We start from the raw sequence: 144,179 nt of genomic DNA on the forward strand, positions 1-144,179 counted from the left end.
GAACAAAGGGTTCTGTGGGTAAAGGAGTTTAAAAACCGTTTGAGCTAGAGAATGTTCTTGCTCTGTCCACTGAAAATAGTGTTATTTCTAGAAAAAATTTGATACTGTTATGTCTTGCTTTCCTTGTCAATTTTCATTTCTGAAGTTGCCAGAAAAAAACTTGGGAAATCGGTGGCCTGTTTGAAAAGTCATGAAGTAGGAGTGACTTTAAATAATGGTTCTCATGTAAAGTTTCATTAGTCGAATCCACTTCTCACTAATTGACACAGTATAGCTAGAGAGATCTAAATAGAGTTGTCCTTCACAAAAGAAAATTCTCAGAAAAAAATATGTTCATGCACAAGAAAGTCCTAGGACTCTGAACACCTGATAAATCATTTCAATAAAACTGCTGCATATGTTAGAGAAGCAAATGAAAGTCTCTTCTCCCTTAAGGGCTTTGTTGTTGTTGTTTAGTAGCTTCAGTCCTGTCTGATTCTTGCAACCTCATGGACTGTAGCCCACCAGGCTCCTCTGTCCGTGGGATTTCCAAGGCAAGAATACTGGAGTAGGTTGCCATTTCCTGCTCCAGGGGATCTTCCTGACTCAAGGATCGAACCTAAGTCTCCTGCATTGACAGATGGCTTCTTTACTACTGAGCCGTGAGGGAAGTTCTTCCCTTAAGGGCTTTACCAGGTAATAAAGTATCACCTAAACTTTTTGTCTTTTTGATGGGGGTGTAGTTTATGAAAATGTACAGATAGAAAGTGAAAAATAATAAGCTAAATCAGAAAATTCCTTTCTCCCCCCTCAGACTTGTAGTGTTCATTTATCTTTCACTATATAAGCCACATCCTTTGGCTCAAGAAAAATAGACCTTAAAAATAGTTGACTTTCCTGGTAAGTGATGTTCATTTGTGCAGTGGGAAACTTCACTAACTTTGAAGACTGAGAACTTAATTGATACCAAAGTTTGTTTTTAAAATAAGTTCACATAAGAAATATTGTGGAACATTAAAGGAGAAGTTCACAAGTGCCCCAGAAATGTATTATTTTAGTGTTTAACTTAAGCTCTGGGGGCTAGAAGTTAAACAAATTATAGTGGACTGGGTTGTTTTGAAATCAGTATACCACTCACAGGGTTTCCCTGGTGGCTCAGATGGTAAACAATCTGCCTGCAATGCAGGAGACCTGGGCTTGATCCCTGGGTCAAGAACACCCCCTGGAGAAGGAAATGGCAACATGCTCCAGTATTCTTACCTGGAAAATCCCATGGACAGAGGAGCCTGGTGAGCTACAGTCCCTAGGGTCACAAAGAGTCAGAACAACTGAGCCACTAACACTTTCACTTTCATACTGCTCACATATCTTATTTAAACATTTGTGATTAAAAGAAAGCAGATTTTGGCTCAAATAGACATCTATTTCCTCTTTTTCTTGAAGTCCTAAAATAATAGAAAATACATTTTATAAAAGAATAAGACCAAAAAAAAAAAAAAAATCACTGGAAGGTGAAGAGAAGGACTATCAGAAGCAAACCAGAAGATCTGGAGAGTTTCAGATTGATAGAAAGCAGAAGGTATAGTATTGATGGAAAAAGCACAGCGGTAGAAAAACATAAGAATGTAATGGCAAGGAATTTAAGGATATTTGTTGGTAGAAAAGGGCTTCCCTTGTGACTCAGCTGGTAAAGAATCTGCCTGCAGTGCAGGAGACCTGGGTTCGATCCCTGGGTTGGGAAGATCCTCCGGAGAAGGAAAAGGCTACCCACTTCAGTATTCTGGCCTGGAGAATTCCATGGACTATATAGTCTGTGGGATTCCAAAGAGTCAGACACGACTGAGCGGCTTTCACTTTCACTTTTATTGGTAGGAAAAACGTGCTGAAACGCCCAATGGGAAGCCAGGGCTGTTTCCACGGGTATGTGATCTGTACAGTGAAGTCCCTGTGCTTAGAGGCAGCCTCGGCTTGGCTTAATGCTCTGTTGTTGTCTGGAAATTCTTAATTTTAAAATGAAGAATCTTGCATTTTTATTTTGCACCAAGACCTGCAAACTATATCCTGGGCCCTACTAGTATTCTTCTATCCCTAAATTGGGGTGGTGAGGAACAGTCATTTTACTCTTAGGCCCACAGTAACTGTTTTTAGTCAACAGCGGTTTGCATGAGGATCCTGGAGAGATTACTCTGAACACAAAGGTAGCACAGAATTTGAGATAATGGTTGACTTCTAAAACAAAACAAAACAAAATGGAGAAGAAGGAGAAGGAGGAGAAGAAGTTGAAAAAGAAGGAAAGGAAGGAGAAGGGAGGAGGGGAGGAAGGAGGAGAGGGAATGGGAAGGAAGAGGAAGGAGAAGGAGGAAGTTTTCCAGGGGGTAAACTGCACTAAGAAGTCCTTCATAATTTGATATTTGAAAGAGTTCTTGGCTCCTCTCCCATACTGGCTGCCTGGAAACACACTGCTGTCCACTTACCCACTGTCAGATTTCAAGGGAGAGCCCACTGGAGAAAGGAACCCACACAACTAGAGAGAAAAACTGTTTCAGTTATACTATGCTAACTAGCATTGTCCATCGTTGATGAATATGAATAGAGAGCAGCTCAGTAGACACAGGAGGAAAGCAGACGGTGAGAAATGGAAGACTAAAGTGGAATCAATAACCAATTCTGGACAAAAGAGATAATTCAGAGAACAGAAGAGAATTTCTAAAATTCTAAAGACTATCCTCAGAGATATTTAAGAAACTATTATGTCCATCAAAAACCAGGCTGCTATATAAAGGGAGAAAGCAAATTTCAAGAAAGACTACACAGAAATTTAAGAAGGAATGGTAAAATTTAAAAAACTTGTACAGATGAGCTGAGTTATAAAATAAATGGGGAAAAAGATCAATTTGATAATCTAAAGATAAAATGAGATAATATCTTAGAATTTAGAGCCAAAAAGAAAAAGAGATGAAAAAAACATGAGAAATCTTTTCCTTATACCTTGCTTCCTTGAGTAAAATAAAAATACGATAATAATACAGTTCCCTGACTCTTAGAATGGAAAGGGCTCACAGAGCTCTAAGCAAATAACAATAAACACTAAAACAAAATGGAAAAGAGCATTAATTTGTTTTGTTCACAGCTCTCTCACTTGCACTTATATCACTTGTTCAGTAAAAACTTGCTGAATGAACAAATGAACAGATGAAAATATTCCCATGAAGCCTCAAAACCAAGGAAAAAGAGAAAAATCTCAAATGTGACCAGAGAGAATAAAAGAACGCATACTTCAAAGAAAAAAGAATAAGCATTCGATTGTTAGTAAATGTCTCTTCCCTGTTGGCTCAGACGGTAAAGATCTGCCCGCAGTGCAGGAGACCTGGGTTCATTCCCTGGGTCAGGAAAATCCCCTGGAGAAGGGTATGACTACCCACTTCAGTATTCCTGCCTGGAGAATCCTGTGGGCAGAGGATCCTGGTGAGTTACAGTCCTTGGGGTCGCCAAGAGTTGGACACAACTAAGTGTTTATATTGATGGAAATTGAAACATCTCTTCAACATCTATGGATCCTGATGACACAAGCAATACCTTCAAAATTTTAAGGGAAAATGATTTTGTACCTTGTTCATTATGAAGCAAAATTATCATTTCCATTTAAAAAAAAAAATAAAAGCATTTCCAATACTTTCAAAAGGAAGACATTTTCTCCTGTCTAAAAAAATTACATAAGGATATTCACCAGGAAAAAAACCAAAAAAAACAAAAAACCTTAAGGTGGAGACACTGAATCCAGAGGCAGTGCAAGCCAGAAGTTCAATGCAAAGTGACTGCAGGATGGCAGTTCTATAGGGGCTTAGAAAGCAATACCCATAATGGAACAGGAAGACAGCGGCTCTATGAAGACTGTCTTTCAGAAGCAAAGTATTTCCAACCACAACTGGTGTGATTAAAAACACAGAGCATCTTAATATCGCAAAAGCATATTTCTCTTCAGTTGTCAAAATAATAAATGGAAGACAGAAAGTAAAATGCTTCATTCCATACATAGTCCAAATACATACCAAAGCAAATTTTACTTCTCTTTTGGTTTGTAGAGCAAGTTCTAGGCAGTTCTGCCTAGTCCCGTCTTGGGTGGAAGATGAGGCTTTCTCATTATATTACTCTCATTCCGCAAAGTGTTAAAGTCTCCAAAGGTTGATGAGCATTATTGCAACTGGATACTCATTGATGATGAGTGGAGAATGCTCCTTGGTTCATGGCCTAAGTGAATTGATTTTGCTACTACTTGTTGAAAAGTCTTGAGCCTATATTCATCAGGAATATTGACCTGTAGCTTTCTTTTCTTGTAGTGTCCTTGTCTGGCTTTCGTATCAAGTTATGCTGGCCTCATAAAGTGAGTTGGGAAGTGTTCCCACTCTTCCAATTTTTGGAAGAGTTTGAGAAGAAATAGTGTCGATTCCTTAAATGTTTAGTAGAATTTTGCCAGTGAAACCATCTGATCCTGAGTTTTTCCTTTGTTAGTAGGCTTTTGATTATTGATTGAAGCTCCTTACACACTATTGATCTGTTCAAATTTTGTATTTCTTCATGATTCATTCATGGTAAGTTTTGTGTTTCTAGGAATTTATTCATTCCTTCTAGGTTATCCAGTTTGTTGGTATATAATTATTCATATTCGTCTGTAATGATCCCTCACATTACTGTTGTATTGGTTGTGATGTCTCCTCTTCCGTTTCTGATTTTATCTGTTTGAATCTGCCAAAGCTCGCTCTCACAACGTGCTCACCATGTTGTCAGCATGCACAGCAGCTGGCCATGGAGTGGAGCGTGTGTGAGTGAGGTGTGTGGCGTGGGGCATGCTGGGGGTGACTGAGGGCCGCTTGGGGGCTTCTGAGGCAAGTTGTCCCCAGGGCCTTGTGAACGGGCTATTCGAAGGAATCTGTGACACAAGCAGAAGGATCTGCTTCTCGTTCATGCCCTCTGAGAGTCTTATCTGCCTCTCTCTCCATCATTCTCTACTGCCCCCAGTCTTGCCTCTGAGGATTCAGTACTCTGTCCGTGTGAGAGGGAAGGGGCCTCTTTGGTAGCATCCTGCATAGCTGGAGAAGCCAGGTGCTCACTCACATGTTCCTTCTCCCTGCACCATCCATCACCTCCCACCATGGGGGGAGTCACAGCTGAGAAGGGCTCTCCTGGCCCTAGTCTCTGCTGTCTTGGGAAGGGGTTGTTTGGGTAAAGTCAGGCTGTTCCACTTACCCTCTCCCATGTGTCCAGACATGGATTTTTTTTTTTTTTTCTTCAGTGCTGTGCTAGAACCTCTCTGCTGAAAACTTGGACCTCCACAAGCACTCTGCCATCTGTGGATGGTTGTCTAAGACAGTGTTCCCCAGGGGCTCCCAGTCCATGGCTGAGAGTAGCAGGAGCTGGTTCATGGGCCACTTCAGGTCCAAGATCTGCAAGCCTACTGCCCAATGCACAGAGTGGGAGGCGGGCCAAGGCTTTTCCTGGGTCTCTTGGCGTGTGATGCAGAACCCCACGGCTCCCACAAAGGCACTTCTGTCTGTGGGTGAATGCCACATTGTCTTTGAGGGAGGCAGTATGAGTGGGGGATGTCTTATTTGGCCATCTTGCTGATGTCACTCCTAGTATGAGTCATTTTGGAGAGCTCTGAAACTTAGGGACTGTTCCAAGTTGTTTGGTACTTGGTTCTCGGATGATTAGGGCAAAGGATTTGTATCCCTGAGTGTGAGAGCCAGGTAAAGATGGTGTGAGCTCTAGGTTAGTTGGTTTGCATATGAAAGATGAGCTTTTCAGGTCAGTTGTTTTCTATTTTAGGAATTAGCTAATCCTAAAAAGGGTCAGTTGGGGCTTCATTGGTGGATTAGCGGTAAAGAATCTACCTGCAATGCAGGAGACTTGAGTTCAATCCCCAGGTCAGAAAGATCTCCTGGAGGAGGAAATGGCTACCCACTGCAGTATTCTTGCCTGGAGAATTCTATGGACAGAGGAGCCTGGAGGGCTACAGTCCATGTGGTCATGAAAGGGTTGGACATGACTTAGTGATTAAACAACAACAAAAGGGGCAGTAGGATAAGGATAAAAAAGTTTTTCTTTTATTTTACCCAATTGGGTTCATCCTGTTTAGTAAACTGATGCATTCATATGGTGTCACTTGAGTAATGGGCCTGAGTTGCAGGGGAAAGATAGACTTTAATTTTTCCTTTTATACTTTTATAATTATTATCATGTTCATGTATTCCTTTCTGAATTAACAAGTATCATTTCAAAGAAAAGATAATCTTTCAAATGAAAGAAAAGAAAACCAAGAAAAAGTTTGTAGAATCCATATTTTTGGGTTTCCCAATGCAAAAGACTTCATAAAAGTTGCTACTGTGTGAAAGGAAAACTTTACATCTGATCTTTTGATGCTATTTAGCATTGATCAAGCTCTCAGAGTGGGAATGAGTCCCTTTCTTCCTTTCTCTCTTTCCCTCTCTTTCTCCTCCCTCCCTTCTTCCTTCCTTCTTTAAATTCTCTGCTGTTTTTCACTTAAGCAGATTTTCAGTGACCTGAGTACCATTGGAAGTAGATCTAACATGACTACAGTGATAACTAGGGTTGTCATCTTAACCAAGACACATTTATTTGAATGCGAAAATGAGCACTACTAATTAATAATTATCCTGGGACAACAGGCATAAACTGGAATAGTTTTGGTTGAACGGGGACATCCGTTCACTCTAAGCAAAGCTCTTCTTCACTGAATTGCCCTTGAAGTGAAGTCACTCAGTTGTGTCCGACTCTTTGCGACCACATGGACTAGAGCCTACCAGGCTCCTCCATCCCTGTTATTGCCTGTTATGCATATATATATGGAAACTTCCTGGATTTAAAAGGATTAATGATTCTATAATTGTGGAAGATATCTAGATAAGAAAGGAGTTATCATAAGAAGGACAGAAGTAAGTACCTTCAGTTTAGAGTAGGGTAAATATTGCCATATTTCCCAACCTCTGATTTTGTAACTCAAAGGGAACTTAAAATTCTTATTTGTTAGAGTATGTAGTCTCTAGAAAGAGAAATAACTTAAATTTCCATCAGTAAATTGCTAGCTAACTAAGTTTTAGTAAATCCACACAGTGGAATATTATGCAGTCACTTAAATTAGTAAGCTATATCTTTAAGTGCTGGATTGGAAATAGGTATAAATGTATTAAATAGAAAAATGTAGATGATATGTAAAGTATGACATGATTTTTGTAAAAATATATAAATGTGACAAGATATAAACATTCAAACTCGTTATCGTTTAAACGTTTCATTTTTAGGTAACTGTAGAGTCTCGTGCAGTAGTAGAAAGTAGCGACCTCCTACACCCTTCCTTCTGTCTCCCCCAGCGGTGACATGCTGTATGTCTGCAGCACAGTGTTGAAACCAGGACACTGACATCAATATAGTACACTGACCTTATTCAAAGCAAACTAGTATTACATTTTTATTTGTTTACTTATTTTTAAAGTTTATTTTTGGCTTTGCTGGGTCTCTGTGGCTGTGCCTGGGCTTTCTCTGGCTTCAGTGAGTGGGGGCTGCTCTTCCTTGCGTTGCAGACGCTTCTTACTGCAGTGGCTTCTCTTGTGGAGCTCTCTGACTGTGAGCTTCAGCGGTCGTGGTGCACAGGCTTGGCTGCCCCTCGGCGTGTGGAATCTTCCCAGACCAGGGACCAAACCTGTGTCCCCTGCATTGTCAGGTGGATTCTTAACCACTGGAACAGCAGGAAAGTCACCAGATCAAAGTATTTCAAATTAATTTCTGTTTTAATGAAAATTATTCATGTACATTTAAAAGATTAGTACTAAAAACTTACTACTCTTAAGTATCAATACTAAAAGACTTAGGTTCTAGTTATCTATTGATGTACAACAAAGTACTCCAATATGTAAAAGGTTAAACCAACTGTGATTATATTGTCTCATGATTTGCAGATGAGGAATACAAGCCGGGCTTGGCTGGGTGATTTTTCAGTTCCACGTGGTATTGACTGGTGGTGATCAGCTGGTGTCTGGTCCCACCTGGCTGTTTGAAGACAGTCTTGTTCACATGTCTGGTGTCTCGGTGGAGTGACTAGAAGGTTGTGCTTGGCTGGTTATTTCTCTCTCAATGTTGTCTCAGGGCCTCTCTGTGTGGTCTCTTGAGGGAGGTGTTGGTCTTTTTCCATGTTGGTTCAGGGATTACATGAGCCCACACTGGAAACTTCTAATCTTAAAAGCCAGGACCGGAAATGGTAGAGTGTCAGGCCCATTACTGGGAAGCAGTCACAGGCCAGTCCGTATTCATTCACGGGGAGGCAAAATATATCCCAGCCCTCCGTGGGAAGAATGTCAATGACTTTGTGATGATCTTTAATACACCACAGCTAACAACAAAGAAAGGAAGCCCCCTGCCCCATCCTTTACCTCTCTTGAGACCTACTCCGCAGTTGTTGTTGTTCAGTGGCCAAGTCCTGCCTGGCTCTTTGCAACCCCATGGACTGTAGCACACCAGGCTTCCTTGTCTTTCACTGTCTCCTGGAGTTTGCTCAAACTCATGTCCATTGAGTCAGTGATTTCATCCAACCATCTTACCCTCTGTCATCCCCTTCTCCTCCTGCCCTCAATCTTTCCCGGCTTCAGGATCTTTTCCAACGAATCAGTTCTTTGCATCATGTGGCCGAAGTATTGGAGCTTCAGCTTCAGCATCAGTCCTTCCAATGAATATTCAGAGTTGATTTCCTTTAGGATTGATTGGTTTGATCTCCTTGCTGTCAAGGGATTCTCAAGAGTCTTCTCCAGCACCATAGTTTGCAACCACTTTCAACTTTTTAACTGTTTTTTTTTTTTTTTTACTAGTATTTAACTCTGTATTTTTGAACAATGGTTACACTGCATTTCTGTGGATTTGTCAAATTTATGCATTACTTTTTGGCTTCTTTTCAGAGTAAGTGAGATCTTACATCAATCAATTCCACTGCCCCCTTCTGTCACACACACACACACACACACACACACACACACACAGTTTCCCTTCTCTAATTACCCTAATGGAGCAAAGTTGTAATTTGGACAATATTAGATCATCTACTAATTTTGTCTTTTTTTCTCCGAAGACAAGACCCCCTTCCTAGAACTTTCTGTCCTCCTGCTCCCATCTGGACTGATTGCTCTAGGCCAGCTGCTGCTCAGCTGTCACCCTGGGACTTCTCTTCACTCTTATTCTGGGAAGTCTCTTTGCCTCTCTCCTGTGTTGGAGCCTCTGTTTTTCTGAATCTCACATTTTCTCTTTTTTGGTTAGCCCTCTTATTTCACTAGAGTCAGTCTCTTTGTCTACCAAACTCTCTCAGGCCTGTCTTTTATTTTTGGTATTAATAGAACACATTTGTCTTACTGGGGATGGAGAATGTTTGGGGGACCTTCTGAAGACTGGGAAGCAAAGCTCTCTCTTTCCTTCCAGGTATGGGAGATCCGGAAATAATGCTTCTGGAGAAAACACTTCTTACTCCTGAACAGAAGAAATGGATGCTATGGCATCCAGGTTTAATGGATGATCACAGCTCTACCTATTTGTTGTTAATAGCTACTATGTTAGGAAAAGAGTAAATAGGAATTTCTTGTAGTGGCAACAGAAGAAGGAGGACATAGGTTTAATTGGAAGAGGCTGAGGAAGGGAGAAGTGGTGTATGCTGGGGTGTGGAGGTGAGCAGAGGGCTTGGAGAGAGGCGTCACTGCCAGGGAAGTTCAAGGTTATGCCAGTGATGTTGCTGATCTTTACTGGGAATTTCATTTTGCCAGCCTCAAGCATCCTTCCCGTAAATGATACAGCCACTGTGGGTGTGGAAGCGATGCCTACCTGTCTCTGCTCTCCTTGACTCAACAGCACATAGAGGAAGCCACTCTCTTATTGGTACCCTACCTCTGCCCCCAGGACAACTAACGACTAAGGAGAAGCTTGGACACCTGGTGAGGAGATTTGTGAGTTGAACTCAGCATGCTTGAGCATCTCAGTTTGGAACATTAGAAGCAGACATTTGTGCTGTATGTACAGAGTACGATAAAGCCAGGATCAATCTAAAGTGACTATTAGATAAGTTTAGCTTCTCTGTTTCTATACCTGACTTCTTCCTCTGCACCTACTTAAATTTCTGGCGATTGTAGAAAGTCATTTTTTAAAGCTCAAGATTAACAGGTAATTTAGCTTATTCCAGCTTAATAGGTTCATTTGTGTGGGTGTCTATATACGCATATCCAAGCAATTAAAAATTCCAACTTCCTACCAGAGTTGTTGGGGCTTCCCAGGTGGCACTAGTGGTAAAGTACCTGCTTGCCAATGCAGGAGATGTAAGAGACTTGGGTTCGATCTCTGGGTCTGGAAGATCCCCTGGAGGAGGGCATGGCAACCCACTCTAGTAGTCTTGCCTGGAGAATCCCATGGACAGCAGAGCCTGGCAGACTGCAGTCCATAGCATTGCAAAGAGTCGGCCATGACTGAAGTGGCCTAGCACACACGCACCAGAGTTGTTTCTCTTCTGAAGAGTTTCCTTTCCTCCTCCTTGTGCCCAAGTTGGTGTCTGGGTGCAAAAGGGAGCTTATGTAATGTCTCTGCTGCTCACCGGTCAAGATACACCCTCACCTCTGCAGGGAGTGACCTGTTCTTGCTGTATCCGCCGCTGAAACGTCCAGCCTTGTCCTTTCCTGGCTCTCTGATCTACCCTGTCTCCCCTTGGACTTCAGTGTCATCACACCTCTCTCTCTAATGACCCAAAGGCAGGCTCCCTGGACTTGACTCTCGGTAAGCTTCCATGACCTTCTCTGGGAGCAACTGGAACTTCTATACCCTTTCTCTACCACATGGGAGACTTGAGGACAGTTAGTACAATCCTCACTCTCTAGTCACTCACACTTATTTGTCTTTAGCTGCAGACAACCACACTGGTTTAGGTCAGCCAAGGTGGCCTGCTCATGTGTTCTAAATAGGAACTGTAGTGCACAGGGCCTTTTCCTTCAAAGGGCACAATTCACCACCCTGAGGCTTCCATCTTGTCTTTCTTTGCCTGATTTCTGTCTCCACAATCAACCAGCACCTCAAGTGGCTAAATCTTAGGAGTGTAAGTAGGAGTCGTAAAACCTGAAAGAATCCAGGTGGAATGTGCATGGTGTTCACCACTAGGCTTTCCCACTGCTCATCAGAAGAGCTGATGAGCATCTGGTGGATTCTGGTGGATACTTCTCTCATCATGTCTTCCTCTGTGGGTTTTTGTTCTAGGTGGTATCTGCCATCCCATTCCCTCAGGTGATTAAGTGATGGATGGATCTTCAAAGGAAAAAAAATCTGGACTATTAAAAAGGAAAATGTTCTGGGAAGCACGGACAATGATTTTTCTTGTTGTTCAGTCACTAAGTCGTGTCTGACTCTTTGCGACCCCATGAACTGATTTCTCTTATTACCTCTTTTACATGATTTAAAAATTATTTATTTCTGGCTGTGCCACCAGTATGTGGGATCCTAGTTCCCTTTGCAGTGGAAGCATGAAGTCTTAACACGTTGGACCACCAGGGAGGTCCCCTTCATTACCTCCTTTAAACTGACTCTGTAGGTTCAGTCTTATACCTGTTCTGTTGAATTCTTGGGCCAAGTCCATGATTTCTGGGGTCACTCATCAATAGTTGTAAAGCTTTTGTTCACAAGAACAGTCTGATATCAAAGCAAAAACATGCAGGCTGATGTAATAATCAAAACCCTGTACTTTTATCTAATTGTCATTATATACGTTTCAACTAAAAAGTTTTCGCCCCAAAAAGACCTTCTCTGACCAACCTATATTAAAAGTATCCTCCAGGTAGCCTCCTAGCCATTTTTATTGTTACCTTGATTTAACTCATTTAACATATACATACAGGGGATTCCATTCAGAATTATTCTAGTGTGCATGTGTGCTAAGTCACTAAGTCATGTCTGACTCTTTGCGACCCCATGGACTGTAACCCACCAGGCTCCTCTGTCCGAGAGATTCTCTAGGCAAGAATACTGGAGTGGGTTGTCATTTCCTCCTCCAGGGAAATCTTTCCAACCCAGGGATTGAACCTCTGTCTCCTGCATTGGCAGGCAGATTCTTTACCACTGAGCCACCTGGGAAGCCTAGAATTATTCCCCAGGCACTGGGAATAATATTACAGTAAACAAGATAGACCAGGTCCTTTATCTAGTGGAAGGGAGCTGACAGTAGACCAACTTAAATGAGCATGAAAAATGTCATGTAACCATGTGTGCTATGCAGAGAATTAAAACAGAGTGAAATGTTAGAGTGGGTGACTCATTTACATTATGTGGTCAGGAGAGGTCCCTCAGAGGAAGTGACCTTTCAGCTGAAATCAGAATGACAACCTTTTACGTGTTGCACACTGTCTAATCCACAGAGTCAAGAGCTCGTAAGATCATATGTCATACAGTGTAAATTTTGTATGAGAATATTCAGCTGTGTGACCACACAGCATTCCCTGGAGTATTGGAACAACCTGGTGGAATGATGAGTGATCCCCAGCATGGTCAGAAGTTACGCCATTATTTTGCCTGAATTAATTCATGATTCAGTAGAATACAAAGTTCCCATGACCTTGGTGCTTTTTGATTGAAAGAGACCCTGGGATGTTGGACTGATGGCAAGTGCGTGGCTGCACCAAGTAACCCCAAGCCCAAAGAATTGTGCAATTTACAGTATAATGCGATTGCCGAATACCTGAAAATGATGTGGAATGTGAGAAATGGAGGGTCCATGGTGGAGGAAGTGCAACTCAGGCTTCTTTCTGCCCGATGAATTTTGGAAATGGAGCCCTCAGTGAAGAGGGAGGAGTTAGAAAAGGGTCTAGCCTTTTATAGATTCTCTACGGATACACAGAGGAAGGGGAGAGAAACATGTTGGACCACTTCAGGGCTTTATCTCCACCACCCATCCTGACTGATAGATTTGGAAGACTGAGAAAGACTCCTTAGCATGGAATGGCTATGAGAGTTGGAGATGTTTGTAAAATCTTTATTTATGCTTTAAGGCATAGTTATGTGGATAGTATTATTACCCAGCTTTATGAAAATTTATTTTCCCTGATAGATTCTCCAAGGAAGCATATCACGAAATGGTTTTGATTTATCTTGAGTATTTGTTACATCACTATGATGATTAACTTTATGTGCTATTTTTATTTTTACTTGATTTGGACTAGGGATGCTCAGATAGTTGGTAAGACGTTATTTCTTTTTTTAAAAAAATGTTTATTTTCTTTATTTGACTTTGCCTGGTCTTTGTTGCAGCATGCGAGATCTTCAGTTGTGGCATGTGGGATATAGTTCTCTGACCAGGGATTGAATCTAGTCCCCCGGTATTGGGAGCATGAAGTCTTAGCCACTGAACCACCAGGGACATTCCTAAAATGTTATTTGTGGGTGTGTCTGTGAGAGCGTCTCTGGGAGGGAGGGACTGGCATTTGATAGACTGAATAAAGATTGCTCTCACCAATGCAGGAGAACATCATCCAACCATGCAAGCTAATTCCTGTAATAAATCTCTTATGTCTTATGTTTAGCTACTAAGTCGTGTCTAACTCTTTGTGACCCAGTGGACTGTAGCCTACCAGGCTCCTCTGTCCTTGGGATTTCCCAGGCAAGAATACTGGAGTGAGTTGCCCTTTTCTTCTCCAGGAGATCTTCCTGACCCAGGGGGTCAAACCTGTGTCTCTCCTGCTTTACATGTGAATCCTTTACCACTGAGCCATCTGGGAAGCCCAAATCTCTTATATGTAGCTATATATGTATATTCTGTTGGTTCTCTTTCTCTGAAGAACCTTGACTAACACAACTGGTAAACTGAAGAAACTTTAACACTATCATCACCAAAAATCAGATAAGTTTTCTTTCTGTATGTATGCTGTTTACAGATCAATACATATTCATCATAGGAAAGTCATATGGTTATGTTTCCCTGGCATCTCTGGACAGCCTTGAGTGTGGACGGGAACCTCTGACTCTACCTGTGGGTTCGCCTGCCCTGAGTCCCTCCAGTGAGGAGTTGAAGAGTTCATTCAGATTATACTTGGGTGGGTATCTTTCCAGGATATTCCTGAAAGTATGATTTTGAAAGGGCACTCTTATAGTACAAACAGGCCTGTTCTTATCCTTTATATAGACAGAGGACATTCATGAGGAGAAATAGGAAATCACATGCCTAAAGAAACAGAGGTTCATGACACTGTACAGGAGATAGTGATCAAGACCATCCCCAAGAAAAACAAATGCAAAAAGACAAAATGGTTGTCTGAGGAGGGCTTACTAATATCTGAGAAAAGAAGAGAAGCTAAAGGCAAAGGAGAAAAGGAAAGATATAAGCATCTGAATGCAGACTTCCAAAGAATAGCAAGGAGAGATAAGAAACCCTTCCTCAGTGATCAATGCCAAGAAATAGAAGAAAACAATAGAATGGGAAAGACTAGAGATCTCTTCAAGAAAATTAGAGATACCAAGGGAACATTTCATGCAAAGATGGGCACATTAAAAGGGCAGAAATGGTATGGACCTAACAGAAGCAGAAGATATTAAGAAGAGGTGGCAAGAAGATACAGAAGAGCTATACAAAAAAGATATTCATGACCCGGATAATCACGATGGTGTGATCACCCACTTAGAGCCAGACATCCTAGAACGCAAAGTCAAGTGGGCCTTAGGAAGCATCGCTTCGAACAAAGCTAGTAGAGGTGTTGGAATTCCAGTTGAGCTATTTCAAATCCTGAAAGATGATGCTTTGAAAGTGCTACACTCAATGTGGCAGCAAATTTGGAAAACTCTCAGTGGCCACAGGACTGGAAAAGCTGTTTTCTTTCCAATCCAAAGAAAGACAATGCCAAAGAATGTTCAAACTACCACACAATTACACTCATTTCACATGTTAGCAAAGTAATGCTCAAAATTCTCCAAGGCAGGCTTCAAGAGTACGTGAACCGTGAAATTGAAAATGTTCAAGCTGGAGTTAGAAAAGGCAGAGGAACCAGAGATCAAATTGCCAACATTCATTGGATCATTGAGAAAGCAACAGAGTTCCACAAAAACATTTACTTCTGCTTTACTGACTACGCCAAAGCCTTTGACAGTGTGGATCACAATAAACTGCGGGAAATTCTTCAAGAGATGGGAATACCAGATCACTTCACCTGCCCCATGAAAAATCTGTATCCAGGTCAAGAAGCAATAGTTAGAAGTGGACATGGAACAACAGACTGGTTCCAAATCTAGAAAAGAGAACGTCAAGGCTGAATATTGTCACCCTACTTACTTAACTTATATGCAGAGTACATCAAGCGAAATGCCAGTCTGGATGAAGCACAAGCTGGAATCAAGGTAACTGGGAGAAATATCAACCTCAGATATGCAGATGACACCACCCTTATATCAGAAATCAAAGAACAACTAAAGAGCCTCTTGATGAAAGTGAAAGAGGACAGTGAAAAAGTTCGGTTAAAATTCAACATTCAGGAAACTAAGATCATGGCATCCAGTCCCATCACTTCATGTCAAATAGATGGAGAAACAATGGAAACAGTGTCAGACTTTATTTTTTTGGGCTCCAGAATCACTGCAGATGGTGACCTCAGCCATGAAATTAAAAGATGCTTGCTCCTTGGAAGAAAATCTATGACCAACCTAGACAGCATATTAAAAAGCAAAGACATTACTTTGCCAACAAAGGTCCATCTAGTCAAAGCTATGGTTTTTCTAGTAGTCATTTATGGATGTGAGAGTTGGACTATAAAGAAAGCTGAGTGCCAAAGAATTGATGCTTTTAAACTGTGGTGTTGGAGAAGGCTCTTGAGAGTCTTCTCAAGGAGATCCAACCAGTCAATCCTAAAGGAAATCAGTCCTGAATATTCATTGGAAGGACTGATGCTGAAGCTGAAACTCCAAAACTTTGGGCTCCTGATGTGAAGAACTGACTCATTTGAAAAGACCCTGATGCTGGGAAAGATTGAAGGCAGGAGGAGAAGGGGCCACAGAGGTTGAGATGGTTTGATGGCATCACCAATTCGATGGACATGAGTTTGAGTAGGCTCCAGGAGTTGGTGATGGACAGGAAGGCCTGGCGTGCTGCAGTCCATGGAGGTGCAAAGAGTCGGACATGACTGAGTGACTGAACTGAACTGAAAGAAACAGCCGTGGTTGATTACTGACCTTGATTCCTCACTGACTAGTGAAGAAGAATACTTCTTCTTTTCCAAGGCTGCCATTTGCATCTCCTTTTGTCTTGTATGGGAGCTTGATCCATCAATTATTTTCTTCTTCTTTTTTTCATCCATGCATGATCTATTCCTATCACTGGCCTAATTCTACTGTCTTAAATTTGCTGAGGTTGTTTTTCTATTTCTTTTTAAAAAAATATTTATGTTTTTGGCTGCACTGGGCCTTAGTTGTCTTAGTTGAGGCATCGGGACCTTTAGTTGCAGCATTTGAGCTCTTAGTTAAAGTATGTGGGATCTAGTTCCCTGACCAGGGATCGAACCCCAATCCCCTGCACTGGGAGTGTGGACTTAGCCACTGGACTGCCAGGCAAGTCCCTGGTTTTCTTTCTCTTGAAGAGATAAAAACCTTTCCTTTGACCTTGCCTTCCTCATCTTGTCATCTCAGCTCTTAGTACACTAGTGGGCAAACCCGTTGAAAGAGTGAACTGTGCTTGTGACCAGCACTTCCCAACCGACAACTGACTAATCTCGCTAGCCTTCTCATTGATTTCTAGCTTCATTCACGACCAAACCTTCATTTAGAAGCCACTTGGGGAGAGACATGTTCTCTTAAGAGAAATTGCTAGTTGAATTCTTATATGAGGAATGTTTGGGTATACAGAAAAACTTAACTGCCATGCTCCAAGGAGCCTGACATGGAGGTCCTAGAGTGGTCAAGTGGGCCTTCATAGCCAATAGGGCTGTGTTTGAGGAAGTTTGGATTGCCACTTAGCAGAGAGCTCTCATGCATACTCTGATGCCTTGGAGAAAAATCAAAAGTGGTTTCAAATACCAGTTATCACTTAGTATGCTAAAGAATCTGACATGTTCAGTGTCTTGCAATTTGCATTTAAGTTCAGCAGTGAGATAGAAATGTGTGCTGTCTTTGGTCAGATTCTTCTAGAAGACCTCAAGGAAGGTGTGTGGGTGTCAGTGGTTTGTTAAGGCACGGTCCCCCAGAAGAAACCAGTGAGGGAAAGGGAAGAAGCTCCCTCATCTTTATTAAGGTGATGTTTCAGGTGAGGCTGCAGACTCAGCCTGTTCTCTGGGGGTGCTTGCTGTTTACCACCCCCACCCCCAGAGCCGCAAGAGCTGGGCTTCTGCAGTCCCACACTGGCCAGTCCTTGGCAATAGGTCATCGTGGCGATGGAGGGGGTGTAAAATCCCCAGGCTCCTCCTCTTCTCCTTTCATGCGAAAGGGCTCTAGTGTCCAAGGGCTGGCCGCTGACAGGTGCAGGTGCAGATAGTAGCAACAACGCTGAAACTGGAGGGTGAACAGGGCTAGTACACAGGATCCAAGAGGATCTGGTCAGGTGTCCAACTGTCTGCTACAGAGACCTAAAGGTAGGATCCCCCCAGTGTGATGGCACCCACGTAAAGAGGAGCAATTGCAAGGCACTGAGAGCCCTGAAACCTTTAATAATGGATCACTCCAGGACTGGTGGGTCACTCTGGAGATAGTTTGGCAGGACGCATGAATTGACTGCAATCCTGCTCCTCTTTAATTTTCCTAGAGAAATCACACATATCTCCATGGCTGCTGCTGCTGCTGCTAAGTCGCTTCAGTCGTGTCCGACTCTGTGCAACCCCATAGACGACAGCCCACCAGGCTCCACTGCCCCTGGGATTCTCCAGGCAAGAACACTAGAGTGGGTTGCCATTTCCTTCTCCAATGCTTGAAAGTGAAAATGAAAGTGAAGTCGCTCAGTTATGTCCGACTCTTAGCAACCCCATGGACTGCAATCTACCAGGCTCCTCCGTCCATGGGATTTTCCAGGCAAGAGTACTGGCGTGGGGTGCCACTGCCTTCTCCAATATCTCCATGGAGACTCGTACAAAGATGTACAGTCAATGTAGCTTGTGATAACAAAGGAACTGGATAAGTTAAATGCAAGACATTGAAATAGGAGACATTATATATATTATATTGCATACATATTATATATTATATATATATAAAAAATGCCCCAGGTAGAGGAATTTCCTCTCTTTACAAACATGGATCATTCATTCATTATTATTTTGTTTGCACTGGCTTTAAATATGTCCTATAGCTGTTTTATTTTTTATAATTTGAAGAGAAAAAGTTACTTTTAAAGAAAATAATAAAAATCAAGGAATTAACTGAGGGAAAAATGTGAAAAAGCAGCAGAAAATAGGAGGAGTGGGATATATCCTTATAGATGGAGAAATCTCCTTAAAGATGGAGTAGAGAAGTGGCTCAGCTATTCTCTCCCTTTCTAAGGTGATGTGGGTTTTCCTTTGAGAAGTTACTCCTCGCATCCCTGGCTCCCCACCTCCAGTTCCAGGAGTTGGCCCATCTTGGCCTAAGCTGGTCAACAGACTCCCATCCCTCCCATCATGGTCTTGATTGACAGTGAGTGATCCAGGCTGAACCCCACTGGGTTGCATAAAATAGACAAAAGCCTGGACCTGGGAGGTTTTCCTTATGCATGAGCTTGCCCTGAAAAGCTAAAAGGTACATATGTTCCCCTTACTTGATCACGTTTAGCAGATTTTCTCATTCCAGGATATTTTAAAAATATAAGAATTTAACTGTACTTAGCCAGACTTGTTACACTCTGAGAGAAATAGGTATAGTTCAAGAAGGAATGTCTTATTCTGTAAAAATATGTGTCAATGGAGGGAGACAGGCTATGCCCAGGGCCTGCGGTTTGGCCGATCACGTGATCCTGTGTGATGTGGGCAGCATCTCTTACCCTCTCCCATCTGGGACAAATCTGTCACATGACACCAAGGACACAGTTGCCTCCACCGTCATGGAATCAAATTCAAGTAAAAGATGATCAGTTCCATGTACGTAAATTAAGTGAGGGGACTGTGAATGAGGACCAAAAAGGAAAAATCTATGGAATTCTCTCTGTCCCCTTAGGAAGATTCCATGACTCTTCTGATTCTATCTAGGTTGGTATTGCTGTTCCTAATTTATTACCTCCCAGGAAGAAATAGAAAGTCAGCTGAGTAATATTGATGCTAAAGGCTTAGGAAACCGTAAGATAGTAGGACTTCTGACTTCATCAAATCAAAAGTGATCTTTGCTAGCATGCTTCGTAGGGAAAGTTGACTTAGTAGTTACAACTTCCAGTACTTCATTATTCCCTGATGCTAAGGACTGTGGCTTGTCTTCTTTCAGTTTTAGAAAGAAAAAAGCAGGCATATCAGTGCTGACCAAATATAGGTTCTAGTTTGTTTTTGTTACTACTTATAAAAGAGAGTGACAGTAGCTTCTCTAGTAAAGGATTGTTAAAAACCCCTGAGGTTTTTCAGTGTGAAGACTCCACTGGAATTTTAAAAGTGTTCAACTGCATACAGTAGATGTGTGCCTTGACTTAACTCTGCTTGTTTGAAGTATGGAGAAAAATCAGTAGATTCAGTATGGTGCTAGGTTATGTTTCAAACACAGGAATCAGAATTTCAGGCCTGGAAAGGTTTTGGAAGACTGACAGTGCATTTTCTTCACTCTGCACATACATAGTGTTTAATGCACTCTCACGGACTGACGATACCATTAAAAAGAACAACAGAGGTAATAATGAAAGATTCACATTTGTCTTGGCTATTTCCTGGACTTAATCTCCAATTTGTTTTGCTCCTATAATAAATTATCCTGGATAGGTTTATTTTTGGATGGAGAATAATGTACATTTGCAGATATTTATTTATTTATTTTTACTTCTTTTTTCTTTTGGCTATGCCACTTGCCAGGTCTTAGTTCTCTGCCCAGGGATGGAACCTAGGCCCTTGGGTCGTTGGCAGTGAAAGTGTGGAGCCCTGAGCGCTAGACCACCATGGAATTCCCTTTTCAGAGCTTTAAAAAGCTTCTAAAGTAGACACAGTGCTATATTGCTTCAGTTCAGTTCAGTTGCTCAGTCGTGTCCAACTCTTTGCGACCCCATGAACCACAGCACGCTGTATTGCTTATTGTTATGTAATTCCATGAGCAGTGACATGATTATACTCACCAAAACAAGGATTTCAGGGAATCCCCTGCCAGCCAGTGGTTAGGACTAGTGCTTTCACTGCTGGGACCCAGGTTTAATCCCTTGTTGAGAAAAAAATATCCTGCAAGCCATGTGGATAGTGAATTTTTTTTAAAGTTGTAAAACGAAGAATTATAGCAGAGTCCTCACACTGTGCTCACTGATGTCACCAGCTGAAGTTTCAAGAATCTGGGCTGCTTTTGCCTTTGTGCCATTACTGTCCTTGATGCTGACAGCTGTCGAGTCTCCACAAAGCACTTCAGTGCATGTATTTATTTGTATGTCTGATCTCACGTTCCCGGCAACTAGCACGAGGTAATATAGTGGGTGTTTACTACATCTGTGTTGAGTGAAAAGATAAATCAAGAGGGAGAGGAGGAGGGGAGGAAAGCTGGAGCACAGATGGGTTTAGGGCAGTGCAACTATTTTGAATGATAACACAATGGTAGATAACTGTCACTCTCCATTTGTCAAAACCCATTGAATGGACAACACAAACAAGCAATCCCTAATGTAAACTATGGGCTTTAGTGAACAATATTTCAGTATTGGTTCATCATAGGTACCCCACTAACACAAGGGGTAGATAATAGGGGGAGCTGTGTATGAGAAATCTGGGAGAAGCGGGCACAGGGAGCTCTCTGGATTTGCCAATCAATTTTTTTTTTCTTTGGGTCAACTAAAGCTACTCTAAAACACGTGGTTTGCTTGCTCAAGCTATGGGAAAGCATCAGGGAAAACCAGAACCAGGACTTAAAATGCTCTTTTTCATCTTTGTTACACTCTAGACTGACCGTCTTCAGAACGCCCACACCAGCGGTGGCTAGCACCTCCTTGGCGTACAACCTTCCAGGCTTGCGCCAGTGGACTTTTTCTGACTTCAGCTCTTATTAGAAAACTCCCCATTGCTGGTTCGCCTACCTTGGAAATGTCAGCACCTTTAGACCACTACAGGGGTTGAGAGATAGGCTCCCGTTAGAGTATGGTGTTTCTAAGGCTGGAAAAAAAGTAGGCATTTGGGATCCAATTGCAGCTATCCTGGCAAGAGATCAGAGATAGTGGTGGCTCAGAAAAGGGAGGTGGAGAGAAAGAGAGAGCGAGTGAGAGAGAGTCAGATTCTGGAGATAATATGAGGATGGGGCTGTTAGGATTTATTGAGGAGTTGGGTATAATCGCTGAGAGAAAGAAATGGGACATGACTCTGTCCTGACAACTCAAAGGATGGGGCTCTTTCAGCTGTGATGGTGCATCTTCGGTGTCACTTGGCTGGGCTAAGGGACAACCAGATAGCTAGGAAGATATGATCTCTGGGTGTATCTGTGAGGGTGTTTCTGGAAGAGATCAGCACTTGAGTCAGGAGACTAACTAGAGCAGATCTGTTCTCACCAGCGGGGACAGGCATCACGCATCAGTAGAGCACCTGGAAGGAGCAATAAGGAGGATGCAGAATGAAATCCCTCTGTCTCTTCTTGGGGTGGGACATCCATCTTCTGCTCATGACACTGGTGCTCCTGGATCTCTGGCTTCTGGATGCTGGGACTTCTGTGAGCCGTCCGTGGTTTTCAGGCTTTTGGCCTCACACTGGGACTTCTACCATCAGCTCCTGTGTTCTTCAGGCCTTAGGATTTGGGCTGAATTATGCTTTTGAATTTCCTGTTTCTTCAGCTTGTAGATAGTACAGCATAGCATACATATCTCAGCGGCCACAGAATCTTCTATCTATCATCTATCTATCCTCCTATTGGTTCTGTTTCTCTAGAGTATTTTGAGTAATACATGAGCAGAGGAATAATATGGCAGCACAGGTTAGAAAGATATCAGGAGCTTAGTTTTAGATGTAGTATATCTATTAAATAGCTGTGTGTGCATGTGTGCTAAGTCGCTTCAGTCGTGTCCAACTCTTTGCGACCCTATGGACTGTAGCCTGCCACGTTCCCCCGTCCATGGGATTCTCCAGGCAAGAATACTGGAGTGGGTTGCCATGCCCTCCTCCAGGGGATCTTCCTGACCTGGGTATTGAACCTGCATCCCCTGCATCTCTTGCATTGGCAGATGGGTTCTTTACCACTAGTGCCACTTGGGAAGCCCTGTTGACTAGCTCTCTAGTTGAAAATGTCAAATAAGCAGTTATATATAGATGAGTCCAGGTATCCACCGGACATTGTTTATTGACAATAGCTTTTTATTTTCTAGCTTCTTCTAGGATGCAAGCTCCATGAGAGCAGGCACTTTGCCTGTTTTTTTCCCTGCTATACCTCCAGTCACTAGAAGAACTCCTGGTGCATAGTAGATGCTCAGTAAAATTTACAGGAACGGTGAATGAAGGATTGAATGGGAGTGTTAAGTGTTCAATACCACAAAGCTGGTTGAGAATACAGTACAGTTGGGAATTATCTGTTTGAAAACCACTCACCTGTTTATTACTCGGGAGAGGTTTGCAACAGGCACTGTGTAGCAAACATTTCCTAGGTAGAACTATGTATTAATCCAAATGAAGGGACACTCACAAGGCTTCTGTAAACGTTTATTTTGTACTTGCGGGCCACTGCCAATGCAGGCCCTTGGCTTCTGGCTCATTTCTACAGATTTACTTGGAAAGATGTGATAAACGTAGAAACTGGAAATATTCCTACTTATCAACCACAGTCACTTACTGGTCCATAAACAAAATGCACATGGAAGCCCGTGTGGTTATTCAGAAATCTATGACTTTCTGAACTTGTAAAATGCATTTTTGATATGCAGGAGACAAAGCATCTTAAAGAAAAAGACCACTGTCTAAACAAAATGGTGTGAACCTACGGCTTATATTATAGGGCTATATCACTGCCTGTGATGCACCCATGGACTAATGGAATTTGACTGCTAACACACAAATGAGCCCTGCAATTGGATGGCTGGCATCTGCTATCATTTTATACATGACTGTTCTAAAATACAGCCCAAGGAATCAGCTGAGCTAATTTATCATCAGACATTTTTCTGGTGAAATCTGATAGAAGCATTTGCCCACTTGTCAGTCTCATCACCATGTTGAGGACTGGGACAATATAATACTTCAGACTTTAATGAATTTTGCTCCAGCACAGGAAAAAATACAACCCCAAATACTGCTTTTTTTCAACTAACCAGCAACCAAAAAACCAAAATCCCTTGTCAACCCATGGCTCATCCTTTTTCATGAGGCCCCTCACATTCCATTTGTAATGGTAACATGGTCATGAGATTTATGAACATGGATAGATTAAAACCGACAGGTTGGTTGTTTTGAGGAACAGCCACCTAGATTCCATTTGGAGTGTGTGCTTTGGCACAAATGCAAGGCATTAATATTAGATTACATGAAATCCATACATGCCATCTGACCTCAGGCATATACCACACACACGGATACATTCCACAGAGACGATCACAGAAAAACTGGCTAAAAGAAATTTACGGTTGTTTATATACATATATATTTATATACACAGTAAAAGATTTGCTGCTGTACTCACAGTCTGTAAACATCGTGGAAAATGCCCAGCAGAAGTCACTGTGGGCCTTTTGAAATGGTGACCATGTGAGGAGTGTGGGTAGGGAAAGCATTTAGATTCATACTGAAAACCCAGGGACATGAAGAACCTTAAGTTCATGGTGGCATCTGGGAGTAATTATATTTCATTGACACGATAAACTCAGCTGGCCACTTTGAAATTATGTTTTCCATATTCCTATATGAAAAAGGAATGACCAAAAATAATCTCACTGTCAGTTAACATTTTAAAAGCAAGCAAAGGAATATATACATACATGTATATATGTATATGCATGTATATATATACATGATACATACGTGTATATTTGCACACACACATATACATGTTACTATTACCAAAAATAAACCTCAATGAGAATTTCCAAATCTTCTAAAAATACACAATCCTTTTTTTCTTGCTTTGTTCTGGACTTCTATGCATTTCACTGAAAGTCTTTGGCATAGTTAAACGATACATACATTTAAATTTTAGTAAATGGTATTTTGATTTTTACATAAAATGCTTCCATTAAAAAACTAGGCTTGTGAAAAATAGAACTGTTTGATTCAAGCATTATTTTTCAATCTAACAGAAAAATAGGCACAAGATCTCCTATAATGAAACCCCATTAAAAAAGAAAATATAGGTTCTTAAAAAGTTTGCATAGCAGCTATTAAACTGCCATATATGGATATCAGTCTGTGCTTTAAGGTCCTGTAAGCTCCTGCAGCTTAAGAATTTATGTTTTAAAAAATAAGCCAGTGACATAAGAAACACTAACATTATTTCTCACCTGAATTCTGTTTTATGTGTTTTTAGGGGCAAAAATATGTGTCAATGAGCTCAGATCATCATCTGTAGGCTACTATGCAGTTAAAAAATACTGGCACTGAATGACATTTCAAACAAAGGAGACATAAACCCATACTGTGTTTGGCCAAAAAACCAAAATTACTTTAAAAAAAAAATAGAAAATCTTGTTACAATCTCTGTAACTTTTTCATGGTGACTGCTCTCATTGAACATTCTACAGAACCACCATGAAAGTTTGCCATGTACTCGAAAAATCTATTTTCATGCAAAGGTAGTAAATATCCTTCTGGTTTAACTGAACAATCTCCTTTCCCCCTGCCAACTCCCACCATTTTTTAGGGCTGAATATAACATGCAGAATATGTAAATCAGATAAATCAAAGAAGTAAGATTCGTTGAATTCGTGGGTATAAACCAGTCAGCCCTTCAAAGTTTTGGGAAATGTTTTTCCAGGGGGTGGGGCTGAGTCACGAGAGAAGGATGGAACAGATTCCTGGAGACACAGTTGCTGTGTTGATTTTTTCCTCCAGTAGGGCTTGAAGTACACCGATAAATGTTCCTCCAGTTTAGTTGATACTGTCCTTGTGGCTGCTCCTCTCTGTGTTATGGTTGTTTTGCTCCTGGTTCTTCCACTGGATGCTTGTGCCATTCATGGGCACCGAGGTCATCAGGCTCTTGGACTGGTAACAGCAGCAGCAGAGGCAAGACTGAGGGAAGGAACAGACCCAGATTAAGAGGAGGCCACCAGTCCGTTCCCAGCAGAACACACAGGCTCACCAACAAGGGTGCATGTCCACAGGCATTTGAGGACAGAGTGTGGGCCTTGCCAGAAATCTGGCGTAGGGCATTTGTAACCTCTAGGGAGACGTTAAATGGTTTATTCTAGTGCAGAGTGACAGATTCCGTGTTCCTTGTTTTAACTGATTCACCAAGTCAAAGAGGAAAGGAAGGCAGTGTTGGTGGGGGGAGACTGTTCTATGACTTGGGGTGGGCGTGGGTGGGAAGGACTGGGAAGGGCCTGGCGTGTCTTCACTGCACCACCTGCGTGCCTCTCTTCATTGGGCACCTCATCTGAGGCTCTTGAACAGCCCTAGGGGGTAGGTGCTATTTTCCTCCTGAATGAGAACAGGGGGGCTTAGAGAAGAGGCAGAACTGAACTCAGAACCCAGCACTCTCTCTGTTGGACTCCTTCCCCTGGGTCTGCTGCCTTTTTATGAATATCAGTCAAAACTGTGTTTAATTTCTGAGAGTGTGCACCTGGATTTTTTTCCCCCTTACCCTCTGGTTAATAGGTAAACTAATTAGCAACTGATTTTACTCCAGATTACATAAATGTATTTGTTATGATCTGCATTTTCGTCACTCTTTCTTAGGGCAGAATCTTTCTGAGGGCATTTCATGACTTGTAAACATGACCCCAAAGTGTGGCAGTAAGAACTTCCATACCAAGTTTTATTGATTCCTATGATTCTCTGGTTAATATCTGTCTGTCTCCTTTTAGACTGCAGGAGTCACGAAGGTAGTCACTTGTGTTTTTCCTCTCTTTTATCCCTAACACCGATAAACTCATACTGAGCACTTCCTGCTGTCTCAAGCACTGAACCACTTATTCCACCTGATGAGATGGTACATTGTCTGATACAGATACAGACGCAGCATCTGATTTACTGACAGGCAAACTGAGGAAGCAGGAGCGGCCCCACTTGAACCTGGTTTTAGATAGTCAGCTAGTGCAGAGCTGGGATGTAAATCAAGACTGTTCACTTCCAGATCCTGCACCCTTGAACTCTATGCTCCTCTTCCTAATACGTACCATAAAATGAAGTTAAACATCCTGGCCAAAGTTAACGGATTCCAGTTAGGACTAACTCCATGCTAAAATCATTCTAGGAACTGGAAAAATAATACCTCAGTGAGAAGTGCTTTGAACTTCAGGAGAACATGTGTTGGCTTAGCTACAAGGAGGTTTGAAGAATGGAAGGAAACTGATTTTGAATTAAATTACATTAGTTCAGATTTCCAGAGCCATAAACATTTAGTTTTCTTGAAAAGACTATTATGAAGTATACTATTAAGGAGCACTTAGCAAGAGCTTTCTTAACAATGAGTTTATGTTTTGTTGAGACTGTGGTTAAAAGTCTAAGGCCATGTAAGGCATGAATAAGTTTAATCTATTCTGTTGGCCTTGGAGCTCAACTTGGAAATATTTCTTTTCAAAGCAGGATACTAAATTGGCATGTTACTAAATTAGTTCTTTTTATTTTAACTTTTGAGTATGTTGTTTGAATAGATATTGCTTTTCTGTTACGCTGACAATCTGATGCTCTTTCTGGGTAACAAAATGTAATTTTCACTTCTCTTCTGAAAAGTTCAGCTGCTGACAGTACTATTGTGATTTTCACTTCTCTTTTGAAAAGTTCAGCTGATGAAAGTGCTATTTACAACTGGAATGAGCCATGCCGGTTGGATGTCTAAGATACACAGTTGGCTGTTCTTAAAAATACTTGCTTACAAAGCAGAAATAGAGACAGAAGTAGAGAACAAATGTATGGATACCAAGGGGGACAGGGAGGTGGCAGGATGAACTGGGAGACTGGGGTTGGCATATCCACACTCCGGGTACTTTGTATAGAATGGATAACTAATGAGAATCTACAGGGAACTGCACTCAGTGCTCTGTGGTGGCCTAAATGGGAAGGATATATATATATATAAAAGGGGATATAGGTATATGTATGGCTGATTCACGTTGCTGTACGGTAGAAACTAATAAAGCATTCTGAAGCAATTATACTCTATTAGAAATAAAAATAAAGAAAAGACAGAAGAGGAAAAAAATCGAATTAAATGGAAACAACTGAATTTGCTATTATATGCTATTGCAAATGGGCGGCTCAGCGGTAAAGAATGTGCCTGCCAGGTAGGAATCTGCTGCATGACGCAGGGCGCTCAGCCCAGTGCTCTGCAGCAGCCTAGAGGGATGGGCTGGGGAGGGAGGTGGGAGGGGGCTCAGGAGGGCGGGGACGTATGGATACCTGTGGCAGATGTACGGCGGAAACCAACACAATATCGTAAAGCAATGATCCTCCAATTAAAAAAAAAAGGAATCCACCTGCCAATTTAGGAGATGCAGTTTGGATCCCTAGGTTGGGAAGATCCCCTGCAGTAGGAAATGGTAACCCATTCCAGCATTCTTGCCTGGAAAAATCCCACAGAGGAGCCTGGCAGGCTACAGTCCATGGGGTCCCAAAAGAATTGGACACGACTGAGTGACTTCACAACAACAGCAACAACCATCACATATAATTAATCACTAATGCCAATAATTATTATGAAAAAGATCTTCTTGCTAAAAGAAATACTTACCTGGAAACAATTTTTAAACTTCTTGCTCACAAAATATAGAGCTATTGGGTTGATACACGAATTCATGGTTGCCAAGTTAATACCGATGTAATCCATGAGCAGCAAGAAACTTGAGCAAAAGGAAATAGAAGAGATAAATTAGAACATCATATTTTAAAACCTAACCAGCATTTATCTCTAGAATAAGCATTTTTCTTGCCCGGGAGACATTTCTCAGAGGTGGCAGGCAAAATTAGTTTTAAAGCCCTTGTTTAAATGGCAGTTTCAGTTCTGCAGGACATGTGCAGATATACCCACCACTTGGTTAACCCAGGAGGAGAGCAGCAAAGTTATTGATAGGGCTTGCACAAAATTTTGAGGTTGGTCATGGGCTGCAACAGCTAAAGAAAAACAATCAACTTAGAAGATTTTATTTCCAGGGCTAACGTGAGTGTAGAGCAGGTGGTTTTGTAAAAGTCTTAGAAATGTGAAATCAGAGAAACTCCAATTTCCTTCTGAGTACATAGGATCCTACCTAAGTAATTCACATCGGTTCGTGTCCATTTCATCATACACAGTTTTCTTCAAAATGCGGCTTAAATGGAGAGGGAACCAGCACAGAGCAAAAATTACAACCAAGCAGAAAACTGTTTTTGCCACTTCTCGACGCTAAAGAAAAGTGAGAGAAAAAAATACAACAAGTTTAGTGTTTTTCTACTAGAGAAAATCAATACACAAAAGGAAGTAGGACAATGTCGGGTTAGTTTCAACATGACATTGTAAAGCAATTATATTGCAATTTAAAAAAAAAGCAGTAGATTGGGACAGAGTACTGGAAGAAGAGGCAGAGCAGCCCACCTCACTACCCTCTACCTCTTCAAGATTTCGAGTCCAGGAAACTCCCTTGGTCCAGTGGTCAGGACTCTGAGCTTCTGCTCCAGGAAGCATGAGTTCGATCCCTGCTCGGGGAACTAAGATCCCACATGCAGCACAGTGCAGACAAATAAAAAATAAATAAGGTTTGGAGTCCAGTTGTCTTAAGCGAGGAGCCGTTAGTGATTCTTCTGGGGCAGCTGCCAGGAAGCATGGTAGCCTCAGGCTGGTTACCAGAGCCAGGTCAAAGGTTCGATGGTGGGCAGAGCGGGGCACTGGCTGGGATTGAGCCAACACTGTGACTGGGTGTGTATGTCTGTCGAACATGTGGGCGGAAGGTTAGTTAAAAGTCTCCAGAGCAGGTAATTCACCCGCATTGATGATAGCATGGTAGTCAAGGTGACTGACCCTAGCATAATAATAAAGTGGGACAAATCTAGGAAATTCCCTGGTGATCCAGTGGTTAGGATTCTTGGCTTTCATTGCTGAGGGTCTGGGTTCAGTCTAGCCTGAAACCACTTCCCCTGGTTGGGGAACTAAGATGCTGGTATGGCACCCCCAAAAAACAACAAATAAGTCTCCAAAGATGTTTGGAAAACAAAATAGGAGTAGGAAACAGAAAAAGAAAAGGAAGAACAACATGTTTTCTCCATTTCTTGATCTTGGAGAAAGCTGGCATTCGGATTTTTTTGGCTTTTAAAATTCTTTCATTAATGACAGGTAGTTTCCAAAGATACATTGCAAATATAGAGTGCGGGCGTGCTAAGTCACTTCAGTCCTGGCCGACTCTGCAACCTTATGGACTATAGCCCTCCAGGCTCCTCTGTCCATGGGATTCTCCAGGCAAGAATACTGGAGTGGGTTGTCATTTCCTTCTCCAGGGGATCTTCTTGACCCAGGGATCAAACCTGGGTCTCTTGTCTCCTACATTTGCAGGCGGGCTCTTTACCATTTAGCGCCATCTGAGGGTGAAGGATTATCAGCACAGACAATTGGAAAAACGGGGACATGTGGACTCTGACCTGACTCCAATGGCAGGTTTTGGGGTCTGCACAGGATCAGTAAAACCTCAGGTTAGGAATTATCTGCAGCCAGCCATTTGCGTGCCCTGTATTTGAGTATTCCAGGGCATGGCATTAGGAAGCCCAACTGGGAACATAAAATACAACTTGTCTGTAACCGGGATCACTTAATGTCAGAATAAAACTGATTGAAAACAGGGTTTGAAAGGGTAAGGCTGGTTCAATCCGAAGCATACAGCATTAAGTAGGGGAAGCCTGCAATAAACCCATGTGATTGATAGAGCTATTTAAAAAGATCTCAGGGCAGTTGTCACAAATTGTGGCTTTAGCCCCAAGAACTGGGAGTTCTTTAATCTTTGGGTTAGCTAGCTAGCTGGCTATGGCTTCAGAGAATGTATAAACTGAATGACGATTGAGAACAATAAAGGATTCCTTTATTTATTAATCTACAGGAATGGGGGATCATTTTAATGGGCCATTTTGTGTCCACGGAAAGACAGTGTAGAAAGGAGTGTGTCGGGAGAGAGGCTGTCTCTTTGGAGCACATCCTCAAAGTGGGTAAATTTACTTATTTATTTAGGCTATGCCACATGGCATGTGGGACCTTAGTTCCCTCAGCAGGGATTGAACCCGTGCCCCATGCCATGGAAGTGTGGCGTCTTAACCACTCGACCTCCAAGGAAGTCTGCAAGAGGATAACTTTTTAAAAGGTAATATTAATACTTTGCTATGTGACAGTCAGCTATTTGGTTAATCAATATCCATCCTTCTGAGTTTTCCTTACTATCAGTCAGATCCTGGATTTTGTCACGGCTGCAGAGGAGCCTGGCTTCCTCACCCGCACGGATCTTACTGATCACACCAGTAGAAGCCGTTGTGCAGGGTTTCTGACACGGCCAGGCATGTTCAGAGTGGTATGGCCATAGACGTGGGGTTTCTGGAAAAGTCACTTAAACGTGGGGGCTACTCCTTTGGTGCACACACGCTAATGTGATCTGCATCCTCCCACTTCTGGCTGGCCTAGAAAGGGGGTTTAAGGGCAGAGCTGTCGCTGCGGTCTCTCAGTAATAAAGGAAAGGTGAGCAAAGCAGCAGAACCCTGGCTCCTGACTGCCTTGACCACTGAGCTGATGACATCTGAGTTTTCCGCTGTGGGAGACAGAGGAGCCCCTACCTGTTATTTGGGGTTTTCTGTTCATACTTGTGCTCAGTCACTCAGCCGCGTCTGACTCTTTGCCACCCCATAAACTGTAGCCTGCCAGGCTCCTTTGTCCATGGGATTCTCCAGGCAAGAATACTGGAGACAGTTGCCATTTCCTCCTCCAGAGGATCCTACTGACCCAGGGATCGAACCCACGTCTCCTGCGTTGGCAGGCAGATTCTTTACCACTGAGCCACCTGGGAAGATTTTCTGCTACCATCATCCAAACACAACCCCTAACTGATAAAGGTGTTGTTGGTATAGTGAAGAGAAATTCTAGAAAAACATACCAGAAGCAGGATCAAGAGCCATGTTGGACTTGGATGGGCAGGCAGGGTTTTCACTCTAAGCTGGCTCCCCTGTGACCCTCACCCCCAAAGGCGTCCCAGCTAGGCTTGCTCTCCTGCAGTCAGAACCTGCTCAGTCTCTGAGTGGAACGCAAGGCATTGTCTACTGCACGGGGACCAAGTTTTGGATTCTAATGTCCATTTCGTTGTGCTAGTCTCTTAAACACTTGTATAATAAAGGCACATACCTGTCCAGCTTATCTCACAGAGTGATTGGAGGAATCAAATACCAAAATGACGTGGAAATGCTCTTTGGGAACTTAAAAAATGCTATGAAAATGTGAAGCAGCAGCATCTTATTGCTCCCAAACCCTATTTAATTATTTTCAGAGCAGGTGTCACTCATAGCTTGAATAGGCTCAATTGTGGTGCTAATGCAAAATTGACATTTAAAAACAGTTTTTCACTAATCTATTCTAATTAGTTACCTCTATTGCAGGAATGAAAGGTCATACAGCTTAATATGTTTCACATCTGGAGTACTCTGAACTTTCATGCTTGGATGATGTCATGCTAAAGTTTCTCAAGATAATTTTCCTGTTAAATTTTAATAAAGGATAATAGCTTCCATTTGTATAACATGTTAGATTTTTATGAAGTATGTGAATGCATGTTAATTCCTTTGATTCTCATAATAATACTGATTCATATATTATTATGTCCAGTTTAAGATAATGAATTGAGGTTCAAAAAAATCAGTACTCTGGTTAAAAAGAGTTGCCGATGAAGACTGATGCTCATGTATGGTAATCACACAGGGCAGTTATCCAGGCTCCATCAACAACTCACATTTACATACTTGTCTGTTGAAGCTGAACACTTACCCACAGTCCTAGTTTTACTCTTTGAATTAATATATATCAACAGTATCTGACTACTTAGTATCAGCTGGGTTCTCTTAGGCACCATATATGCATTACAATATCCCTTTGATGTACTATTATATACATTGCATTAAAAATTTTTAAGACTCAAAATTGAGCTAGTTTTTGTACAGAAAAGTGCAGGTGGGACCTCCCTGGTGACCCAGTGGCTAAGACTCCACACTCCTAACACAGGGGGCCTGGGTTTGATCCCTGGTCAGGAAACTAGATCTCACAGTCAAATAAATAAATATTTAAAAGGGCAGACATTATTTTATACATTTTTTCAAAAAAACTAGAAGTTCAGAGAGAGACAATTGCCCAGTGTCACAGAGTCAGCAAATAGAAGCTTCACAGCTTTATCTGTCCTGTTTGCTGCCTGGGAGAGACAGATAGCCTCCTACTGACAGGCTCAGATGTCTTCTAGGACTTGAGGCTTTCCAAAATGCGACTTCTTATGTACCCAATCCCATTTCTTTCCGTGAGTCATACCTTAGACGTTGCTTTAATGAGGTCTGTCTCCTTTTCCTACTCCTCAAAGGCATGGTACTCATGTGTGTTCTAGCTAGATCCCCATCAGGAACAGTTCAATCCTCCTCATGCATGAACGGTTTCTTCATGACTTTATCTCATATCCTCCTTGGCTTTCTATAGCACAGGCTACTTTTACCACACCTTGTGATTCTGTTTTTCAATTATCTCATGTTTGTGTTTTATTTCCACAACAAGACTGTAAAGCCTGCTGGGGAGAAAGTCATGTGCTTCTTCTTCTTTTTTTTTTTTTTATTGTCCTGGCACAATTCCAAGCCCAGTTCAATGTACTACTAATCACAAACACACGTTTGATAGATACTCTTGGCAAAATTAATGAATAGTTCCTCTCTATTTGGGCCCTGCCCCCAGGGCCACCTGTTTCACAGGTCGGATCCTGACTTCACTGGAGAAATGCTCAATATTTTAGAGAAAACAAGGCATACAGACAAGTAAGACAGTATTTTAATTTTTAGGGAATCAGGCTAAATCTGCAAAACACAGTATCCATAGTCCTTTCGTTGTCAAGGACAAACCAGTCTTGGCCAGATCGTCATGACCTTATGAGGTTTACCTGTTTGAGATGCTCACTGAGGGCAATTCTCAGGCTGCCGTTCCTTCGGTTTAACATCTCACAAGTCATGAGGGTGTAGAAGATGGCCGTGCACACCAGAGGCATGCAGAAGTAGAACCCGAACAGCCACCAGTCCTTAACATCTTGATAGAACTGGAAAGAGGAGAGGAGGGAGAGAGGAGGAAGAGTGTTAGAAGGAAAGTTCACTGCGCTGTGCCTCTGGGGGCTTCATGCTTACAGCTGTGTTTGTATATTCATGCTCGCTGCTTGTGGTAATGGGCTGGGAGGTCGTGCTCAAAACTCAACTAAACTGGGAACCCCGAACATGTAGTTTCTGGTTTAGCTCTGTGTTGTGTGCTGTGGGTTGCTTTTTATAACAGCACATGAAGAAACTGCATTAGTATTATTCTGACAATACTATTCACAATAGCCAAGACAACAGCAACCTAAATGTCTATTGACAGATGAATGTGGTACATATATATACACACACACACCGTATACATATATATATGCACACACACCATATACATATACAATATACACCATATATATACACACACACCATATATGTATATATACATATATAATGGAATATTACTCAGCCATAAAAAGAATGAAATAATGCCATTTGCAGCAACAGGATGGACCTAGAGATTATCATACCAAGTGAAGTAATTTAGACAGAGAAAGACAAATAACATATGATATCACTTATATGTGGAATCTAAAATATGGCACAAATGAACTTATCTATGAAACAGAAACAGATGCACAGACATAGCGAACAGGCTTGTGGTTACCAAGTGGGAGGCAGGGTGGGAGAGGGATGGATTGGAAGTTTTGGATTAACAACTGCAAACTATTATATATAGGATGGATAAACAACAAGGTCCTGCTGTATAGCCCAGGGAACTATAGTCAGTATCCTTTCATAAGTCACAATGGAAAAGAATGTGAAAAAGAAAATATACAACAGAGTAACTTTGCTATATAGCAGAAATTAACACAACATTGTAAATCAGCTACAATAAAATAAGTTTAAAATTATCCAAATTATTAAATAATTTTAATAATTATTAACAATTATTAATATTTTTAATAAACTGAAGTTGGTTTGAATTACACAGTGGGAGAACCCTCATCAATAAAAGGAATTCCCTTTCAAAGCTCATAAAATATGCTTCTGAGACATACAGAATCTGTATCTTTATTGGTGAGTCTCAACGTTTTGCTAGCGCCTGGTTTACTTCTGACTGCTGTGGTGAAAGCGTACTTAATGTGCCTGTCCTGCTTGGAAAGAGCGAAGGTTATGAATGGCTTATCTGTGGAGCTCTGGTTACTGGGAGTTAACCCTTTGTCTGGTATGTCTGCTATGCGACCTCAGCCAGCCAGTGTGAGCCATCAATAACCATGTCCTTCCTCTCTCTCTTAATACTTACCACCTGGAAACTATTGAGGCAGAGCAGCTTATCTGAAGGCATGTTGAACCTGATCTCCCTGTGGACAGGATTTGTAAATACCAGGATTACTCAGTTTTATGTCTTTTTAAAGGAGAAAATGTAATACCCAATAAAAATGGAAATTAGAAAATTATAGCTAAATTCTTCCTCCCACTAAATTAATCACCAACTTGGGAAGAACGCTTTTCCTTCCCTAATGCTGTTTCTCCAGATAGTTTATTTACTAAGGATAATGCAGCCTCCTGCAATATCTCAGTTCCCACAGTAAAAAATAATCACACTGCTCTGTGAAAAACCGGAGAGTTTCTGAATATAGAAAGAGGCCCAGTAGGCTGCATTTATAACATGTCTATTAAAATATGCTATAAATGGTTCCTGAGGAAAAAAAGTTCTGGGCAGGGGTTCATAACTATTTTTTTGTCAGGGACCCCTTTGGATTTCTGGTGAAGACTATAATTCTGAGAATAATACTTAAAAAAATTATTTTATATTAGAGTATAGCCGATTAACAATTTTGTGATAGTTTCAGGTGAAGGGACTCAGCCATACTTATACATGTATCCATTCTCCCCCAAACTCCCCTCCCATCCAGGCTGCCACATAACATTGAACAGAGTTCCCTGTGCTATATAGTAGGTCCTTGTTGGTTATCCATTTTAAATATAGCAGTGTGTACATGTTGATCCCTAATTCCCTAACTATCTCTTTGCCATATTCTTCCTCCCTGGCAACCATAAGTTTGTTGAGAATAATGCTTTAAAATGCATGAAATAAAATGTACCATTACAATGGAAACAAATTACATTAAAAAATAGCTATAAAAATATGAAAAAGAAAATTCTAATATCACAATATATGGGCTTATTAACAAATTAAATGACAGATCTAATGAATTCTATCAGAATGTGGAACCAATGATGAATGTAAATGACATTTCCAGATTATATGTTGTATAGTATGAAAATGTCTGTTATTTCCATTTAGTGAAAAAAAAAAAAAAAACAACATGGTACTGTTAAACACTACTGTGATTTGTTGCCTATATCCACATTAATTAAAAGGAAATGATAAATTTCAGTTAGAAATTAGTGAAAATAAACATGTAATTTCCTTTTCCTTCAAGTTCACAGACCACTGAATTGTAGCCTCAGGTTAACTACAGAATCTCAAAGGAGTTGGCTTATTCAAATCTGTTTATACAAATATTTTCCTATTCACATCACACTGTAGAAAGATCTTAGTACTGAACTTAAAACACAAACAAAAAAATCAGAACTCTTCATTTAAGTACCACGCACACACTCCTTGAAGAAGCCCCTTCCTTTGTACCCCCTCCTGCTGGGTGCCCCGCTGGTGGGCTGTGACTGCCCAGAAGCAGCTGTGGGGGGCCTGGGAGTTGGCCCTTGCTGGAGGAGACTGGATGGAGTCCCCTGCCCCTTCCGAGGCAGAGGCCAGTCCAGAACGGGATCACACATTTCTTTGGAACTGATGTCATCGACAAGGGTACAGAGGGACCTCCCTCCAGTCTTGTGAGTCCTCAGCCACTTCAGTCGTGGACGACTCTTTGTGACCCCATGGACTGTAGCCTGCCAGGCTCCTCTGTCCATGGGAATTCTCCAAGCAAGAATACTGGAGTGGGTTGCTGTGCCCACTCCGGGGCATCTTTCCCACCCAGGGATCGAACTGGCGTCTCTTGTGTCTCCTGCATTGGCAGATAGGTTCTTCACCACTAACACCACCTGGGAAGCCCCTCCCTCCAGTCTAGCTTAGAGCAAAGCTGAGAAGGAAAGACTGGAAAAAGAAGGGGAATCAAATTAGAAAAAGAGACCGGGGGGAAAGAGAAGCCTAAAACCTTAGACTTGAAAAGAAACCTACAAAATCATCAGTGCGTGGGACTTCCCTGGCAGTCCAGTGGTTAAGACTTGGTGCTTCCAGTGCAGCAGGTGCTGGCTGGATCTGTAATCAGGGAACTAAGATCCTGCAGGCTGAGCTAGCAAGGAAGCCAAGTGGCACTGGGGGTAAAGAACCCGCCCGCCAGTGCAGTAGCTGTGAGAGACGTGGGCTTGATCCCTTAGTTGGGAAGGTCCCCTGGAGGAGGAACTGGCAACCCGCTCCAGTATTCTTGCCTGGAGATTCCCAAGGACAGAGGAACCTGGCAGGCTTCAAGTTCATGGGCTCACAAAGAGTTGGAAGGGACTGAAGCAACTTAGTATGCATGCATGTACGATCCTGCATGCTGAGGGGTGTGGCCAAAAAACTATCAGTTCAAACTCAGTACTCTTTATGCAATCCTCCAGGCACCCCCGCCCCTGCCTGAAGGGCACCCACTCTTAGCTTCATTGCTAACAAGGAGATGCTTTCTTCTGAAGAAACCTATTTCCTTTTATCCAGCAAGAACCATCAATAAGTTCCTTATTACACTGAGCCTTTTTTCTAACGTTTCAGCTAGAGGTATCCAGATCACTCATTCCCACTGCCCAAATTCTGAGAATACACAGAAGAACTATACAAAAAGATCTTCATGACCCAGATAACCACGATGGTGTGATCACTGGACTACAGCCAGACATTCTGGAATGTGAAGTCAAGTGGGCCTTAGGAAGCATCACTACACATAAAGCTAGTGGAGATGATAGGATTCCAGTTGAGCTATTTCAAATCCTAAAAGATGATGCTGTTAAAGTGCTATACTCAATATGCCAGCAAATTTGGAAAACTCAACAGTGGCCACAAAACTAGAAAAGGTAAGTTTTCATTCCAATCCAAAGAAAGGCAATGCCAAAGAATGTTCAAACTACTGCATAATAGCACTCATCTCACACACTAGCAAAGTAATGCTCAACATTGTAAAAGCCAGGCTTCAATAGCATGCGAACTGTGAACTTCCAGATGTTCAAACTAGATTTAGAAAAGGCAGCAGAATCAGAGATCAAATTGCCAACATCTGTCAGATCATCGAGAAAGCAAGAGAGTTCCAGAAAAACATCTATTTCTGCTTTATTGACTACACCAAAGCCTTTGACTGCGTGGATCACAACAAACTGGAAAATTCTTCAAGAGATGGGAATACCAGACCATCTGACCTGCCTCCTGAGAAATCTGTATGCAGGTCAAGAAGCAACAGTTAGAACTGGACATGGAACAATAGACTGGTTCCAAACTGGGAAAGGAGTACATCAAGGCTGTATGTTGTGACTCTGCTTATTTGACTTATATGTAGAGTACACCATGTGAAATGCTGGGCTGGATGAAGCACAAGCTGGAATCAAGATTAACAGGAGAAATATCAATAACCTCAGATAGCAGATGACACCACCCCTATGGCAGAAAGTGAAGAACTAAAGAGTCCTTGTTGAAAGTGAAAGAGAAAATTGAAAAAGTTGACTTAAAACTCAACATTCAGAACACTAAGATCATGTCATCTGATCCCATTACTTCATGGCAAATAGATGGGGAAACAATGGAAACAGTGTCAGACTTTATTTTTGGGGGTTCCAAAATCACTGCAGATGGTGACTGCAGCCATGAAATTAAAAGATGCCTGCTCCTTGGAAGAAAAGCTGTGACCAACCTAGACAGCATATTAAAAAGCAGGGATATTACTTTGCCAACAAAGGTCCATCTAGTCAAAGCTACGGTTTTTCCAGTAGTCATGTATGGATGTGAGAGTTGGACTATAAAGAAAGCTGAGCACCAAAGAATTGATGCTCTTGAACTGTGGTGTTGGAGAAGACTCTTGAGAGTCCCTTTGACTGCAAGGAGATCCAACCAGTCCATCCTAAAGGAAATCAGTCCTGAATATTCATTGGAAGGATTGATGCTGAAACTGAAACTCCAATACTTTGGGCACCTGATGTGAAGAACTGACTCATTGGAAAAGACCCTGATGCTAGAAGGCATCAGGAGGAGGAGAAGGCAGGAGGAGAAGGGGACAACAGAGGATGAGATGGTTGGATGGCATCACTGACTTGATGGACATGAGTTTGAACAAGCTCTGGGAGTTGGTGATGGACAGGGAAGCCTGGTGTGCTGCAGTCCATGGGGCTGCAAAAAGTTGGACATGACTGAGCAACTGAACTGAACTGAATTGAAATTCTGAGCACTTCCTACCACTTCATTTTTCACTGTGGATGTTGACTTAGGAAAAAAAGTCAGTAGATCAAGAGAAAACTTTAATTTTTAAGGTTGCCAATTTGGCTGTGTTCAGGAACACTTTTAATTTTAAAACAAGAATTTCCAAGCAGGGTAACTGGTCAACCATAAGACCACTAATTTTTGTGAATTTTCCAAGGTAGAAAACATACCATAAGTTGTCTGTAAATGATTAAAGGTGGAAGCAGACTTTGTGAAACTTACATCAAAGCATTGAATTATGCTGATTTAAGAGAAATAGAAATAGTTACTCTTGGTTTTTCTCCTTGGTCTACATGGGACTAGTTTTGCAGAGGAAATATGCATTTGAAATGTTTCCTTACATGCTAGGCTATGTAATTAAGCTGTTCATAAAAATTAATGTGGTCAGGTATAATAAATAACAACTGAATTTGTTACTCTAAAATGCTTTTTAAAAAAGTTCTGAAATTTTATATTATATCATTTTAGAATCTGTACTAAGATAAGCACACATGAGAATGACTTCCTACTTTCAACTAGTACATCTATTTTTTAAAAAACGTATGAGAAACATGCATTTCCCAAAGCAGCATCAAATAAGTATCAGCGTGTTTGTCAGAGCACAATTGTTGTGCTGTATTCCTTATTCTCAAAACAAATTGCACTACATGTATACACATCAATCTCTCTTAGTTTGTTTCAGAATTCTGAGTTGTTTGGCACAGAGCAACAGTTGTGTCTACAGTCACAAAAGGGAAAACAGAGTAGACGTTCTAGTCAAGAAGCCAAGCCCTGGTTTAACATCTACTTTTCATGCAATTGAATAATACGGTAAGTCTCCTACATGTGAATGAATTACATTCTGCAAGAGCGTTCATAAATCCAGTTTGTTCATTAGCCCAACAAAGTCAGCCTAGGTACCGAACTAACACAATAAGTTGTATAGTACTGGACTGTAATAGGTTTATTGTACTTTTCACACAAATATAAAAACAACAAATGATATATAAAAAACAAAATATAAGGAAAATGTTTTTAATCTTACAGTGTAGTATCTTGGAAAAGCGCAGTAGTACAGTGTGACAGCTGGCATACAGGCCCATGTTCACATCTCTGGAAGTTCACAACTTGAAGGCTCATTTGTGGGGACTTACTGTATTTGACTGAACTAACAGAGTAAACCAGGCTTCCCTGGTGGCTCAGAGAGTAAAAATTCCACCTGCAATGCAGGAGACCTGGGTTCGATCCCTGGGTTGGGAAGATTCCATGGAGAAGGGAATGGCTATCCACTCCAGTATTCCTGCTTGGAAAACCCCATGGACAGAGGAGCCTGGTGGGCTATAGTCCACGGGGTCGCAGAGAGGCAACTACTGAGCGATTCAGCACACACAGCACACAGCACGGTAAGTCACACTCGGCACTGTAGTGACATCCAGTCTTGGTGATGGTAAGCGAAGGCCTCTCCCACTCCCCAATTAATTTCCTTTAGACTATTCATACCTCCATGAATTTTGACGTGGCATTGAGCATACAGGTTCTGTGCTGGGCACCCTTGTATTCAAAAGGTACCATGACGAAGCCGATGGCTTCAGGGATGGCCAAGATAAAAGAAAGGATCCAGATGGAGACAATCTCAATGGCTGTGACCAAGGGAATCCCAATTCCCTGAACACGACTCCAGGAGGCAACTGCTCTGTATCTGGGAAAAAAGAAAGACGAGAGTGATGGAACCAAGTTGTTAGGAAATTTTGTTATTTCAATTCAATAAAAATTCTGTTAATAAATGTTGGAAAATCCTTTCATTGGCCACTGACCAAGCCTTTTTAGGAATTTTCTGTGTGTGAAAAATAGTTGGGACCATTAAAAGTTCCACCCGTTTGGAGGTTCAACTGGCTGGCAGGCCTGCGTCTGAGATCTTCACTTGGGATTTAGTGCAATCTCGTGAGAGTTTAGCATGTGGCCACTAAGATAGGCGTGCTATGTTTTTTAAGCTGTGGGAAAAATTGGGTAGTGAAAACTGCTGGTACTTATGGTAATATCTTATTTCTGTTTCTATATTAAAAAAAAAAACTTGGAATATTATATATGAAGTGGATCTAGATATCTTTAAGTGAATCATGACCATAGATATTCCATTGTTTTCTCCCTTCTTCGACCCTCAAATTATGGTTACAGTGGGTGGCCATTTTAGTAAATAAATATTTCTAATCATTACACTTTAGTGTAGTCAATAAAGCAGAAGTAGATATTTTTCTAGAATTCTCTTGCTTTTTTGATGAGACAACAGGTGTTGGCAATTTGATCTCTGGTTCCTCTGCCTTTTCTAAATCCAGTTTGAACACCTGGAAGTTCTTAGTTCATGTACTGTTGAAGCCTGGCTAGGGGAATTTTGAGATTGCTTTGCTAGCATGTGAAATGAGTGCAATTGTGTGGTAGTTTGAACATTCTTTGGCATTGCCTTTCTTTAGGATTGGAATGAAAACTGACCTTTTCCAGTCCTGTGGCCACTGCCGAGTTTTCCAAATTTGCTGGCATACTGAGTGCAGCACTTTCACAGCATCATCTTTTAGGATTTGAAATATCTCAGTTGGAATTCCATCACCTCCACTAGCTTTGTTCATAGTGATGCTTCCTAAGGCCCACTTGACTTTGCACTCCAAGATGTCTGGCTGTAGGTGGGTGATCACACTGTCGTGGCTATCTAGGTCATTAAGATCTTTTTTCTATAGTTCTTCTGTGTATTCTTGTCACCTCTTCTTAACATTTTCTGCTTCTGTTAGGTCCATACTGTTTTTGTCTTTTATTGTGCCCATCTTTGCATGAAATGTTCCCTTGGTATCTCTAATTTTCTTGAAGAGATCTCTAGTCTTTCCCATTCTATTGTTTTCCTCTATTTCTTTGCATTGATCACTGAAGAAGGCTTTCTTATCTTTCCATGCTATTCTTTGGAACTTTTGGAAGTGGTTCAAAATTGGGAAAGGAGTACATCAAGGCTCTATATTGTCACCCTCTAATTTAACTTCTATGCAGAGTACATCATGTGAAATGCTGGGCTGGATGAAACACAAGCTGGAATCAAGACTGCTGGGAGCAATATCAATAACCTCAGATATGCAGATGATACCACCCTTATGGCAGAAAGCAAAGAGAACTAAAGAGCCTCTTGATGAAGGTGAAAGAGGAGAGTGAAAAAGCTGGCTTAAAACTCAACATTCAAAAAACTCAGATCATAGCATCTGGTCCCATCACTTCATGGCAAATAGATGGGAAAACAATGGAAACAGTGACAGACTTTATTTTCTTGGGATCCAAAATCACTGCAGATGGTGACTACAGCCACAAAATTAAAAGATGCTTGCTCCTAGGAAGAAAAGCTATGACAAACCCCGACAGCATATTAAAAATCAGAGACATTACTTTGCTGTCAAAGGTCCATATTGTGAAAGCTATGTTTTTCCAGTAGTCATGTATGGATGTGAAAGTTGAACCATAAAGTGGACTGAGCACCGAAGAATTGATGTTTTTGAACAGTGATGCTGGAGAAGACTCTTGAGAGTCCCTTGGACTGCAGGGAGATCCAACCAGTCAATCCTAAAGGAAATCAATCCTGATTTTCATCAGAAGGGCTGATGCTGAAACTGAAGCTCAATACTTTGGCCACCTGATGCGAAGAACTGACTCATTAGAAAAGACCTTGATGCTGGGAAAGATTGAAGGCAGGAGGAGAAGGGGATGACAGAGGACAAGATGGTTGGATGGCATCACTCACTCAATGGACATGAGTTTGAGCAAACTCTGGGAGATGGTGAAGGACAGGTAAGCCTGGCATGCTACAGTCCATGGAGTTGCAAAGAGTTGGACATGGTTGAGCAACTGAACAACAACAAAATCATAATACTTTAAAATGTAAAAGAATAACTATAGCTCTCCCATGTGGCCTGGTGCCAGACTATGTAAAACTGAACTAAATATACCTTGGTTCCTAATCTTTAGGGTTTATAATTTAATATAAAAAGAATGGCTCATATAGAAGCATGGGATATAAATGTAACTGAACAATTTTGCAAATCAAAACACCAACTGGCATTAAGAAATTGTGTTTGCCTTACTTCTTAATATTTTATGATAATAATCACATTTAAATGTTAAGTATAAAGAAAGTTTGGTTTCAGAAACTCTGTGCTCTTTGACCTGATGTGATGGTATGGTGCTAACTACTTTCAGATTTACAGTTAAGAAAGGACCTGGGATGTGGTACAGTATTTTTGTGGCTTCATTCTCGAAATTTTTGCTGCTGTTGTAATGGAAAGGAAACATTCTCTTTTTATAGCTTTCATTAGATAGTGCCAAAAGGCGGCTGTGAAACAGACCAAGGCATTGGAGACAGGTGCACATGGGTTTGCAGGCCAAGCAACTTAACTGGCAGGATTAGTCAGCAACACCCAGGCAAGATACAAAATACCCATCGCCACTGAAATGAGCCCTTCATCACTTACAGTTAGTGTTCTGTCTCAGCACATCTAGAAAGTACATGTGTGAAAACATAACTCCTAGGAATTATGCTACCTTGTTCTTTACTGTAGATTAGAACCTATAGTTTTGGTACACACAATGATGCCACGTGACACATACATAACTCAATTTGCTGGAGAAATGTTTTGCAAAAGATTTTTAGGGCAAATAAGATTGGTGTGCAGTTAGAATCTCTGAAAAAGTCTAGACTAGTCCACAATGGAATAAAATACAGCTATGCAAACAGACCAAGAAAATCCTTTTACGATATAGCCAACATTACATTTTAAAATTTATGGCTATTACCAGTGGAATAAAGACTACAATATATTATGCTTTCTACTTCTGTTGATTTTGCTGCCTTATTAGACTGGCAGGCTGATGTCCAGTAAAAGCTAAAAGGAATGGAGACGGGATGTCTATATCCCCAGGCTGCTGATAAATTTTATCTATTTCTTCTCCCTTTTTCTTATCAGGAAAGGTGATGTAAATAAAATACTTTATCTCTTAAGAGAGTCAGAAAGCCAGATTTCTTAGGCAGGATTGGAGATGGAAGGTGGTTTAGTAAGAAAATGTGGTCTACATGTTCTAATGATGAATATATTCACAGAGCACCTTCATTTTGTAAGTGCCAATGAGTTCCCAGAATATTACAGATCTATAATCCAATGTAAAGTCAACATTTAAAAATAAGTAGAAGTAAGTTTTCATATCTAGTTGAGTGAATGATTCATAATCAGTCTGCTCCTTCCTTAACCTGCAGGACTGAGAACTAGAATATTTTCCATTTTTAATCACACTGATCTCATTTCTTGAGAAAACAAAAGCAATTACAAATAATCATTTGTGATGATAGAGGTAGAGAAAGATGTGGAGAATAAGAAATACTGGATGTTCCAAAAATGATTTCTATCTGGAGAGAAAAACATAACACATAACACATAATATGTTCTTATTAGGTATGATTATAAATGGTCTTCAATCTAGTTGGTGTGTATACATGTGATATATGACACTGTCATTGAAAATCTGCAAGTGTGGAGCCAACTGCAAACAAATAATATTCTGGAAATAATTCCTCCTCTTTGAAATGCTTTCTTCACTTGGTTCTGACGATCTTCTGCTGGTTTTCCTCCTGCTGATGGGATTGGTCACTTCATTTCATCTCCGTGGCTGCACCATGCCCATGCCTCAAACTCTTAGTACTGGATTTCTCCATAGCCCTTGGACCTCTTTTCTACCTACCTTTACTCTCCTAGTAATCTCATCTATTCTCATGGCTTTAGTATCATTTAAACTATCTATATGCTGATAATTAATTCTCAGATTTGTAACTCTAGCTTAGAACTGCACCTCTAACTCTAGAATTGTATATCCACCTACCTGCTTGGGATCTCCACTTGGATATCTAATAGGCAGTGAACTCACCCAAACCAGGCTCCTGGCTTTCTTCCTTGACCCTTTCCTTGCCCTCTCTCCAGTTTTTACCATCTCAGACCCCCAAACCTTGAACTTAACCTTCACTCCTCTTTTTATCTTTCACTGCATATCCAGTTTTGTTTTAAAATTAACTTTTATTGGAGTATAGTTGCTTGCTGGAAACAGTGACAGACTTTATCTTCTTGGGCTCCAAAAGCACTGCAGATGGTGACTGCAGCCATAAAATTAAAAGACGCCTGCTCCTTGGAAGAAAAGCTATGACCAGCCTAGACAGCCTATTAAAAAGCAGAGACACTACTTTGCCAACAAAGGTCCATCTAGTCAAAGCTATGGATTTTCCAGTGGTCATGTATGGATGACTATATGTATGGATGAGAGTTGAACTATAAAGAAAGCTGAGTGCGGAAGAATTGATGTTTTTGAGCTGTGGGGTTGGAGAAGACTCTTGAGAGTCCCTTGGACTGCAAGGAGATCAAACAAGTCAATTCTGAAGGAAATCAGTCCTGAATATTCATTGGAAGGACTGATGCTGAAGCTGAAACTACAATACTTTGGCCACCTGATGCAAAGAACTGACTCATGAAAAGACCCTGATGCTGGGAAAGAATGAAGGCAAGAGGAGAAGGGGATGACAGAGGATGAGATGGCTGGATGGCATCACTGACTTGATGGACATGAGTTTGAGCAAGCTCTGGGAGTTGGTGATGGACAGGGAGGCCTGGCGTGCTGCAGTCCATGGGGTCGCAAAGAGTTGGACATGCCTGAGCGACTGGACTGAGCTGACAGCTGCTTTACAATGCTGTGTTAGTTTCTGCTTTACAGCATGGTAAATCAGCTGTAGGTAAACATACATCCCCTCTTTTTCGGATTTCCTCCCCATTTAAGTCACACAGAGCACTGAGTAGAGCTCCCCGTGCTACACGGTCAGTTCCCATTCAGTCCATTCTCCAACCCCACAGCTCAAAAGCATCAGTTCTTCGGCACTCAGCTTTCTTTATAGTCCAACTCTCACATCCATTCATGACCACTGGAAAAACCATAGCCTTGACTAGAAGGATCTTTGTTGGCAAAGTAATGTCTCTGCTTTTTAATATGCTGTCTAGGTTGGTCATAACTTTCCTGCCAAGGAGTAAGTGTCTTTTAATTTCATGGCTGCAATCACCATCTGCAGTGATTTTGGAGCCCCCCAAAATAAAGTCTGCCACTGTATCCACTGTTTCCACATCTATTTGCCATGAAGTGATGGGACCAGATGCCATGACCTTAGTTTTCTGAATGTTGAGCTTTAAGCCAACTTTTGCACTCTCCTCTTTCACTTCCATCAAGAGGCTCTTTAGTTCTTCTTCACTTTCTGCCAAAAGTTATCTATTTAATCTCATTAGTTATCTATTTTACACATAGTATCAATAGTGTATAAATGTCAATCTCAAACTCCCAATTCATCTCACCCCCAACATTTAGTTCTCTAGTAAACCTTGCAAACTTGTCCTGCAAAATATATTCAGAAGTAACCATTTCTCACCATTTTGCCAGTTACCATTCACTTAGATGACTGTAATAACTTCCTAACTGATCTCCTTGTGTCCCCTTTGCCCTCCTGTGGTCTGCCCTGAATACAGGAACCAGAGGAACCTGTTAAAATGCAAGTCCATCATGTCACCCTTCTGCTCGAATCCCCCAGTGGGTTCCTATGGCAACAGGAATGCCTGCAGGTGTCCTTAGACCGGCCTCTTTACTTCCCTCTGGTCTTCACACAATGGTGTCTTCTAACAGAGGCTTTCCCTCAACACCCTATTTGAACTGCCAGCTTCCCCTCCAGACCCACCCTGTCCCAGTCAGCCTGATGATTCTTCTCCATAGCACTTATTACTAGGGGACCAATCAAATTCTGGGTTGGCCACGAAGTTTGTTCAGGTTTTTCTATAAGATGTTACGGAAAAACCCAAACAAACACTTTTGCCAGCAACCCAATATTTTACTTATTTATTTTGCTTACTCTCTCTGTCTACCTCTTCCTTTAGAATATAATCTCCTTAGGGCAGACATCTTGTGTGTTGGTCACAAGACCTACATCAGTAGATGCCAAATAAATATCTGTTGAATTAAGCATCTTTGTTTGTTTCCTTACCATGCATTTGGCTTTACTGGGCAAAGCCAATCTACAATCCCAATGTGTTCTTATTTTTCAAGTCAGGCTTGAATTAGGCAACAGATAAACAGCTAATACTGTTAGAATCCTAAAATGAAATAATTTAAAACCAAGAGGGAACTCTGGGCTGATCTTCCTCCCTTTGTGTTCTGGTTGGGAACCTGTTCTGACCTTTCTTTCTTTTTGTTCTGGGTGTGTAAGCAAGTCCTCTGCCTGGCCGTCAGTGAGTATGGGGCGCCTGGCCTAGGGCTCTGGTCTGCCAAGTTCCAGGGCAGTCTTTTCCCATGACCCCACCTTGAACCCTGTCATGTGGCATGCAAAATAAAATAATAAATTATATGTTATATTTATGTAAAATATGTGTGCTACTGTGTATGTCTATAAATAGTTATTATACATGTTTTCAAGGCTAGAGTCATTTAATACATGTTTTTGAATCTTTATGATTTGGGAAATAAAAGTAAATATTATTTGATGAACAATGTAAAAGAAAATTTAAATTCAAAGGATCACTTCAGCAAAATCTATTTTTATTTATCCTTATCCTTTGCCCATTTCTGTTCTCATAAGTATGATTTGAATATATATTATAATCTTGTCAATTTTGCTACAATTTTGTATTCACTTTTTAATGTTTCTACATAGGAATGGCATTTATTAATTTCATGGCTACACAGTATAACAAGATATTGATAAAATTTACCTAAATCTTCCTCCTATGATTACATTATTTCCAGTGTTCCAAGGCTGTAAAAAACATGTCTATAACTATGTTTGCATATACAGGTTTTTTGAGTGATTTTCCTGGGTTAATAATCTTAACTGAGGTTACTGAATCAAAGGAATGAAAAAATAGCTTAAGTACGTTTAAAAATGTTTCTACTAAGTGCCTGCCAATGCTTCCCTTCATTAGAATTTATTTTTCTTCAATTTTGCCACTTTTCATAAGGCAAAATAGCACTTACATCTTTATGTACATCATTAATTAGCAACAAATATGACCATTCGTAACACTTTTTTATGATTTGTGTCTCCTATGTGATTGGCAAACTAATTGCCATGCAGAGGTTTGGGGGCAACACAGCAGCAGAAAGAATGTTAAAGAGAAGCCAGGTGAGATGGATTAAAAGATAGTTGCAGAAGAATGAAATAATGCCATTTGAAGCAACATGGATGGACCCAGAGATTATCATACTCAGCGAAGTCAGAGAAAAACAAATATTGTATGATGTGATTTACATATTGAATCTAAAGATAATGATACAAATGAGTTTATTTATAAGACAGAAACAGACAAACAGACAGAAAACAAATTTATGGTTATCAAAGGGGAAGGGGGGGAGGGATAATTTAGGAGTTTGGGATTGGTAGTTATACACTACTATATATAAAATAGATACACAACAAGGGAACTACTGTATAGCACAGGGAGCCATATTCAATATCATATAATGACATATAATGGAAAAAATCTGAAAAAGAATAATGCTTATATATGTAAAACTGAATTACCTTGCTATACACCAGAAACTAACACAATGTTATAAATCAACTATACTTTAACAACAAAAAGAAAAAATAAATTAATAAAATTAAAAAACAAAAAGACAGCTGCAGATATGTATATATATATATCATTCAATTTTTATTGGAGTATAAGTCCTTTACAATGTTTTGTTAGTTTCTATTGTACAGCAAAGTGAATTAGCTATATGCATATATATATCTCCACTCTTTTTTGGATCATCACAGAGCACTGAGTTGAGTTCCATGTGCTATACAGCATGTTCTCACTAGTTATCTATTTTATACATAGTATCAATAGTGTATAATGTCAATCCCAATCTCCCAACTCATCCCATCCCTCCATCCCCCCCCGCCCCTTGGTGTCCATACATTTGTTTTCTGCTTCTGTGTCTCTTATTTCTGCTTTGCAAATAGGCTCTTCTGTGTTGTACAGAGTGAAGCAAGTCAGAAAGAAAAATACAAGTATTGTATATTAACAAATACATGTGGAATCTAGCTGCAGATATTGGACACTTCTTTGGTGGGGTGTGTCATCTGGGCTGGCCTGTGGCTGCTTGGACCAGTTGAGCACAGCTGGAATCATGCTTTTTCAGTTTCACACCTGTCCCCTCCACGGAGCAGCAGGTTGTACCCTGGAGCTCCGAGCCGGCTGGAGCAGTGTTGAGCAGCCCTGGGCTCGTGGAGAGGGAGACGCGCCCCGCTGAGCTCACGTGTCTAGTTGTTCCTATCAAAGGGCCAGTCATGTGAGTCTTGGAACCATGAAACAAGCTCAGGAGCCACCTGAAATCCACCAGGAGACCCCAGTCAGAGTAACAAGGAGTGGAAGAACTGCCCCAATTTCTGCCCCACAACACGGTCAGACTGTAAGAAAATGATGGTTGTTCTAAACCATTCAGCTTGGGGGTAGTTTCTTACCAAAGAAAAATGAGGCAGCAAGACTACCCAGTCACCTGATCTTGACAACAGAATTAAAAGAGTGAAAAACTCTGCAAGGGGAGCAGACTCCAAAGTGAGATCCTGAGCTGCACCACACACAGTTTTTGCTGTTCAGTCATTTAGTCCCTAAGTCGTGTTCAACTCTTTGCAACCCCATGAACTGCCGCCCGCCAGGCTCCTCTGTCCATGGGGTTTTCCAGGCAAGAGTACCGGAGTGGGTTGCTATTTCCTTCTCCAGGAAATATTCTTGACCCAAGAATCAAACCTACATCTGCACTGGTAGGCATATTCTTTACGACTTCCTAGGAGCCACAAGGGAAACCCACTACATGCAGGGTGAAAGAAAAATCAAAACACAGGAGAAAATAAGAGAAGCCAAGACCAAGTCTAAGTAAAAGTGAAGTGTTTTAGAAAGTCACTTCCACGCTTCTTGAGTTATGGTCAATCTTTGAGACTATCACAGAAACCACTGCATAACTACTTGAAAAGAGGGATGAGGAACTGACGCAAATCAAAGTTGCCTTATTAATGGATCCTTGCAACTTTCCCAGGTATCTAATTACACATCATCTGGAGTAGTTGTTAAAGGAGTTTTATCTTTTTATAGCTTCCTTTCCCAGGCAGCTTTTAACTACCTTTTGGAGCTGTAACCAGACCTCTTTACTGGTCTGACCCCCATCATTTCCCACTTTAAACGCGACTGTTAACCTTACAAAGAATAGCATTGAATTCCTCTTTCCAATCCTTGCCCCTCCTTTTCCCCTGAAACAAAGTAACATAGAATGCTTGCCACTTAAAGCAAGTAAGAATACTTATTCAAATTATTGGTAATGGCTGGAATAAGTGATGAGCTTTCTCTGTTTTGTTTACCTTATTTAGATTAAAAAAACCTCTAGGGAGGGGGTTTCCCTGGTGTTCCAGTAGCTGAGACTCTGCACTCCCAATGCAGGGGGCCCGGTTTTGATCCCTCATCCACCCCACATGCAGCAACTAAGACCTGGACAGCCAAATAAATAAATAAATATTAAAAACAAGCAAACAAACAACCCCAAAACCAAATACCTAGACTGAGAAAGGTAGGCCTTTTTTTTTTTTTTGATCCTGCAGTATTAGTATTCACTAAGCTATCAATGAAGTAATGAATCGTATAGAACTTGGATGAATTGTTGTTTAGTTGATAAGTTGTGTCCAACTCCTTGCAACTCCATGGACTGTAGCTCACCAGACTCCTCTGTTCGTGGGATTATCCTGGCAAGTACACTGGAGTGGGTTGCCATTTCCTTCTCCAGGGCATCTATCTGACCCAGGGATCAAACCCGCATCTCCTCCTTTTCAGGTGGATTCTTTACTACTGAGCCCAGTCACTCCCATTATTTTCCCTCAAAAGCCACGTATAAATCACAGACTCTTCCTGGGACATAATTTGATTCAGCTCATAAAAGGAAAGCAGAGATTCTCAAATTGCAAATTGTTTCGTAACAGAATCCAATTCCCCTCTTTTTATTGTTTGCTTTTTTTTTTTTAAGGAAGAAATTTTCTTATTTTTAGTAGAATATAATGCAACCAAATCAAGATGCAAAGCAAATGGTATCTAATCTTCAGGAATTAAGTATGAATGATTCATTTTACAGTGTGAAAGCTTTTGAAATAGAAATGTCAAAAAAGATTCCTTCCATACAGATCTCAAAGTTGAGTCAGTACCAAGTGAAATGCAACAATTTATAAAGAAAGGACTGAGGAACACAGGATGGTGAATTGATTACCAGGGAAAAATCTGGATTAAGGCAGATTTTTGAGAAAGTGGAATTTTAAAATGGTTCATCTTCTTGATCTAAAACCGAGACTAGGGACTTCCCTGGTGGTCCAGTGGCTGAGACACCACGCCCCCAGTGCAGGGGTCCCGGTTGGACCCCAGGTCAGGGAGTTGTATCCCAATGCCACAGTCAAGTGTTCCCATGCTGAAACTAATGATCCCTCATGTTGCAAATAAGATCTGATGAAGCCAAACAAAATAAAATAAAAAACGAACAAACAAAAAACTGAGAGCAAGTCTTAATGAAAGAGATGCTTGGCATTCTTTTTTCTTTCTTTTTTTCAAACCAAGGACATTTTACTTGATACATAACTGATAACTTGTGATTGAACCACTGAGTTAATTTTTCTCCCTGCACGAGCTAGGGGAGGACAGGGTATGGTTGAGGTGAACCTACACCAGAAATAGGAGTCTATGACCCAATCCTTCCATTTCCTCCTCCCATCATCTCCTCCCAGTTCCCTTCTTCCTCCTATCTACAGGTAGGGTAATTTTCTTTTTTACAGGGAGGGTTTATACTGGGGATACTGAAGCAATATTGCCCCCTGAGAGGGGGCAGAACAAGATGAAATAAGGAAGGAATTGGAAGTTTTTGATGACTTAGGACTTTGGGGAATCCCATTGCATGACTATTTCCCTTGTGCATTTCATTCTTCCTTGTTCCCATGTCTGTATCTTCACAACCATTGAAACTCTAAAGCAGCAGCCAGGCCTGATTCTTCATGTCTGTACCTCATATTCTTCTCTCCAATTGTTCTGTTGAACTAAATGATGACTTATGCTTCTCAATCTAGGGATAATTCATGATATGGTGTATCACTGAGGAATAAGTACCCTAAAATATTTTTCAATCAAGAAAAAAATTAATTTTTTATACTTTTCTTTCTTCTTTTTTTTTTGTGGCTGTGACTCATGGCATGTGGGATCTTAGTTCCCTGACCAGGAATTGAACCCAACTGCCAAGAAAGTCCCAAGAAAAAATTTTATATTTTCTATATTAAGATTCATATGAACTGCAAAAGGGACCACTAAACTATAGCACATAACACTATTTAGAGCACATATAGTAAATTTTGTCACATGAAAATATACTGTAGAGATGAAAAGTTGCCTATATTTCTTATCAAACCAAGCAAATTTTTTTCTCTCCTTGTTCTCTCTTTTCATCAATCCCTATCTTCTCAGAGGATTATACTAAGCTGCCTTCAAAAAGGTTTTACTATTTATAGGAGCCAAGCATCTTCCTTGTCTTCCTTCTCCTGCTTCTCATTCTTGTGTCATAGGCTTTCTTTTCTGGATTTGGTTAGATGTTTCCTCAGGTGTAGTTTTCTTAGAACACTGAGTGTCTATTTCCTAAAACTTGTTATCATCCTAGTTTTTACCTAAATTTTGGGAAATTTTCTAAATAAAAAGTAATTTTTAAAATAAAATGCTATTTTCCCAAATTTGATGGTGCTTTTGTAAAGGCAAGTGTAGGCGTGGAAATAACTCTGAGCTGAGTGTGTACATGTATTTCTCCACACAAGGCCTATATATATTTGTGTTTTAGAGCTAGAGTCATAGGAAATTAATGTTAATATAAAATAAAAGTCATAGGAATGAGCTGGGCAAATGAGAAAAATAAAATGTAAAGAATACCATGAAGTAAATAAGGAAAACTGGTCACAGATAATAAAACTAAATAAACTTTCAGAACTTTTTTCTGCTTGTATTAATAGAACAACTACTAATAATATGATGAAAACCCATTATTCTATCCCTTGACATAACTATTAATAATATTGATCACATTACTTTCGAGAAATTTTATATTCATAAACCTACACATTTAAATTGCATTTAACATCCCTATCCTTTTACCTAAAATGTTGCTTTCAAAATTTCCTGTAAATTATCTCGTTTACGTACCTAATTTCTTTGTTCAAATTTTGGATCATTTCCATAGGGTTTATTCTAAAAATTGTAATTATTGGGTCAGAAGGCAAAAGTAGGGTTTCCCAAATGGCTCAATGGATGAAAATCCATTTGGAGCAACTAAGCCTGTGGGCCACAACTACTGAGCCTGTGCTCTAGAGCCTGGGAATTGCAACTACTGAAGTCTGAGTGCCCCAGAGCCTGTGCTCAGCAAGAAGAGAAGCCTGCACACAGCAACAAAGACCTAGCACAGTCAATAAATAAATGAATTAGAAAAAGAATCAAAAGCATTTGTTGGACTTTACTTTCCAGAGCAGCTGTTCAAGTTTCTATCATTACCAGAGAAGTATGCTTTTCAATAAGAACTTCTCTGATTACATGAACATTATTCACATTAATGACTAATGTTAGTCATTTTAATTTTTTCTTTGGTGATTTTTATACTCATGCCTTTTAATATGAAAGTGTTAAGATTTTAACTACTAATTGTATGGATTCTTTAAATACCAAGAATATTAACATGCAGTTTTGCTGTAAATATATTCCCCAGATTATTGCTTTATTTGGTTTTTAATTTTATGAATGTTTGATCTTCTTTTAAAACTTTATGTCCTAAAATGCATTTATAATTTTACTCAGATTTTCTACCATCCTTTTTAGGTTTAAAAACGCTTCCTTTTCTAGAGACCAAAAAGATACTGGTTTATTTTCTTCTACTGCTTGATGGTTTGAGTTTCTGCATGATTAAGCATAGTGTTTAAGAACACACACTACTTTTATTTGATCACTGCCTCCAAAACTATGTAGCTGAGTGACTTTGATTAAGCTCTCTCAACTTCAGCTTCCTCATCTGTGAAGTGGGGATAACTATAGCACCATCACAGGTGTTATAAGGATTAAATAAAATAATTTCTGGGAAGTATTTTTAACAGGGCCTGGTACATACTAATACTTAATAAATGGTAATAATTGTAACAACAGACTTTTTCCAAATAGGAAAAGGAGTACGTCAAGGCTGTATATTGTCACCCTGCTTGTTTAACTTATACACAGAGTACATCATAAGAAATGCTGGGCTGGATGAAGCACAAACTGGGATCAAGATTGCTGGGAGAAATATCAATAACCTCAGATATGCATATGACACCACCCTTATGGCAGAAAGTGAAGAATTAAAGAGCCTCTTGAAGAAAGTGAAAGAGGAGAGTGCAAAAGTTGGCTTAAAGCTCAACATTCAGAAAACTAAAGATCATGACATCTGGTCCCATCACTTCATGGCAAATAGATGGAGAAACAGTGGAAACAGTGGCAGACTTTATTTTTTGGGCTTCAAAATCACTGCAGATGGTGACTGCAGCCATGAAATTAAAAGACACTTACTCCTTGGAAGAAAAGTTATGACCAACCTAGACAGCCTATTAAAAAGCAGAGACATTACTTTGCCAACAAAGGTCTTTCTAGTCAAGGCTATGGTTTTTCCAGTAGTCATGTATGAATATAGAGAGTTGGACTATGAAGAAAGCTGAGTGACGAAGAATTGATGCTTTTGAACTGTGGTGTTGGAGAAGACTCTTGAGAGTCCCTTGGACTGCAAGGAGATCCAACCAGTCCATCCTACAGGAGATCAGTCCTGGGTGTTCATTGGTAGGACTGATGTTGAAGCTGAAGCTTCAATACTTTGGCTATCTGATGCGAAGAGCTGACTCATTTGAAAAGACCCTGATGTTGGGAAAGATTGAAAGCAGGAGGAGAAGGGACGACAGAGGATGAGATGGTTGGATGGTATCACCGACTCAATGGACATGAGTTTGAGTAAACTCCTGGAGTTGGTGACTGACAGGGAGGCCTGGCGTGCTGCAGTCCTTGGGGTCACAAAGAGTCAGACATGACTGAGCAACTGAACTGAACTGAACTGAATAATTGTAACTAATATTGTTGATATGTAGCACAAGATAAGCTGTTAGCATGTTTTTTCCCCAGATGGTACATAGCACTATTTGTTGATGAATCTTTCCTTTTCCCATTACAATCACAGTGATTTCAGCCTCTATTATATTATTGTATACTTATTTTAGCGATTTCAGCCTCTATTATATCCTTGTACACTTTGAAACCTGTTTCTGTTTCTCGCACTGATTTGTCAATGTATTTACGGGTATATACCACATTGTTTCACAATTGTAGCTTTATAACACTTAAGAATAATATTTAGGAAGAATTTGCATATAGGAAACACAATTTAAAAAAAATTGTCATGATTATTTTACATAAGTATTGTATTATCTAAAAATGATGTTATTGGGGTGCTAGGAGTGGGAATGGCAGAGTGAGAACTCATTAGTGAATAAAATCCAGATTATTTGCTTGCTCATATTTTCAGACATGGTCACAAGTAACAATTATTTGTTAAGTGGAAGTGATACAGTGGCTACTTATGGTATGTAAATATTTGTATGTAGCAGTTTTTAACATTTGATGTGATGCAGAAGAAACCTATATAGACCTCAGGTTTTCCTGACAATCACTGTGAATCCTAATTATTCATGCTTTTATTTATGATCTTTGTGTTTACCATTGCCGTGTTTATAATTTTTGTCAATACCTTACTGCAACTTAAATGCTAATGAAATTTTCTTTGTTTTGATTTCAGCAATAAATTTATTTTTAATAATACCACTAAATTTTTTTTAGTGTTTCACAATTATTATAACCATACATTTATAACAAGGATATCATTTTAATTTTCTATTACCAATGGAATGAGTATCTTTATGGTTTAACAATAAAAGTTTTGGTCCTGAAAACTAATTGTAAATGATAAATAACAGAATATCTGTAAACACTTACACTGTTCTTTAAGAAAGTGGGCCTTTTATTTCTATATTGATGGGACTTGGGTGCTCTGATAAAGTGATTGTTAGAATGTGAAAGGAAAAATGAAGACCTCTTCTAAATTGTAGGTAAACCACTTAAATAGGCCATTAAACAGCATTTGCTAAGGATTATATATGCATGCTAAGCTGCTTTAGTCGTGTCCAACTCTTTGTGACTCTGTGGACCATAGCTCGCCAGGCTACTCTGTCCATGGGACTCTCCAGGCAAGAATATTGGAGTGGGTTGCCATGTCCTCCTCCAGGGAGTCTCCCTGCTCCAGGGATTGAACCTATATTTCTTATGTCTCCTGCATTGGCAGGTGGGTTCTTTACCACTAGAGCTACCTGGGAAGCCCTCAAAGGACTGTATTCAATATAAAAGAGCACCACAGAGTTCCTAATTTCATTTTTTATAATTTCCGCTATAAAAGTTAGAAGATATATAAAATACCTTCTAGAAATTCATGGAATTTAGAAGGACCTCTTTAAAGAAGTCTTGACATCCATGTTTGAGAAGAATTCTGGAAAGACTTTGAGACACTTGATGGGTTTTTCAGAGCTGGATGAAAGGGCACTTCTATTGTCCTCTTTTTAGGAAGCCTTTCAAGCATAGATTAGAATATAATTCTGAGTACTCATTACTCTGTTCAAGGAATCAAGCTTTAGAAATATAATTGAGTCATATCTTTTTTTTTCCAATGAGAAATCTACCACTGAAAATACAGAGTTTGGATGTCCTAGAATTTCCTTTTCCAAAGTTCATTCCATCTAACATATTCCTTGGGCTTCTCTTTGCCATAAGGATGTCAAATGGATAAAGCTGGCGACATGCTCTAGGTGCAGGTGGCCTAAACCAAAGATGGCTAGTAATCAGCAACTGTGGAAAGTAATTCTGAACAGTATAGCAAGACTAACAATAGTTTAATTCCCTGGGAACCAATGAACCACTGTCCTGGGCATCTGCTCTCAAAACTCCTTGAGTTCTCTTCTTTCTGAGAAAAATACTTCACTAAGGAAATGGCAGCCCACTCCAGTGTTCTTGCCTGGAGAATCCCGGGGACGGTGGAGCCTGGTGGGCTGCCGTCTATGGGGTCGCACAGAGTCAGACATGACTGAAGCAACTTAGCAGCAGCAGCAGCAATCCCAACAAAAGAGTGAGGAGCAAGAGCCACATTACCTGTCAACGCTTAGAGCGCAGAGATTAAGGACGGTGATCCCCACTGAGGACTTCTGCAAAAAGGGGAACAGCTTGCAGAGGAAAACGCCAAAGTCATTTTGTTCAAAAGGCCAGCGCCCAGCCAGCAGCTGAAAAAAGGAAAGAGCGTGTAAGATAAATGGCAGAGCCAGCATGGGACATTTGGACACACATTTCTAATCACACTTCTAAACTTGTAAATTTTATCATTTATGATGCTTTTCAGTTGGACTGATAACAGATTATTATCGTCATTATCTTTTCATATTTTAATGCTTCAGCAAGTTTTTTTAACCCTGAAAGATGTGGAGAATGATAAATATAATAACAAGAGATAAATCTTTGATCTTACAGGAAGTGGTCACGCGGCCTACTTTTCAGAGGAGCAAAAGTTGGGGGTTTGGATGACAGTTTAACCAAGAAGCAGGAAGTCATCTTTGAGCAGTTCTTACAAAGTCATGAGTTAAATGAGTCATTTTCAACCAGTGGCATTGGGAGATTATATTCACTCCTGACAAGCAGCCAAAGCTCTGAATAAGATGTTATGGAGAATACTGGGAAAATGGAGTGGTTTAGGATATACAGGCTTTGCCAGCTGGCTAACACCTAAAATCACTTGAAACTCACCGTTTCCTCTGTGCTTAACAGGCTGCCTTGCCTCAGCAGGTATGACAGCAGTGACCTATCTTTGTTTAGGCTCAGATTTCTCTCTTTATCACACAGGAAAATGTGGTTATTGGGACCTGTTTGTAGTGTTTGCAGGAATGTCTATTCTTCCAGGTTGACAATTTGAAATTTTTGAAATTCTAAAGAATAGGGTGATGACCCTCTAGTGGCTGCGATAAATAGCAAGAACACAAGTCCTCTGTGAGTTGCTGGTATTCATCTACTTAGATGAATGGGCTAGAGGCATGGGCTTAAATAACAGTGCAGCTATGTAAATGGAGGGAGGAAGTCCCAACTGAATATATGATGCCTTTTCAAGAGCAAAAATGGCATTGATTTCCTTTCTAATGTTTGCTTAGTGACTCAGAACTTAAACTTACTCTACTCAATAGGAAATAATACCATGCTAACTTGACAAAATTTCCATTTTTTTCAAAGTACCCATTGCCATACTAACTCTAAGTTGACCTTCCAATGTTATTCTACCATGTCTAACATACTGAGGATTAATTTCATGGCTGGTGTGGTCATTAATATGAGTCCATGGAAAGAGGTTGGGAAACTCTTACCCCAGAAATACAAAATCAGAACATATGCATTTTGAAAATTTAATAACATAGGGCTCTCTATAATTATATTTTTTATGGCTAAGATCCTGTATGACTTTTAAACATATTTCTTCCCTCCCTTTTTTTGTATTGTTTTCTGAAAGGCCTTTTCCTTCAATCCAGTCCTGTCTCAGATATCTTTTCCCTCTCATTCTTGCTGGTCTTGCTTGGTGTCTTCTTAGAATTTCCATATAAACTCTTGTCCAAGGACAACCAGTGAACTCTTTACAGAAACAGTTCCCTAAACACTTTCAGTTCTCATGAAGCTAAAAAATAATTATACCATTGCTGATTGCTAGTTATTAATGCCTGATGCAAGTAAAGACACAAAACATTATTTCTGGGATGAATCACCCCCTAAAAAGAAGACCTGAAAATGACTTTTTATAGGATGAGAGTTTAGTATTTTGTTCCACAACAGTAATTCTCCACTAAAGACTAGAGAGATGTAATTTAAACATGTAGGAACTGTTATAGGATAAGGTTTGAAACAGTTGAACTGTTATGGTTGGATGGTTGGTTTATTCCTGGAGACAGAAGATCCTGAAATCCACGAGAAGAAATTTTCCAATTCATACATCCAACAAGAAGAGAAAAGGATGTTTCTGGCTTTAACAAGGGAGACTCTGAAATCCTGTGAAAGTCTTAAGTAACAAGCGCTAAGGAAAATGATCTGGAAAACCCTATAGCGCATGGTTCCAGGCTCTTCCAATCTCAACTGAAAAAGATTTTGGGCTTCCCAGGTGGGGCTGATGGAAAAGAATCTGCCTGCCAATGCAGGTGACATAGGAGAGCTGGGTTTGATCCCTGGGTTGGGAAGATTCCCCAGGAGAAGGGAATGGCTACCCACTCCAGACTCGTGCCTGGAAAATTCTATGGGCTGAAGAGCCTGGAGGGCTACAGTCCATAGGGTTGTGAAGAGTCAGACATGACTGAGCACAACAATAACATGAAACAACAATGCTTACTTAAACTCTTAATTAGGGTTAGCAGTAAAGGAAGAGCTCAAGAGAGGTATCAGTTCGGTACAGTTCATTTCAGTCGCTCAGTGGTGTCCGACTCTTTGAGACCCCATGAACTGCAGCACACCTGGCCTCCCTGTCCATCACCAACTCCTGGAGTTTACTCAAACCCATGTCCATTGAGTCGGTGATGCCATCCAGCCATCTCATCCTCTGTCGTCCCTTCTCCTCCTGCCCCCAATCCCTCCCAGCATCAGGGTCTTTTCCAATGAATGAACTCTTCCCATGAGGTGGCCAAAGTATTGGAGTTTCAGCTTCAGCATCAGTCCTTCCAGTGAACACCCAGGACTGATCTCCTTTAGGATGGACTGGTTGGATCTCCTTGCAGTCCAAGGGACTCTCAAGAGTCTTCTCCAACACCATGGAACTGTTATTGTTTAGTCGCTAAGTTGTGTCCGGCTCTTCTGTGACCCTATGGACTGTAGTCCACCAGGCTCCTCTGTCCATGGGATTCTCCAGGCAAGAATACTAGAGTGGGTTGCCATGAGCTTACCTACTCAATCTCAAGTAGGATCTGCCTGTTAACCTCTTTCATGGAGCCAATGTTGAAGTTTATACTCAAAGACTCCTTTCAGACAACTCTGCCTTAGCAAGAAAACATATACAAAAGGAAGGCGAAGAGACATAGAGTGTAGCCCACCTATTTTTCTCTTATTTAGAGGAGTCATTTTGGAGCTTAAGAAAGGCTACTGGAAATGCACACTTTCTGTTATTTACTAGCATATAAAATGGAAAATACAGTATTTAAAATTGCAAAAGTTAAGCTGTATAAAAACTTACATAATGAAAAGGAAGTCACCCTTCTATTCAAGAACTCTAAATTCCCTGCCCAAAGGCAGTCACAGTTAATTATAAAGTGTGTTTTATTCCAGAAAACTCCCTCTGTACATAAAAGCATATGCCATTTTTTAAAAAAGTGAGAACATATGGAAATAATACCTCTCAGCAGTCTTTTATGATCTTTTTTTTCCTAGAGCAGATTTCTGAGAACTGGTTCTATTGCCTAATTAAAAGGTTTTGATTTTTAAAAGCACGTTGAGGAAAACAATTTAGACTCATTGGAAAAGACCCTGATGCTGGGAAAGACTGAGGGCAGGAGGAGAAGGGGACAACAGAGGATGACATGGTTGGATGGCATCACCAACTCAATGGACGTGGGTTTGGATGGACTCCGGGAGTTGGTGATGGACAGGGAGGCCTGGCGTGCTGCGGTTCATGGGGTTGCAAAGAGTCAGACATGACTGAGCGGCTGAACTGAACTGAACTGAGGAAAAGATAAAGAACTGTTTAGCATAAACAGACCATGGTAAAAGAACTAGTTGATTTCATTACCATTAACAAGTTATTAACAATTTAATGAAAGAGAAATCAAACCAGTCTGACAAACTAACAAGTCTGATTGGTTCAAGGGTTAATCTGGCACCTTGGAGCAGTCACAGCTTATTTTTGCCATAAAAGAGTCTGTACTTTTATGTAACCCTCATATTTATAACTTCCAAGAGCATCACACAGTAACTAGTACCCTGTAGGTGCTGAACCAATGAATGAATTTCAATTCACTAATTCAGGAAAATACTTTTACATTTTGAAATCTGATAGTACCAATTTTCCTCAGAAACTACAATCATCTTATAGTTTACTATTTAAAAGTTGTTTAACTGTATCCGGAAGTAGTATTTCCATCTTTATGTGGAAACAAACAATGCACCGTTTCAACTGGTTGTTGGAGGAGGTGGGAGACGAGAGCTCTGCTGAAAAGTCCACAGTGGAGAGGAGCTGCCAGACTCCGTGTGGCAACCCCTCCCTTTGTGCCAAGACTGTCCAACTGGATGAGAGGCTCAGAGAAGCACCTGAGATGACGCCTGTCCTGTGGCCCGATCGAGGGCTCAAGTGGACTGCAGAGGAACAGTCCAGGGCAACTGAGGCAGCAGAGGGCAAGCTGCTGAGTGTGGATTTTGTTTTAGGACCCCTGCTGTGGTTCTAGTACAGGGGAATTTTCTTCAGTCAAAAAGTAGTTAAAGTCCTGATCTCCACCTGAAAATTAAAGCACTACTAAACAGCCCAATGAGTGTGGAAGTTCTGTATTTGTGTGGCTGACTTGGGTGGTGTCAAAATCAACATTATGAAATTGACAGGCTGCACAACATGGATGGAACTAGAGATTGTCATACTGAGTGAAAAAAGGGAGATGGAGAAGAACTATCATATGAAATCCTTATGTGTCAAATCTAAAAAGAAATGATACAAACAAATTTATTTACAAAACAGAAAGTGACTCACAGACTTGGAAAATGATCACAGAGGAGGATGGGGGAAGGGATAGTTAGGGAGTTTGGGATCGACATGTACACACTGCTATATTTAAAATGGATAACCAGCAAGAACCTACTACATAGCACAGGGAAATCTGCTCAATATTATGTGGCAGCCTGGATGGGAGGGGAGTCTGGAGGAGAATGGATACATGTATATTCATGTAAAGGATCCAAGGGCTGAGTCCCTTTGCTGTCCAGGTAAAACTATCATGACATTGCTAACTGGCTATATTCCAATATAAAATAAAAAGTTTAAAAAATAAATGCAGTATATTTTTTTTCTATTTCCAGAGAAGTAATTTTTTCCCTTTATAAGTGCTCTATGAATACTTAATATCTTCCATAAGGTATACCCACTTGAAATACAATGCCTGCATTAGAAATACACCAAAAAAGCAATTGACAGGCTGCATTTTTTTAACCTGTTGACACAGATTTACCTAACTACTTGTACCACGTGATCCACTGATAAGCACCCCGTTTTTAGAATGAGTAGGTCCCAAAGCAGGCTGTCCAGCCACTACTATATTTAGTACAAAGCAATTTCTATGCGATTGTGACCTTTTAGATAAATGCAGCATACCTGTTTATGTCAGTTTTCTGGAACATACCTGACAACCAGAAAGTAAGCAAAAATGTAAGGCGCCAAATGCTTGCTATGAAATTTATGCCCTAAAGCTCTTGTCCTTTACTTATGGGCAGACTGCCTGAGTCTTCCACACAAGTTGATTTTACTTTTACTTTACACACAATTTTATTGTTCCATTATTCATCACTGCACATACAAAGCTACTTATTAATATGAACCCTCCTGATGAATGGTTCTTAGTCTTGGCTGTACATCAGAATGACTGAAGGAGCTTTTAAAAATCCTAGTGTCCAGGCTATGCCCTTAGACAACTGCTCTTTATCCTGGGGTGATCTTGTCCTTCAGGGCACATTTGGCAACATCTTGTGACATTTTTGGTTTTTACAGCTTGTTGGGAGGCTATTAACATCTGGGGGGCAGAGGCCAAGGATACCGCTAAACACCCAATGCATAGGCCAGGCACTCCAATGAACAATTATCTAGCCCAAAATGTCTATAGTGCTTAGGTTGAAAATCCTGTCCTAGGCCAATGAAATCAGAATCTCTGGCGCATTCAGTCACTTCAGTTGTGTACGACTCTTTGCGACCCCATGGGCCGTAACCCATCAGGCCCCTCTGTCCATGGGATTCTCCAGGCAAGAATCCTGGAGCAGGTTGCTGAGCTCTTCTCCAGGGGGATCTTCCCCACTCAGGGATTGAACTCGCATCTCCTGCATTGCAGGTGAATTCTTTACTGCTGAGCCACTGGGGAAGCCCCATAGTCTCTTGAGTTGGGACACAAGGCCAGCAGTTTTCCTTTTTTTTTCAAATGGAACTTGCTTTTACGTGATGAAGACATGCACTTGAGTGTGGGTGGTCAGGAGTTCTCATTTGTGTTTTGACATCCCAAAATAATGAATTAATGAACATGATAAACTGTTATTGCTGGCAATGGCTTTACCCCAAGTGGCCAAGTGGCACTGTCTGACTCACGACTCTGAGTCCTTGGTGGGTCCCCCCAAACCTCGCCCCAAACCTCAGTGACCTCCCCCTCTTCCATCTTACTTGCCGCTTTCTCTCCTCCATGTCCAGGAGTTTTTAAAGCTTCTAGGTGGTTCCAATGCAGAGCCAAGGTTGAGACTCACGGCTTTAGTGTACTTGTTCTCAAGTTTTGGCTGCCATCAGAATCATCCGGAGGGCCGGAACTTCACATACTGAATGTACACTGCACAGATGTTAGTTATTCTGAACTGCTATAGTTTGTAATTATAAACTGAAACATACCAATTATTCATGACCATGAAGAAAAGGATAATAAAAATGAATTTATCCCCCCTTTTAAAACCTGTTCCAGATGTTAATGCCACTATTTGGATATTATCTTTGTTATTGTCATGACATCTTATTAATGGGATAAGTAAAACCAGGGGTGCCTTCTTCTTTATGCTAATTTTCCTTCCAGCCCATCCAGGGAGGCTGACAGCTTCTCCTCCTTCCCTTTATCCCACTCCACCCATCCTAGAGAGGAATGAGGGATTTATGAGTACAGTTTGTAATAGCTGGAAACCTCAAAGTAAATAAAATGTTTTCTTCCCCTCAACATGGATTACGCAGGTCACTTGAAGTTGGACATGGTGAACCAGGTATAGTCTTAAAAAAGTGGGGTTCTGAGGTTTTTTTCTTTCTGGGAGTGGGACTGGGAGGTATTCTAGAAGCCTGTACATCATCGAACCAGCAGTAAAGATGTTCTACATTTTCTGACACTACAGACTGGCATGGTAATAAAGCCTGTGATGCCCAGGCCTTTCATCAGAACATGTTTTCAGGCTGTTGCAAGTCTCAGATTGGTTGTAATAAAATAAATCACTTTGCGTGACTGAGAATGAATTTTGCTCTTCCCTGAGGCTTTAATTGCTTCAGGATTGAGGCAGAATTTTCACAGAAGTCAAATGAAATAAAATCAAATCAATAAGGCAAAACCAATGGCTTCTGCCCTACTCCTACGATTTTTCCTTTGACAGGGTTCTCATACCTCCTGGCCAGCCCTAGAATTTGGGGAGCATGACAGATGCAGAGCAGAAACTCTATAAATGTTCCTGACTCTGGTGCTGGGTGCTCTCTGTGATGAAGGCTGGGGGTGGGGGGTAAGGGAGAATGGAGAAGCACTCCTTTGAATGAGAGCAAGCAGCTTAGCGTTATAGAGTGTGGGCCCTGAAGCTTAACCTCCTGGGTTGGACCAAATTCCAGCTCTTCTATATTCCAGATCACGTGACCTTGGTGCGCTGGTTAACCTCACTGCTTCACAGTTTCCTCCTCTAGAAAACGGAAACGGTGCTGGCAGCTACCTTGCCAGTTTACTGTGGGTGACAGAAGAGACCATCCAGAGAAAGTGCTTAGCAGAAGCAAGTATCTGGCAATGGGAGCTCTTTGCACAGCCTACCATTATCAGTCTCTGCTTTGTGTCTGCTTTTCCCAGTGAGATTGTGGAGGAGGGGCATCCAGGTCACCGGGTGCTGGGTGGTGGCAGACCCCACAGGCACAAAGGGCCCCACCGACCAGGAGCTGTGGTTTACCCAGAAGATGAACAGATGCGATGGTCCCTAGGGAAGCGGCAAGCAGCATCCTGGAGGGGCTCAGCAGATGAAGGCCTTGACCTACGTGACTCACGTGATAGAAGTGTTTCTCAGTGAAAACCAGAGATGAAAGAGAACCTACGCCATAAACGGCTGATGTGGGTGTGAAATGAACCCAGGCAGAGCCTGACTCATCGAGGATCGTAAATGGGAGTTTCTGTGAGACACGGATTTTGAGGAACTGCTCCAGCTACTCTGCACTTAGATTAGAAACTTGAAGTTGTTGCTACTACCTGCTACCCATCTATTTAACTACTCAATATCCAGTGTTTTGGTTCTGGCTGAGGTCTTCACTTTTTAGAATCTGAAATACATAGATGTTAATAACCAGGTGAAGGAGAGAATGAAAAAGAGGGAAAAATACCTTTAAAACCAAATTCCAAACCCAGGAAGGGTATTTCATTAGAGGAAAGATGGTTCACCCAAGATATGGGCTTAGTACATCCAAGAATCTCAGTCATCCAAGAGTTTCATTTTCAGAGGCTGGGGATGAAAAGAAATCTCTCTCTTTGATAACTCTGCTATAAGGATGCAAATCTAGAATCAATAGACTTCAGACTTCCACTTTTTCAGTATACCTAAAACCAAAGGGTCATTGGGTGGAGAAGAATTAAACTTCTCTAAAAAAGAAAAGTGAGAAGTACTCAATATCAAGATTGTACAGTTTACTGTCAGTACTTTACAATTTAATTCATAATGGAGAGAAGCTTTACATTGGAAAGAGTGAAGCCAACTTTTCCTGAATGGAGAAAAGATAATTAATTATAGAAAATAAATGCTCTGACTTGGATACACAGTAAGACTCAAAACTTATTGAAAAAATGTTATTGTTTATCTTAAGCACTCTCTGTGGTAGCACATGCTAGTATTTACTTAAAAGAAACATGAAGGTGAAAATGAAGCAGAACCAAACAAAATGAAATAACCGGCAGAGATTTCTACATGTAGATTTAGGTAGTTGTCCCAAAAAACTTATCAGGAAGGTGGTAATAAGTAGGAAAAAGTAAAAACCAATGGCATATTTTAGAGCATGCAGCATATTGAATGATGTAATGTGTAAAATCTTAACTGGGGTTAGTTCTTCATTGTAAAGTATGTCACGTGTTCACAATTATCCTGTGTCGATGGAAACGATGACCCAACTAAGATATGGTATGTGGTGTGAAGAAAATGATACCATATGTGTCTTCTGGAGAACAAAGAATATGGTTGATGCTAAAGCTGATGTATTGCAATAAACAAGGTTGAGGTGATTTTGAATACTTAGTAACAGAAATTCATTGGGAAGTAAGACTTCATAATTTGCAATAGCTGAGGCATGAAGTGAATTAGGAAGACATGCTCAAGATGTCTTAGTTACCAGTCATGTAATGATGCTTCCCTTAAGAATGACATGCATCGTCACCCACTAAAGTATTAGAAGAGGGAAAGACGGACCATACTTCAGGGAAGGAGAAATTCTGGCTTCCAGCTCTAGCACTGTCGAAAGTCTTTGGGCTTTGGCTTCCTCCTCTGCCATATGATCTTGTTCTGGCCCAATATTTCTTATCTCTAAATTCTCTGCCAGCTCTTAAATTGCATGATTTAAAAAAAAAATATCACAACTCCAACCTGTAACTGGTTTCTTTGAAATTATTATCAGTTCCATTTATCCCTAACCTAGTCTAACCTGCGGTTCATGGGGTCACAAAGAGTCAGACACGACTGAGCGACTGAACTGAACTGAACTGAAGTCTAACCTCAATCCCTCCCTTCACTTTATTTATTTATATATACATATTTATTTATTTATGGCTGCACCATGCAGCATGTGCGATCTAGTCCCCCGACCAGGGGTCAAGCCTGTGTTCCTTGCAGTGGAAACATGGATTCTTAACTTCTGGACCACTAGGAAAGCCTCTTCCTTAATTTTATATGGTTAATTTTGTTTTCCCAATTTCTCTTTTATTCTTCCCAACCATGAATATTTTAGTCCTTTTTGCCTTTTCCTTTAGTTCTTTTTGCTTTTTTTTGGTCCTTTTTCTACCCCAAAGGATGAAGGATGTCAGATATTATGGAATCCCATAGATGAAGCCCTGAGACTATTTATTTACCTTGACTATATAAATAGTATTTTATTCCTCTCCAGGGAGAAGTTAAAATACATGGAAAATTTGCCAAGTGAATATAATAGGCACCATGCTGTAAAATGTAGGAAAAAATAGTAGGTAAATGGCTATTTTAAGCTTCTAGTCAAGGGCTTGTTATAAATCATAGTGTAAAACTAAGGATTTAAAAAAAACCTTGAAAATTAGTTTGATCCTACTTTGTCTTTTTTCCAGACATTTAGAAATGAGACAATATTAAACTGTATGAGTCAAGAATAATAGAGTTTAACCTAGTTTTACTTCTGTCTTGATATGTGACACATTCTATATTTCCACTATAAGCATTTTGTTTATTTTTAGTGCTACCTGGAACAGAAAACATACAAATTTGGGGTCTAATGTAATTAGCCTACAGTGACGCTGGGTTTCCTTTCATAGACACTTGAGTACTGAGAGAGGCTTGTGCTATTTCCTTGAGATTTAGGGCCAAAGTTCTATTTCCTTTTAATCTCTCTTAAAAGACTTGGCACATTTTTCTACGTGTAGCAATTGTCTAGGGATATTGACTCATGAAAATCAGCCGCTTAAGAAAATGTTATTACAAGTTTGGTAAATGATATTTATCTTAGATCTGCAAAACAATAGCATTTTAGAATCGGACAGGTGCTTAGAGATCATCTAGATCAGTGGTTCTCTAAGTGCTGTCCTTGGAGCCCTGGAGATTCCCTTTCAAGGTTCAGGTGAACCTTCCAGAGCATTTGCAAGATCAGGAAAACACTGAGACGACTGCCTTTCCCACTGGTTGGCTTTGCACTGTTGGTGCAAAAGTGACAGTGGGTAAAACTGTTGGTGCCTTAGCATGTATCAAGCAATGGCACCAAACTGTTCTAACACTAGTTGCATTCTTAGCCATCACACACTACCAAGGAAAAAATCTGATGCTGCAAGAGCAATGGTGAAGACTCCAGCAAGGTCCTAGGCCACAATAGCAGTAGACAAATATTTGTTGCATTTATATATAAAACCAATTTATTTTTCTAGAAAGGAAAAATACAAAAATGAAATTGAGACAATTCCATTCAAAATTGCATCAAAAAAGAATAAAATACTTAGAATATAAGGAATAAATTTAACTAAAGAAGTATAAGACGTGTATGTTGAAAGCTGCCAAATACTAGACAAATCAAAGATCTAAATAAATGTTTATGGATTGGAAGGATCAGCATTGTTAAGATGGCAATATTCTCTAAATTCATCCAAAGAGTCAGTACAATCCCTATGTAAATTCAAAGAAATTAGCAAGTTGATCTTAAAATCTGTATAGAAATGTAAAGGACCTAGAATAGCCAAAAATTTTTGGCTATTTTTGGAGAAAAAGAAAGAACAAAGTAGGACCTATAGTACCTGTTTAAAAACTTACTGTAAACTACAGTAATCAAGACAGGATGGCACAACAGTAGACACACAGGTCACTGGACTAAGAAAGAAAAGACAAATAAGCCCTTATATTTATTATCAATTGAATTTTAACGGAGGTGCCAAGTAATTCAGTAAGGAAAGGACAGTCTTGTTAGCAAATGGCATTGGAACAACTGCATATGCCTATGTAAAAAATGAACTTAGATGCTTACCTTATACATGGCATAGACATACTTTGTGATTATGGATCTAAATTAAGGGCTAAAATTGTAATATTGTTAGAAAACAATTAAAAGATTTTTTTTGTGATCTGGGCTGAGGCAAAGGTTTCATAGATATGACTCCAGACATGTGATCCACAGAGGAAACATTTGATAAATTGGATTTAATAAAAATTTAAAAATTTTGCTCTTCAAAAGCTACATTTATAAAATGAAAAGAAAAGCCACAGAGTGGGAAAATATTTGCAAATCATATACCTGATGGACTTCTGTCCAGGATAAATATTATTTATTAAAATATAAATACTATGTATTTTTTAATCTATGATGTTTCATATAAACAACATTTTGTCCATTGTCAGACATGTGTGTGATAAATCAACTTCACTCTATTGAAAAAGAAGCAAAACAACAATAACATGAAAACTCCTACAGTTAGAAAAGATAAAGAACACCTACAATTAAAAAAAGTCATAATTAAAATGAGTAAAAGGCCTAAATAGACATTTCACCAAAGTAGAAATACAAATAGCTAGGTACATGAAAATAAAAAATGCTCAACATCATTCATCATTAAAGGAAATGTACATGAAAGCCACAGTGAGATACCACTACACATCATTAGGATGGCTATAATAAGAAAGACTGACAGTGATAAATGTTGGTGAGGATGTGGAGAAATTGGAACCCTCGTATAATGCTGGTGGGAATGTAAATTGGTACAACCATTTTTTACATTGATGTGATCCAGTGATATTCAGATGTGTCCATTGCTACTCATGTGTTGGTATTTATGCAATTTTATCACAGGTATAGTTTTGTGTGTTGACCTCCAGTCAAGATATGGAGCAAATTCGAGACCATAAGGATCCCTGATAATGACCTCATAAGTGTGATTATAAAAATCACACTCCTTTGCCCTCTCTCTTGAAATCCCTAATCCCCGGCAACCATTAACCTGCCCTCCATCTCAATAACTCTGTTAGTTCAAGATGAATGGAGTTAAATGCAATCATAGTATGTAATATTTTGAGGTTGGCTTTTTTTACTCACTCAGCATGATTCCCTTGAGATTTATCCCAGTTGCTGTGTGTATCAATAGCTTGTTCTTTTTTTTATCCCTGAGTCGTACTCTATGGAATGGATGTACCATAGTTTGCTTAATCACTTACCCATTGAAAAACATTTGGGTTGTTTTGGGGTTCAGGCTATTACAAATAAAGCTACCATGAACATGCCTGAACAAGTTTTTGCATGAACATAATTTTCATTTCTTTGGGATAAATGCCCAAGAGAGCAATTGCTGAGCCTTATGGTAATTGCACGGGCAGTTTTATAACAAACTTTCAAACTCTTTTCTAGAGTCTTTCTACAATTTCTCATTCTCACCAACAAGGTATGAATGATACAATTTTTCCTCATCTTTGCTACTATTAAGGGTTTTCATTTTATGCATTCTCTCATGTGTGCAGTGATATCTCACTGTGGTTTCAATTTTGCATTTCCCTAATGGCTAATAATGTTGAACATCTTTTCATGTCTTTACTGATCATCTTTGTATCCTCTTCAGCAAAACTTCTGTTCATGTTTTTTTTTTTTTTTTGCCCCTTTTCTGCCTGGATTTTTAAAAAATATTAATCTTTTAAAAATTATTTATGTATTTTGCTATGTTGGGTCTTAGTTGTGGTACATGGGTTTTCTCTAGCTGTGGTGCACAGGCTCAGTAATTGTGGCTCATGGGCTTAGTTTATCTGCTGCCTGTGGGATCTCAGTTCCCTGACCAGGGATTGAAACCTCGTCCCCTGCTATTGGAAGGTAGATTCTTAACCACTGGATCACCAGGGAAGTCCCTGTTTGAAGGTTATTTTTGTTGTTGTTGTTGAATTTAGACAGTTGTTAATAAATTCTAGAAACTACTCCTTTGATTAGACATGCTGATTGAAAATATTTTCTCCCAATCTGCAGTTTTGTTTTTTCATCCTGTTGATGTTTTTTCCATCCTCTTAAGAAGGTCTTTTGCTGAGTAAACATTTTAAATTTTGATGGGGCCTTATTTATCTGTTTTCTAGATGGTGCTTTTGGTGTCAAGTCTAAGAACTCGTTGCTGTGCGTGCTTAGTCGCTGAGTTGTGTCCGACTCTTTGTGACCTTGTGGACTGTAGCCACCAGGCTCCTCTGTCCATGGGATTTTTTTCAGGTGAGAATACTGGAGTGTGTTGCAGGGGATCTTCCTTGCCAACCGCTCCCCCTTTTGGTTTTCATTTCTCCTGAGTCTCCTGCATTGCAGGCAGATTCTTTACCCATTCAGCCACCCAGGAAGCCCCAAATGACAGATGTTAAGTCCTAAAGCACCTACTTCTCTCCAGTTTCTAGCTAAGAAATAACACTTTATTAGACATGTTCAGTTCTAGTACCAGCTTTTTCTTCTGGGCCATTTCCACAAACCAAATATTTATCACTTCATCAGAGTTCATCACAGTTACTGCAAACAAGTAAAAAATTTCAAAACCACAGTAGAGATAGACTTGGGCCCATCAGCTGAGAGACTGCCTATATTCTATCGCCTGCAAGCAGGGCCAGTTTGGATTAGTGTTTGTAAAATTATAAATAGCTCCAAGTTCTGGTTCACATAGTTGGAACTACAAACATTGACTGCTCACATTCTGAGAGTCTAGGCTCCCTCCCTCTCTTCCTTCACGTCCCCCCTTTAGAAAACATATCTGAAAGTCTGCAGTGTGACTGCTGAATTACACAGGGGCTAAAAGTGGGGTCTCAAGGATGAATCTCCAGCACCCAACTCTGTCTTCTTCCTCCCATCCCCTGTAGCTCCCCCTTCCTTCCCCAATAATTTATAAAAGTTGTATACAGATAATACCTGTGCCACAAAATCACACACATACATACATAGTTTTAAAAAAGAAGGAACATGGAGTAGGTCTTATACGCTTCCCCACCTCCCCCTTTGTCTGTGACAAGGCCTTTCCGTCCATTGTTGTTGTTTAGTCACCGAGTCGTGTCTGACTCTCTGACCCCATGGACTGCAGCATGCCAGGCCTCCCTGCCCCTCACCATCTCCTGAAGTTTGCCTAAGTTCATGTTCATTGCATGAGTGATACCATCCAGCCATCTCATCCTCTGATGCCCTCTTCTCCTTCTGCCTTCAAATCTTTCCCAGCATCAGGGACTTTTCCAATGAGTCAGCTATTCGCATTAGATGACCAAAAAACTGGAGTTTCAGCTTCAGCATCAGTCCTTCCAATAAGTATTCAAGGTTGATTTCCCTAAAGATGGACTGGTTTCATCTCCTTGCAGTCCAAGAAACTCTCAGGATTCCTTTCTAGCACCACAGTTTGAAAGCATCAATTCTTCGGCACTCTGCCTTCTTTACGGTCCAGTTCTCAAAACTGTATGTGACCACTGGGAAGACCATAGCCTTGACTATATGAACTTTTGTTGGAGGAGTAATATCTTTGCTTTTCAACACATTGTCTAGGTTTGTCATAGCTTTCCTGCCAAGAAGCAGACAGCTTCTGATTTCATGGCTGCAGTCGCCATCCGTGGTGATTTTAGAGCCCAAGAAGAGGCAATCTGTCAGTACTTCCACCTTTTCCCTCTATTTGCCAAGAAGTAGTGGGGCCAGATGCCATAATCTTAGTTTTTTTAATATTTAGTTTTAAGCCAGCTCTTTCACTCTCCTCCTTCATCCTCACCAAGCAGCTCTTTTGTTCCTCTTTGCTTTCTGCCATAGAGTGGTATCATCCGCGTATCTGAGGTTGTTGATGTTTCTCCCGCCTATCTTGATTCCAGCTTGTAACTCATCCAGCCCGGCATTTCTCATGATGTGCTCGGTGTGTAGATTAAGGAAAGAGGGTGACAGCAGACAGCCCTGTCACACTCCTTTCTCCATCTTGAACCAATCAATTGTTCCAAACAGGGTTCTGACTGTTGCTTCTTGATCGGCATACAGGTTTCTTAGGAGACAGATAAGATGGTCTGGTATTCCCATCTCTTTAAGAGCTTCCCCAGTTTATTATGATCCACACAGTCAAAGGCTTTGGCACAGCTGATGAAACAGACGTAGAGATGTTTCTCTGGAATTCCCTTGCTTGATCTATGATCCAGCGACTGTTGGCAATTTGATCTCTGGTTTCTCTTTTTTTCAACACAGCTTGAACATCTGGAAGTTCTTGGTTCTCATAATGCTGAAGCCTAGCATGTAAGACTTTAAGCATGACCTTACTAGCATGGGAGTGCAATTGTCTGATGGTTAGCACATTCATTAGTACTATTCTTCTTGGGAACTGGGATGTTGGCCTTTTCCAGTCCTGTGGCCACTGCTGAGTCTTCCAGATTTGCTGACATATTGAATGCAACACCTTGATGGCATCATCTCTTAGGATTTGGAATAGTTATACTGGAATAGTTCTGCCCATTACCAATAAATATTCCTTGAATTTTATAGCCCAGAGAAAAAAATTCATCTATGCTTAATTATGACCACAAAGTTTAATTGGTCTGTCAAAGAAATATAAAATGCAGTGATTTTTCAGATCAAATAACTTCAAGTATGTAAAGCTTTTATCTTTAAGATCTCTGGAGAGTACCTCTCTTTTTTTCTTCTGTGTGAAATTTCCCTGAAATAAATGGAAACTTCGTCTTTATTTTGTTCTTTTTCTTTTTTAACTGCAGCATGAATTGCTGCTTGAAGATTAAGCCTCCTGATTCAGAGCTGCTACTGATTGCTTGAAAGACAATGGAATGAATGTCTCTAAGTGTGTGACAAATAATTGAAAACTTCTTCAATGTTGATAGAAAACATACAGTTTTGTCCAACAGGTTTGATGGATACCCAGTTGCTAAGACCTTCCAGGAAACCAGGTTTGGAAGTTTGCTAACATAAATGGGGAAGGCAGAAGGAAGATAATAGCCCTGGGTTGTTCGACTGATTTATGTCAGCAGTCACCTCAGGAACAGGCTGACTATGTGTCACTGTGCTTAATGGGATTCCATGAGATGGCCAATCTTTATTTCTTCATACAAAGATAATGACTTGAAGGGACTTCCCTGGTTGTCCAGTGGTTAAGATTTCACCTTCTAATGCAAGGGGTGTGGGTTCAATCCCTGGCCGGGGAGCTAAAATCCCATGTGCCTCGTGGTCAAAAAATCAAAACATAAAACAGAAGCAATACTGTAACAAACTCAATAAAGACTTTAAAAGTGGTCCATATCAAGAAAAAAAAATCTTCAAAAAAGATAATTATTTGAAAGATCAGTGATTTATTTACGATCAGTCACAAAACTATTTTAGAAAAGAAACGTACTTTGATCTCTTGGGATTATGCCATCTACTATTTTGGTGGTTGTGGGCATAAGTCACTTAAGAACAGTGAAGGTTATGAAGGCTTACTCATATTTTGAGGTTCAGATCTTGAGCTCTGACCTGCTTTGGGACAAAATGGAGGAGGATGAGAGACAGAGATGAAAGGCAGGGCCAGGGCAGTTGGTGAGATGCTGCAGGGGTTGATAAACTTTTTCTGTAAATGGCTAGACAGTAAATATTTTAGGCTTTGCAGATCCTCTGGTATCTGTCGAAACCATTTATGTAAGCAATGGGTATGGCTGTGTTCCAATAAAATTTCATTTACAAAAACAGGCTTTGGGCCAGATTTGGTTCATGGCTGTAGTTTGCCCATCTCTGGGTCAGAGAATCAGACAGGATTAAGCTGAAGTGGTGAGCACTCACTGCTTGCAAATTAGGCCCTGGAATATCACCTTAGTGCTTCCAGACTCCCTGTAGATTTACTTTCCTCCTTTATGGTAATTCAGGAGCTGGAGGCAATTTTAAGTTTACTCCATAAAACAAATAAAAATATTACTGTGGGCCTAACTATTTCCTCAGAACAAAAAGCAGGAAAAGTCTCAACTAATCATCTACCTTTAAAGTTAAAGGCATGATCATAAGACTGCAAAACCCAGTGTTCACGCAGTTCTGAATACCTTCTTGGGAGGATGTATTAAGTGCCATGTAAGACCACTGCTGTGTTCCATTTAAAATCTAGTCATTGGTTTTGATAAATAAAATTTCTCTCTAGGGATGTTGCAATGCAAATTTGGGTGTTGACACTTGGAAGATTTTCTTTTATTAATAGATCTATCTTCATATGCTATAATTTGGTAAATTTTTTGTAACAACCCTCTCTTACCAATCTTGTCTTAGAATAATGTAGTAACCCGATTACAACTAAACTTCCAAGTTTTACCAAGCAATTGGCATACCCCAAATATGTCATTTAACAAAAATAACCTCAGAGAGATTGTCTGGAAAATTTCATCAATCCAACTTAAACTCTCATAACATTTACTGTCTGAAATCAGTGCTTTTTAATCTATGTTTCATGGGGCGTTGTAAAGTTTTAAAATAAATGACCATTAACTGTAGCATTAATGGAAAAGGCTGAAACCTAATTTTATCTTTGTGTCTCTGGGGAGTAATTTGATTAATTTTGGCATAGCTGTATATATTACTTTAGGAGAAGGAGAAATGACATTTTCTCTGTTTTTAAAGAAAATTTTAGTAGGTGTTTTACATTCAAAATGTAATTTTTTTTTCAGCAAAATTGTGTTCAGTGATCCTCCAAATTTTAACAAAACAGTGGAATATAAAATTCCCCTGGCAGTCAGGCTAATTTGATGGAATATATGTTTGTATCCTCAACATGGAAAGCCAGCCACTCAAAGGCATTTCTGTCCCAGATTTCTTTGTGCTTTCTATAGACACTTAGTAAATGTGTGAATTGATTTGGGGATTATCCAATATGAAGGCAGATAGTGGATTTGCCTGAAATGCCAAGAAGAATTATAATGAACAAAGTTCAGACATAAGCCACACAAGTCTTTAAAATGTTTAGAGAAGAATTCTGCCTAGGAAATTTTGCCTAGTTCCCTGTGCCTGTCCTGGTGGCGCTCTAAAATTCTGATCAAAATATAAAAGGATTATGCTCAAGATTTATATTTAAAGCATATTTAGCATACAGATATATATGTTGATGTTTAAGTATATACATTTGTATATAAATGTTGCCTTTATATCTATATATATATTTCAGCAATATATATGCACACACTATTCATATGAGCTCAAAATCGGAAGCTATTTAAATGCCTACTTAAGTAGAATGAATAAATAAATAGTGATATATTCAGACAGTGAAGTGCTATACAATAACGAGAATGAATGAGCTACAGCTAAACCCATCAGCATGGGTTACTCTCACAAACATCATGCTGATCAACGGAAGTCAGACAGAAAAGAATATTTACCGTATGGTTCCATTTATATAAAACACAAAAGTAGGAAAACAAATTCATGCTGTTAGAAGTCAGGAAAGTGGTTGCCTTGGGAGTTTGGACAGTTATTTGACCGAGGGACTTCTGGGTGCAGTAGTGTTCTAATTCTTGACCCTGGGTACACAGAATCAAGTTCATTTGGTAAAAATTCACAGAGCTGACATTTATGTGCATTTTTTTTCCCTGTATGTATGTTATACTTCAGTAAAATGTCAAAAAATTTACAAAGTATTATGGCTCTTAAATAATATAACACTACCTTAATTTTCATAGGTTTAGCTTTCATAAGAACATCAAATTTGTGGAAACAAAGGAAATAGGCAGAGACCCCCCCCCAGCATTTGTGACACACATCACACAAAAGGCAGATTCTGGAGTCTTCTAGACATTTCTGTTTTGTGAAACTAAGTTAAAAGTTCACATGTTCTTTTTAAGGCAGACATTCTATAGAATTGCTTTATGTGACATAAAACTCATGAGGGATTGGGGCATAGTAGTATATTATTCAATATTTGGCAAAGACATATGCGCCATTACTTTTTATATTTTGAAATGAATGATTCTGGATATTTTGGACGTGCTCAATATTTTTAGCTTTACTGGTTGCTTTTAAAGTTAGGGATATTAGAGATGATCATACTAAGTCAAGTAAGCCAGACAAAGACAAATACCATATGATATCACTTACATGTGGAATCCAAAAAAATGATACAAGTGAACTTATTTACAAAACAAAAATAGACTCACAGACACAGACAACAAATTTATGGTTACCATAGGGAAGCAGGGGGAGGGGTAAATTAGGAGTTGGGGTTAAAATATATACACCACTATATATAAAATAGATAACCAACAAAGACCTACTGTATAGCACAGGAAACTATATTCAATATCTTGTAATAACCTATAATGGAAGAGAATGTGAAAAGGAACTGAATCACTTTGCTGTAACCTGAATATTGTAAGTCAACTATATTTCAATAAAAATTAAAAAAACAAATTTAGGGATATTAATAAAGTTCCTATTCAAATAGCTTCAGATTTAATGAGACTATTTCATTAAATTTCATATGTAAATTTTTAAAAGCTAAGAATTTCTAGCTTATCCTTATTTTATATTGAAGCATAGTTGATTTACAATATCATATTAGTTTCAGGTAGACAGCATAGGGATTCAGTGTTTTTATAGATTATACTCCACTAAAGTTACTACAAAATAGTGGCTATAATTCCAGGTGCTATACAATATATACTTGTTGTTTATTTTATATATAGTAGTTGGTATCTCTCTTAATCTCCTACACTAACTCCCCTAAACCAATGGTAACCACTAGTTTGTTTTCTATATCTATGAGCCTTTTTCTGTTTTATGATACATATCCATTTGCTTTATTTTTTAGATTCCTCAACTAAATTATATCATAAAGGATTTGCCTTTCTCTGTCTGACTTACTTCATCAAGCATAATATTCTTTAGGTCCATCATGTTCCTGCTAATGGCAGAATTTCATTATTTATGGCTGAGTAATATTCCATTGTATGAATATACCACCTCTTCTTCGTACATTCATCTACTTCCACATATTAGCTATTGTAAATAATGCTGCTATGAACAATGGGGTTGCATGTATCTTTTCAAATTAGTATTTTAATTTTTTCCTAGGTATATACCCAAGAATGCATCATTTGATATTTCTATTTTTAGTTTTTTGAGGAACTTTCACACCACTTTCCACAGTGGCTACACCAATTCACATTCCCACCAACAGTGTACAAGCGTTCCCTTTCTTCCATATCCTTGCCAACATATGTTATTTGTCGACTTTTTGATGATAGCTATTCTGACAGGTGTGGGGTGATATCTTATTATTATTTTGATTTGCAGTTTTCTATTAATTAGTCAAGTTCTTGTTTTATGTGCCTGTTAGCCACATGTATGCTGTCTTTGGAAAAATGTATATTCAGGTCTTTGGCCATGTTTTGATTGGGTTGTTTAATTTTCTTTGATATTGATTCTACAAACTGTTTATTTTGAATATTAAGCCCTGTTAGTCATATCATTTGCAATAATTTTGTCCTATTTTGTAGGTTGTCTTTTTGGTTTATTGATGGTTTCCTTTGCTATGTAAAAGCTTTTAAATTTATTTAGGTCTTATTTATTCATCTTTGCTTTTATTTCTTTTGCCTTATGAGACAGATCCAAAAACATATTGTTACAATTTTTGTTAAAGACTGTTCTATGTTCTCTTCTGGTAATTTTATGGTTTCTGGTCTTACATTTAGGTCTTTAATCCATTTTGAGTGTTTCTTTCTTTTTTGATTATGGTATAAGGAAATGTAGTCATCCAGTTCTCAGCACTACTTATTGAAGAGAGTGTCTTTTCTCCACTGTATATTCTTGCCCTTCTTTGTTGCAGATTAATTGACCATAGGTGCATGAGTTTGTTTCTAGTATCCCTATTCTGTTCCATTGATTAGTGATGTGGCTGTTTTTGTGCCAGGACCATATGTTTTGTTTACTGTAGGATTATATATAGTCTGTGTGATAGTTTGAACATTCTTTGGGATTGCCTTTCTTTGGGATTGGAAAGAAAACTGACCTTTTCCAGTCCTGTGGCCACTGCTGTGTCTTCCAAATTTGCTGGCATATTGAGTGCAGCACTTTCACAGCATCATCTTTTAGGATTTCAAATAGCTCAACTTGAATTCCATCACCTCCACTAGCTTTGTTTGTAGTGATGCTTCCTAAGGCCCACTTGGCTTCACATTCCAGGATGTCTGGCTCTAGGTGAGTGATCACACCATCGTGATTATCTGGGTCATGAAGATCTTCTTTGTACAGTTCTTCTGTGTATTCTTGCCACCTGTTCTTAATATTTTCTGCTTCTGTTAGGTCCATACCATTTCTGTCCTTTATTGTGCCCATCTTTGCATTAAATATTCCCTTGGTATCTCTAATTTTCTTGAAGAGATCTCTAGTCTTTCCCATTCTATTGTTTTCCTCTATTTCTTGGCATTGAATACTGAGGAAGGCTTCCCTGTCTCTCCTTGCTATTCTTTGGAACTATGCATTCAAATGCTTAAAATTCTCCAAGTAATGCTCAAAATTCTCCAAGCCAGGCTTCAACAGTATGTGAACCATGAACTTCCATATGTTCAAGCTGGATTTAGAAAAGGCAGAGGAACCAGAAATCAAATTGCCAACATCCACTGGATCATTTAAAAAGTTCACTTAAAATTCAACATTCAAGAAACTAAGATCATGGCATCTGCTCCCATCACTTCATGGCAAATAGATGGAGAAACAATGGAAATAGTGAGAGGCTTTATTTTTTTGGGCTCCAAAATCACTGCAGATGGTGACTGCAGCCATGAAATTAAAAGACGCTTGCTCCTTGGAAGAAAAGCTATGAGCAACCTAGACAGCATATTAAAAAGCAGAAATATTACTTTGCCAGCAAAGGTCCATCTAGTCAAAGCTATGGTTTTTCTAGTAGTCATGTATGGACGTGAGAGTTGTACTGTAAAGAAAGCTGAGTGCTGAAGAATTGATACTTTTAAACTGTGGTGTTGGAGAAAACTCTGCAAGGAGATCCAACCAGTCCATCCTAATGGAAATCAGTCCTGAATATTCATTGGAAGGACTGATGTTGAAGCTGAAACTCCAATACTTTGGGCACCTGATGCGAAGAACTGACTCATTTGAAAAGACCCTGATGCTGGGAAAGATTGAAGGTGGGAGGAGAAGGGGACAACAGAAGATGAGATGGTTGGATGGCATCACTGACTTGATGGATAAGAGTTTGAGTAAATTCCGGGAGTTGGTGGACAGGGAGGCCTGGTGTGCTGCTGTCCATGGGTGGCAAAGAGTCAGACACGAATGAGCAACTGAACTGAACTGATAGTACAGTCTGCAGTTAGGAACGGTGATACTTCCAGTTTTGCTAAGATGGCTTTGGCAATTTGGGTTTTTGTGGTTCCATATAAATTTTAGAATTATTTGTTTAGTTCTGTGAAAAATGTCATGGGTATTTTGATAAGAATTACAGTAAATCTGGAGATTGTTTTGTGTAGTATGGCCATTTTAACAATATTAATTCTTCCAATACAGGAGCATGAAGTATCTTCACATTTCTTTGTGTCATCTTCAATTTCTTTCATCAGTGTTTTACAGTTTTCAGAGTATAGGTCTTTTACCTGCTTGGTTAATTTTATTCCTAGGCATTTTATTTCTAGCTTCTTTTAAAATACAATTTGAGACATGTCCCCAAATGTCATTCATTATTCTTTCACATTCCCCGTTTAATTCCTATGCATTTGGTAAACTCCTGGGGAGGAAGGTCTAGAAATGCAACATTTAGTTTTATCAATAAAATCAGGTGTTCATATCCCACCTGGAACTGTGGGATAGCCATAGACACTCATGTTTCTGTCCATGCCTACAAATTGCCTAGCTTTTCCTGTAATAACTGGATGAGACATCAGTTTGGCAAAAAATGTTCCTCTGAGCAGATATATATGTCAAAGCAATCAGATCATCAAAGGACTTAACCTTTTCCTTTTCTTTCTTTTTTTTTTACAGTTTATTTACTTTTATTTTCTGGCTTCCTTCTGTCAGTTGATCTCACCAACATGACAATGAGTATAGAATACAAAAATCTGTTTACCAGATGTTCCAATGCAATCTGCAAGACTTACAACACAAATGCTATTCTGGAGAGCAATCTCTGTTGCGTATACATCCTTCCTTTGTAGTGTGTGACTTCTGTCCTAAATAAACAACTAAAGAAATATTGGATTTAATACAGGAAAGAAAGGGGGATGACTATTTTTGAACACAGTCTTTGAAAATTTATTTCTGTACTAGGGCTGACATCTGGATGACTATCAAGTTTGCCTTATGAGGCATATGGAAGAGAAGCAGTGTGGCAGCTTAGCTAACAGCATGGCCTCTGGGATCAGACTGGATCCTGATCCTGGCTCTGCAACTTGCTGACTGTGTGACCTTGGGAACATTCTTTAAACGCTGTGCCTCAGTTTCTTCATTTTCAGGCAATAGCAGTGCAATAAGTTTGCTGTGAGGATCCAGTGAGTTAGCTTGGTACAGAGTAAACACTAATTAAGCTTTAGGGGGCAGTATTCTCACACTATAAATTGGTATGGTGGTGCTGGTTTAGTTGCTCAGTCGTGTCCAACTCTGCGAACCGTGGACTGTGACCCACCAGACTCCTCTGTCCATGGGATTTTCCAGACAAGAATACTGGAGCAGGTTGCCATTTTCTTCTCCAGGGGATCTTCCCCGACCCAGGGGTCAAACCCACCTCTCTGGGATCGCAGGCAGCTTCTTTGCTGACTGGACCACCAGGGAAGCCCTATAAACTACACAGAGTGTATTTTCAGTGTATATTTTTCCTTCATCGATTTAGGAAATGCTTCTCAACCCAGTAGCCGGCAAGTTCTTGTTAAAATGTAAAATAGATCATATCACTCATCTGTTCATAATCTTCTAAAAGTTTCCTATCTCACTCACAGAAAGAGGCTAATGGTTTTATAAAGGTGTATAGGTAGGGTGACTAGGCTTCCTACTTTCCTCAGGACAGTCTTGGTTTACGTGTATTGTCCAGATGCACTTATTGATAGTGTCTCCTTTTACTCTCAAAGCATCTTGGTTTGGACAATAAATTAAATCGTCATCTATTGCTAGGCTCTATGTTATCCGCTTCCCCTACCCCAGTATTTCTGTGACATCTTGTGTTACTATTCTCTCCCTTCCAATCAACCACCATGGCTTCCTTGCTGCTCCATTAACCCTCTGGGCACATTCTTGCCCCAGGGCCTTTGCACTTGCCATTTCCACTGGCTGGATGCTCTTTCTTTAGATAGTGGCGTGGTTTGCTCCTTTAAGTTTTAGTTTTTATTCAATATCGCCTTCTCCTGAGTTCTTCTTTACCCATTCCTCCCCCTTCTTTTATTCCTCTTTCCTGTTTTGCTTTTCTCCCTAGCTGTTTTTTCACATACTTAGCTTGATCATTGTCTTGTTTTTCCACTAAAATGTAAACTCCTTGAAGACAAGGATTGTTTTTGTTCACTTCTATTTCCCCGATAACTGACATATAGGAGGAGCTCAATAAAATTTATGAATGAATAAATAAAGACTATTTAGAGAAAAGAGATCTGATGTAACTGAGTAACCAAATGGCCAACAGTTGCCCACCTCCATTACTTTCTAGTATAAAACTCGATCTAAAATTATGTTTAAGTGCTATAAGAAGCATGATTTGAGTAGCTTCTGCTGTCTATCCCATTTGCCAAGTAAGTCATGATGGCAAATGATGCTGATGAAACTTTTAGAGAAGTTTGAATTCTAAATTCTCTAAATTTTAGAGAAATTTAAATTTGCATGCTCACAAAAATAATACTAAATCTGAGGGCACACTTGATTTTTGCTTCTTGAGTTCAGGAACATGAAGACTTCAAACCTCCCAAATGTAAATAAACATTTTAGAGCATGTGGTTTTGTAAAAATTTTGATGTTCAAATTTGAAAATAAGGCTATCAAATATTAACACCGAATGAGACTTATGTTCAGTTCTATTACAGTTTAATATCAACTATTACCTTTATAATGTAGGAAAGTTTTTCCAAGAAAAACTAGACCTAGTTAAAAATAAAATGGTAGCTATAGAAAGCAATAATTCTAGCTCCCAAGAGATTATGGTAGATCCAGAAAACAGTTGTAGAATTTCTGGCTGTGTATCAAATTTATTTTGACAGAGTTTCTTAGAATATTCCTTATTTAACCACTCGAGCCTTCAAATCGACTTCAGAGACAGAAACTTCACACCCCATCCTCTTTCATTTTAGTTCATACACTCTATATACAAACTGTGTAAATTTTGTATGATAATAAAGAAATAACACTCCCATGCTAGCAAACTCATGGAACAAAGACACTAGAAATATTTCAGAATACCATAGCCAGGACATCTGCTTTTACTGCACAGAAGGATGGAATTACTGTAACACACAGTGTGTATGAGAAAATACTTTTCTCAAAAGTAAAGCATTTATGCATCACTATTTCAGTTTAGAATACAGCAACCTCTTCCGTGATCTGTCCTGTTTGATGCAGAAGTATCAGTCACAATGTTCTGTACATCCCAACACCTTCACAGTGAGAAGGGGACTGAAAGCATCTCTCAGCCCTGGGAACAATACTGCTGTTATGCATGGTTTCCATCCCCCCATTACTGAAACGGGAATAACTGTGCTGTGAGCCAAAGGCTGAGGGTTAGCTGAGTAACCTCACATGAGAATAATTACTTAACAGGACCATGAGAGAAAGCAGTGAGATTCCCAGACACAGGAAACGAAAAGTCAGAAAGGGAGGTAGAGTTGGAGAGTGTTCTGAAGCTTTTTCAGACAGCAACTTCCTTATAATAAACAGCAAATTGGGTAATAAATTTATCACTCTGTCATTTAATATGTACATGTATCCTTAGGTCAGCTAGTTAGCATAATGAACTTTTACAATCTTCCTGTGTCTCAGCCATGCCAGAAAATCAATCTGTTTCCTGTTCTCTAAAAAGCAAATAAAATCTTTGGTGATATGAATGTTCATTTTGATATTCCAAATCACTTGTAGGTTGAATATTTCAGTTGAAACCACAATTACAACTAGGCTGAAGGACTGTGTATTGCACAGAAATCTTGAAACGAGATTCTTTAATTGGTTACACTACTGAAGAGAGAGGAAATTAAACAATATAATGCCAGAACCATAGAAAAAGAACTCTTGACCTCTAAAGACAAAAGGAAAACAATCCTGTTATGTGGCATATATTTCTCTCCTGGATTTATGGACTTTGAGCTGTCCCTGATTTGCAGGAGAATAGTAGAGACTCAATAAATTCAAAAAGCAAGCCTGTCTTTAGATCTGGAATTGCATGGGAGAAAAACATTCTTATAGAGACAAATACAGCACATTTTTCTTATTTTGCTCATTCATCAAGTAGTTTTGAAACTGGGCACAGTGTTGGATGTGGAGAAACCGTGATAAATGAGAATGATGGCAGCGGGCCTCAGGGGACCTGCAGTCTAGGAGGGACAGACAGGCAAGGGGATTGACAGAGACAACGGAGCGTGTGTTTCATGCTCTTACAGGGCTAACAGAGAGTCATGGGAGCCCAGGAGGAAGGCCCTGACCCAGTCTAGGTCAGGCATGCTTGCCAGACAAAGAGATGCTGCAGCTGAGATCTGAAGAGTACAGTGGAATAAACCAAAGGAGGCACGAGGGGGGATATTTCAGGTAGAAGGATCGTCTTGCTACTCTTGGTTAGCTGGATAAAGAGGAGTGGACTAGAAGCATGAGGAGATGAGGCCGAGTCAGAGACATTTAACAGGACGTGATGAGCTGGGGTATGGGGTGCCAACAAGGAGAGAGAAAGCTCAGTGAAGGGACACGTTTTCTTTCTGAAAATTTAGGGAATACCTAATTTTATGGTTATAGTGCTATTACTGGAATATATGAGAAAGGCCTGTTTTTACTTGCTTGATGATGAGTAAGAGGCAAACATCATGATTATATATGCAGCAGTGGGTAATTTGATCAGCTTGGGGGAGCAGTATGTGCCTTGTTTGTAAATGAAGACTCCCTCTGACAGATCAACATCATTGTCCTTACCATCATCAATATTTTAATTTGAAGGTCTCAGAAAAATCAGACTAGAAGTATGTTTTAGTGCTCATTTCAGCAGCACATATATTAAAACTGGAATGATACAAATGGCCCCTGGGCAAGGATGACATGCAAATTTGTGAAGTGTTCCTACATATTTTACTTACCTATGAAACAGAAAGAGACCCACAGACATAGAGGACAGACTTGTGGTTGCCAAGGGGGAGGCAGGGTTGGAGAGGAAGGATTGGGAGTTTGGGATGAGGAAATGCAAACTATTATCTATAGGAGGGATAAAAAACAAGGTTCTACTGTATAGCAGAGGGAACTCCATTCAATATCCTGTGAAAAACCCTCATGGAAAAGAATATGAAAAGGGATATATCTGCATGACTGAATCACTTTGCTGTATAGCAGAAATTAACACAACCTTGTAAATCAACTCTACTTCAGTGGGAAAAAAAAGAAGTTAATTTTAGTCGCATCATTTTGATATGGTTTTGTTAAATTGTATTAAAAAGCACTTATTGAACATGTTCTATGTTTGAGGCACATGATTTATATGCTGTGGCAATTTGTTTCCAACACAGATATTGCCCTGGTGATTTGATGCGTCTGGAAACAACTTTTGTATGGCTGCCCAAACAAGATGGATTCCAGTTGCACAAGATGTCAAAGTCTGTGTGAATATGGAGATAAACTGTCTTTGTGTGCATGTCTCTGGTTTCCACATCGCTCAGATCCTCTGCCAGAGCAACATATTGGGAATCTTGGCTTTTTGTTGCAAAATATCCTTGATAATTTCATACAGAAATTGTATTTGTTTATTTTTCATTGTTGTCCTCAGGAAGAGGTGGTTGCTTGGAGTGGACTCAATTAGTCAACAACTATTTACTAGATGTGTCACTGGCTGCTTAGCTTGTTCTCAGAGATCTGCTTTACCCTACCCACTAAGTGGAGACGTTACTCACCTACAGTATTGTCTATGATGTCACTGGTTCCAGCTCCCCCCTCTGATGACATTTCCATGCCATGTCACTGGACTCAACTGCTTCCCTCTTTCCACGGCTGCCATCCTCATCCTCTCCATTCTGCTTCCTTCCTATGTATGTTTCCCCACATGCCTGTTTCTACTTAAGAGGCTGAGGCGCAATGGCTTATGGGCATACCTGTGTGTACCTCTGAGTTACTGTTATCCTGAAAGCACATGGCATCATTGACTCGATGGACATGAGTTTGAGCAAGCTCCAGGAGTTGGTGATGGATCGGGAAACCTGGTGTGCTGCAGTCCATGGGGTCACAAATAGTCGGACATGACTGAGCAACCGAACTGAACTGAACTGAAAGCACATGATACCAAGCTTTGGTCCACCCATGCACCAATATCACTTTTAGGGTTGCCACTCTATTCAAGTTTAAAACCTATCTCCCTAAAGTTTACATAAATGAGTCATTAAAAAAATATATATAATTATTAAATTCTATACTTCTAATCTATATTGTTGTTGAGTCATTAGGGGGTATTTTTGGATTCAAAACACAGATAATGATGTTTTGTCATTGTAATGAATGTAAATATTTTATATACAGATTGATCTATTTTGCTAAGTTTTTGTTTTCCTTGAAAATTTAGCATATCAGATAGTATAATTCTTGATAGATTGAATCCATCATCAGTTTGGTTATAAGTGTGACTATTTCAAAGTGTCTACTAACGCCTTTTCTCTTCTCTCTCCTATTTTTGTCAGTCTTCTCATGAAGCTAATGATATATATATATTTTTGTACAATTCAAAATTAGAGTAATCCCTTGATAAGTAATAGCATTTCTTCAACATTGCCATTTGAAAGTCAACAGGGTAATTGGCATTTATTTGCATCCTTTGGTTCCTTCTACTTTATAGTTTATTGTCTCAGACTGTCTGACTTTTATTACCAGGTAGTGTGTGCGTGTGTGTGTGTGTGTGTGTACTCACACAAGTATAACCAAGGCCAGAAGAATTTCTCTTTACTTTTTAGGTTATTTCTTCTCCATGCAATGTATATAACTTAAGACCTAGTTCATGTTTAAATTCAGGATTTGTACATGCTTCAGCAGAGGCAATTCAGTGACTATATCCAGCCTCAGGGCAGAGAATGTTACTTAGGGGGAGTGACGGCATTGGACGAGAGCTGCACATGCGTGTTAGGAAGAAGCAGGAGCTCTTGGGGGTGTCTGAGCAGAGCAGCATGTGATAAGTGCAAGCAAGGTTCATTGCAGACTGGAGGAAGAAATCCTGACACAACAGACATCAACAAGGAAACCTGGAAATTCAGATGCATAGGGCATGCCTCTTCCATGCCCACAGAGGATCCCAAGCCACCCAACACTAGCTGCATGGGATGATGATCGACCAGAAAGAGCCTAGTTGTCTGAGACTGGCTGCACTGCTCTTCCGTTGTGCTTTCCAGCACATAAATACATGAAGCAGCTTCAGTACAACCTCTTTTAAAGTGAAAGAAAGATAACAAAATGTGAATAGAAAGAGAAATTAAGGAAACAATACCATTCACCATTGTAACAAAAAGAATAAAATACTTAGGAGTATATCTACCTAAAGAAACAAAAGACCTATACATAGAAAACTAAAACACTGATGAAGAAATCAAAGAGGACACGAACAGATGGAGAAATATACCATGTTCATGGATTGGAAGAATCAATATTGTGAAAATGAGTATACTGCCCAAAGCAATCTATAGATTCAATGCACTCCCTATCAAGCTACCAACGGTATTCTTCACAGAACTAGAACAAATTATTTCACAGTTTGTATGGAAATACAAAAAACCTCGAATAGCCAAAGCAATCTTGAGAAAGAAGAATGGAACTGGAGAATCCTGCCTGACTTCAGCTCTCTACTAAAGCCACAGTCATCAAGAGAGTATGGTACTGGCACAAAAGAGAAAATATAGATCAATGAAAAGATAAAAGCCCAGATAAAAATCCACGTACCTATGACACCTTATCTTCGACAAAGGAGCAAGAATACAATGGAAAAAAGACAACCTCTTTAACAAGTGGTGCTGGAGAACTGGTCAACCACTTGTAAAAGAATGAAACTAGAACACTTTCTAACAATACACAAAAATAAACTCAAAATGGATTAAAGATCTAAATGTAAGACCAGAAACTATAAAACTCCTAGAGGAGAACAGAGGCAAAACACTCTCTGACATAAATCACAGCAGGGATCCTCTATGACCCACCTCCCAGAATATTGGAAATAAAAGCAAAACTAAACAAATGGGACCTAATGAAACTTAAAAGCTTTTGCACTACAAAGGAAACTATAAGCAAGGTGAAAAGACAGCCTTCAGAATGGGAGAAAATAATAGCAAATGAAGAAACAGACAAAAGATTAATCTCAAAAATATACAAGCAACTCCTGAAGCTCAATTCCAGAAAAATAAATGACCCAATCAAAAAATGGGCCAAAGATCTAAACAGACATTTCTCCAAAGTAGACATACAGATAGGTAACAAACACATGAAAAGATGTTCAACATCACACATTATCAGAGAAATGCAAATCAAAACCTCAATGAGGTAACATTACACGCCAGTCAGGATGGCTGCTATCCAAAAGTCTACAAGCAATAAATGCTGGAGAGGGCGTGGAGAAAAGGGAACCCTCTTACACTGTTGGTGTAAGATTGCACTGTTGGTGGGATTGCAAACTAATACAGCCACTATGGAGAACAGTGTGGAGATTCCTTAAAAACCTGGAAATAGAACTGCCATATGACCCAGCAATCCCACTCCTGGGCATACACACTGAGGAAACCAGATCTGAAAGAGACACGTGTACTCCAATGTTCATCACAGCACTGTTTATAATAGCCAGGACATGGAAGCAACCTAGATGCCCATCAGCAGATGAATGGATAAGGAAGCTGTGGTACATATACACTATGGAATATTACTTAGCCATTAAAAAGAATTCATTTGAATCAGTTCTAATGAGATGGATGAAACTGGAGCCCCTTATACAGAGTGAAGTAAGCCAGAAAGATAAAGACCAACACAGTATACTAATGCATATATATGGAATTTAAAAAGATGGTAATGATAACCCTATATGCAAAACAGAAAGAGAGACACAGATGTACAGAACAGACTTTTAGACTCTGTGGGAGAAGGCGAGGGTGGGATGTTCAGAGAGAACAGCATTGAAACAAGTATACTATCAAGGGTGAAACAGATCACCAGCCCAGGTTGGATGCATGAGGCAAGTGCTCAGGGTTGGTGCACTAGGAAGACCCAGAGGGATGGGATGGAGAGGGAGGTGGGAGGGGGGATCGGGATGGGGAACACATGTAAATCCATGGCTGATTTATGTCAATGTATGGCAAAACCCACTATAATATTGTAAAGTAATTAGCCTCCAACTAATAAAAACAAATGAAAAAAAAAAAAAAGAACACTTTATCACGCACTCTCCTTTTTATTGTAATAGACTAATCAGCAAGTCTAGCTTGCCGCCTATACACTGCTTTCACTTATTCAGATTCTAACCCCACTCAATGCAATGTTTGCCCTCTGGAGACACCTTAGAACTGAGTCTAAAAAGCAACGGATGGAACTGCTAAACACAATGACCTGTGTGATTTGAAAAAGTATCTTTCTTTGAAGAACATGGCACATCCTTTCAACCATTCTTCTTTCAATCTAATTCTAATAGTAGGGGAGATAAAGAAGCTTCATGTATCCCTTTAATAGAATGTTCTTCAAGTCTATGCACTTTTCATTGGTACCTATACATAATGGTACAGTGAGATTGGATGGCTACTATTTTGCCCTGAAATGCAGAGATAGCTTGACATGGTCAGAGGAATCCATAGATCTGATGTGTGAGACTTCAAGGCATCAGACTCTCACAGCAGGAGCCAGCATGCTTAGAAGGAATTCTCTTGACTCTCAGGTAGAAGTCAGAGAAACAGGAGCATCTTATGGTTTCCTAACCTAGACAAGAAGACTGCCAGGAGGAAGAAGAAATAACTCTCGAATATTGTGAGACTTTTATGCTCATTTCAGTGCTTTTCTCTTTTCCCCTGAAAGAAGACTGAAATGACTAAAGAGTAATTTTTTTTTTAACCCCAAAGGTTTACTTTCTAAAATAACCGTTGGTTAAATGACTCATTACATGAGTTTTAGAAAAACAGGAATTATACAAAAGTACTACCACAACAAAGAAACACATCAAACCGTCCACATGGTTGGAAACGTCAGTATAAAGTAAGGGATTCCCAAGATGGAAGACTTATAAGGTCAAATAAGGAAGTGCTAGTTTTCGCACATTGCTGTGTGAATGTAAAACAAAGCTTTATTTGAATTTTCACCAAATTTGGAGATATTCCATGTGATCTGACTTAAAATGTTATTATGGAATAGAAATGAAGTTTAGTCTGGTGAATGGCAGGTAGCACCTCTAAGAGATAAGTCTCCTTCTCTGCAGATACTGATGTGCCAAAAAGCTGCTTCTGCACATGGTCAGATAGGGATTATTAATTCAGAGACAGTTCTGTTGTTTTCCTGAGCCATAATGGGTTGGTTAACTAACTGTATAAATATGAATAATCAATGTTTATTTAATATTCCACACCACGATTGTGAATAAGTCATGTCAACATTTTTTAATCTCTTACTAAAGAGATGTCTTGAGGAAGCTATATTGAGTACATATAATATTTCACAAAGAGAAAATAAAAAAACTTTTGAAAAGAAAAAAAATAAAGTTCTGTAGCATATGCTAAATATTTTAAATTATTTACACATTTGCCTCCTATTTACAATTTTGCCTCCTAATTTGGTTCTGAAATTCTGCTTTAAGTTCAAATAGAAAACACATGTGTTCATGCCCTTCTGTCGAAAGATGGTATGTGATTTTTAACTTTTTGTTGTCTAATTCCCCCAATTTGGCAAACAGTGTATTGGAATAATTGTGAGATGATTTATTTCCTTGTAATGTTCAAAGTTTTCATCAGTGTTTTCATCTTTGCTGTCAGACCACTGCTTTTTCTAGTAGGCTAGTGTCATTTCACCAAGGTTGGAGTCTATCTACTTAAAACCGAGAGGCTATTATTTCTCGTAAAACTAATCATGTCTATAACTGACAAAACTTTCCACTTCCAGTCATATTTCAGGATATTCTTGCTCAGAATAGTTTTGTTTCTACAGATAATACATAGAAGACAAAGAAAAAAAGAAGTCTGAGGAACGTGTTATCCCTGGGCTAGGAATAAAGACATTCCAAAACATCTGGCAAAGATCATGAAACTTCATTTGAATTTTAGCTCATTTGAATTCTTGCAGCAGTTTCCCCCTCACAACCACTAAACCAAATATGGAATGACTTATTCCTTTTGGCTGTAGTTGTTTTGGTACTAGTTCCGAGAGCAAGGTGATCACACCAACAATGGGCGAGTTATCATTTTCTCCAACCCAGGCACTAACTTGGGTCCTACCGCCTAGCTCTGGACAGTGGGTGCACACAGGCACACAGTGGGTGCTCCAAAAATGTAAGCTGAAACAAGGAAGGAGGCAGCAGTAAATTGATGCCTGTTTTAAATGGTTTTAGCAACACTGCTCAAAGTGGTCACCACTGGCTTGCCATCACGTGCACCCTGTTATCTCTAAGTCACCCAGATAACTGCAGAAGCCAGCATGACCTTTGACTTCAATCATCCAGGCAGTCAAAATAAAACAAGCCCTCTCATTTCAAGTCACACTGTGGATATCTGGCTCCCAGACAGCATCATGCTGAAAAGGTAACTAAAACTGAAGATATATTTATTTTAAATACTTGTTGGGCTCAGTAGGTCTCACCCCAGAAATGGAATCTCAAAAAAATCCACTGATATTTTCCCATATTGCCCACCCACTCAGCCAGCTTAGGACTGGCATGAGAACCCCATTCATAGAAGACCATAACCTGGAAGAGTCATCCCTGAAATACTTTTTTGTTAATAAATAAGTCAGAAAATCAGTGTCCCGTTGAAGAAATAATAAAAATTATAAATGTCACCTGGTTTTAAGACAGCAGAAATGGCTCTCAGTAAAAACACAGACTGAAATTCCAAAGGACAGAAAGGTCTGTAGCACCTCTCTCAACTGTGGAACCAGAGCATGCATGCCAACCTGCAAACGCACGTGTGGTGATTTCCTACCTTAAATACATTGATAGGGAGATCAATGACCACATAGATAAGGTCTCCAAGGGCAAGGCTGGCTATCAGCGCGTTGGGGCCATTCCTCATGCACTTGTTCTGGTAAATGATCCTGAGCAGGGTTGCATTTCCCACCATTCCCACGATGAAAATAGTACATGATATCACAGTGTTAATGTATTTGAAAGCTGAAGTAATCTTAGTCTGTTGTGGGCAATAGTTGTGCATTGAGCCATTGCTGGGGAGGGCCAAATTCGTGGGTTGATGAGTGGTAACCACGAAGCTGAGTTCTGTCCCACGGAAAGCGGTGACACTGTCCACGTGGATGCTTAGGTTTGTGCTGTAGCTTTCAGGGTTATCACTGATGACACCTCCAACCAGCGCCACCCAGAAGGACACCCTGAGCCAAAAGGTTTCCATCTTGATGCAAATTTCAGGAAATGTCACTTAATCTGTTGATTTGACACTTTTTTTTTTTTTTCTTTCTCCACCTGGAAAAAGAAAAGAGAAAAAATGATTTTGGTTACAAATCCAGCTGCCAGTAAGATTGCAGTCAATGATAATTTACTGCTTCAATTAAAAAGCAGGATTTATTTGGTAAGTAGATAAGATAACATCTGTGTCAGGTTACCCCATGGCAGAACGAAAGCAGACAAGATCAAAGCTCTCTATTAGGGCAAGTTATATCTCTGTATCTCTGCCTCTGCCTCTGCCTCTCTCACCTCTCTCCATAGCTATACCTACATCTGGGGCTTCCTGGGTGGCTCAGTGGTAAAGAATCCACCTGCAATACAGAAGACGCAGGAGATGCCTCAGGTTCAGTCCCTGAGTTGGGAAGATCCCCTGGAGGAGGCATGGCAACCCACTCTAGTATTCTTGCCTGGGAAGTCCCACGGACAGAGGAGCCTGGCGGGCTACAGTCCATAGGGTCGCACAGAGTCAGATATGACTGAAGCAACTGAACGCGCATGCACACATCTACATCTAGATTATAATATGAATGAAGACTTGACAGTTTGTCCTTTAAGTAGTATAGAAGAAGTTACTTTCTCTTCTCCCTTACACTTAGGCTGATAGCCTGAATTACAGAAAATCTTCAAGAGTTGAGATAACAATATTTTATTTACTAATGGAAAAGACATTACATACTGAGTGAAAGTCATATAGTAGTAAGGCATAAAATCACCAAATTCTATAATTAACAATCTAGTATTTCAACATGTGTGCTGTTTTCCATGTGGTAGAACATAGAAATAAAATGCAGCTCAGGAAGCTATTAAGTATTATGAGACGTTCATTGAAAATCAGAACTGTGATTAAACCATCAATACATTTAACAACTTAGTCAATTAAAAATAAGATAGTTGATAAAGACAGAATATCTATTTTATTAAAAACCTGTACAATCTACATCTTTTTTTGGGGGGTGGGCATTGCACTCACGTGGGATCTTAGTTCCCTGATCAGGGATTGAATACACACCCCCTGCTTTGGAAGCATGGAGTCTTAATTGCAGGAAGTCTTAACCACAGGTCTTAACCTTCAGGGAAGTCCAATCTACATCCTCTAACAGGAGTTTTTTTGGTCTTCCATTTGTCAGAAATTACTATAAGGATATTTGTCAATGAGTAGAACTATGAGTAATGGACTTTCCCAACCCAGGTGTACTATTTGATTTTCCAAATACCCTTTATATATTCTTTAAACATCCTTCATAGCTATATTGATTCTGACCAGCCATTCACCACGTTGAGCACTTTACACATGTGATGTCATCTCATCCATACAATGACCATGAGAACCATATATCTGTTTCCATTATAAACACAGGGAAACAGGCTCAGGAAGGTCAAGTAGCTCGTCAAGGCCATAGCTGATGTGGCCCTTCTATGACACCAAGGCAGGTGAGTCTGACTTTGAGTCTGAGCTCCTAACTGCTAGACTGTACACTCACTTAGCACTGAAAATGTTCAACAATGTTTCCAGCATTCTGAAGAAGCAACAGACATTGCAGGATGCTTAGATATGACTTCAAAAGACCATTTCATTGTTTTGTTTTAGTCACTCACAGAGGGCAAGTGGTCCTTCTTGTTCAGGAAGTCTAGATTTCTACTTCAATGCTTAAAGAAAAGATGCTGGGAAAATAAGGGAGGTTGGTGATTACACAACAAATATGGCTCTTCCCATTTTAATATTTTGGATATTTTCTGTTTTTGTGAATCTTTGATTTATGATATAGTGTGTGCATATGATGAACACACCCAGGTCACAATTTAAGTTTTAAGAATTGTGTCCTTTTGAGTCTATCCATGGTTGATATTAACCATTTTTAGGAGTTTGACAGTTACCTTGGTTATTAATAAAGATTAGGACTTAGTCAATATATGAAGAAATAAGATTTATTCAAGGTGTATAGAAGGTTTAAAGTAAATGTAAGGTGCAATACTGTATACTTCTGTCTTCCCCAGAGATTTTCTCCCCCAGGAATCTGAATTAATAAAAATATTTGGGACTTCCCTGGTAGTCCAGTGGTTAAGACACCGTGCTTTCACTGCAGGGAGCATGGGATCCATCCCTGGTCAGGAAACTAGGCCATGAGGCCAAAAAAAAAAAAAAAAATTTACGTACTATGGTAATCTATTGTACACCTATTTGTTATCTGACTTGAGCTTTACAACTCTAGGTAGGCAGGGAGAATATCATGAGGAAACAGCCTTGAAGAAGTTACATTTTTGTGACCAAGAAGTGGTAGGACAGGTATAACCCTTCACTCTAATTAATCATAGGACTTGACTCAGTCTGATTAAATGATTAAAATATCAATTTGTCTAAGCTAAGGGCATACTGGGCATACAGTTCTGCCTAGACAATTGTAAGTATTGGATTGGCCAAAAAGTTCATTTGGGTTTTTTGGTACCAGCTTATGGAAAAGCCCAAATGAACTTTTTGACCAAGTCAAATAGTATGCAGTTTTCTTATGTGTTTTTTTTTTCCCCTTTCTTCTTACAGTTTGGAGTATCTGACAAAATATTGATAGACCTATGAAATGCTGCTATTTCTGTTACACAGTGGTGATCAGGACTCCACTCCATACCACTCTAAGAATAAAGCATATTGTCATCCTCCTCTTCAGATCAGAGATGGAAAAAAGGAAATTCTTCAATATCTTGTGCTATTTAATGACTAATGCCTTCCAGTTTCCCAGTGGGAATGAATCTTAATAAGGAGTTTTCTTCAAAGTAAGAGACAGAAGGCCTTTCTCAGAAATGGAATGGCTCTTTGCCCATCACAGTCTGCTAGGAGGATATTTTGTGAACGGACCTGGCTAGATGGTTCACAGAAGTAGCACTACTGTTTGAACATCAGCACTTTGGTTCACTTGGTGAGCTGATTACCGCAGGAGTTGAGGAGTCTTATCAAAGCTGTGGGTTCTTATCAAAGGGTGAGCTGGCTACCATAAAAACCACTTGCCTCCCTCCTCCAACAGTGACACCACCATTTCTGAAGTCATCTCGCTCAGCCTTGTCTGTACACACATGGAGCTGCAGAACTAAGGTATATTTGGCAAAGGCATGTGACTGCCATATCATTGGATGAAAGACACAAAACCAAAGGGAAAAAAACCCTCTGAACTGCATGTTCCTCCAAGGATGAGTCTTAGCTCATCTCCATGGATCTAAGTCACACTGGCTTCAGATCATCACTCATCATCAGTCATAGCTCTAGCGAAGCCTCTCAGGTTCAGACCTGAAGGACCTGGTTTACAGATTCAGCATTCTTCATGTTTGGGGTCTAAGGATTTGCTGGAGTTCAAAAGCTATTATGAGGCAAGAGGACTCTATCCTGATGCTTAAACCTTTTCACATCTGGGGACTCAGGATCAAAGTTCACCAAATTAGCGATTTGGAAATTCCAACCTTACCCACATGGCATGAGTTTAGAGCAGGTAATTTACATGAAATGATTGCCAAGGTATTTCTCAATTAGTTAACACAAAACGGAGGGTGGGGGCGAGGGAGCCATAAATAATCTATAAGAGGGGAAAAAAAAAACAAAACCACAGATAAATTAGGAACTTTTAAATAAGTTCCGCCCCCCCGCCCCTCGCCCCCGACTTTGGTGGGTTTTGCTCACTGAGTAAGAAATTAGTAACTCTTCTGACTGACGACGCCTGTCTTTAATAGGCCTCCCAGCACACCCCCCTCTGCCGCCAAGTACCCGGAATGCCATCAGGACGACGTAAACAGAGGCTGATTATCTGGGAACGGCCCTTGTTTTCCGCACGTGAAGGGCAACAAGTGTCCCTTAAAGGAGGGCACAGAACAAAACGCCCAGACCTCCACGGGCGGGTTTCCAAAGTATCTGCCCTGGGGGTTCTCCAAACACATCTTTCCCAAACACATCTGCCCCTCACACCGGGTGCCCTTGGCTGCCCTTGTCACGTCCCGGGCGTGCGGTGGCAGCGGGCTGCGGGGCAAACTTCACAAGCCGGCTTTGGAGCCAGCGACACGGGCGTGATGGTCCACAAAGTTCTCGCACGCCTGGAAAAGGGAGACCCAGGTTTTCTTTTGACGAAAACTCCGCCGCCCGCCCGGGAAGGCTGAGGGGCTTTGGATCAGTTCCCCAAACCCCAAACTTTCCCGGGAGCGCCCCCGCCCAGGAAGGCGCCCGCGCAGCCACGCGCCCCCGCGGGCAGGTGATGCCAGCCCTGGTGCAGGAGGTACCGGCGCCGGGCGACAACGCCCGGAGGTCGCCTCTCCTCCCCACCCAGGGGCCCACCAGCGTCTCCCCCACCCGACTTGGGACCCCGAGAGGAAAGAGTTGCACCGACCGTGGAGCTCCGCGGGCTCAGACGGCTGCCCGGTCCGCGTGCGGCGCCCGGGCGAGTTGAAGCCGAGCCGGCGAGGGTGAATGGCGAGTGTCCCGGGATCCGGCGCGGCGGCGGCCCCGGCTGCACCGTTGCCTCAGCTTCGGAAAACTTCCTGGGCACGGCTTCTCTGGGGAGGTCCTCCCCAAGCCGCCAGGCTTCAGCCACCTGGGGGATGAAGCTTCTCCACCTCCTGTCCGCAATCGCCAGCCCAAAGGGCTGGCTGTGTGCGTGCGCGAGGGTTCGCAAGAAAAAGAAAACTCCGAAGGAACGCGCCTCGCTCCTGTCCTCGCCTTCTCCTCGCAAAGCTCCCAGATCTTCTACTCCATCTAGGGCGGCGAGAATGTCCCAGCCTTCCAGCCCTCCAGGGATGCAGCCACTATGAAGCACTAGGCGGCCGCCCCCTCCCAGGCCCTGAAGGGCAGAGTCTTTTTAACTATTTCCTTCCTGAAATGAAAGTGGTGGTGGTGAGCGGGCGGTCGTCGAGGAGGAGGGTAGTTTAACAGACGAGACCGGGAACTAAGGAAGGCCTTGCTGAGAAACCTTTCCCTCCCCAGTGAGTGCAGGCAGATTTGATCTGGATGGAGCAACTGCAGAGTCAGGGGCCGGAACTAGCGGTTTCTGCTCTGCGTTCCCTGACCCTTTGCTGGGCTTCTAAGCTCCCTCTTAAGTTTATAGCAAGTTAAAGTGCTGGGAAAGATTGAAGGCAAAAGGAGAAGGGGGCGGCAGAGGATGAGATGGTTAGGGTTGCATCACCCATTCAGTGGACATGAATTTGAGCAAACTCCAAGAGATAGTGAAGGACAGGGAAGCCTGGTGTGCTGCAGTCCACGGGGTGGCAAAGAGTCCGACAGAACTTCGCAACTGAACAGCGACAAAGAGCCAGTGTGCACATCAGCTGACTGTATCAAGGCCGTTTTGTGTCTACGTGGTCCCTTGAAGGCTGTATACTACTGGCTCAGGGTAAAATGGGAGCTTCTGAAGAGACTGTGGAAGGGTCCAGCGTGTGGCTCTGAGAAACCTATGATTCCTCAAGAAATCCAATCAGGGAGGGTGCAGACGCTGCAGAAGGTGGGTTTCAACATTTTTATCTTAAATGGGAATATGGGAGAAGACATGAGGCAGATGGTGAAAAAAAATAAAAACTTCTTAAAAAGGACACCCTTATATGCTCTTGATGGGCATGTAAATTGGTCCAGCCACTGTGGAACACAGTAGGGAGATTTCTTGAAAAACTAAAAATAGAGCTACCACATGATACAGCAATTCTTAGGTATATCTCTTAGGTATATCTCTGAAGAAAACTGAAAACACTAATTCAAAAAGATACATGCACCCCAGTGCATTATTTACAATCACCAAAATTTGGAAGCAACCCAAGTGTGCATCAATAGATGAACAGATAAAGAAGGTGGTGGTGTTCAGTCGCTCAGTCATGTCCGACTCTTTGTGACCCCATGGACTGCAGCACACCAGGCTCCCCTGTCCTTCACCATCTCCCAGAGTTTGCTCAAACTCATGTCCATCGAGTCGGTGATGCCATCCAACCATCTTGTCCTCTGTCGTCCCCTTCTCCTCCCGACTTCAATCTTTCCCAGCATCAGGGTCTTTTCTAATGAGTCGGCTCTTCGCATCAGGTGACCAAAGTATTGGAGCTTCAGCTTCAGCATCAGTCCTTCTAATGAATATTCAGGACTCCTTTAGGATCTCCTTAAGGATTGACTGGTGCAATCTCCTTGGAGGCCAAGGGACTCTCAGGAGTCTTCTCCAACACCACAGTTCAAAAGCATCTGTTCTTCGGCGCTCAGCCTTCTTTATGTTCCAACTCACACATTCATACATGACTACTGGAAAAACCATACCTTTGACTAGATTGACCTTTGTTGGCAAAGTAATGTCTCTGCTTTTTACTAAAGTACATATATATATATATTATGGAATACTACTGAGCCATAAAAACCCAAACATTTTGCCATTTGCAACATGGATGGATTCAAAGGATATTATGTTTAGTGAAATAAGGCAGAGAAAGACAAGTACTGTATGTAATTACTTATATGTGGGATCTAAAGAATAAAACAAACTAATAAATATAAGAAGGAAATGACAACCCACTCCAGTAATCTTGCCTGGAAAATTCCATGGACAGAGGAGCCTGGTGGGCTATAATCCATGGTGTCACAAAGAGTCAGACATGACTAAACAACAATAAATATAACAAAAAGAAACCACACAGATATAGAAAATGAACTAGTGGTTACCAGTGGGGAGAGAGAGGAGAGATAAGACAGGAGTTGGGGATTAAGAAGTATAAGTTTCTATGTATAAAATAATATACAAAGATATATAGCACAGGGAATATAGGTAATGTAATAACTTTAAATGGAGTATAATCTGTAAAAATTGTGAATCACTGTTATATACTTGTAACTTACGTAATATTGTAAATCAACTACACCTTGATAAAAATCATGACAGAATATTTAATCATCTGATTGTTTAATATCAAGTACATAATCAAAATAAAACATTTTATGGAAAAGAATTAATCAAGGGCTCCTTAGGGAAGACCTCACCTGGGAATCCTTCAGTGCACTGTTGGTGTGAGGCATGTTGTGGAAATGTGAGTTTGGAGCACAGGTCACATTATATTCCAGACTCTCCTGATTATCAGCTGCAGCTAAAGAAAAATCACCCTAAAATGGTAGTGGTTTAAAACAACATACCTTACTCATCAATCTGCAATTTGGGCAGGGTTTGGCTGGGACAGATCATCCTCTTTATTGGGGCTGGAGGCTCCACTTGCAAGATAGTTTGCTTTCTCGGTAATAAGTGTTGGGTTTTCTCCATGTATATCTTCCTATGAAGAGGTTCATCTTTCCTCACAGAGTGGTGGCTGGGGTCCAAGAAGGCGTGTCCCAAGAGACAGGAAATGGTAGCTGCCAGTGTCTTAAAGTCTGGGCTTAGAAACTGATACAGTGTTACTCCTGCAGAATTCCTATTCCTATTCCAGTTACTCCTATTAGTGAAGCAGTCACAGATCCCAGATGAAAGGTAAGGGGTTATTGACTTCACCGGTCAAGGCAAGGCGTGTCAAAGGATTCAAGGTTCATTTTGTAATACTATCGAAGAGATCCACAGAATACCACCATTGGAAAGGACCTTAATAGTCATCTAGTCCAATGGACTGGATATTAGCCTGTGCATTAATCTGTTCTATCTACAGCTTCCTCATAATGAAGAGTCAGTCAGTCAGAATAATTAATAGCTTTTATAAGTGCCTTTGTTTGCATTAAAAAAGGTGCCACTTCAGGCACATGGCTTAGCAAGCTGACAATACTTTCAGGGAAGAAAATGTCCTAATCCAGGGTTCAAACCTTGGCACGTGAAACGTGTTGATTTTCAGCCTTTATGTACCCTGTGACCAGATGCACTTGGATAGTGCATGACCTGCACAACTGAACACGCCAGTCTGTTCGGTCTCTGGTGGAGCACATCCGGCAGTCCCCGCCTGTGGGGACAGCTCATCCTGCTGTGCTACAGGTCTACTTATTCCAAGTTTTTTCTTTACACTCATTAGGATAGGTATTATCAAAAAGTAGAAAACAGCAAGTGTTGGAAATAATGTGGAGAAATTGAAACCCATGTGTGTTGCTGGTGGGAATGTAAATAGTGCAGCAGTTGTGGAAAACAGTTTAGCAGTTCCTCAAAAAATTAAAGATAAAATTACTGTAATTCCATTTTGGGATATATACCCAAAATAATTGAAAGCAGGAATTTGAACAGATATTCATACACTCATATTCATAGCAGCATAATTTACAATAGCCAAAAGATGAAAACAATTCAAATGTCTATCTATGGATGAATGGACAAATGAAATGTAGTATATACATGTAAATGAAATATTATTCAGGCTTATAAAGGAATAAAATTCTGATACATGCTACAACATAGATGAAACTTGAAGACATTATGCTAAGTGAAGTAAGCCAAATGCAAAAGGAGAGCTATTGCACCTCATTTAAGTCGTAGTTATATGGGGTAGTTGGAATGGTAGTTGATATCATAGAGACAGAAAGTAGAATGGTGGTTAAGAGGGACTCTGGGAAGGAGGATTTATTATTTAATGGGCTTCAGAGTTTCAGTATAAGATGATGAAAATGTTCTGGAGGTGGATAGTGGTGATGGTTGCACTTAATGCCACAACCATACATTTAAAAATGGTTAAAATGATACATTGATTTTATGTATATTTTACCATAATAAAAAAATTCTTCCTGACATTAAGATGAAATCTTCCCGCCTATAATATTATCTTTTGACCTCCTCTATAAGTTCATTAAAGAGCTTTCTGTCTCTCTGATAAAGATCTTCAGATACAAACAAATATGTTTATGTGGATTGCCAGCATAGATCTGCCTTTGTAAGACACTGGAGTTGCCTCATTCTAGGTGAGAACAATCCAAACCTTCCTTAGTTTTTGGAGATTTATTTTCTCATCCTCTCTGCTTTACTTTGGGGAAAATGACTTCAGTGGATTTTAAACCAGCTATTTAAATTACCTACCCTCTCCCCATAGCCAAGACTTTAAATACTTGCCCCACTTCTGTATTCTCTGCCTTGTACTTTTAACAAACATATAATTTATATTTTTGACCAAGTTTTTCAACTCAGCTCCCAAAGATTGTTTATTTTCCCTAGAAGGTGGATTGGATGCAATATGCAGGTCTTATAGGTTGCAGGGAGTCTTTCTCAGGTGCACTTGACTTCTAGTTCAAGCTGCTCATTAAGTGGAGAATTACTGTAATGGCAGTTACAATGGTTTTTCTTAGCGTCATATTATCATTGATCTCCTGAAGAATAATTGCAGAAGATTAAGACATACTCAAGATAGCACTTAGAAAACAACTTTTCATCTGTCCTTGGGGTAAATGTTCTTTGAATTTAATTTAAGTTCCTTGATTCAAATGTGCAGACCCATTTCATAATCGCTAATTCTTTAGCTCCTCAAATCTGAACTGCAATAAAGGATCTGAATCTCGCAGTGTTTGCTAGGAATGTTGTGTTCATTTTAGGGCTCCCTGGGGGCAATAAAACACTGAAGGGTTCAGGGAAGAACCACGGCGATAAAGGCCGGACAGCTGGTTGTGAGAAGAGAGACTGAGAGAGTGGGGAAGCATACACCAGATCCTGAACCTGTTAGAGCAGCACTAAGCGTTGTCAGAGCTGAGACTTGCTGTCGGCAGTGAGTGTCACTGGTCTGGAGGCGAAAAAGCAAGCCCTGGGAGTTGAAGGTCCATTTTTAATCTAAATTCACAAAAGGAAGTATTCGAAACTGTTGCTTTTTAAATAAATAAGTAATTGATTGATTATTTAATTTGGCTGCATTGGGTCTTAGTTGTAGCACGTGGGGGCTCAGTAGTTGCAATGCTCAGGCTTAGTTGCCCTGCAGTATGTGGGATCTTAGTTCCCTGACTAGGAATTGTCCCCTGCTTTGGAGGGTGGATTCTTAGCCATTAGACTGCCAGGAAAGTCCCTCTAACGTGTTTTCTCACTGCAACAATGTTTTTCACCTGGTGGTCAAGAGTGCAGGATATCTCATCAAAATATACTGAAGGTAGAATGTAGCCCAGATGTTTTATAAACTGCTGGTGGCCTCACTGGAGGGCTGAAAAATCAAGCATCACTCATGATTGGCTGAGCAGATATTAGGTGTCCTCTTATGACATATTCCATCTGGCCCAAAATGTTTAATCTGAATCAAAACTTTAGCTATTCTTGTTTCCAGGAAAGATCGAAGATGAACACACAAGTTAAACAAATACCATGGAGAAGCAGATAGATAAATTCAGAAAGTATTACATTTTACAGGACAACTAACCCTGTCTCTTCAATGAATTAATCAATAAAAAAGGGATTTTTTTCTAGATTAAAAACTTAAAGGAGTTACACTGTCCTGGATTGGATCCTGGTTTTCATAAACCAATTATAAAGGACATTTTTTTTTTTTGAGAACTGGGAAAATTTAGATTTGGACTAGGCATTAGATTCTTTACTATCTGAGCTAACAGTGAAGAGCTGAAGCTCCAATACTTTGGCCATCTGATGTGAAGAGCCTACTCATGGGAAAAGACCCTGATGCTGGGAAAGATTGAGGGCAGGGGGAGAAGAGGGTGACAGAGGATGAGAGGGTTGGATGGCATCACTGACTCAGTGGAGATGAACTTGGGCAAACTCTGGGAGATGGTGAAGGACAGGGTGGCCTGGCATGCTGCAACCCATGGGATCTGCAAAGAGTCGGATACAACTTAGCAACTGAACAACAACAACAACAAGGTATTAGATGTCATTAAGAAATTATTAATTTATTCAGTGATATTATTTGAGGGTCATATAGAAGAATAGTCTTATCTTTTCAAGATTCTCTTAAGGGAGATAGAATTTACTTTTAACTACCAAAGAAGAAATGAAAAAGATAAGAGTTAAGAGAAAAAAAGAAGAAAGTATTAATACCCGAAGTCTTGGCACATAACAGGAGTAATGGCAATAAATGATAGCTTTTTTCACTTTCATGGGTTCCTTCCTGGTTTGTCCATGTGGTTACTGGTAGAGCAGAATAAGCAGCATCATGTGATATTACAGTAGAGGGACTAAGGCCAGGGGGCATCTGAGGAGCCACAGGTAAAAGCTGCCAGGCGCTCTGCCACCTTGAGTCGGTCAGAAGGAGAATAGTTATCCACAGCAGAGCTGATGTCAACACTGCAGCAGGAATCCTTAACAAGATGCAAGTGGCCTGGGACTCCCCTGGTGGTCCAGTGGTTAGCCCTCTTTGCTTCCACGGCAGAGTGTATGGGTTCGATCCCTGTTTGGGGGACTTAGATCCCACATGCTGTGTGGTATGGCCAAAAGAAAAAAAAAAAGATGGAGGGGCCTAAGTGTTCCAGAGTTTGTTAGTGGGGACAGGCCAAGATGGGTCCTCTCATGACATCACTGTTTCTCTGGCTCTTGAGTGATCCTTAGGTTGAAATGGGCTTGAGAATTGTGAGTTGCACTTGTAATCAAAGAAGACAAACAAAAAACCTGATTGTGAATGAAGGAGACTTAGTGAAAGGAGGTGTGTTGGGCTGCACCCCACGGACCTGCAGGCCCTGTATTGCCCAGCCTTAAGACTGAAGAAAGGGCCTAGACTCAGAGACAGACACATCAGGGCTTTATTAGATGGGAGCTCTTACATGTCTGAAGCAAAAGTGTCCTGGGGCAACAGCCCACTGTGGACAGCAGACAGCCGTCAGGACGCAGCAGCAGTCTTCACTCCTGAGGCAAACGGGAAGACTACCAGTTATAGGGGGAATTGACTCATCAGTTACCAAGGAAACCAGCAGAGGGTTACAGCCTTCTTAGCCCCTTGATCTAAGTACCTTTAAGGGGCAGAGGTCTTCCATTTGCTAAATTATTGTAGGGGAGCCATTCTGATCTAAGGATTAGAGAAATCACCAACTAAGGCAGGGGGGCAAATATGTAGGTATTTGCTGATTAGGCTCTCTGATTGAGTGAGAAGGTCACTTACGTGAGTAAGTTCTGGACCAGCAGGGAGTGTGCAGAGAGCAAGAGTATAACCATCTTGAATGGTCTGGCCATACAAGGCAACAGCAGGTCTCATATGTAGTAACTTCATATCAGGAGAGGGAAAGGCAATTAGGTTTTAATCGTTATTTAGATATATCAGGGAAACGTGGTAGACTTTGACATTGACAGAAAAGATTGGTAGGTGTCCTGACTGGTTAGCGCCTTGTGGATATGATATTGTCAGCTGGGGCTGCCACAATGAAATACACAAACCGGATGGCTAAAACAATAGAAATTTTGTTGTTCTGGAGGCCTGAAATTCCAAAATCAGGGACTATAATGCTCAGGGTGTGGTAAGAGTCCTCTCTTTCTGGCTTATAGATTACTACCTTCTTGCTCTGTCCTTACATGGCAGAGAGAAAGAATGAGATGATAGATGATGGATAAATAGATAGAGTACTCTGGTATTTTCTTATGAGGGCACTAATCCCACAGAAAAGCTATGACCATCCTAGATAGCATATTAAAAAGCAGAGACATTACGTTGCCAACAAAGGTCCATCTAGTCAAAGCTATGGTTTTGCCAATCGTCATGTTTGGATGTGAGAGTTGGACTATAAAGAAAGCTGAGTGCTGAATAATTGATGCTTTTGAACTGTGGTGTTGGAGAAACCTCTTGAGAGTCTCTTGGACTGCAAGGAGATCCAACCAGTCCATCCTAAAGGAAATCAGTCCTGAATATTCATTGGAAGGACTGATGCTGAAGCTGACATTCCAATACTTTGGCCAGCTGATGCAAGCAACTGATTTGTTGGAAAGGACCCTGATGCTGGGCAAGATTGAAGGCGGGAGGAGAAGAGGATGACAGAGGACAAGATGGTTGGATGGCATCACCGACTCGATGGACATGAGTCTGAGTAAGCTCAGGAAATTGGTGATGGACAGGGAAGCCTGGCATGCTGCAGTCCATGGGGTCGCAAAGAGTTGGACATGACTGAGTGGAACTGAATCCCGTCCTCAGGGCCCAACTCTCATGACGTCATCTAATCTGAATTACCTCCCAAAGCCCCATCTCCAAATACTGTCACACTGGAGGCTGTCTTTAACATATGAATGGAGGGGAGGATACAGACATTCAGTTCATATCACTCCACACCAAAATTCATGTCCTTCTCACATGCAAAATACACTCATTGTTCTTCCCCGGTGGTCCAGTGGTTAGGACTCTGCACTCTCACTGCCAAGGGCCCAGGTTCAGTCTCTGGTTGGGAAATTAAGATCCCACAACTCACACGGTATGGCCAATGAATAAACAAATAAATTAATAAAAACTCCCAAAATACATTCATTCTCATCCAACAGCTCCCAAATCTTAACTTATTCCAGCATCAATTCTAAAGTCTAAGGTCCAAAAGTTTCATTTAAACATTATCTAAATAAGATTCAAGTAGACTCAGGGTATGATTCACCCTGAGACAAAATTTCTCTCCTGCTGTGAACCTGTGAAACCAGACAAGCTATATGCTTATAAAAACAATGGTGGGGTAGTCATAGGATAGACAGTTTCCTCATATGTAATGGGAAGTTGTAAAATGATATTAACTTTAGGCTTTTGTATGCTTTATAATTCTACAATTCCTTTTGCATGGAGCTTATCGTATAAGCTCCTTGGCTTTAGGATCAAAATGGATATTCTGAATATAAAAATAGATATTCAGGAGATAAAATGGACCTTGTGTTTAGGAAAAAGATGTCCTTATTTATCATTGATCAGGATATGTGAAAGAAAAGTTTTAGGAAGATTAATTCGGCAAAAGCGTTTTACATGTCTTAATAGTAACTAGGGGCAAGAAGACAGGTTAGGTTGGTATATCTTAGTATGAAGCATGGAGGTAGAGAATAAAGTGGTAATGGACACTGCTTTGGTGGTTTGGAGGTAATGTTTAAGGCAAAAGTCCTGGAGACATTTAAAATGAAGAAGACTGGTGTAGCAGCTAGCTTATGCTGCTTATGCGGCATAAACAAATCCTTCCCCCTCCCCCACCAAAGACATATTGGCTGAAAACAACAATGGTTTCCTAGCTCAAGATTTTGCACATCAGAAATGTGGGCTAGGTCATCTAGGTGGTTCTTTTTGTTGGTCTTGCCTAGGCTTCTTCATGCAGTAGAGTGTGCTCACATATCTGAAGGCAGCTAGCATTAGATGACCTTGCTCACATATTTGGCTCTTGGCTGGAGTAAGGGGTTAGTTATCAGGGTCATGCGTCTTTCATCATCCAGCAGGCTTTTCTGGCCCATTCATCTAGTGGTATTAGGATTCCCAGGGCAGCAGGGAAGGGCAAGCCTCAATGAACAACTACTTTTCAAGAACTTCATATTTGTTACCATCCCATTGGCCAAAGCAAGTGACACAAGCCCAGAGTCAGTATTGAAGAAAACTAGATAATAACATGAAAAAAGAGAAAGGGAATTATACTAGTCATTTGTGCAAACCAGCTAATGCAACGCAGAAATTTTTTTTTTTTTTTTGATGAGGGAGTGCAGATAGGATCTATGGGATGAAGTGAGAAGAGTCTAAAAAATGACCCTAAAATTTCCTGGAGGGACTTCAAAACTGTTCATCAATATTTATTGAGCAAAAACTGTATTAGGTTCATCTAGGAACAGAGATTTGAAAAAGTAACAGCAAATAAGATAGGACCCTATTCTAAAGAAGCCTTGAGTCTAATGGGGAAAAGTTATGCAATCAGCTTAAAAACAACCCAGTAAGTGTTAGGATAGACCTATCTGGGTCTTAGATATCCTTAGATAAGGGGCTGGGAAACATTCTCTGTAAAGTGATGTCTAGTACATAGTTTTGTCTCTGTGAACCCAATAGCGTCTATCAACAACCACTAAACTCTGCTGTGATCACTTGAAAGGAGCCCTAGAATATATGTAAGCAAAGTGACCAGGTGAAAAAGATGGACAGTGAATCCATTAGGGTGCCTGGAAGGGGAAACCAGGTTTGATGGGGCAAGTGGAGCTTATGTGGGAAGAAGAGAAATTCAGTTTTTTAACAGCTTGAATCTAAGGGCATATGAGAGCTTTGGGCTTGAAATAAAACTACAGTAATCAGTAACTGAAGCCAAGAGTTGGATGCATTTCATTTGGAGAATGTGTAAAAGAAAAGGGCAAAGAAACAAGGATGAGCTTCGTACAAAGCATTCAGTAAGAAGCTTGTCAAACGGAGAGAATATCCGAGAAAGAACCAGAGAAGGGCAGTGTTGGTGGCACGAAGAAAGAACAGAGTTTCAGGAATGAATGAGTGGTCAAGAGAGGTCAAAGGGAATGAAGAGTGGAGCCGGGTCACGGAGATGGGCAATAAGGGGGATATTGTTCTAAGGCTGCCAAGTCGAGCCTTTAGGGAAACTTTTCCACTTTACACACATTCAAAATAGCTTAGTAATTAGAAACAGTGCAGAAAGACATGCAGAAACATTGCTAAGTAGCGAGTATAACTCTTTTTGTTAAGTATATTTTTGTAATAGGTGGAAGAAAAATCAACACCATCTACAATTAGCATGTGCTACATTAGGTTTTTTTTCAAGACTGCTTGTTAACTTTTGGAAAATAATTTTCTTGGGATATAGTTCCATTTCTATTTTTATATGGAAGGGAACAAGTGACAAGGAAGTCTGCATGTAAAGTAAAGCTGGAAGCAAAGCCTTTTCCTAATTTCTAATTTACATTTTTAAAAAGTGAAGATGTTTTCCATGGCTTTATCTGAATGCTGAGTTAAAGCAACCTAAATGTCCTTTGACAGATGAATAGATGAAGAAGATGTGGTGTGTATTTATATGTATTATATATGTATGATACACACACACAAAATGGAATATTAGCCATTAAAACAAATGAAATAGTGCCGTTTGCAGCAACGCGGATGGACCTAAAGATTATCAGAGCAAGTGAATTCAGGCAGAGAAAGACAGCATGTGTGTGGAGTCTAAAAAAAAAAAGATAGGCATGAACTTATCTAAACAACAGAATACAGCCTAAGAAAACAAATTCATGGTTACCAAAGGGGAAAGGTTGTGGGGAGGGATAAATTAGGAGTTTGGCATGAACATGTCCACACTACTATATATAAAATAGATCATCATAAGGCCCTCTTGTGTAACACAGGGAACCCTGCTTAATATTCTATAATAACCTAAGTAGGAAAAGAATTTAAAAAAGAATACATATATGTATTTGTTTAACAATCACTTTACTGGACACCTGAAACTAATACAACATAGTAAATCAATTGTGTTGTTGTTGGATAGTTGCTAAGTTGTGTCGGATTTTTTTGTGACCCCATGGACTGTAGCCTGTCAGGCTGCTCTGTCCATGGGATTTTTCCAGGCAAGAATACTGGAGTGGGTTGCCATTTCCTCCTCCAGGGGATCTTCCTGATCCAGGGATCAAATTCGTGTCTTCTGCATCTCAGGTAGATTCTTTACCACTGAGCTACCAGGGAAGCCCATAAACCAATGACGCCCCAATATAAAATTTAAAAACTTAAAAAAAGGAAAAAAAAAAACAAAAAACTTAAAAAAAGGAAAGGAGCAATAATGGAGAGAGGTAGGTAGGAGGCGAGTGGTCTTCCCAAGTGGCGCTGGTGGTAAAGAACCCGCCTGCCAATGCAGGAGATGTAAAAGACCCAGGTTTGATCCCTGGGTCGGGAAGGTCTCCCTGAAAAGGAAATGGCTACCCACTCCAGTATTCTTGCCTGGGGAACCTCATGGACAGAGGAGCCTGGAGGGCTACAGTCCATAAGGTTGCAAAGAGTTGGACACGACTGAAGCGACTTAACACGCATGCACAGAAGTGAGCAGGCTAGTGCAGGAGAAGCCAGCAGTGAAGTATGGGGGTACCGGGACACAACAGGGGAGCTTGGGAGAGGACACACGGCCCGGGGACCGCGCCGGCTTCCAGGCACCAGAGTCACGCCTGCGCAGTGAGCAGGAAGCGGCTCGCCCTTGGCTCCTCCCCTCCCAGTTCCTCGTTTCTCCTTCCTGCCGCCTCTCCCGCCGTCTTCTCTGAGGGCTATGTTGGCGGTCCTGTCTTGCCTGCCCTTGTGCTGGACCCTGCACATTTCAGAGGCCCAGAAGTCTCCTGTCCACTCTCAGCAAGGAGGAAACGGCCAGGTCAGGACTCGGGCCCAGGTAGGAATCCTTCCCCATGCCGGTGGCTCCAAATCTTCCAACTTGTGACCTCAAGTTCAAGGCCCACCAGGGTACCAAGGTGAATGACTTGCTGCTAGTTGCAAACTTGAGTAGGAAAACAGGTACTGATTTTTGAGAACCTCAGTTATGTGGTGAGGGCTGAGACTTTCCAGAAAAGGAGATAGGAGAACTTGCTCACCGCCCCCTGCCCCAGCCCGGCACCTTCCCCTACCTGTGTTTGATTCCTTGATTGGATTTTGAGTCTTGCTATCTTGTGAGTTCTGTTCAGTCGCTCAGTTGTGTCTGACTCTTTGCGACCCCATGAATCGCAGCACGCCAGGCCTCCCTGTCCATCACAAACACCCGGAGTTTACTCAGACTCATGCCCACTGAGTCGGTGATGCCATCCAGCCATCTCATCCTCTGTTGTCCCCTTCTGCTGCCCTCAATCCCTCCCAGCATCAGGGTCTTTTCCAATGAGTCAGCTCTTCACATCAGGTGGCCAAAGTATTGGAGTTTCAGCTTCAGCATCAGTCCTTCCAATTAACACCCAGGACTGATCTCCTTCAGGATGGACTGGTTGGATCTCCTTGCAGTCCAAGGGACTCTCAAGAGTCTTCTCCAACACCATACTTCAAAAGCATCAAGTTTTCGGTGCTCAGCTTTCTTCACAGTCCCGCTCTCACATCCATACATGACCACTGGAAAAACCACAGCCTTGACCAGATGGACCTTTGTTGGCAAAGTAATGTCTCTGCTTTTTAATATGCTATCCAGGTTGGTCATAACTTTCCTTCCAAGGAGTAAGCGTCTTTTAATTTCATGGCTGCAGTCACCATCTGCAGTGATTTTGGAGCCCAAAAAATAAAGTCTGACACTGTTTCCACTGCTCCCCATCTATTTGCCATGAAGTGATGGGACCAGATGCCATGATCTTAGTTTTCTGAATGTTGAGCTTTAAGCCAACTTTTTCACTCTCCTCTTTCACTTTCATCAAGAGGCTTTTAGTTCCTCTTCACTTTCTGCCATAAGGGTGGTGTCATCTGCATATCTGAGGTTATTGATATTTCTCCCGGCAGTCTTGATTCCAGCTTGTGCTTCTTCCAGCCCAGCGTTTCTCATGATGTACTCTGCATATAAGTTAAATAAGCAGGGTGACATATACAGCCTTGATGTACTCCTTTTCCTATTTGGAACCAGTCTGTTGTTCCATGTCCAGTTCTAACTGTTGCTTCCTGACCTGCATACAGGTTTCTCAAGAGGCAGGTCAGATGGTCTGGTATTCCCATCTCCTTCAGAATTTTCCACAGTTTATTGTGATCCACACAGTCGAAGGCTTTGGCGTAGTCAATAAAGCAGAAGTAAATGTTTTTCTGGAGTTCTCTTGCTTTTTTGATGATCCAGCGGATATTGGCAATTTGATCTCTGGTTCCTCTGCCTTTTCTAAAACCAGCTTGAACATCTGGAGGTTCTCGGTTCACGTATTGCTGAAGCCTGGCTTGGAGAATTTTGAGCATTACCTTACTAGCGTGTGAGATGAGTGCAATTGTGTGGTAGTTTGAGCATTCTTTGGGATTGCCTTTCTTTGGGATTGGAAAGAAAACTGACCTTTTCCAGTCCTGTGGCCACTGCTGAGTCTTCCAAATTTGCTGACATGTTGAGTGCAGCACTTTCACAGCATCATCTTTCAGGATTTGAAATAGCTCAACTGGAATTCCATCACATCCATTAGCTTTGTTTGTAGTGATGCTTCCTAAGGCCCACTTGGCTTCACATTCCAGGATGTCTGGCTCTAGGTGAGTGATCACACCATTGTGATTATCTGGGTCGTGAAGATCTTTTTTGTACAGTTCTTCTGTGTATTCTTGCCACCTGTTCTTAATATCTTCTGCTTCTGTTAGGTCCATACCATTTCTGTCCTTTATTGAGCCCATTTTTGCATGAAATGTTCCCTTGGTATCTCTAATTTTCTTGAAGTGATCTCTAGTCTTTCCCATTCTGTTGTTTTCTCTATTTCTTTGCATTGATCACTGAGGAAGGCTTTCTTATCTCTCCTTGCTATTCTTTAGAACTCTGCATTCAAATGGGAATGTCTTTCCTTTTTCGCTTCTCTTTGTTTCACAGCTATTTGTAAGGCCTCCTCAGAAAACTATTTTGCCTTTTTGCATTTCTTTTCCATGGGGATGGTCTTGGTCCCTGTCTCCTGTACAATGTCACGAACCTCCTTCCATCGTTCATCAGGCTCTCTATCAGATCTAGTCCCTTAAATCTATTTCTCACTTCCACTGTATAGTCATAAGGGATTTTATTTAGGTCATACCTAGATGGTCTAGTGGTTATCCCTACTTTCTTCAGTTTAAGTCTGAATTTGGCAATAAGGAGTTCATGATCTGAGCCACAGTCAGCTCCCAGTCTTGTTTTTGCTGACTGTATAGAGCTTCTCCATCTTTTGGCTGCAAAGAATATAATCAATCTGATTGCGGTGTTGACCATCTGGTGATGTCCACATGTAGAGTCTTGTGTAGTTGGAAGAGGGTGTTTGCTATGACCAGTGCATTCTCTTGGCAAAACTCTATTTGCCTTTGCCCTGCTTCATTCCGTACTCCAAGGTCAAATTTGCCTGTTACCCAGGTGTTTCTTGACTTCCTACTTTTGCATTCCAGTCCCCTATAATGAAAAGGACATCTTTTTTGGGTGTTAGTTCTAAAAGGTCTTGTAGGTCTTCATAGAACTGTTCAGCTTCTTCAGTGTTACTGGTTGGGGGCATAGGCTTGGATTACCGTGATATTGAATGGTTTGCCTTGGAAACGAACATAGATCATTCTGTCGTTTTTGAGATTGCATCCAAGTACTGCATTTCGGACTCTTTTGTTGACTATGATGGCTACTCCATTTCTTCTAAGGGATTCCTGCCCACAGTAGTAGATATAATGGTCATCTGAGTTAAATTCACCCATTCCAGTCCATTTTAGTTCGCTGATTCCTAGAATGTTGACATTCACTCTTGCCATCTCCTGACCACTTCCAATTTGCCTTGATTCATGGACCTAACATTCCAGGTTCCTATGCAATATGAAGCGGGGCTTATTTCCACCCAGACCTCACCAAGGTTCATGGTTTCAGGCTCTAGTTACAATTAGAAAGGTAGTTGAGATAAGACATTTTTTTGATGGAATGGATGCTGAATCTGACTTCTGCACCCAGACACAGAATGAAACCTCAGAGACAGAGTTTTGAGTGAAGTAGAAAAGAATAGCTTTTTTTTTTTTTTTGCTTTGCCAGACAAAATGGGCCACAGTGGGTTAACGCTGTCAAGACTGTGTGTCCCCACCGGGAGGGGGTAGTGAGGAGCCTACCCCCTCATTGTAATGGATCAAAGAAAGCGTGATTGAGACCAGCTCCTGGACCTTCTTCTGATTGGTTGGTGGTCGGTAAATGGGAGTCAGCATATCAACCTCTGGTTTCAACTGGTATGGGGTCTCTGTGCTTGTGGGCGGCACACAGCTAACTTCTCCCACCTAGTGGGGGATTCAGTATCTGCAAAAGAGCTCCAAGGTAGAGTTCTGTGTATCCTTTGAGGAGGAACCAGGACCTTGCCCCAAGCCTGATCTGTTGTTTCTTTCTTTATTCTTGGTTGCCCTGGGTCTTTGTTGCTACACTCGGGCTGTCTCTAGTTGTGGCGCTCAGGCTTTCCATTGCAGTGGGTTCTCTTGTTGCAGAGCATGGCCTCTAGCGCGGGCAGAGTAATTGTAATGCAGGGGCTTAGTTGCTCCGAGGAATGTGGAATCTTCCTGGAGCAGGGATGGAACCCCTGTCCTCTGCACTGGCAGGTGGATTCTTTACCACTGAGCCACCAAGGAAGTCCTGCACCGTTGTTCCTTGATGTTCCTCCCTTGTCTCCTCATCTCCTCCCTTCCCTGATTAGCAACTGTTTGAACCTGCTCACTGGAACTCAGGGAAGGCCATGGAGGCTGAAGGACGCCTATTTCCTAGAATCAAGAAGTTGGATGGAGTTCTCTGGCAGACCAGTGGTTAGGACTTGGTGCTTTCACAGCAGAGCCTGGGTTCAATCCCTGGTTGGGGAACTAAGATCCTGTAAGCTGCACAGTATGTCCATAAAAGATATGAGGGTCACAGAAAGGCCTTTGTGCCCAGCAGCCCCTCATGTCCTCCTTGGTTTCAAAATGAGGAAAGAGGAGCTTTTAGGTGGTGCAGGGAGTTGGGTTATGGAGTGTTAATGGCTGGATCACATAGGTGTGAGTTACCAGTGAACAGAATATAGAATCCAGAAATAAACTGCTGTGTATGTATAAGTGCTTAATATAATCATAGTAGCTCACGTCTGTTGATGGCTTACATGTCAACTACTGGAACCCTTTCTCAGATTATTTTTTTTAACTCTGCGATAGGTGCAGTTACTATCTTGATTTTACAGTGTTACCTAAAGCCATCACTGGTAAGTGTTTAAGCCAGGCAGTCTGACTCCAGAAGTCTCAGTGGTATCAATGAACTGTTACAGATCATTGGTCAGTGGGAAAAAAGACTATCTGAGGAATGACTAAACATTAGGGATGGGCTTTACATCTGTTCCGTTTGTTAAATAAATACCAGATGAATCAAGAATTTAAATAATGAAACAAAATACAAGGAAAAAAAATCAAGACCTCTGGCTTTTCATGTATATTTATTGATGATTTTAAGTAATGTTTAATGCAGAGTTCTGTAACATAGCTTTCCAGTGTTTTTAATGTTAATTTGTCAACCAAGGCTTTAGGACTACAACTTAGATGTCCAAAACTGATGATGGGTTCTGTGCTGTAAAGAGCTTAAAATATAGATTTCAGAATTTTCTCAATGTGCCATTACCAACAGCTCAGCCATCTTCCATGAATGAGGTTTCCTTCCCAGGCACTTTTATCCCTCAACTGGAAGACTGAGAGGTGGCTTTGCCTAAAGGAGGATGGGTGGATTAGATAGCATCTCAAGGACATTTGTTGACAGCTCTCAGATTTGAATATTTTTGGGCAGACACCTGTATTTGTTTGCTAGGGGTGCTATAACAAAATACTGCAGACTGAGTGACTTCAGCAACAGAAATTGATTTCTCACAGTTCTGGGAGCTGTAAGTCTGAGATCAAGGTGTTAGTAGATTTGGTCTGCTCTGAGATTTCCTCTCTCTTTGCCTTGTAGATGGCAGCCTTCTTGCTGGGTCTTCACATGGTCTTTGCTTATGTGAGTTCATGTCTGTTTTTAGTCTTAACGTTCTACAAGGACACTAATTCTATTTGTTTAGGGCCTACCATATGATCTCATTTGCCTTAATTAGCATTTTAAAAGCCCTGTCTTTAAATGCAGTTATTGGGGCTAGGAGTTTAACATAGGCATTTTAGAGGGGATACAATTCCCCTATGACTACAACTTTATATATGTGTATATATATATAATTTTTTAAATTGGAGGATAATTACTTTACAATATTGTGATGGTTTTTGCCATACAGCAACATGAATCAGCCACAGGTGTACACATGTCCCCTCCCTCTTGAACCCCCTCCCCCTTCCCTCCCCATCCCACCCCTCTAGGAGGTCACAGAGCACTGACTTTGGGTTCCCTGCATCATACAGGAAACTCCCACTGGCTACCTACTTTACATATGGTGATGTATATGTTTCAGTGCTATTCTCTCATGTCATCCCACCCTGTCCTTCCCCCACTGTGTCCAAGATGTGTTTCCTTTGCTGCCCTGCACGTGGGCTCACCAGCAGTCTCTTTCTGGATTCCATATATATGCACTACTGCACGCCATGTGCCGTGACTGCATCTAACGCTTGCAAATTCTGGGTCTAAACGGCAGCATGGAGCCCCCGCGCTCCAGGCTCTGCTCCTGCCTGCTGCTTCGTGTGCTGCCCTTTGCTTTATGTGCTTCACAAGTGTATATGCTTCTGGGGAACTATTCTAAAGTAAATCACAGCCTTTATAAGCCTCATGTCTAAATATTTGATTATTTCTCAACTATAAGAACTTTTTCTTCTTTTAAAGATTTTTTTGATGTGGACAATTTTTAAAATCTTAATTGAATTTGTTACAGTATTGCTTCTGTTTTATGTTTTGGGTTTTTTTCTTTTTTGCCCTGAGGCATGTGGGATACACCCCCTTGCAATGGAAGGCACAGTCTCAACCACAAGACCACCAGGGAAGTCCCATAAGAATCTTTTTGTATTGAACTCATTTGTGATTTTATTAAATGTTTATTTCTTTTCAAATGTATGAATTCAATTTTGAGATCTTCCTGAAGCACTTATTTTTTGCTGTCCCCTTTTAGTTAAGCATGCAGACTATCTTCTAGGTTGGTGTTTCATCAACATGTTACCATTGACAAAGTGTTCTGTGGTTAAGTAATGTTAGGAAATGCTGGTATGAGCTGTCTCAAGGATGTGGTGATGTCATTAGTCACCATTTTAGCTATACTCTGTTGCTGTTAGTCACTACAGGGAGACTTTATTCATGCTCTAGTTTTGTAATTTCTGTCCACATGAGATTTAGAAAAATCATGCCTCCAGGGTATTACATTTTAGACATTAAAAAAAAAAAAGCATTTTAAGCTCTTTTATGTTGAGCCATTGCCTACTTTATCATTGATGTTCTTTTTTTCATTTTTGGGACATGGTAATATTTCCGCAAGACATTGAAAAAAAAATTTTTCTTGATACCTGGTAGGAACTAACTTAAGAGTTGTATAAATGACTCCACCCCATCCCCTCTTCCTGTCTTTATTCAGAGCCGACTCTACATCCTTAGAACCACATTTAGTCACATGTACACACTCTTGCCAGGACACTGCCAGTATTTCACTGTTTTCTACCTTGAACTATGTAAAACTTTAAACACCTTGTTTCTTGTCTTATCTCTCCACAGCCTTGCAAACTGGAATCCTACTAGTCTGTATTTATAACTTGTTATAGGTCAGGCCCTACCTTTTTTTTTAAGCTTTATTTTTAACCATTAAAAGAATTGAAATATAGTTGATTTACAATGTATTAGTTTCAGGTGTATAACAAAGTGGTTTAGTTATAAATATATATGTATATATCTATTCTTTTTCAGATTCTTTTCCCTTATAGGTTACTACAAAATACCGGGTTTAGTTTCCTGTGCTATACAGTTGGTCTTTGTTGGTGATCTGTTTTATATGTAATAGTGTGTATATGTTAATCCTTAAGTCCTAGTGTATTTTCCCCCCACTTGCCCTGTTTCCTCTTTGGTAACCATAAGTTTGTTTTCTGTGTCTGTTTGTTTTGTAAATAAGTTCATTTATATCATTTTAAAAATTCACATATAAGTGATATCATATTTGTCTATGACTTATTTCACTTCATACGTTAATCCATAGGCAGTAACTTTAGAGCCTACATGTTCTCTGAATTTAGTTGGACAGATATTTGGATAACTCTCCAGCAAGGCTCTCTAGTTCTGCCCTGTCCTGATGTCTAGGCTTGGCGCTTGCCACCCACCATGACCAGAGCACCCTCCCAGGTCCTTTTCAGAAACACACGCATTCTTTTATCGCAACCTCTGACTCACCTCACCTGTGAGCCCTTTCCAGACGTGGCCAGCTGAGTTCGTTTATACTCATCACTCCACAAGTTAGAATGTGTCCATTTCCTCTGTCTTCTAGATTACTTAAATGCTTATTTAATTATATTCCTTTTCCCCCCTTATTTAGGCTTTATAATGGAAAAGAATATAATAGTCCCTGGTTCTGCAAATTTTATAAGCTAAAAGGAGCATATAGAGCAATGCAGAGCAATCATTCTGCCTACCTTACAATGGAATATTTCTAGGGTTGGGAGTGAAATTTTTTGAAGGGGGTAATAGTTTGCATTTAATTCACTTAACTTTTTCAAACTGCATGTATAGCCAACATTTTTGAAGCCTCATGGCATTCCTATAAGAACAGTGGGGCAGGAATAGGGAAATCTTATTTTCTTACCAGAGTTTCTCAGGAAACTGCATCATAAGGTCAATCATTTAAGGATATCTTGTTCCCCCCAAATAGAAAAAGTTAACTTTTGAGGTTACTTACCTTACTAAAGACTTCCACTTACCTTAGAGCTAGTCTAAAAGCAGTATAGTAGGTTCTCAATAAAAAAACCTGACAAAATGCTTTCATATTTTTTTCTCACTGAATTGTTCTTAAAAATAACACCCAATGACTTTCACCTTTACTCTCTTCAACATCCTCAGTTTATTCAAAGTTATAAATGTGGTTGCTTGATACCAGATGGATGGTGTCATCCATTCTTTGAAAGACACTGGACCTCCAAACACTTTGTCAATAGCTATCAGATATCAAGTTTCCTCATACTTTATTGATATCTATAAATAACATTACCAGGCTATAAAATCAGATATAAAAAATGGAACATTATCACAATAGTTCTACAATTGTAATAAGGTAGTATCTTGATTTAAGTATTGTATATACTTTGGATGGTGGCAAATATGAATTATTAATGGCTATACAATTAATGTGTGTGCTACCTCTCATTACATGAGCGTAGCTAGGAGCAGGGAGGGATCACCCACTCTAATAAGAGGAAAGGTTGAGTATAGAGGTACAGCCACATGAATGCTGGTAGAATTTGTAATAGGAAGATGAGAAAGGTATTTTAAAATTGCCTCTATTTTCTCAGTAAAATAGGAAGTAAAGCCATTAGTTGAATGTGAGGATGGAGAATGAACAGATGGAGGTTTGAGGAAAAGAGAAGGGATGAAACTGTTGTTTCTGGTCCTGGACTCTGGGAGAGTGACCGTGAGGGTGCAGTGTCATAAGTCCAGGCAATACAAAGGGATGGTCAGAGATGAGTGTTAACAATACTCATAAGTGTCAACAATACTCATGAAATGAGGCCAAACCCACTGGGGGGTGTTCTTCAGACCCTGAGGAGGCAGAGACTTGATTTCAGTTGTTCACAGTAGTGGTCCTCAACTGGAGGTAATTTTGCCCCCAAGGGAACATTTGGCAATGTCTGGAGACCTTTTTGGTTTCACAGCTGTGAAAGTGGGTGAGTGGGGAGAAGGGTTCTGTGGGCATCTAGGGTTGGAGACCTGTGTGGTGTATTCTTCCGGCAGCTACGGAGCAGAGGAGAACTTGGAATTTACTGTAAAGTAATAGGAAGTCATTGAAAAAGCAAGAGAGTTCCAGAAAAAATCTATTTCTGCTTTATTGACTATGCCAAAGCCTTCGACTGTGTAGATCACAATAAACTGTGGAAAATTCTGAAAGAGATGGGAATACCAGACCACCTGACCTGCCTCTTGAGAAACCTGTATGCAGGTCAGGAAGCAACAGTTAGAAGTGGACATGGAACAACAGACTGGTTCCAAATAGGAAAAGGAGTACATCAAGGCTGTATATGTCACCCTGCTTATTTAACTTATATGCAGAGTACATCATAAGAAACGCTGGGCTGGAGGAAGCACAGGCTGGAATCAAGACTGCCGGGAGAAATATCAATAACCTCAGATATGCAGATGACACCACCCTTATGGCAGAAAGTGAAGAACTAAAGAGCCTCTTGATGAAAGTGAAAGAGAAGAGTGAAAAAGTTGGCTTAAAGCTCAACATTCAGAAAACTAAGATCATGGCATCCAGTCCCATCACTTCATGGCAAATAGATGGAGAAACAGTGGAAACAGTTGCTGACTTTATTTTTTGGGCTTCAAAATCACTGCAGATGGTGATTGCAGCCATGAAATTAAAAGACACTTACTCCTTGGAAGGAAAGTTATGACCAACCTTGACAGCATATTAAAAAGCAGAGACATTACTTTGCCAACAAAAGTCCGTCTGGTCAAGGCTGTGGTTTTTCCAGTGGTCATGTATGGATGTGAGAGTTGGAGTATAAAGAAAGCTGAGGGTCGAAGAATTGATGCTTTTGAACTATGGTGTTAGAGAAGACTCTTGAGAGTCCCTTGGACTGCAAGGAGATCCAACCAGTCCATCCTGAAGGAGATCAGTCCTGGGTGTTCATTGGAAGGACTGATGCTGAAGCTGAAACTCCAATACTTTGGCCACCTGATGTGAAGAGCTGACTCATTGGAAAAGACCCTGATGCTGGGAGGGATTAGGAGCAGGAGGAGGAGGGGACAACAGAGGATGAGATGGTTGGATGGCATCACCGACTCAATGGACATGAGTTTGGGTGGACTCCAGGAGCTTGTGATGGACAGGGAGGCCTGGCGTGCTGCGGTTCATGGGGTTGCAAAGAGTCAGACACGACTGAGCAGCTGAACTGACTGGGAAGTCATTGGGGAATTTTGAATAAGGGAGAAAGGTGCTCTGATTCATTTATAAAAAATGTTTTTCTGGCCTGGGTAGAAGCCAGGGATGGTGCTAAGCATCCTAAAATGCACAGGGACATGCCACAACCGAGGATTAGATGCCGCAGATTTCCGTAATGTCAGCTGAGAAACCTTGGTCCACATGTTTCCAAGTACAAGTGTTTTCTTTTGCTACTCGGTCATAATTCGTGTATTTCTGAAGAAAAAGCCACCTGTGACCCATGATTAAAAATCACTGAAATGCTCACCCTTAACCAGATTTTCAGTGTTACATTTACATGTAACATCACTGACAGGTTACTGGCATTTTGCCTTCCATACTGCATTTAAAGTGTTTATCAACTGCACGGTCTCATAGACTTTTCTCTGACTGATCCTGCTTCACTGAGAGGGCAGAGCTTAGTAAGATTCATTTATTTCCTTGTTTCGTGTGTTTTCTTCACTACTGTGGATACCGGATATATTCTGGAGATTCGTGTGTGTGTGTGTGTGTGTGTGTATGTATGTGTGTGTATCTATGTATATGCGTGTGCTCAGTTGCTCAGTTGCGTCGGACTCTGCAAGCTTGTGGACTGTAGCCCTCCAGGCTCCTCTGTCCATGGGATCCTCCAGACAAGAATCCTGGAGTGGGTTGCCATTCCCTTCTCCAGAGGATCTTCCCAACCCAGGGATTGAACCTGCATCTGCTGCATTGGCAGGCTTCTTCACTACTGTATCATCTCCACATATTTTTATTATGAATTATGTTTTAATTAATATGATTTTATAGTTCATTTTATTATTTGCTAGGGAAAAATGTCTCAATTATTCTTTTCACTGTTAAGCTCTTTTTTTGGTCACATTTACAAATAAACTTTAAAATCAACTCTTCAGGTTCCATTAAAAATAGTTTGGATTTTTATCAGAGTCACATGGAATTTGTAGCTACTGATTTGGCAAAAATCGATACATATACCAATAGGATAGTCCTATGTATAAAAGAATAATAATGTAGTTATTTATACATTTTGATATTTATTCAGACTTTTGAAAAAGTTTATCAGAAGTATTTAAACATTTTCTTACACCTTTTGGCTTTTCTTAAATATATGAGTATTTAAATTATTATAAATATGATTTTAAAATTTCATTTAATGGCTTTGTTGCTTTATGGTAATGTAATTATTTGATGTATCTTACATCTTGATCCCTCAGGAAACTCTCTATTAGTTCCAATAATTTTCAATTGATTATCTTGAACTATAACTATTTATAGACTTGTCTATTTTCTTTCTAATATTTATGCTTCATTTCCTTTCTTGTCTAGTAACTTCAAGATAAGTTTGAGTAATAGTGATGATTTGTCTTTTTCTTGATTCTTTCTTATCTTTTACCCTTAAGAATGTTGTTTGCTCCATGTTTCAGATACATTCTTTTTATCAATTTAATGGTTTCCAAACAGTTTCTTTCTATTCTTAACTTACTAAGAATTATGAAAGAGTCAGGAATGGATATAAAGTGTTCAAGTTTGTGTGTGTGTGTGTCCATCCATCAAATGGTTCTTTATTATGTTAACATAGTTCTGTGAATTAAGTTTCCAATGTAAAGCTTGTAAAGGCCTTGTAAAGCTATATTTAGTTATAATGCTCCTATGCTTTTTACTCTAGTAAAAGAATTAAGATAGTCTTAATTTGCTAATATTTTAGAAAGAATTTAAAATTATACATTCACATGTGAAATCAAGACTGCTGGGAGAAATATCAATAACCTCAGATATACAGATGACACCACCCTTATGGCAGAAAGTGAAGAGGAACTTAAAAGCCTCTTGATGAAAGTGAAAGAGGAGAGTGAAAAAGTTGGCTTAAAGCTCAACATTCAGAAAACTAAGATCCTGGCATCTGGTCCCATCACTTCATGGCAAATAGATGGGGAAACAGTGGAAACAGTGTCAGACTATTTTTTTGGGCTCCAGAATCACTGCAGATGGTGATTGCAGTCATGAAATTAAAAGACGCTTACTCCTTGGAAGGAAAGTGATGACCAACCTAGATAGCATATTAAAAAGCAGAGACATTACTTTGCCTACAAAGGTCTGTCTAGTCAAGGCTATGGTTTTTCCAGTGGTCATGTATGGATGTGAGAGTTGTACTATGAAGAAAGCCGAGCGCAGAAGAATTGATGCTCTTGAACTGTGGTGTTGGAGAAGACTCTTGAGAGTCCCTTGGACTGCAAGGAGATCCAACCAGTCCATCCTGAAGGAGATCAGTCCTGGCTGTTCATTGGAAGGACTGATGTTGAAACTGAAACTCCAGTACTTTGGCCACCTCATGCGAAGAGCTGACTCATTGGAAAAGACCCTGATGCTGGGAAGGGTTGGGGGCAGGAGGAGAAGGGGACGACAGAGGATGAGATGGCTGGGTGGCATCACTGACTCGACGGACATGGGTTTGGGTGGACTCTGGGAGTTGTTGATGGATAGGGAGGCCTGGCATGCTGTGATTCATGGGGTCGCAAAGAGTCGGACACGACTAAGCGACTGAACTGGCTGAACTGACTGATGTGAAATTAGTTTATGGTAAGAACTATAAACTCAGATGCCTAGAGGATCTAATTTGTCTAAAAAGTTTTGAGTAGAGCAGATGAGGCTCACAAAGAGAAGTGGAGAGTGTGGTAATGGGAGAATGGATGTTGGGTCTCTTAATATGTATGCTCAGTCATTTCTGACTCTTTGCGATGCCATGGACTGTAACCTACCAGGCTCCTCCATCCATGGGATTTTCTAGGCAAGAGTACTGGAGTGGGTTGCCGCTTCCTTCTCCTACAACATGTATCTTCAGCATTGAAAAATGCTAAGTATGATCACTGGCAAGGTAGGTATGGCTCAGAGAACCCAGCTAGTAACATTTAGTATATTTGTGTATGTATTTGTGCCAGCCTCACAGAATGAGTTAGGAGGCTATTCTTTTTTTCTCTTTTTAAATGTCAAGGGACAATTTAAATAAAATAGAATTTATTGGGTTTTTTTTTGTGTGTGACAAATTCACCCATAAAACGGTCTGGACCCAGTACCCTTTTGGGATCACACATATATACTTAATTTGCCCCCAAATTATTATCTAGTTTGGGTTGACAGTTTCTTCTGGAACTGTGTATATTTATGTTTTCTAGGAACATAGCATTTCATTGTGACTTTTAAAATTTCTGTGTAAGCAGACATGCTTTCTTCTGGACTACATACTAGGAGCAGCTGTCCAGGCTGAGACCCCAGGATTTCCAGTGCAAGAAATGTCTGGGTGAGGAAGTTGCTTCCTTTCGTGTGTGTGTGTGTGTCCATTGTGGGTGTCTGGAGTTACCTCTGGGCTTCCGCAGTGGCTCAGGCTATAAAGAATCTACCTGCAATGCAGGGACCCAGGTTCGACCCCTGGATCAGGAAGATCCCCTGGAGAAGGGAATGGCAACCCAGCCTTGGTTATGCTTCCATTTCATGCCCTATGCTAGGAGCCCTTCTCAGTCAGATCCTCTGGAAGCAATTACCCAGCCAGAAAATTTCCACAGATAGGGAGATTCAGGGCCACCCCTGGCTCACCTGTTCTGTCTGTGTTTCTTCAGTTGCTTATCTTGATAATCTCATCAACCTCTCTGCCCCTCTCTTTGTGGATTCAGAACTTTCAGTTTCTCTGAGACAAATCCTTCGAGATGAATGTCTCTTTCACGGCTGTCTTTCCTACACCTACTGTATGTTGCAGTTTTCTCTGGTTTGGATTTTCCATCAGTCTGATCTCATCTGCTTTTTATTTCCTCAAAGTTGCTGGTCTACTGATTGTATTATTTCTTGTTTCCAATGCTGTTAGGGGTTTATTCTTTGAAAAAAAAAACTTCTTATTGTCAAATGGGTTTTGGGAAGGAATAAAAAGTAAACATATATGTTTCTTCTGCCACCTTGAACTGAAAACTTTGTGAGCTCTGTCTAGCAATTGTTTATGACTCTATTAGGCCTTGTTCAGTCTCTTTTTAAGCAAACATATATTTTTTCCTCCCCCCTCTCTAACTGTTGAGTTAATGTTAGAGTTTTTTAAAAATAATTTGACATTATGGTATGAATGCAGAGTTAACTAGAAATATTTATCTTAATCACTTCTGAATCTTTAGATTCCTTATTATGTTTGACCCATCAACTTATTTGAGCATTACAAGTTTTGTGGTTGAAATTTTTTAAAATTATAGACGCTATGATCTTTATAGTAATCTATTCAGAAAGGCCCATATGGAATTCAGTCACTAAATCAGCTGAGGAATGGTTGTTATGAAACCTGTTGGAAATAGGGACTGTACTGGTAGATTCACTGTCTTCTCAGATACTCAAACAAGACATGAGTGATGTCATGAAAAGCTGTGGGGTTGGAGTTTGAAGTAATATAATTGTGTTTTGCCTTTAGCATTCCAAGCTTTGGGACCTTGAGTAAGTCCTTTACATTTCTGAACCTCAGTTTACCCATTTGCAAAATGGTAATGATAATGCCTGCCCATCTCTATTGCATAGGTTGTGAGAGAATGAATGTGTAGTTCCTTTAAGAAATCAAAGCTAAATGAATGTGTCAGCTATTAATGTCCTCATACCTTACCAGTGATATCTCTTCAAAGACGGATTTTTAAGATCGATAGAATTCATGGCTTCCTTCAAGAGGAGAACAACTTGAACTCAAGTATTTGTTATTTTTTAATTATGAAAATGAGACCTTTTGTATAGGGAGAAAAATGCAGAATAATAAGTTCTCTGTTTAATAAAGTCGAACAGTTCATTAGATCTGTTGAAAAATGGGCATTTGTTTTCATCAGTGTTTCAAAATTATGCTTCCCAAAAGGAACCAATTTGGAGATGTTTTCATAGAAACATCTGGATAGTGGGTTAGAAATGTTTAGAATGTGCCTTGTCTAAATGTACTTAATTTATTTTGGCTGGCTAAGTCTTTTCTCTAGAACAGATATTTAGGACTCACCTTTCCTTGGTTAGTTCCTTACAATAACTAGCATCAGCTGAAGAGACTCTTTCTTTTAATCAGAACGCCCAACCTGGCCATCTGTGTAAGTTAGTCTTCAATCTGAGAATTCTGCCAGGCAGAGAATTGTAAAAGAAAAAAAAAAATTGAAGTCAGGCCATGACAACTCAGGATTCATTTGTGCCCAGCTAATTCACCAAGGAAAATAACCTTGGAGTATATTTATTGTAGAAGAGGATGAAGCATTCTAATGGATCAGGGTTAAGCCTTTGGAAAAAGAGAAGGATTCGTTAACAAGAAGTCCCTCTCTTCTGTCCAACCTTCCTGTGACCTGAAGTTATGGAAACAAAATGCTCCAAAGAACAAATACTGTTGAAAGTTTGTTTGTGGTGGTTGAAGGGGAATGGCATTCCACAGAAATGGAACAGAATAACAGATGCCTTCTGGAAAGCCCAAGACTGTCCTCTTTCTCAGTGGTTAAAATGTTTAAAGCTTGAAAACTGATTTTATTGGTCTAAATAAACTGTTTAATTTGCCAAACTCTTTGAGATAATAAATAGATCACATATGTGCACATTCAAATATAGACAATAATTATTAAGATGTGAATTAACTTAGAACACCTTTGAGCATCACAAGCTCTCAGTTATTTTTCTTTGTGATACTTTTAGTGTATTGGGAAAATATTTTTTTAGGAAGTTAAAAAGGAGGATTACTTTATTGACGATTCAGAAAGAATACAATAATCCTTCTTGACTTCACCACCCTGCCTGCCACCCCCCTCCACCAGCCTGACCACATCATGGTCCTAAATCTCTGTTTCATTTACAAAATGTCTTGAAAGAATTGTCTGTACTTACTGTCTCCAATTTCTATTTTCCCTTGTTCTCTCTTAAATCCACAGAATATGAACGAGCCCAGACTAATTGGTTATGCATGATTATTCTGTTCCTTTGGGTACAGCCATCAAGAGAGGCCAGAAAGGCTTTGCCGTTCCTTCACCACCTCACTACCAGGTTACAGTGAAAGCAAGTTTCAGAACACATCTGAACACACGTGCAACATTTACTAGCAAGCAGGCACGAAAGGGTGCACAGATCTCAAATCTTTGTCCACTTTTAGGCATTCTGATCATAGCTTGTTTGGAAATATCATTAAGGCAAACAAGACAATATTCTAGAGGCATCATACAGCCAGCCCAAATCCTCTGAATTCAAAGCTGGATACAATTAGAGATCTCAGCAAGGGTGCTATCCTGAAGTGTACAGGCTACAGGGTATGCCAGACTTTCAGACCATCTTCACACAAAGGGGGAGCAAAATATTTTAGGCAGTCCATATTATCACAACTGTCCCTATGAAAACCTATTCAAACCTTCAGAGTGATCATGAGAATGGTGATCTTTTCTCACACTTCTATCATAGAATGATCGTGAGAATGTAGGGTAAAGGATTGTGAGAATGTGAAGACGACAAGAGGATCAAAGATTAAGCCTTGGGAAATAGAAACATGGCGTGTCAGAGACAGAAGTAATGCAACGAAGAAATAAGTTGTGTAGGAAAACCAGAGACTTCAGGGAAATTATCAATTTAGTTCATCCTTGTCTTTGTAAAATCACCTCTCCAATTTGTCAGTATGACACCATATTCCTGTTTGTCCAGGTTGAATTCAGAGCCGTCTTTGGGTCTCCGTTTTCTCTGACCCATTAGGCTCCTTCAGTGACTGAGATTGGACACGTCTTGTTGTAAAGTTTCTCATTCATTTCTTTCTTCTCATTACTGCTTGTCCAAGTCTTTATGCCTGCAAACCGGACTTATAATGAAGGTCTGTCCGCTAGTCCTTTAGCTGTTTGAATCCATCTAGCACATTATTGTCAGAGTCATCTTCCTAAAATGTCATTTTGATTTTTCAGTTGCTTGCTCAGAAGTCTCAGAGGTTTTGTTGTTGTTAACAACAACTCTCTAGTCATATTTCTCCACTTTGGCAGACTGTGTTTTCTCACCTTTTTGATTTTGCACATACTTTCCCCCTTCAGTCTTCTCCTCATTTAGTGAAATCTTATCAGTTCTTCAAGACCTAGATCAAACCTTACTTCCTTTGGGTTTACATTGTGAAGCCAGAATGTGTGGATTCGAGTCTCAGCTCTGGTACTTAACTAATTGTGTGATCTTGGATAAGTCACTTAACCTTTCTGAGCTTCAGTTTCCTCATCTGTACATGAAGATAATATCAGCGATCTCATAAGTTGTTGTAAAAATTCAATGAGGTAGTGGGCATAAAGTACTTAAACTAGCCAGCGGCACATGATAAACAATTTTCATGTTAGATACATGGTGATGATGGTGATTTTGATAATGATGATGATGACATGATGAGAAAGTAGGTCTTTGAGCATCTTACCCCTCTCAACTCAGCATTTATTGACTAAATTATGCATTTAATAATTACTCATTTATTAATTGGGCTTCCCAAGTGGCTCAGTGGTAAATAATCCATCTGCCAAAGCAGGAGCTGCAGGGTTCGATCCCTGGGTTGGGAAGGAAATCCCCTGGAGGAGGAAATGGCAACCTGTTCCAGAATTCTTGCCTGGGAACTCCTGTGGACAGAGATGCCTTGTAGGCTTCAGTCCACGGGGTCACAGAGTCAGACATGACTGAAGTGACTGAGCATGCACACACACATTTAGTAACTGACAGAATGGTGTCTTTTCTTGTGTTGGTAATTACCTTTGTTTTTAGAATTCAATAAAAATTTTAATATGTTTACCATCTTGTGGGATCATCTTTTAAACTTTTTAAGTGTTATCTCCTCTTTTAGATGCTAAACTTCTTCAGGAAATGAGGGGATCTGTCTGATACTTTTCTGTAAAGATGTAAGAGTCTAAAAATGTAGCTAACGTCTAATCACTGAAAGGAGAGTGATAGTGGTCACCAAGTGAAATCTGATTAAAAGGTAGAACCAAGTTCCTCTGCCATTTTCCTAAGACGAACTCAACCTGAGTAGATCTTGGGGCATATGCTGATGTCAAAGATAAACCAAAACCCCATTCCAATTAGTATTTTTTAGTGACTTTTTAGTTTGGACTTTGAAACAATGAAAGAACTGAAATGTGTTCATGTATACATAATACATGTATATTCCCTACAAGTATTCAACAATAGGCTTCATTGGCTGGAATATATAATTTTTTTTTTAAAACAAAAAGCTTTTTTTTCCTTTTAGAAATACACTTTCTAGCTACAATTTAAAAATAACAACCAAGGGTACAGGGCACTGAAAAGGATCTCTGTTATTATAGCTGCTGAGATTTGGCTAGAATAAGGGAGAAGGTATCAAGGGGCACTGGCTGCCAAGAACTAATGATTCTGGCATTAATTGGCATGTCTGGGCTAAATTGTCTTCAGAGACAGTGGTTACAGTAACAAAGAGGTAATAATTATTTACTCCAAAGAGCAACATGCTCAGTCTTGGCAGTCTTATAATGAATAAAATGTTCAATAGGTTTTTTAGATTTATACTTAAATAGAATCTGAAACACTATTCATTAAATTTAGGAGAATGTCTTCAAGTGACTAGGCCAAAAGCAAGTAAAAATTTCAGGCCATAAATTTTGGAAATGTAGGTCAGCCAGGGTTATGCTCATCCCCTGTTTATGATTGTAAACAATCACCCAACCTTGCCTGACATTAATTTTCTAAAATGAGTAGAATAGATTTTTTTTCCCCCTGGAGAAGAGATCTATTGCAAACTCACAGTGAGATCTTGAGATAGAACTACTTTGGGCATCCGTTTAACTATCTGTGGGCTTCCATGGTGGCTCAGCTGGTAAAGAATCTGCTTGCCATGCGGGAGACCTGAGTTTGATCCCTGGATTGGGAAGATCCCCTGGTGAAGGGAATGGTTACCCATTCCAGTATTCTGGCTGGAGAATTCCATGGACTGTATAGTCCACGGGGTCACGAAGAGTCGGACATGGCTTAACTCTCTATAAAATTGGAGTTGAACTCAGTCATCTCTGAGGTACCTTGCTTGCTCAGTCACTTCGGTCTTGTCCGACTCGGTGTGACCTCATGGACCATGGTCTCTGAGGCATGGCTACTCCAACATACTCAGTCCAATAGTGTGCAACAGCATGGGCTTTCTTCACTAATTTACTTGGCTGTCTGCATTTCTTTCCAGGCTCCCGAATTAGAGATTCTTCTCTTTCTTTGCTTCCTTCTTCCTCTTCCCTTGCCTTTTTCTTTCTCTCTTTCTCCCTCCCTCCCTCTTTCTCTTTCCTCCTTCCCTCCCTTCCTGCCATCCTTCGTTTCTTCCTCTGGGTCTCCTTCCTACCCCCCCCCCCACACTCCCTCTCTCACCCTCCCCTTCTCTCTCCCCCAACCTTCCTTTTTTCCCTCTCACTCTTTCTCTCTCCCCCACCCGTAGTCCCTGTAAATGCCTCAGCAGTCTTTGTGGAGGGCGCTGTGCTTGGTATTTTTTGTATGATGCCACTTAGCTTGCCTGATAACTCTGTTCTTACCCTTATTTTTCTGAATGAAGAATGAGACGCTTGGAGAAGTTTTGTAACTTGACTCACATGACAGGACAGTGAGTGGTCAGAGAGAGGTCACGTCCACGTGTGTCCAGCTCCCAGTCCAGCCTCTTTCTACCGGCCCTTCTGTGCTGCTGCCCTGCAGGTCGTCTTTCTCTCTTCTTACTTCTGTACCGAATCTCCTATTCTGTCTACCCTCTTCTTTTCACTTTGTTCAACTCTGCTAGCAATAGTCACAGGCTTTAAATCCCCACGTGGAAGTGATTACTTCTGTTCTTACACTTGATGTGTATTCTAGAATAAGGCCCCTTGAACTCTTAAGTAACCCCTTGGATCTCCAAAACGTCTATAGTCTTTGTAAGTTTTTCTTCCTATTAGTTCATGAGTTCTGCTTTTAAAGCAGATTTTCAGCGACTTTCAATCCTTTATAAAATTTACCTATTCCTTGAAAATCCACCTGCAAATGTTTCTTGTGTCCTTCATAGCTGCCACACTTTCCCTTGATATTTGAACTTCCTGTTTTGCCTCTTGTTTTAAAACTTTCCTTTCCACTTCTTAATCTTTTCTATAACCTCTTTCCATGTGTCAGTGTTATGCTTTGAGGCAGACCCTTGTCTTCTTTATTCCAAGGCAGAAGCAGAAAACCATTCGCCACTTCTGATATCAAACTGAGAACAAACCCACTGTACTCAAAAAAACTTTGGACTATAGTAAAATATCCAAGCTATTTTAAAATCCCATTGGGACTAGAATGCTCACTCACTTATGAAGCTAGAGATGGTGCCTTGTATGTCTTAGTAGATTTGAAGATTAAAACCAATTCTACTGGGTGCCACCATGGACTGGCATTTGGCTTTGACTGACATGGTAAAGTTTGCTTATTAAAAAAACAGAGACTTTTAACATATTGTCCACGATCTTAGACATTTTTGTATAGTAATACAATTAATTGTAGCATCAGTCACAGACATATTAACCTCTTACAAGTAAGAGATGAATTATACATTTATGCCACGATAAAAAATAGCTCTCTTTCAGAAATACAAACGCAAGCTCCTTCCGCAAGACCTCAACTGTTATCAATTATTGTTTAATCTAGTGATGAATGCTTTTTGGAAAATTTATTACCAGAAACAAAGGTTTTCTCCCTTGAAGCATTTGTATGCTTTCCTTCATTGGCACTGTATAACTCACTGTGTTTTCCTTTTGGTCTTGACTGCCAAGAAGCTTGGGGCCAGGCGTGGGGCTCAGTCACAGTAACTGTATTATCCTTTGTGGTTAGGATATTTGTTTCTTACTCCTTTTCTGGTTTTAATTTCTATTCAAACAGTATTTATGCCTGACTTTAGCAAAAAGCTGTATCAAATCCCCCTACCCTCTTTTAATTAGGCAAGAAATCATAATACATAAATAATAATGGATTTACTTCTTCAGATAAAATACAGTTCTTTTGGATTTTTCCTCAGAGTCAAAAATAAGTTCTGCTTATCTGACAGTCATTTAGAACTTGATTTAAGTTTGCGTTAGAACATACATGTGCACACACTCTATAGCAATGCTGTAACCAAGTCTTAAATTTCTTCCTCTAGATCAGGAAAGGAGGAAGTGGTTTTTCTGTTTGGTTCTTTGGATTACTCATGGCCTCCAGGCTCTCCAGAGACTGCTCTACTGAGTCTTTTTCTTTCCCGCTGCACTTCCTGGTGGCTGACATCTGGGAGCTGTGAGTGTGGGAGGGAGTGAGGACAGCTCCCACTTTCAGTCTTTCCCTATAGCTTTTTGGACCATCCAGGAGAAAATTCCCTTATCAGCACAGTCATTCATCCCTCTCAGAATTTATTTTTTACAGTTAATTTTTATTGGAATATAGTTGCTTGCACAGTGTTGTGTAAGTTTCTATTTTATACATAGTGTAAGTAGCCTGTACATGTCAATCCCAATCCCAACCCACCCCCCTTTCTATCCCATATGTTTGTTCTCTACATATGTGTCTCTATTCTGCTTTGCAAGTAAGACCATCTATACCGTTTTTCTAGATTCCAAATATATGAGTTAATGTACAATATTTCTCTTTTTATGACTTACTTCACTCTGTATGACAGGCTCTGGATCCACCCACATCTCTACAAATGGCCCAGCTTCGTTTTATGGCTGAGTAATCTTCTCTTGTATATATGTACCACATCATCTTGATCCATTGCTTTGTCAATGGACGTTTAAAATTTGTTTCTTTCGCTAAATTATTATTCTGTTTAGCCTAGTGAACCCAGAGTTCACAACCTGCTTAAGATTTATGAGTCTTTGCCAGTATCTTAAAGGAAAGTATATATGCATGTAAGTAAGTAAGTGCTAGTTGCTCAGGTGTGCCCAACTCTTTGTGACCCCATGGACTGCATCCTTCCAGGCTCCTCTGTCCATGAGATTTTCCAGGCAAGGGTACTGGAGTGGGTTGCCATTTCCTTCTCCAGGGGATCTTCCCAAGCCAGGGATCGAACCCGGGTCTCCTGCACTGCAGGCAGATTCTTTACCAACTGAGCTACAAGGGAAGCCATGTAGCATGTGCATGTGTGTGTGTAGCATATCTATGTGTGTATATATATGTGTGTGTGTATACGTATATATGTATGTGTATATAAGTATATATGTATGTATATATATGTGTGTGTGTACATATATGTGTGTATGTGTATATACACATACACTTTTATATTTTCAAATTCTTTTTGCATATCTTAAACCCACTGAAGCAAGATGGAATAATATTTAAAATAAATTTATAAAGTAGTACTCATACAACCTATGTTAAACAGTAAAATCTTTTTATGATGAGCAGATGTTCATATTTACAGAGATTTGCTGATTTTCTGTCTCCATTTTCAATTATCTCTTTCCATCATCTTGGTTTGCTTTTTTCCTCTCTTATTACTAGATGTATTTTTTGCATTAGTTCAGTGTTGACTTAATGTTAATGTTGGCTTCATACCAAATGTCAAAGAGTCAAAAAGTTTTCTTGAAGAAACTTGCCCTGAATTGTGGACCATCTTTTCTATCCAGCCTATCATTAACATATAACCATGGGTGTTGGGTTAATTGCCATAAAATGTCACAACATTGAATTCGGCATCCTTGTCAGCAACTCTTGTCCATGAGAAGTGGCTACTTCAGCCTGTGGCTGAATGTCATGGACTTTAGTCAAGGAGGTGTTTGCACTGTCTCTGAAGATCAGATGTCTCAAGTTTGCATATTTTCAGAGCTCAAAGGATCCAGACTTTTCCTTTCTCATTGAGAAACCGATAGTCCCTTTTCCACCCTAACTGGACAGACGACTCCTGAGTGGGTCACAAGCGTTCTCTTGTCCCAGCCTGCCAGCAGGAAAAGAGTCCTTTCCTTGAACTTGACTTGAATTACTGCTTCTCTTTGAAGGGTTTTTCTTAACCAAATAGAACAAAGTTTATGCTGCTAGAGGAAGATTCTGCTTCTGAATGTCCGGATACAATAAACTGCAGCCTCAGGGCTCACCTTCTTCCCTCCCCACCTTGCCTTGCCTGAGGCTTCTGCTTCCACAGCTGGACCTGCTTGCTACTCTCCCCTCTGCAACCCCCAAAGGTTCAATTGTAGTCAAGGCTTGGAAATCTTACTCCTACAAAGTGGGAGGGTAGATAGCAACTCCAGCTCTCAAACAGGGATAAAAAAGACCTGGCTGACAGTCCCAGCTCTGCCATAAACTGCTTGTGTGACCTCAGGAAAATGAATCTCTGTGATTCTCTTTTCTTCATCTATAAAATGAGGAAAACTGCCCGCGCAAGGTACAAGAGAATGGAACGTGGTCGTGTGTACGGAGGAACTTTAAATGCTCTTACTCTGTTATTGTGGTCTGTGGTGTTGGGGTGGCAGCAGGGAGTCATAGTTCACCTTGATGGGGGAGGATTCAGTGGCAGAGTTGGGAGATTCTTCTTGCAAGAATAAGGAATTTAAGGGAGTTCCGAAGAGTGAGTACACCTTGTTTTTTGCTGAAGTATCGCCTTTACTGGACTCTCTCTCTTTTTTTACTTCTCTATGTCAGTTTCTCTAAGGACATTTTTTCCCCTGTTTTTAGGGTCCCAGGGCCTAAAGACATTGTATTACATTACAGAATTCCTGGACCTTCAGAAAAGCTGTTTTGGCAACTTAACCTGGTCCTGCAAAGCTATCCCTTAGAACTACTTCCATTCCTTTCTCTCCCACTCTGTCTAAATAAACAGACCATTTATTTGGGCATATGGTTGTGTTAAATGTTAGAAAAATGATACACAGTAAATTTTTTGAATCAGAGCTCACAAATGATGAGAAAGATACATGAGGAACCCCAACCTGAAATGTTTAAAGGCTTTAATTCGGGTGAAGGCAGTGCATTCTGAGAGTACGGAGGTGGAGAGGTTAAATTCTCAGTGCTTAGAGAAGTGAACTAGAAGGCTTATGAAAGATGTGAGATCTGAATGGTAAGTACCTAGCAGATGGGATTTTTTAAAAACACTAACTTTGCTTTACGATGCTGTGTTAGATTCTACTGTACAGCAAAATGAACCAGCCACACATGTATCCCCTCCCTTTTGGACCCCCTCCTCATTCAGGTCACCACAGAGCATTCAGCCAAGTTCCTTGTGCTGCATCTCAGGTTCTCAGTAGTTATCTGTTTCATGTGTGTGTTTAGTTGCTCAGTTGTGTCCGACTCTTTGCAACTTTTTGGACTCTAACCTGCCAGACTCCTCTGTCCATGAGGTTTTTCAGGCAAGAATCCTGGAGCAGGTTGCCATTTCCTCCTCTAGGTGATCTTCCCAACCCAGGAATCAAACTTGCATCTCCTGTGTTTCCTGCATTGCAGGTGGCTTCTCTACCGGCTGAGCCATTGGGGAAGCCCCTGTCTATTTTATACATAGTATCAATAGTGTCTATGTGTCAATCCTAACCTCCCAGTTCCTCCCCGACTTCTCCCCTTGGTATCCATGCATTCATCTGTTCTCTGCATCTTTGTCTCTCTTTCTGCCTTGCAAATAATATCATCTATACTGTTTTTCTAGGTTCTGCAAATGAGACTTTTGATGAGTCTAATAAATGGGAATAGATTGGATTAATTTAAAGGGAAGGATGAATTTGAGAAGGTGGGATTTAAGACAGGGTAGGTAAGGGTAGCAAGAGGTAAGTCTAGAGTGTGGAACGGTGGGTAGAAGGCCAAGTTGTAGAAGGGACATATTCTCACTCTAATTTTTCATCCCATATGAGTGAATTTGCTAGTTCCTTGAATTTACGCTGACTGTGGAAACCAAGTCCCTTTAATCATATAGAATCCTTCTGCTTCCTATGAAACCCAATTATGGTGGCATTTGGTCCATGGAATCTTTCAAAGTCTGCATGGAGTGGAAATAAATAGATACTTTTATGGATTTAAATAATTGTGTTTTTGCTAATCTTTTCTCACCAACAACTGAGAGAAACTGGTAATCATGGATTTTAGTGGTGTTTTGTGGAATAAGCAGCTGCAGATAATGTGGCTTGTGATATTCCAAGGGGGTCTGTGTCTGACCAAAATGCTTAGGAAACAAACACCCCAAGGATTATGCCAAGGCAGTGGCAGAGAGCTGCAGTTGGATTCCAAGTTGGATAGTTGGATATTAGTACCTGTGATTGACAAAGTTTATGGTTAGACTTTGAAATAAGTGCTAAAAGAAATCAATCCATAAACCTGCTCCCTCAATATTTAATATCATTGTGAGGAGGAAGGCTTTCTATAGATTTATAACTTAATTCCTCCTCACTCAGATAACACTACTGCAGGCTATATATTCATCAGTTCTGAATATAAAATTAGGAATAATGAAAGGCAGAAGGAACTTTCTAGTGGGAGTATAAACTCATAATCTTTCATAGACCATGAAGTCCATGATCTGAAAGAATTGTGTGTTTTTTTTTCTTTTCTTAGAAGATGAGCAAATTACCTTCTCCACCTACCAAATCCAGGGAAAAATTCAAGTTGTGTTTAGCAGGTTAGAAAGGCTCTTTTAATGATAGCCCCTTTCCCCTTTGAGCCATGCTTGGTTTTTGAAATACTCAGCATAGTTGACAAACATCTCATTTATTTTCCAGATTTCCCAAGGGATCGTATAATAAGTGACATGCAGTTTCAATTTTCAGTATCTTAGGTGGGCCTTGGCAAGGGAGAGTTTGGGGAAAAGAAAAATGCCAATGCTTTCCATTCTTCCCTTGTCCTGGAACAATTTCAGGGTTGACATCAGGTGTCCCATTCTGAAAGCTCACGGTGGCTTTGTCAGCAAACTTAAGTGGGACTGGTGACAGGTGGTCCCCACAGCTCAGTCTGCCTTTATTACAACATCAGTATCATCGTTTCCACTGATGTGGCTGCTGAGTTGGAGGAAAGAAGCAAGGAAGGGATCTGGGTAGAAAGTGAAGTGAAAGTCGCTCAGTCATGTCCCATTTGCAGCCCCGTGGACTATACACACTCCATGGAATTCTCCAGGCCAGAAAACTGGAGTGGGTAGCTATTCCCTTCTCCAGGGGATCTTCCCCACCCAGGTCTCCCACAGTGCAGGCAGATTCTTTACCAGCTGAGCCACCAGGGCCTCTGGGCAGGTAGCCCTCAAATACTAGGCACCTGGAGCCAAAGATTTTATCACCTCTGTGCTCCTGTAATGGTTAATTTTCTTTGCTAACTTAGCTAGGCTGTGAGGCCCAGCTGTTGGGTCAAACACCAGTCTAGATCTTTCTGTGAAGGTAGTTTTAGATGTGACATTTAAATCAGTAGCCTCTGAGTCAGGGAGATGTCTCCTCCATGTGGGCAGGCCGCATTCAATAAGTTGAAGGTCTTACATGAGAAGCCTGAGGCCTGACAAAGAAGGAGGAATTTGGCCTTCAGACTGTCTGCAAACTCAAAAGTACAATATCAGCTTTCCCCGGGGATCCAGTCTGCGGGCCTGCCTTGTGGAATCAGATGTGCCAGTCCTCGCAGTACCATGCCGCTGCTCCTTAAAAGAAATCCCCTCTCTCTAACAATAAATTATAATATAAAATTACAAATATATATCATTCTATCTACATCTGTATTTTTATATCTGCCTGCCTATCTATCTCCTATGGGTTCTGTTTTTCTGGAGAACCCTGACTAATATGTTCTTTTTTCTTCTTTTGGCCGTTGTTGCTTGTAGAAGAATTGAGTGTTCCAGAGAGAGCCGGACGTAGAATGGTGCTCCCCATTACCTAGACACTTTCTCACTGGCATTAGTTCCCTCATCAGGTCACAAGATAGACTGATAACAGTTAAGAATGACTTTGGAATGAAGCGTGCAGAGTCTGGGGCATGCATGTTCTGTTTAGCTTCAATTGCTCCCTGTTACCCATCTCTCCCTTTTAGCCCATTAATGTCACGTTCCATTTGAGGCTGAGCTGTACTGCTCTTTGCTGGGAAGAAGGAATGTAAGCTGCTTTTATTAATGGGTTTCATGTTGTCCTGACCCATGCTTGTTTTTCTTCCCGTGAGCAAAGGTGGCTGGAATTTTATAGATGACAGTGTAAGATTTCACTTTTTGATTTGTTTTAAAGTGGAATAAACTTGATAGTTTATTCTTTGAATTCATGCTTGGTAACTGAACCATCTCACTGCTCCATAGAACTTCCTGCGGTAATGGAAATGTCCTTCCAAGCTGTCCAATATGGTAGCCAGTAGACACAGGTGACTGTTAAGCACTTAAACATGTGGCTAACGTGGCTGAGGAACTACATTTTAAATTTTATTTCATCTAAAGTCATTTACACTTAAAATGAAATAGCCACCCAAGACTAGAATTTACCATATTGCATAGTACAGATCCAACTGTTTCCAAATATCAATTTCTAGTATGGGGTTTGTTTTTTTTTTTTGAGTAGAAATTAGAAATTTTTATGTGAGACAAATTTGAGGATTATAACTGGGGAAGAGCATCTGAGAAATCTATGAAATCAAGTTTTTTTTTTTTTACTTAAGTTTTTTATTGCAGTAGAGTTGATTTATAATGTGTTAGTTTCTACTGTACAGCTAAGTGAGTCAGTTATGCATACACGATCCAGTTTGTTTTTACTCAAGTGTTTTAGTTAGGGTTCTCCAGAGAAATAGAACCAATAGGAGATATAGATATACAGACTGAGGTAGAAGTAGAGATAGAGATGCACAGAGATAGAGAGAGATAGAGGTAGAGATAGTCAAAGCTATGGTTTTTCCGGTAGTCATGTACAGATGTGAGAGTTGGACAATAAAGTAGGCTGAGCACCGAAGAACTTATGCTTTTGAACTGTGGTGTTGGAGAAGACTCTTGAGAGTCCCTTGGACTGCAAGGAGATCCAACCAGTCCATCCTAAAGGAGATCAGTCCTGGGTGTTCATTGCAAGGACTGATGCTGAAGCTCCAATTCTTTGGTCACCTGATGCAAAGAGCTGATTCATTGGAAAGGACCCTGATGCTGGGAAAGATTGAGGGCAGGAGGAGAAAGGGGCAACAAAGAATGAGATGGTTGGATGGCATCACTGACTCAATGGACACGAGTTTGAGCAAGCTCTGGGAGATGGTGAAGGACAGGGAAGCCTGGCGTACTGCAGTCCATGGGGTCACATAGAGCTGAACAAGACTTAGCAACCGAACAACAACAAGAAGTAGAGATAAGAGATGGAGATAAATAGAGGTAGAGAAAACAGAGACAGAGATTGAGTTAAGAGCTTGAGAGAGAAATAAGAGAGAGAAATACAAATAAGAGATAGAGCTGGAGACAGATAAGAGAAGATTCTAGTAGGAATTGGCTCACACAGTTATAGAGGCTATCTCATGATCTGCTGTCTGCAAGATGGAGATGCAGGAAAGTCAACGTTGGAATCCAGTCTGAGACCAAAGCCTGAGGAATCTGGAGACTGATGTTTGAGGGCAGGAGAAGATGAATGTCTTGGCATAAGCGGAGCAAGTCTGTCCTTCCTCCTCCTTTCTGTTCTATCCAGGTGCTCAACAGATTGGGCAGTGGCCACCTGCAGGGGTGAGAGGTGATCATCAGTTTTACTGATTCAGATGATAATCTCTTCTGGAAAAACTTCTCACAGACACCCCCTAGAGTAATGTTTTTCCAGCTCTTTACACATCCCTTCGGGCTTCCCAGGTGGCTCAGCGGTAAAGGATCCACCTGCCAATGCAGGCGGTGCACATTTGATCCCTGGGTTGGGAAGATCCCCTGGAGGAGGAAGGTATTCTTGTGTGGGAAAGCCCGTGGACAGAGGAGCCTGGTGGGCTATACATAGTCCATGGGCTCACAAAGAATCTGACACAGCTGAGCGACTGAACAACAACAGCAACACCTTGCTCTAAACCTTTTTTCTTGCTCTCTTGGAGTAAGAGGGTACCGTGTTTGCATCTTAGGACTTTGTCTTAAAGTGAAAAATCATTGCTTCCGAGTAAGTACCTACTTGTGCTCTGTGATGTGCAGTGTAGTTCATTGATAACTCTTCAAAGTACGGATAAACATCTGCATTTGTTTTCTATCAATTGAGTCACTTTTCAAGATATTGTTAACATCTTAATAGCATTAAATACCATAAATGTTGAATGCTATATGTTTATGACTGCTGTACACTGTTCATTCTATCATTGTTCTAGATAGCACAGTTCTATCATTATTTTGGGGAATGGGAGTTGTAGCATGTAATAGAGGCTGTAGGTGGTGAAGTTTAACATTTACCTGATTTTAAATTAAATATTTCTCCCCTGTAGGCACTGGTAATGACAATCTGTATGATAGAGAAGTCAGAACACTGGTGTTATGAGTCCCTCACTGTCTTTTGATCCACAATCCATGGTAATGTCTTAGTTTCTAAAAGCAATTCTGAACTACTAAACTTTTCTGACCTGTGATGAGTGTTCACGTAAAGCAACTTATACCAAAGCTGATCTGTCTTTTTAGGACGTAACTAGGTACTAGGCGGTAAATCATGTGACTTTGAGTTTTATTGGCAGAACTCTAAAATGCCATGTAAGTTTACAAAAGAATGAACGCTCAAGTACATAGAAGGACATTGTGTTCTGTGATTTTGTCTTAGCATCAATCTTGGCACCTTTTTGTGCCCCTATCCACGTTCACTTTTCTTTCTCATCTACTTCTAATTCATTTTATTGTGCTACACTGTATGCATTTTTGTAAGCTGTGGTTTGGTAATGAAGTGGGGCTAAAAATTAACAAATAATAGTTTGGACTACAAGTCAAGATTTAGTCAATTTGGATCAAACTTAGGAGTTGCCATCAGACCCATGAGTTCATCCACTCCATTAGGTTCAGCACACACTGTGTGCAAGTATTAGCATGGTGCTTTCCTTCCATGGTCTTAATAGGGAGCAGATGGGGAGAAGGTCGAAAGCCCAGGTTAAAGTTTCTCCTGGGCTTTGCAGTCTGACAGTTTGAATCCTGGCTTGTTCATTTGTCTGTATGGGTGAGAGGACAACACTGACGCAGAGGTTGCTCTCCATCTTTCAGAAAGGATCTGAGGTCTCCTCTGCTCCTCCTGCGAGGTGGCTTGGCGGGTTGGAAGTACTCACAGTGGAGGTTCTGATTACTGTGGCTACATTCAAGGTGTGATCTTATGATTTGGGGTGATCTGGTCCACATATCAGTGGCAGGTGCTGTGGGAGCTACTCTTTAACAGGTGCAATTCCCAAACAACTTACAAGCCAAAGCAGCTGGAGAAGACCCTTCTGTGCTCTGACTGGGGATCCAGGGTATATCTGACTCCCCTGAAATACCTGCAGCTTTGAGAATTTCAGTGATGTAGGTTCTCTAACTGTATCGTGGCTCTACTCCTGCACACAAAATCTCTCCCAGCCCTTGCCTCTGTGGTGGTCTTCAGCGTGCCAGGATTCAAATGTGCAGTGGCTGCCCAGACCCAGAGCTGGTCCAGAGGGCCTGACCTTGAATGTGAGTAACCTCTGTGCCTCTTAGTGTCCACTGATTTCAACATGGCCTATCGTGGGTGCTTGACAGCTCTGCAGCAGAAAATTGAAGTTATCTATCAGAGAGAATGCTTTAAATTTTGTGTATTTAATTTCAAAGGTCTCTTGGGGAGGGCATTCACACATGCATGTACACATATTCACTTCCATGTGAATTATATTGATATTTACCAATATTCTACTCTTTAATATGATAAGTAAAGCAATATGGGATAATGAATGTTGTCAAATATTTTCTGAAAACAAGATTTTTAATGGCTATATTCTTTCCTATTAGATGGATGTTGTATTACCTTTTGAGACATTCTCTTATCTTCAGACTTAGGTTTTTTTTTTTTCCCAATTTGTTGCCTTATAAGTAGTACTTCGTTGCTACTGTTTCATGTGATACAAATTATTTCTTGGTACATATTGCTAAATTTAATTCCAGAAAGGTTCTGTCAATAATGTTCCCAGTGATAGCAGCTGAAGATAGCATCCCACAACCCTAGCAGGCACTTAGAATTGACATTTAAAAGATGCCCATTTGGTGAAAAAAGATTAGTTAATTATTATAAATGATGAATTACTTTAATTGATTGTTTTAGTTTGTACCATATTTTCTTTTTTTAAAATGAAGTATAGTTGTTATGACATTATATTAGTTTCAAGTATATAGCATAATGATTCCATATTTCTATGTATTGTAAAGAGTTCAACAAAATAAATCTGGTTAACATCTGTCACCAGACATAGGTACAAAACAGTTTGTGTTTCTTTACATGGTCTTGTGGGACTTGATAGTTATTCTGTGAATTTGTAAATCTCTTATTTTTAAATATTGCAGTATTGCATTTTTTGTTTAAAAAGAATTATCTGTTTCCTATAATCAGAGTTACAAATTTTTACTTCAGAAAATCAGAAAATACAGAAAACAGTATAGAAGAAACTCAGTCACTGCTAAGCCACTCAGGAGTCACTGCCGTTGACACTGATGTTTAGGAGTTCCTTCGTATTCTTTTATATGCCTGTGTAAATCCATGCCACGGCCACCCGCCCTTTCTTTTCTGTTACCAAAATGGAAGCACCTACTGTTTTTGTAATCTGATCTCTCTCACAGAAAAATACATCGTGGAAAGAACAGCATGGTGTGGTTAGGAACCTGGCCTCGGACGTTGGCGTCCCTGGGCTTACATCTCAGCTTTGCCACTTGTTAGCTCTGTCACCTCCAGCAAGTTGTTTCATTACTCTGAATCTATTTCTGTATTTTTAAGGAAACGGGGACCTGAAATAATTGAGACTAATAATCAATGAGAATAATTTACAATCTATCCACAGAGTTGTCATGAACAGCAAATGAAATAGAGAATGTAAAAATCTCCAAGAATAATGCCTGACACATAGTAACACCCAGCAAAAGTGAGCTTTCATTATCTTCTCATCTCAACAACAGATTTATATGGCTAGGAGCATAACTACCTTCCATTCTATCATTAGTGATACTTTCTTGTTTTATCTGATGTATCTGTATCATAGATTACTGAAACAACCCCCTTCTACAGTACTTCAATTGTATTTTCTCATTTTTAAGCTTTACTTTTTTTTCCCCAGCTATCTGTCCCTCTTTATTTTTATTTTTTTTTTAAGTTTTTTTTTCCCTTCAGTTTTATTTATTTATTTAACTTTACAATATTGCATTGGTTTTGCCATACATTGACATGAATCCTCCCTGGGTTAAACTTTACTGAAGTGAGTGATGACAGGATCAGTACAGAGTGAAAGAATGCTGACTTTTAAAATTAAAATTACTATGTCCCTGACTTCCCTGGCAGTGTAGTGGTTAGATTCTGCCTTTCCAGTGCAGGGGATGTGGATTTGATACCTGGCTGAGGTACTAAGATCTTGGGTGCTGCATGGTGTGGCCAAAAAACAAACAAACAAAATGAATTACTGTGTCTCTGTGAAGCCTGGCTCTGCCATCCTAGACAAATTACTAAGTCTTAGATTATTCAGGTATAAACTAGAAAGAACAAATTCTCATAAGGTGACTAGTTATCTATTTCTGCAGAACAAACTATCCCCAAACTTGGTGGTTTGAAACAAGCATTTCATTTGCTCATGAACATGTGTGTTTTGGGCTCAGCTTGGTGGATCTTCGACTTCTCTCACCAGGGGTCCCTTAACGTGGCTAAAATCACGTGAGCGCTCACCAGAAGCTGGATGGCCTCAACTGGCTTCTCTTCTATGTCTGGTGGTTGTTGGTGGCTGTTGGCTGACCTTGAATCTTCAGTGGCTGAGAGTTTTTTTTTAACATTGAGGCAAGATTTCAAAAGCAGAAAGAGAGAGGGAAATCCTCTCTTTGCTGTGTGTGCTTTATATCTTGTTGGCCCAAACAGGTGAGCTGGCCAAATCCAGAGTCACTTTGGGAGGGAGCGTGCCAGGGCATAGACACAGGGAGGCATGGTTAGTGGAACAGCCATTGTTGTAATTAATAATCTAGCAAGGTTATGCTTTAGGCTCCTCTTCCTTGACATGTAGATGATCATGAGTATCTACTTTACAGAACTATCATCAGAATCAAACGATCCCATGCATATGTACTGTTTTTCACAGTGTCTGGCACATTGTAAGTGTTCAGTAAATATTATTTATTATATTGAGTACTTCCTGAATTGAGGTATGTTTCTGATAAAGATGTTAGATTCTATTGGCAAATTACATATTTTTGGTATTGAATGTTTTCTTTAAAAAGATTTGTATGCTGCCCATAATCAGAATTACACATTCTCATTGCAGAAAATCAGAAAATGCAAAAACTGTGTAGAAGGAAAAATAAGTCACTCATAATCCACTCACTTTTAAGGAACTTTAGGTATTATCCTTTTTGAAAATCATAATCATTCTGATGGGTGAAAACTCATTATTATCATTGAAATGTCTTTGATTATCTATATTTTTGTACATAATTTTCATAGTTTTTAAAAAAAGATTTTTTTAATGTGGACCATTTTAAAAGTCTTTATTGAATTTGTTACAGTATTGCTTCTGCTTCATGTTTTGGTTTTTTAGCTAGGAGCCACACGAGGTCTTAACTCCCTGACCAGTGACTGAACCCAGTACTACCTACACTGGAAGAAGTCTTAACCCCTGGACTACCAGGGAAGCCCCCATAGATTTTTGATCATATGTATTTCTTTAATGATTTGCCTATTCATTCTCCTTGTCCACTTAAAGGAAAGTAAATGTTTATTTTGGAACAATTTTGCATTTACAGAAAAGTTGTGAAGGTGGTACAGAAAGTTCCTGTGTCTCCCATATAACATTTTGCCTCATTGTGGTCCATGTGTAGCAACTAAGAAACTCACATTAGTACATCACTGTCAACTAAACTTCAGACTTTATTTAGATTTCACTAGTTTTTCCACAAATGTCCTCTTTCTGTTCTAGGATCCAGTCCAGGGTATCACATTGCATTTAATCTTCATGTATCTTTAGTTGCCTGTAAGATGTAGCAGTTTTTCAGTCTTATTTTTTTCATGACCATGACATTTTCAAGAGTACTGGTCAGATATTTTGTGGAATATCTCCCACTTTGGGTTTGTCTGATGTTTTCTTATGATTCGATTGGGAAGATGGGTGTTTGGGAAGAATACCACGGAGGCCAAATGCCTTTT

The 144,179-nt window shown here is 40.3% G+C and overlaps 1 protein-coding gene and 1 pseudogene across 1 annotated transcript; one reads left to right on the plus strand and one right to left on the minus strand.

Moving 5' to 3' along the window:
• Positions 1-22,762: 22,762 nt before the first annotated feature.
• EDNRA (endothelin receptor type A) lies at positions 22,763-97,289 on the minus strand. Its single transcript, XM_043484970.1, has 8 exons — positions 96,877-97,289; positions 92,046-92,536; positions 57,258-57,385; positions 40,417-40,615; positions 33,341-33,493; positions 28,466-28,599; positions 27,952-28,060; positions 22,763-25,292 (listed from the first exon to the last, which is right to left on the minus strand). Exons 2-8 carry the CDS (start codon positions 92,463-92,465, stop codon positions 25,152-25,154), a joined length of 1,284 nt encoding a protein of 427 aa, XP_043340905.1. The 5' UTR covers positions 92,466-92,536; positions 96,877-97,289; the 3' UTR covers positions 22,763-25,151.
• Positions 84,901-84,996, plus strand: LOC122425356 (annotated as a pseudogene).
• Positions 97,290-144,179: the final 46,890 nt, after the last annotated feature.

This window comes from Cervus canadensis, chromosome 1 (assembly GCF_019320065.1).
Source record: "Cervus canadensis isolate Bull #8, Minnesota chromosome 1, ASM1932006v1, whole genome shotgun sequence".
Classification (NCBI taxonomy): domain Eukaryota; kingdom Metazoa; phylum Chordata; class Mammalia; order Artiodactyla; family Cervidae; genus Cervus; species Cervus canadensis.

Coding starts and splice junctions, on each gene's coding strand:
- EDNRA (XM_043484970.1), bottom strand. CDS start 92,465: ATGGAAACCTTTTGGCTCAGGGTGTCCTTCTGGGTGGCGCTGGTTGGA. Junction 40,616..57,257: donor TGCGCTCTAAGCGTTGACAG/GTAATGTGGCTC, acceptor CTTTTTTCCCAG/ATACAGAGCAGTTGCCTCCT. Junction 25,293..27,951: donor AGTTTAAAAATTGTTTCCAG/GTAAGTATTTCT, acceptor TCCTTCCCTCAG/TCTTGCCTCTGCTGCTGCTG.